This window comes from Cervus elaphus, chromosome 22 (assembly GCF_910594005.1).
Source record: "Cervus elaphus chromosome 22, mCerEla1.1, whole genome shotgun sequence".
NCBI classification, from domain to species: Eukaryota; Metazoa; Chordata; class Mammalia; order Artiodactyla; family Cervidae; genus Cervus; species Cervus elaphus.
This window is the reverse complement of record NC_057836.1, coordinates 18,735,367-18,867,173: the sequence shown is the minus strand read 5'-3', so window position 1 is coordinate 18,867,173 and position 131,807 is coordinate 18,735,367. Positions and strand designations below refer to the sequence as shown.

General features: G+C 40.9%; 3 protein-coding genes and 1 long non-coding RNA gene across 11 annotated transcripts in view; 2 read left to right on the top strand and 2 right to left on the bottom strand.

Moving 5' to 3' along the window:
* Window positions 1–22,552: 22,552 nt before the first annotated feature.
* Window positions 22,553–27,128, bottom strand: LOC122680199. Its single transcript, XR_006336654.1, has 2 exons — window positions 24,767–27,128; window positions 22,553–22,710 (listed from the first exon to the last, which is right to left on the bottom strand). It is a non-coding gene; the product is annotated as an uncharacterized LOC122680199 (long non-coding RNA).
* Window positions 27,129–28,310: 1,182 nt separating this feature from the next.
* On the bottom strand, window positions 28,311–67,753 carry RIMKLB (ribosomal modification protein rimK like family member B). Of its 7 annotated transcripts, none has more exons than XM_043881312.1 (7): window positions 67,630–67,664; window positions 66,866–66,948; window positions 51,979–52,209; window positions 39,361–39,591; window positions 36,884–36,970; window positions 35,647–35,850; window positions 28,311–32,245 (listed from the first exon to the last, which is right to left on the bottom strand). In XM_043881312.1, the coding sequence occupies exons 3-7, from the start codon at window positions 52,151–52,153 to the stop codon at window positions 31,782–31,784; spliced, it is 1,161 nt and encodes a 386-aa protein (XP_043737247.1). In that variant the 5' UTR covers window positions 52,154–52,209; window positions 66,866–66,948; window positions 67,630–67,664; the 3' UTR covers window positions 28,311–31,781. The 7 variants fall into 7 exon arrangements, with proteins under 7 accessions (XP_043737247.1, XP_043737246.1, XP_043737250.1 ...); XM_043881311.1 differs by lacking the exon at window positions 67,630–67,664 and adding an exon at window positions 67,168–67,526; XM_043881315.1 differs by lacking the exon at window positions 66,866–66,948 and having other exon boundaries at window positions 67,630–67,753.
* A 28,042-nt stretch (window positions 67,754–95,795) lies between these two features.
* On the top strand, window positions 95,796–107,656 carry MFAP5 (microfibril associated protein 5). 2 transcript variants are annotated; one of them, XM_043881320.1, is made up of 10 exons: window positions 95,796–95,939; window positions 96,430–96,489; window positions 98,005–98,040; window positions 100,969–101,013; window positions 101,495–101,527; window positions 101,903–101,938; window positions 103,498–103,527; window positions 104,447–104,534; window positions 105,443–105,516; window positions 107,220–107,656. In XM_043881320.1, exons 2-10 carry the CDS (start codon window positions 96,432–96,434, stop codon window positions 107,330–107,332), a joined length of 513 nt encoding a protein of 170 aa, XP_043737255.1. In that variant the 5' UTR covers window positions 95,796–95,939; window positions 96,430–96,431; the 3' UTR covers window positions 107,333–107,656. The 2 variants fall into 2 exon arrangements, with proteins under 2 accessions (XP_043737255.1, XP_043737254.1); XM_043881319.1 differs by lacking the exon at window positions 103,498–103,527 and having other exon boundaries at window positions 95,809–95,939.
* Window positions 107,657–127,430: 19,774 nt separating this feature from the next.
* AICDA (activation induced cytidine deaminase) overlaps window positions 127,431–131,807 on the top strand; it is a 12,105-nt gene continuing 7,728 nt past the window's right edge. The window contains exon 1 of the mRNA XM_043881732.1: window positions 127,431–127,565. Within this exon, the coding sequence (XP_043737667.1) occupies window positions 127,558–127,565 (8 nt within the window). The 5' untranslated portion in view covers window positions 127,431–127,557. The remainder of the gene's footprint in view (window positions 127,566–131,807) is intronic.

The window sequence follows — 131,807 nt, the reverse complement described above, 5'->3', positions numbered from 1 at the left end:
GTGCCTGGCTTCGCATTGCTTTGGCCTCCCTTGCTGTAGAGCATGGGCTCCAGGATGTGAGGGCTTCAGTAGATGGGGCACCCAGACTTAGTAGATCTGCAGCATGTGGAATCTTCCTGGACCAGAAACTGGACCCATGTCCCCTGCACTGGCAGCCAGATTCTGGACCAGCTGAAGTTTTATAATGAACTATCCCTGGTAGCTCAGTTAGTAAAGAATCCTCCTGCAATTCAGGAGACCCCAGTTCGATTACTAGGTTGGGAAGATCTGCTGGAGAAGGGATAGGCTACCCACTCCAGTATTCTTGGGCTTCCCTTGTGGCTCAGCTGGTAAAGAATCCGTGTACAATGTGGGACACCTGGGTTCAATCCCTGGGTTGGGATGATCCCCTGGAGAAGGAAAAGGCTACCCACTCCAGTATTCTGGCCTGGAGAATTCCATGGATTGTATAGTCCATGGGGTCACAGAGAGTCGGACACAACAGAGTGACTTTTTACTCACTGACTCACATTAACTACTAAAGGCCTATGTGGGCTTGAGTGCCATCTCCCTGATCACAGAACATGGCAAGAGTGAACATTGACATTTTAGGAATCAGCAAACTGAAATAGACTGGAATGGGTGAATTTAACTCAGATGACCATTATATCTACTACTGTGGGCAAGAATCCCTTAGAAGAAATGGAGTAGCCATCATAGTCAATAAAAGAGTCTGAAACTCAGTACTTGGATGCAATCTCAAAAATGACAGAATGATCTCTGTTTGTTTCCAAGGCAAACCATTCAATATCACGGTAATCCAAGGCTATGCCCCAACCAGTAATGCTAAAGAAGCTGAAGTTGAACAGTTCTATGAAGACCTACAAGACCTTTTAGAACCAAAAAAAGATGTCTTTTTCATTATAGGGAACTAGAATGGAAAAATAGGAAGTCAAGAAACACCTGGAGTAACAGGCAAATTCGGCCTTGGAGTACAGAATGAAGCAGGGCAAAAGCTAATAGAGTTTTAGCAAGAGAACTTACTGGTCATAACAAACACCCTCTTCCAACAATGCAAGAGAAGACTCCACACATGGACATCACCAGATGGTCAAAACTGAAATCAGATTGATTATATTCTTTGCAGCCAAAGATGGAGAAGCTCTATACAATCAGCAAAAACAAGACTGGGAGCTGACTGTGGCTCAATTCATGAACTCCTTATTGCCAAAATCAGACTTAAATTGAAGAAAGTAGGGAAAACCACTAGACTATTCAGATATGACCTAAATCAAATCCCTTTTGATTATACAGTATAAGTGAGGAAAAGACTCAAGGGATTAGATCTGATAGAGTGCCTGAAGAACTATGGACAGAGGTTTGTGACATTGTACAGGAGGCAGGGATCAAGATCACCCCCAAGAAAAAGAAATGCAAAAGGCAAAATGATTGTCTGAGGAGGTCTTACAAATAGCTGTGAAAAGAAGAGAAGCGAAAGGCAAAGCAGACAAGGAAAGATATACCCATTTGAATGCAGAGTTCCAAAGAAAAGCAAGGAAAGATAAGAAAGCTTTCCTCAGTGATCCGTGAAAAGAAATAGAAGAAAACAGTATCGTGGGAAAGACTAGAGATCTCTTCAAGAAAATTAGTGATACCAAGGGAGCATTTCATGCAAAAATGGGCACAATAAAGGACAAAAATTGTATGGACCTAGCAGAAGATGTTAAAAATAGGTGGCAAGAATACATAGATGAAATATACAAAAAAAAAATCTTCATGACCCAGATAACCACGATGGTTTGATCCCTCACCTAGAGCCAGACATCCTGGAATGCGAAGTCAAGTGGGTCTTAGGAAGCATCACTATGAACAAAGCGAGTGGAGGTGATGGAATTCCAGTTGAGTTCTTTCAAATCCTAAAAGATGATGCTGTGAAAGTGCTGCACTCAATATACCAGCAAATTTGGAAAACTCAGCAGTGGCCACAGGACTGGAAAAGGTCAGTTTTCATTTCAATCTCAAAGAATGTTCAAACTACCGCACAATTGCACTCATCCCACACACTAGCAAAGTATTGCTCAAAATTCTCCAAGCCAGGCTTCAACAGTACATGAATCATGAACTTCCAGATGTTCAAGCTGGATTTAGGAAAGGCAGAGGAACCAGAGATCAAATTGCCAACATCCGTTGGATCATTGAAAAAGCAAGAGAGTTCCAGAAAAACATCTATTTCTGCTTTATTGACTATGCCAAAGCCTTTGACTGTGTGGATCACAACAAACTGTGGAAAATTCTCAAAGAGCTGGGAATACCAGACCACCTGACCTGCCTCCTGAGAAATCTGTATGCAGGTCAGGAAGCAACAGTTAGAACTGGACATGGAGCAACAGACTTGTTCCAAATCAGAAATGGAGTACGTCAAGGCTGTATATTGTCACCCTGCTTGTTTAACTTTTATGCAGAGTAAATCATGAGAAACACTGGGCTGGAGGAAGCACAAGCTGGAATCAAGATTGCCGGGAAAGATATCAATAACCTCAGATATGCAGATGACACCACCCTTATGGCAGAAAGCAAAGAAGAACTAAAGAGCCTCTTGATGAAAGTGAAAGAGGAGAGTGAAAAAGTTGGCTTAAAACTCAGCATTCAGAAAACTAAAATCATGGCATCGGGTCCCATCACTTCACGGCAAATAGATGGGGAAGCAATAGAAACAGTGACAGACTTTACTTTGGAGGGCTCCAAAATCACTGCAGCTGGTAACTGCAGCCATGAAGTTAAAAGATGCTTGCTTCTCGGAAGAAAAGCTATAACCAACCTAGAGAGCATATTAAAAAGCAGAGACATTACTTTGCCTACAAAGGTCTGTGCAGTTAAAGCTATGGTTTTTCCAGTAGTCATGTATTGGACTATAAACAAAGCTGAGCGTCAAAGAACTGATGCTTTTGAACTGTGGTGTTGGAGAAGACTCTTGAGAGTCCCTTGGACTACAAGGAGATCCAACAAGTCCATCCTAAAGGAAATCAGTCCTGAATATTCATTGGAAGGACTGATGCTGAAGCTGAAACTCCCATACTTTGGCCACCTGATGCAAAGAACTGACTCATTTGAAAAGACCCTGATGCTGGGAAAGATTGATTCGGGGAGCAGAAGGGGACAAAAGAGGATGGGATGGTTGGATGGCATCTCTGACTCAATGGACATGAGTTTGAATAAACTCTGGGAGTTGGTGATGGACAGGGAAGCCTGGCGTGCTGCAGTCCATGGGTCCCAAAGAGTCAGACACGACTAAGCGACTGAACTGAAATAACCGTGGGCTTGAGTAACTCCCAAGAAAAATCTCTGTGTGCCAAAGAAGCAAGGGAACTTGTATTTACTCACAGATTCTTTCCCGAGACTTTGACCAGGTGCTCGCAAGAAAGACTAAGCAAGGATGACAGAGTAAATTAAGGCTCCCTTAGTAGTATAGGCATAGAGGACAATATTATCTATTCCTGCAAGAAAGGGCATGTTCCCCTTACTCTTCTCTCAGAAGTCCTAAACCTCTGAGGAGGAACAGCAAAAACCCACTGTTGCCAACAGAAGGAATAAGGGGAAAAAAAATATACCCTGGGAGAGGGAAAAGAAACAGCCCTAGCGAAGAGTTCTGTGCCGGTGTTTTTATTCATTATGCATGTATGTATATATGTACGTTATTTATTTTTGGCTGCACTGGGTCTTCATTGCCGCATGCGGGCTTTCTCTAGTTATGACGAGCAAGGGCTGCTCTCTACTTGTGCTCGATCTTCTCATTGTGGTGACTTCTCTTGTTGCAGAGCTCGTGTCCTAGGGCACACGGCTTCAGTAGTTATGGCACACAGGCTCAGTTGCTCTGAGGCACATAGCATGTTAGTTTCCAGATCAGGGTTCGAATGCTGTGTGCCCCTGCATTGGCAGGCAGATTCTTAACCACTGGACCACCAGGGAAGTCCTGCCAGTGCCTTTAAGATCTCCTAAAACCGAAGGAGGGGCAAGAAAATCCTTCCCACACAAGACCTGCCACAGAGAGAAAGCAGAGGGAGGCAGGAAGGCTGAGAAACCTCATTCTCCAGGGCCCAGGTACATAAAAGCTATCTAAGACTGATGACGAAGGGGACCACAGAGAACCACCCTACCCATCACCACTACTCTAGCAAGCACCAAGGAACGAGTAGTAGCATCTGCCACTGGCAGAGGAGCAAGAACAAGGAGAGAATCTACGTCTATATAAGCCTACAAGGTGTATAAAGAACGTTGAGAATTGAGGGTGGAGAACAAACACTGAGAAATCTTTCCATCATTTCAGACTCCACCCTAAGCCTAAGACACCGTAAGAGGAATTTGAAACTTATGGTGCCCTAGAAGTAATCTTGGCAATAGCAAAACCTAATTCCACCTCACCTTTTAACTAGATGGTTCCATCCACCAAGCTAAACTGCCTGGGAAGAGGCACAAATAGTATTTCCCTAAATCTCTCCTATTCTACACAAGATGTCTGGCATTCAATCAAGAGTTATATGATCTGGACTTCCTTGATGGTCCAGGAGTTAATACTCTGTGCTCCTAATGCAGAGGACCTGGGTTCGATCCCTGGTCAGGGAACTAAATTCCACATACCGCAACTAAGACCTGGCCAACTAACACCTGGTCAAACAAATAAATAAAAATAATAAATATTTTTTAAAATTATATGATCTATCAAAAGAAGAAGAACAAAGAAGACAAACCCTTGCCTTCTAAATACAAAACAATTGAGAGAACCAGGTTCAGAGGTGATCTACATGTTAGTAGTATCAAAGAGGGAATTTTAAATGGCTAGGAGAAATTTCATAGATCTAATGATAAGGACTTCCCTGGTGGTCCAGTGGCTAGGGCTCTGAGCTCCCAACACAAGGGAACTGGGTTCGATCACTGGTCAGGGGACTGGATTCCACATGCCGCACTAAGATCTAGTACAGCCAAAAAAATAATTTTTTAAAAGATCTAATGATAAAGGTGGACAGCATCTATGAACAGATAGGGAATTCTAAAGGAAAGACATAAGTGATAAAAGATAAAAATACTGAAAATAAAAACTATGGTATCAGAGATGAGCAACTTCTCTTAAAGGCTCACTAGTAAGCCTGACAGAGCTGAGGAAATAATAAATCAGTTTCTACGCTTGAAAGGAGTCAATAGGAGTTACCCAAACTGAAACATCAAGAGAAAAGAGGACAAATTGAACAGAATATCCAAGAGCTGTGGGGCAATATCAAGTTGCTTAATGTACATGTTATTAGAACCCTAGGGGAAGAGAGAAAAAACAAGCAGAAGAAATATTTGAACAGATAACAGATGAGTTTTCCAAAAATAATGAAAAGCATCAAATACTATATCCAAGAAGCACAGCAGGATAAATGCCAAAATAAAACACACCTAATCCATCATGTTCAAACTTCTCTAAACCAGAGATAAATAGGGAGTCCTGGAGGTGGCCAAAGTGGGGGGGGGGGGGGGGGGGGGGGGGGGAAATATATATATATATATTGCATATTAAAAAAAACAAAGGTCAGAATTACAGGAAACTCTTCTTGAAAAACATAACTATCCAGAAGACAATGGACTGACATCTTTAAAGCATCAAAAGGGGGGCGGGTGGATTCTGTACTCAGCAAATGTATCTTTTAATAAGGAAGGGGGAAAAGAGGTTTTATTCAGACAAACAAAAGCTGAGAAGATGTATTGCCAGAAGATGTATTCTACAAACAACATTAAAGGGAGTTCTTAATTAAGGCAAAAGAAATAAAACAGGGGTTGACAAACTGTCCTGCTGTTCATATCCAGCCTTTCACGGGTTTTGCAAATAAAGTTTTATTGGAACACAGTAATATTCATTTGCTTACATATTATCAGTGGCTATTTTGTGCTGTAGTAGATCTGAAGGATGATTAAGAGACCATGTGGCATGCAAAGCCTGCATTATTTATACCTCATCGTTTACAGAAAAACTGTGCTGACTCCTAGAATAAGACATCATACACAAACTGCACAAATAAATGCAAATCTCTGGATATGGTATCAAAATATAAAAGGCATATAGATCAATTTAAATCACTCTAAAAGACAAATGACTGCCTAAAGCAAAAAATAATTCATTCTGAGCTGTAATGTAGGAGTAAGGTACTTCTTAATATATCAAAACAAAGGGACTGAAAATGAATAAAGAGGACTTCCCTGGTGACACAGTGGATGAGAATCTGCCTGCCAATGCAGGGGACACGGGTTCAGTCCCCTGTCCAGGAAGATCCCACATGCCTCAGAGCAACTAAGCCTGTGTGACAACTACTGAAGCCTGTGTGCCTAAGGCCTGTACCCCTAGAGAAGCCACAATAAGAAACCTTTGCACCACAACAGAGAGGAACCCACCCTCCCCAAACTAGAGAAAGCCCTCGCCCAGCAACAAAGACCCAGTGAAGCCGAAAATGAATAAATAAATAATGAAGAAAGAAACTTTGTAGAATCTGCTTATCATAATCCCTCTGGCATGTATCTCTTCCTTCTTTCCTCCTACTTGGAATTTTCTGATTCTAAATTTTTCTCCTCTTCTTCCCTTTGTAAGATGTCAGAGCCCACCACTATCCACGTCTACTTCTCTCTCCTTTTCAAAAATCCCAGAAATACACCTTCATTCTCTTCAGCCAACGATCTTTTACTCTGGCCCTTTGATTTTAGTAGATAAAAATTCATTAACTGTGGGACCTTGTTGAACATCTTCTAACCCTGTGGATCTAAAAGAAAAATGAAAATGGAGGCGGGTAAGAAATAAGAATGATTTAGCTGCATATCCAGTAAAATATTGGCTGTGCAATGAAAACATAGCAGTGCCTAGGCTAGGGAGGGGTGCTGATCTACACTACAAGTATTTTTTGTTTGCTTGTTTTTGGCCATGCAGCACGTGGCACCTTAGTCCCCCAATCAAGCCTGCAACCCCTACATTGGGAGGCAAAGATTTAACCACTGGACTGCCAGAGAAGTCCCTACATTACATGTATTGAACCTGGATACAGTGACAGATTGCATTTCCTGGGTTCCAAAATCACTGCAGACAGTGACTGTAGCCACGAAATTAAAAGACACTTGCTCCTGGGAAGAAAAGCTATGACAAATCTAGACAGCGTATTCAAAAGCGGAGACATGACTTCGCTGACAAAGGTCTTTATAGTCAAAGCCATGGTTTTTCCAGTAGTCATGTACCGATGTGAGAGGTGGACCATAAAGAAGGCTGATCACTGAAGAATTAATGCTTTAAATTGTGGTGCTGGAGAAGACTCTTGAGAGTCTCTTGGACAGCAAGGAGGTCAAATCAGTCAATCCCAAAGGAAATCAATCCTGAATATTCATTGGAAGGACTGATGCTGAAGCTGACGCTCCAACACTTTGGCCACCAGATGCGAAGAGCCAACTCATTGGAAAAGACCCTGATGCTAGGAGAGATTGAGGGCAGGAAGAGAAGGGGACGACAGAGGATGAATGGTTGGATGGCATTACCGACTCAATGGACATGAGTTTGAGCAAATTCTGGGAGATAGTGAAGGACAGGGAAGCCTGGCAAGCTGAAGTCCATAGGGTCACAAAGAGTTAGACATGACTTTGTGACTAAACGACAAGTACTCAGTACAGCTAAGGAAGAAACTTGTTCTGGTGTGTAGGGATTTTTTTTAATTTATGTTATTCCAACGTTCCCAATCCTTTTCTGTATATTTTATATTTTATCCCACACCCTTCTGCTCCAGAATGTTACTTTCTCATTTTCAGGTTATTTCCACTTTTTCACATATATTCTTTGATCTTCCATCTGCTAACATTTTCTTTGAAAATTTCGTTGTCCAAATGTGACCAGCTTTCTTTGCTTGCTAGTCTCCTAGGATACATGTTGGTACTATGGTATTCTCAGCAAGCTAGGTTTCTGCTCTCCTCATTTGCGAGGAAGAATGAAGAGAAGGGTGTGTTTCTGTCCCACTGTCAGTCTGCTGAGCTGAGATTACCTCTGGAGAGCAGGGACTAACTAAATTAAGTCCTGCTTTTGTGGAAAAAGCAGGGAGGAACCGCCCAGAGCTGGGCCACTCCTTGCTTGCTTCTGTGTCTCCTCCACCCTTCTCGACTAATTATAAGCCCAACTCTTTCCTTTTCCAAATCCATTCTAGCAAAGGATGTAATGTGTCAAAGTTCAGATATGAATGCATCAGGGCAAATGTGGTTCCCACGCAACCCCACCCAAGCTTCGACAGTACCTGAACTAACAGTTAGTTTCCTGAAGTAAGAAATGAAAGAAAACTGAACGTGCCTATTACAAGAGGCAAAGGAGAAACAAAGAGATCACATGCTCAGATTACACACAGGAAAAGGATCTTTTTTTTCCAATAAATATCTATTGATCACTGTTATAGGATGAACTGAGCTCCCTCAAAATTTGTATGCTGAAGCCCTATCCCCACTCAGTACCTCAGAGTGTGACTGTGTTTGGAGATGGGGTCCAGTCTGCCAGCTGAACCTAAAGATTTTGGACATGTCTCCACAACTGTATGAGCCAATTGTAAATCGTGTGTGTGTGTGTGTGTGTGAATTTAATTTATATATAAAAGACATCTTCAGCATGTTAAACCTAATAGGGAAAGTATTCGAAGACCTTTTCTTTGACTTCAAAGAAAATATTTCATAACATAACGTACACATGAAAAGTCTAATAATGAAAAAAAAAATAAAAAAAATAAAAAATAAAAAAATAAAAAGAAAAGTCTAATAATGAATGAGAAAAGTCCTAAAGAAATGCCTTGTGGGGTTTCCCTGGTGGTCCAGTGGTTAAGACTGCGCTTCCACTGCAGGGGGCTCCCTCTCCACCCCTGGAATGATTTAGTATCTAAAGCATGCTATTGATAATACTTGTTTAGAAGACAAATCTGTGGGCTGGGTTAGAGTTGAAAGGAAAAGTTCAAAGGAATACAGCGTGTGACTGAGAAGTTTCAGGGAACCTCTTTCATACAGGTTCTCATTGGACTTTTATGGCCTTTAATTTTTTTATATGTAAATTTTTTAAAATTTATTTTTCGCTCTGCTGGCTCTTCCTTGCTGCTCAGGCTTTTCTCCAGTTGCTTCTCTCTAGTGGGCTTCTCACCGCGGTGGCTGCTCTTGTGTGGAGCATAGGCCTGGATGCTCTGTGTGACGAAGGGTCTTCCAGGATCAGGGAAGACTGGCAGGTGGATTCTTAGCCACTGAGCCACCCGAGAAGCCCTATCACTCTTACTTTTTAACTTTAAATCCTTTACCAAAGCCAAAAAGAAAGAAAATCTTCCATTTTGAAAGACAGGGCCTTCCTCTTCGGTCATAACTGTATTATTTTGTCTATGAGGCACTGATTTATCCATATTAAGCCACTCTTCTTGAATGTGATGGGACTATTTGGGAGAGGGGAAAGGAGAAGAAGGAGGAGTAAAACAGATGTAAGTGCTTCCAGTAAAGCATAACCTTCCTTCTGGAGACGCAGACTGTAAGAGATTGATGTGAGAGTGGAACAAAAGTTTTCCTAGAAAGTCAGCAATGCTGGGCACATAGGAAGCATTCAATATGTTATCGTTGACTGCTGAAGTGAACCAATAGCACCTATACACTTCACAGCAAGATACTGGATACTCTACACCAGCCACCACTATTTTATTACTGCGGTTATATATTAATAATATGTGAGCCCCAGGGAAGAACAGGCTGTAACTTCAGGCCACTTAGAACAGTGTCTGGCTGTGGGAGGCATTTAATAAATATGAAAGAGTGAAAAAAAAAAAAAATGAGAGCAAAAAAAGGCCTAATGAAGGTAATTTCAGCAAAAATCATACAGTAAGACCCTCCAAAAATTTGTCCTTCCATAAAAGCGACCAAAAAGGCCTGGCACAAACGGTAAGAATGTATCCAAGGAACATTTAGTTAAGAAAAAAAGCCAAACCTGGTAACAGCAATGAGACTTGCAGCATTTTATCTTAGTTCAGTTCAGTTCAGTTCAGTCACTCAGTCATGTCTGACTCTTTGTGACCCCATGAATCACAGCACGCCAGGCCTCCCTGTCCATCACCAACTCCCGGAGTTTACTCAAACTCATGTCCATCGAGTCGGTGATGCCATCCAGCCATCTTATCCTCTGTCATCCCCTTCTCCTCCTGTCCCCAATCCCTCCCAGCATCAGGGTCTGTTCCATTAAGTCAACTCTTCGCATGAGGTGGCCAAAGTATTGGAGTTTCAGCTTCAGCATCAGTCCTTCCAATGAACACCCAGAACTGATCTCCTTTAGGATGGACCCCATCCCCAACTCCCCAGTTCTATGGCAGCCTTAAAAATAAAGCCTGCTTTTCTAATACTTGCGTGACTGCGTGCTAAATCGCTTCACTCTTTGCAACCCTATGGACTTTAGCCCGCCAGGCTCATCTGACCGTGGGATTCTCCAGGCAAGAATACTGGAATGGGTTGTCATGCCCTCCTCCAGGGTATCTTCCTGACCCAGGGATGGATCGGCGTCTCTGTTTCCTGCCTTGGCAGGAGGGTTCTTTACCACTAGCGCCACCTAGGGGGCGGGGAGCAGAAAAGATCTTATTCCCAAAGAAATGCCATTATTTGATCTATTTGCTGGGGTTCCCTGGAAGACCACTGGCAAGGCTCTTCATTTAACTGCACACAAACTTGCCCAGAGCTAACCACCTTGGGGACCGAGGGAAGAGCTTTTGCTGAATGTTTTAAAATCGCAGCTGCCTCAGATGTTGCTACACACAATAGACTAACCGCAAAGCTTAAAAAGAAAAGCTGAGGAATGAGGTATGCACAGGGACTTTGAAAAAGCCTGACATTGAAAAATTCCTTGGAATTGTTTTTAAAAACCACAGAACAAATAACAAGTCTAAGAAGCACGAAAATGATAAACCCTGAGGAGGCAGGAGAATCTACTTTGCAGAGCTGCCCCGTATTATTATTTGAGATGTTTAGTTTTCAACACAAAATTTATGAGAAATAAGAAAGTATCACTTATACACAGGGGGAAAAATCAATAGAAATGGTCACTGAGGAAGTCCAGATGTTGTACTTACTAAGTAAAAACTTTGCATTAGTTATTTTGTTTTTAATTGGAGAATAATTGCTTTACAATGCTCTGTTGGTTTCTACCCTACAACAGTGTAGATCGGCTATTAAGTAAGTATACATATGTCCCCTCCCTCTTAAGCCTCCCTCCCACACTCCCAATTATTTTAAATGTGATCAAAGCACATCTAAAGAACTAAAGAAAGTATGGGAATGATGTCTCATCAAATAGAGAATATCTATAAAGAGAAAGTTTGGGGAACTTCTCTGACTGTCCAGTAGTTAAGACTCTGTGGATTCCGATGCAGGGAGCATGGGTTTGATCCCTGGTTGGAGAACTAAGATCCCATATGGTGCAACGTGCAGCCACAAAGAAAAAAAGAGAGAAGAGAGAGAAAGTTTTTAAAGGATCTAAATAGAGATTTTGATGTTGAAAAACATATATTCTGTCCTGGGAAGTGTTTTTATATGGGCTTTTTTTTTTTTTTTTTTGCTAAATTGCTTCAGTAGCGTCCAGGTCTTTGCAATACTATGGACTGTAGCCCTCCAGACTCTTCTGGAGAATCCATGGGATTCTCCAGGCAAGAAAACTAGAGTAGGTTGCCACGCCCTCCTCCAGGGGGTCTTCCTGACCCAGGGATCAAACCTACATCTCTCATGTCTCCTGCATTGGCAGGCGGGTTCTTTACCACTAGTGCAACCTGGGAAGCCCTTATGTGTAGTAGAAAAATGTGTTATGCTACCGTTGGGTGTTGAAGTAGTCCATGTATGTCTGTTAGATGTAAAGTTGGTCAAGTCTATTTCCTTGTTGATTCTCCTTGCACTTGGTCTAACCATTATTGAAAGTGGGGTATTAAATTCTACAGTCATTATTGTTGAATTGTCTATTTCTTCCTGCAATGTTGTCCATTTTTACTTTTCAGACCTGTTTTAGGTGCATATGTTTATAATTGTTACTTCTTTTTCATAGGTTGATCTTTTCTCATTACGTCTTTTTTTGGTCTCTAGAAAGGATTTTTGTCTTCAAGACTGCATTGTCTGATATCAGCATAGTTATTCTAGCTCTCTTTTGGTTACTGTTTCATAGCATAGCCTTTTCTGTTCCTTTACTTCCAATCTACTTGCACCTTTGAATAATGACAATATAATTGGATCACATTTTTCATTTTATACATCCATATGCCAATTTCAGCTTTTTGATAATTTAATCTACTTTCATTGAATGTATTAAAGGATCAGTTAGAATTTATGTCTGCCAGTTTGCCATTTGTTTATTATGTCTTCTTGTTCCTCAGTTCCCTCCATTACTGCATTCTTTTTTGTTATAGCTTTCTAGTGGCCACTTAAATGTCCTTGTTCCTTTACTATGTAATTTTATTTTTTTGGCCACAGGATCTTACTTCCCCAACCAGGGATGGAACCCAGGCCCTTGGCAGTGAAAGCTGAGATTTTTAACTCCTGGACCACCAGGGAATTCTCTACATATTTTTAAATTGTGTGTTTAGTGGTTGCTCTGTGTATAATCATTAACATCTTAATTGGTTGCAATCTGACATGGATTAATACAAATTCCATTTCAATAGTTTATAGAAACTTTACTCTTACGTAGCTCCACTCCCTCCTTTGTCCTGCATATTGCCACCCTGCTTATTTAACTTCTATGCAGGGTACATCATGCGAAATGCCAGGCTGGACAAAGCACAAGCTGGAATCAAGATTGCCGGGAAAGATATCAATAACCTCAGATATGCAGATGACACCACCCTTATGGCAGAAAGGGAAGAAGAACTAAAGAGCCTCTTGATGAAAGTGAAAGAGGAGAGTGAAAAAGTTGGCTTAAAGCTCAGCATTCAGAAAACTAAGATCATGGCATCTGGTCCCATCACTTCATGGCAAATAGATGGGGAAACAGTGGAAACAGTGGCAGACTATTTTTTTGGGCTCCAAAATCACTGCAGATGGTGACTGCAGCCATAAAATTAAAAGACGCTTGCTCCTTGGAAGAAAAGTTATGACCAACCTAGACAGAATATTAAAAAGCAGAGACATTACTTTGCCAACAAAGGTCTGTCTAGTCGAAGCTACAGTTTTTCCAGTAGTCACGTATGGATGTGAGAGTTGGACTATAAAGAAAGCTGAGTGCTGAAGAAATGATGCTTTTGAACTGTGGTGTTGGAGAAGACTCTTGAGAGTCCCTTGGACTGCAAGGAGATCCAACCAGTCTATCCTAAAAGAAATCAGTCCTGAATATTCATTGGAAGGACTGATGCTGAAGCTGAAACTCCAATACCTTGGCCACCTGATAGGAAGAACTGACTCATTTGAAAAGACCCTGATGCTGGGAAAGACTGAAGGCAGGAGAAGGGGACGACGGAGGATGAGATGGTTGGATGGCATCATTGACTCGACGGACATGAGTTTGAGTAAGTTCCAGGAGTTGATGATGGACAGGGAAGCCTGGCGTGCTGCAGTCCATGGAGTCAGAGTCGGACACAACTGAGCAACTGAACTCCTACCTTTATGCTTAAATGACCTGTCCTCGAGTTTGTTGATTCTTATCTCTGCTCAAAGCTCCTTTAGTGCTTGCTTCATTTCAGCTATTATATTTTCCAAGGGCAGAGTTGCCCTTTGGCTCCTTCTATTTTATTTTTTGGCCAGGTCACAGGGTATGCTGGATCCTAATTTCCTGATGAGGATCTAACCTGTGCCCCCTGGAGTGGAAGCTCAGGGTCCCAACCACTGGACCACCAGCGAGGTAACCTGGCTCCTTTTATAATATGTACTTATTTATTAATATTCTCTATTTGATGAGATACTGTTCTCAAACCTTAGTTCCTTAGACAAAGTTTTCATTTAGTTCTTGGAACATATTTCAAAATAGCTAATTTAATGTGTCTTAATATTTTCTTTGAAACTGGAATGTATCAAATATTATAATGTAGCAACTCTGGCAATCAGATTCTCCCCTCTTCCCAGTTCACTGTTGTTGTTGGTTCCCTGACCAGCAGTTGAACCCACGACCACAGCAGTGAAAGTGCCCAGTCCTAACCACAGGACCACCAGGGAAGTCCCTTTTTCTTGTCTTTTTTCCTTCTTCAGGTCTTTCTTGAACACGTGTACAGCCTAACTCATGCATATGGCCTCCTAGATTCCAGGATATATAGAAGCTTTCAAAGCCCCTATGGTTAATTCACTCTTCAGCTTGTCCTTTTAAGCTTTTTGGTTAATCTATTGTTTGCCCCAGCCATGATCAAAGTTTGCTTTTTTAAAAACATTATTTATTTTACATAGCAGCCAGGTCTTAGCTCCAGCATGCTCGGATCCCCTGCATTGGGAGCACAGTGTCTTAGCCACTGGACCACGAGGAAAATACCTGCTTTTTTTCTTTTTTAATATATTTTCATTTCACTGCAGTACAGTTGATTTTCAATGTTGTATTAGTTTCAGGGGTACAGCAAAGTGATTCAGTTATATATATACACACATATTCATGTTTTGAAGAGATTCTTTTCTCATATAGGTTATCACAGAATACTGAGTAGAGTTCCCTGTGCTATACAGTAGGTCCTGTTGGTAAGGCTTATTGGTGAGCTTTGTTAAGTGTGGTCAAATGGCTTTTAAACCATGGCAATTTTTTCCCCACTGCTGAGGCAATACACTTCCGAGTTCCCTACTTTGGGTCCCATGATATATTTGAGTTTTCCATTCTGGTTGGTGGGAATAACAAACTGTTCAAGTCCTTTTGTGATCCTGGGAGACTGTTCCTACTAATAATTTTAGGTGCTTCTTTTGTTGCCCTTGTAGGGACTTCTCTGGCCATCCAGTGGTTAAGACTTAGCATTTCCAGTGCAAGGGGCTGGGTTTGATTCCTGGTCAGGGAACTAAGATCCCACATGCCACATAGCCAAAAAAAAAAAAAAAACCACCTAAAAATATGTTAGATCATATTACTTTTCTGCTCAAAACCGTTCAGTGCTTCTCAGTTTCTCACAACATAAGACAATGTCTCTACCATTTTCTTAAGGCCTGTTAATCTAGCCATTAATTACCTTTTTCCTACCATTTCTCTGTGCTCCGTCCATACTGGCCTCATTGCTGTTCCTCAAACATTCCAGGCACACTTCCAGCTTAATAACATTTACCGTTTACTATCTGTTTCCCCTACTGTAATATAAAGCAAATGAAGATGAGGATTTCTTTCATTTTTTTTGCTGATTTAACCCAAACATCTAAAATAGTGTGTGGCACATAGTAGATCCCATAAATATTTGTGGAATGAGACTCTAAACCTAATCACAGAGCATTCAGGGTATTAGGAAGGTTACAGAACAGACACTCAGCCACAAGAGACAAAACAGAGATCTGGTTATTGAAAATGGAGTACAGTATCTGAGTCTTGCCAGTGTTTGATGCCAAGTGTTATTGTTGGACCAGAGATATTTAATGTGCTTTTACTAGAGATCAGAGTTTAACCTAGAGATTGGGCTAAGTGACGCAAACTGTGGGAAGCAGGATCTGATATTAAGCTCAGCCTAAAATGCCTCAAAAACATGACTTCAAAGTGTAAAAATGTCTAATAGAACGTCAGGAGAAGCTCAGATGTGTACTTGGAAAATATTATTCCTACTAGAAATTTTGAAGACTTGCTATATAATACCATCATGCTCCTTTAAAAACCGAATTCATCAGGATTTTTAATGCCAATGAAGATGTGAAAGGGGGCCTTAGAAACTAACATAGAACTGTAAACTTTTCAATTAAAAAAATGTGCTAAATTACACGAAAGGTAAAATTTACCCTTTTAACCACTTTAAAGTGTCCAGTTCAGTGGCAGTAAGTACATTTACATTGCTATGCAACCATCACCACTATCCATCTCCAGACGGTTTCAATACCACCCTTCTTTTAAAAAAAAAAAAGATCAGTTTTCTCATTTATTTATTGGCCACGCCATTGAGGCATGTGGAATCTTAGTTCCCTGACCAGGGATTCAACCCGTGAACCCTGCAGTGGAAGCTCGGAGTCTTAACCACTGGACCGCCAGGGAAGTCCCAATACCACCATTCTTAAAAGGGAAAAAAAAAAAAGTGCAACAATAAATTTTTTCTAAAAGTATTTAGCTACCTATATAATTGTTGGCTTAAAAAGAAACTTCTTCCTTCAGTATCCTGAAGGTATTAGTTATATAAGTAAAAGCAGGAGAAAGTGTAAATGAAGCCCAGAGGCCCATCTAATTCCATGTGTTCTGTCTTTGAAGTAGAAAAGCTTACAGCTCTGTTTAAGTAGAAAAACGTGTGCTAGACTCAACCTCCTTTCATAACGCCAGATCTAATTTTTCTTTCAACTACACTTTACTAGGAAGGCTGCCTGGCAGGTCCTCCATTCTTTTATGCTGTGATAGCTGCCAATACCAGTTCTCCTGGCCTAGACAAAGGTGGAGCTCTACACGGAGGGCCACCTCGTGTGAAGCCAGCAGCAGTCTGTGTGGGCTGAGGTCTCTGTCTGCAGGAGACAGAGGAGCATGTAGTACCCATAGAAGCGCTAAAACATGATTTCTGCTTTTCAGGGTAGTAATTACCTTGGTGTTCCGATTTAAGCCAGAGTTATAAAAGGCACAAAACATTTACTGCCTGTCATCCTTTGAGTGGACCCAAATTGGCAAGTTCGATTTCTTAAAACACATCCCAGCTGCATGGAGAAGCTCATTTCTCTCTTGATTTCCAGACTTGACCTCTGTAAGTTCTCTCTTTCCCATCTCCCCACCCCCGCATCATCTTGTCCTAATGCCTCAATCTTTCTCATAAATTTGTCTCTACTGCTTCTTTTTTCAGACCTAGTCTTTGTAACACATACAGTAGATTTTATTTTTCCTTTCTGGCCACACCACAAGGCATGCAGAATTTCCCTGTTTAGAAGTCAAACCCATGCCCCCTGCAGTGGAAGTTTGGAGTCTTAACCACTGGACAACCAGGGAAGTCCTTATTAGGTTTCTTCTGCTACATAACTCACTATCACAAGTTTAGGTATTTAAAACAACTCACATTTATCATCTCACAGTTAATGGGTAGGGAGTCTGGGCACAAGTCGGCTCAGGGTGTCAGCAGACTGCCATCTCATCTGAGTCTCAGGCTCCTCTTCCAAGTCCAAGATCTTGGTAGAACTCAGTTCCTTGTGGTTGTAGGCCTGAAGGCGTTGACTCTCAGACACTCCCTGTTCCTCATCCTCTCTTCTGCCCTCCATATGGCAGTTTGTAGCAAGGCCAACAAGAGTGTCTCTGCTCCTTCAAATCCAATTTCTCCTTTCTGTTCTCTAGAGCTTCGTTTAAGCAGCCCACCTGATTAGGCTGAGCCCACCAAGGATCATCTCCCATTTGATTAATTTAAAGCCAACTGATTAGAGTCTTATAGTTACAAAGTCCCCGGACCTTTGTCATACAACATAACCTAATCACACAATGGTATGCCACCATATACACAGGTCCCATTTAAAGAAAGGGAAATACAGACTTCCCGGGTGGCCCAGTGGTTAAGAATCTGCCTACCAATGCAGGGGACATGAGTTTGATCCTGGGTCCAGGAACTAAAATTCCACTTGCCACAGGGCAACTGAGCCCTCACACCACAACTGCTAAGCCTGCACACCACAACTACTAAGCGCGCATGCAACAAAAAGATTCTGCGTGCTGCAACTAAGACTCGACACAGCCAAAAATAAATGAATGAATAAATACATGTTAAGAAAAAAATAGGGACTTCCCTTGTGGTCCAGGGGCTAAGACTCTGTGTTCCCAATGCAGGGGTCTTGGTTTGATCCCTGATCAGGCAATTAGATCCTGCATGCTGCAACTCAAGAGTTCAAATTCCGAAATGAAGACCTGATAACAAAGACTTTAGCCAAATAAATAAAGTTTCTAAAAATGAAAGGGAAATAGAGTTTACTTCCTTCATGGCTCAGACAGTAAAGAAGCTGCCTGCAATGCAGGAGACCCAGGTTTGAGCCCTGGGTTGGGAAGATCCTCTGGAGAAGGGAATGGCAACCCACTCCAGTATTCTTGCCTGGAAAATTCCATGGACGGAGGAGCCTGGTGGGCTATAGTCCATGGCGTCGCAAATAGTCAGACACGACTGAGCGACTAACACACACACATACATATCAGAGGATGGGAATCTTGGGGGCTTAATGGAAGAAATAGCTTTCTTCTCACTTCCTGAGTATCCAGAGCTATTCCAATTCATTTCCATTTTCCAGATCATCATAAAATAAACCAAAACGCTTCAAATTCCCACTATGAGAACAGTCACTAAGAATACTTTTTAAATACTTAGGCTTTGCTACTGTGTGACCATTGGAAGATCACTTAAGTCTTCTAAATCTGTCTTAACCTTTCAAATATTATATTACCAGTAAAACAAGAAAATAATCTCTATATTACTATTCTCCATTGTCATTCCATTCATTGGCTCTTTTTAGAGAAGAAAACCACCCTCTTTCTCTTTTATTCTTGTGGAAAACTCATTTTATTATGTATTGTTGCTGCTGCTGCTGTCGCTTCAGTCATGTCCGACTCTGTGCGACCCCAGAGATGGCAGCCCACCAGGCTCCCCTGTTCCTGGGATTCTCCAGGCAAGAACACTGGAGTGGGTTGCCATTTCCTTCTCCAATGCATGAAAGGGAAAAGTGAAAGTGAAGTTGCTCAGTCGTGTCCGACTCTTAGCAACCCCACGGACTACAGCCCACCAGGCTCCTCTGTTCATGGGATTTTCCAGGCAAGAGTACTGGAGTGGGTTGCCATTGACTTCTCCGCTATTATGTATTAGGAGGGAACCATTGTAATGGATTTGAAGCGCTATCTCATTGCAGTCTTTTTTGCACTTCCCAAATGATTAGTGATGTCGGCATCTTTCCATATGCTTATTGGCCACTTGTCCATGTTCTTTGGAGAAATGTCCATTCAAGTCCTTTGTCCACTTTCTGAATTAGATTTTTGTTGTTGCTGTTGTTTTAGAAACTCTCAATTCTAGATACTAATCCTTTATCAGATATAGGCTTGCAAATATTTTCTCCAATTTCTACTATTGATTCAGTGTCTTTTCTTCTTTCCATCTTCCAGCTGAATTTTGGGATAGTGGAAGACAGAGATTATCACTTATAGTTCAGGGAAAAAGGGAGCAATTCTAACTGAGCCATTTAGTACTAAGTTCCAAATGCTATTAGGTTTACTTTTAAATCTAAGAAAAACCTATCATTGATCATTTTTGCAGATGGAAAAATTGGTGCAAAGATAAATTCTCCACAATAACAGAACTAGCATGTGGCAAAGCTAAATTTTAGACTGTTTTGACTTTGATAGTATTTGTCAAATGATTAGGCTAGGGTTATAGAGACTATTGGACAAATAATAGGCTTGACTGGTCTTACTTCACTTCATTGCAAATTCCTTGAACTTAGATATCTGTATAAATCTACTCTAGGTATAATGTATTTGTGTTATCCAAAGTCAGGACTGGCCCAGTGAAAACCAGCCCCAGTATATTTCAGGCTGTTTGGCAGAGATGACTTACATAAAGTGGTCTGGAATTATGCTAATCCATCTGTTTACACATAAACTGAATTTATAAAAAGCTTATTACTTGTGCTAGCAAATATATATTAATGTTCCTGACTAATGTTGGCATATGTTTTCACTCAAATTGGTTTTCCTGTAGATGGGAGTACATACTTAAAGAGATAATAAAAATTGTTTTGGAAATATTTGACTGGCAACTTTGTTTTTTTTGCTTTTAGTATGATAAAATACCCTAATTATGCCAAATATGGATTTTGAAAATATTCCGCGTGTGTGCTTAAATACTCAAGTTGATTTTATTGAACTGGTACAAATGACTTCACTATCCCTATTGGCATCTTAGTCCCTGGTTATTAACTAGATCTGGCAATTCTTTAATCCTACCACATTCCTGTTATGGGCCAGTGATCCTCCATCAGATCTAGTGTCACTCAGGCAATCCAATAACCTGGCTTGTGGACTTGAGCCATTACTTTTTAAAACTCATGTTTTTCCCCCATCCTTTGATAATCAATTCTCTTTGAACATAACCATGGAAAGCCCCAGCTACAGTTTTCCAGGGTTCAGTTCAGTTGCTCAGTCATGTCCAACACTTTGTGACCCCACAGACTGCAGCATGCCAGGCCTCCCTGTCCATCACCAACTCAAATTCATGTCCATTGAGTTGGTGATGCCATCCAACCATCTCATCCTCTGTCGTCCCCTTCTCCTCCCACCTTCAATCTTTCCCAGCATCAGGGTCTTTTCAAATGAGTCAGTTCTTCCCATCAGGTGGCCAAAGCACTGGAGTATCAACTTCAGCATCAGTCCTTCCAGTGAATATTCAGGACTGATTTCCTTTAGGATGGACTGGTTGGATCTCCTTGCAGTCCAAGGGACTCTCAAGAGTCTTCTCCAACACCACAGTTCAAAAGCATTCTTCGGTGCTCAGCTTTCTTTATAGTCCAGCTCTCACATCCATACATGACTACTGGAAAAACCATAGCCTTGACTAGACAGACTTCTGTTGGCAAAGTAATGTCTCTGCTTTTTAATATGCTGTCTAGGTTGGTTATAGCTTTTCTTCCAAGGAGTAGGTGTTTTTTAATTTCATGGCTGCAGACACCATCTGCAGTGATTTTGGAGCCCCAAAAAATAGTCTGACACTGTTTCCCCATCTATTTGCCATGAAGTGATGGGACCAGATGCCATGATCTTAGTTTTCTGAATGTTGAGTTTTAAGCCAACTTTTTCACTCTCCTCTTTCACTTTCATCAAGAGGCTCTTTAGTTCTTCTTCCCTTTCTGCCATAAGGGTGGTGTCATCTGCATATCTGAGGTTATTGATATCTTTCCCGGCAATCTTGATTCCAGCCTGTGCTTCATTTTTTACCATAAGGACACATATTCCTCCCTGAAAATATTAGCTCTTCTAGCAAGGTTGAATTTGTATTCAAATTCTTTTCAATTGGTTACCCTAAGAAAACTCTATCAAGGTTTTTCTTCCTTCAGTCTCCTTCCCTGTATCATTAGTAGAATTCTTTGGTTGCATGTAATGAAGACAGTAAAAACAAACAAACAAACAAAAAAAACTTGTTTTTGGCTGTGCCAGGTCCCAGCTGCAGCATGTAGGCTTTGTTTTAGTTGGGGCAGGCAGACTCTCACTTGTAGCATGTAGGATCTAGTTCCCTGACCAGGGATGGAACCTAGGCCCTCTGTGTTAGGGTTGCGGCGTCTTAGCCACCGGATGACCAGGCAAATCCAGAGAAAAGAACATTTTTGTTATGAGCTAATGGGGGAAAAAATGAGATAAAAGGGTTTTGTGTCTTAATTTATCTGGGCTGCAATGGGTCTTCATTGTGGTATGCAGGCTCAGTAATTACCCCACGTGGGCCTAGTCTTGGCATGTGGGATCTTAAGTTTCCTGACCAGGGATCAAACCCAGGTCCCCTGCACTGGGAGTCTTATCCATTGGATCACCAGGGAAGTCCCAAGTTTGTTTGTTTTTTTTTAATATGAAATTCTTTAGCCAATGAAATATGGAAATATGGAATAATCCTGTCTGTATTGAGAAATCTCTCTCACACACATATGCGCACAGTGATCCAACCAAAAGGTCACGTGAAAGGAGCTTAAATAATAAAACTGAAAGGAAATCAAGAAAAATTCAGATTCAGCAGGTCTAGAATAAGATTTCAATAACCAAAATTTTACAGAATTCAAGGAAAGTATTTATTAAATACTCAACTATATGCTAAGAATTATACATGTATTATAGTTTAGCTAATACTTAGACATTAATCTAGTAAAGCAGGTACAATTATTTCCATTTTTCCTCTTACAAACACTCCTTTATGGCTTGCAGGTGACTTATCAAAGACCATGTAACAGTAAGTAATGAAATCAGAATTTGTATCAGATACAAAGGCCATTCTTTACTGAAAGTATGACAGCTGCCTCTGTATATATACATATGTTATCAGATCCCCTACAGTTCAAATAAACTACATCAGACATGGTCTCCAGTCACAAGATTAAAACGTAGTAAGCAGGGCTATGACAGGTGTGTGCCAGAGCCTTGTCAGAGTGACAGGGAAAAGGCTGCACTTCTTCAGAGATAAAACATGGCAACAATTATTCAGCATGGACAGATATACTGAGATGAAAGGGGTAGAAGAAATTCCACATAATACATGTTTTAGTGTCTATCCTTGTGCCAAAAGGAATAATCATATCAGAATATATTATACAGAGATCAGTCTGTCAAGAACCAAGGAGTTTCAGCTTGCAAAAAGTGAAGAAAAGAAACAAGGAATGACCCATGTGGAACAAGCCTAGAAATACGGACTCAAGTGAATTCACACAAAATGTAGTGGGCAGGGATAACTGACAGAAGAATGAATCACACCCCATGCTGTTTCATTCCCACTTCTGGTGTTTTTATTTTATAAAGAAAGCACATTGAATTAAACACTGGAGAGCTACGGCTGCCTTGTTTTGTGTTACTTCTATCCTCCATTTGAAAAAGCATTCAGTCAAGATCAATCTTCATCCATTCTGTGAGACCAAAAGAACCTAGAGGGGAAAAACACATACAACTCACTCAAACCACAGATTTAAACAGTGCCTATAAATAGGATGAGAAAAAAGAAAAAGAAGATACGAAAAGTAGCTAATGTAACAATAAAAAATAGTAAATTGTCTAGACTGCTGCCAAAAACCATAACCATATCTTTTTGTAATCACCACACTTTACCTTGGTGATCTCAACTGACAAAAGGTTTAAGGCATATCATCCTTACTTCCCAAATTTACTTGACTCTTCTTTGGGAGAAACTATTAGGAAACTATTATTTCCTGGAATTTTCTCTCTAGAATCAATAGTTCATTTATAGGTCCATTATTTTATCTATTTTTTTCAAGATGTTGCCAACATTGCAGCCAAAATTTTGTTTTTATCCCTGGAGTTTTGTGACTTATTTCAGTTAGACATCAAGTAAGCATATTTTTCTAGTGACTGATTTAAACTGTACTATAGAGATATGGGTTTCCCTGGTGGCTCAGAAGGTAAAGCGTCTGCCTGCAATTCGGGAGAACTCGGTTCAGTCCCTGGGTTGGGAAGATCCCCTGGAGGAGGAAATGGCAACACACTCCAGTACTCTTGCCTGGAAAACTCCATGGACAAATCAGCCTAATAGGCTACAGTCCATGAGATTTTGAAGAGTCGGACGTGACTGAGTGACTTCACTTTATAGAGATATGTGCAATCTTACAAAAATCAACCTAAATTTAGACACTGAATTTTATATTAATTAAAAAATACAGTTATACAAAAAATGTGTCAGTAATATTACTCCCTAACAATCCTATCATATAGACAACAGTGTTTTATTTTAGTCAGCACCAAGGGGAGAAAAAATATCACAGAGTTACTGTAACAAAATGCTTGAACAAACAAAATTAAACTTAAAAGGTTCTTCCTCTAGTGCTCCAGACTGCATTTTCAGTAAGTTATTCAATGAGCATTAAATTTTGGCTCTGATTAAGATCCAAGCTGTTCATTTTCCTTCAGCTCTAAAGCACTGATATCTCCTTATACTAACCAAAATGTGACAGAATTATTTTTAAAAATTTAGAAATTGTAATCTTATTAACTGAAGCCATGTATTCTTATGTTCCATTCTAATATATGTAAAGTTGTGTTTAGCATTAATCAATTTTTAATAGGTGAATTTTTATACCATTTTTTAAAAAAAGAAAATTCACTATGTATTTAAATGATGATATCAGTAATTTTGGCTTCATGTTACTGTAAATCCTTTATTCCAAATATACACAATCAATCTACTTAACGATCTACTTCTCCCATTGCTAGCCTAGAAATCTGTCAGAAAAAGAAATTTAGAATATTTTGTTGCAGATTGTTTTGCTTCCCAGAATAGAAACAAACGTAGGCCAGAGGGGAGATGAAGTAAAATCCACAGGGACTGAGTGAGAAAGAGAAGCACGGAGAGACAGAGGTAAGAGAAATACCAAGGCAGGAAAGTGGAAGCACAACCAGAGAAAGAGAGGGAAGGCAGAGCCAAATAAGCAAGAGAGAAGGCGGATGTGCAGAAGGGACTGATGGGCAGACAGTGATAAGGAAATGGGACTATAAAGGAAAGAGACAGCAAGAAGATCATTTTCGGCCCCAAACTTTGTCAAATTACATACTTACAAATTAGTTATCCCCCTAATGTTCCCCCTAAAAATGGGAGGCTATATTTACTACGATATAGCATAAATTTTTACCATCATTAAAGTCCCCATATGGAATATGTTAGTAACTTGATGGGGGGAAATCTTTTCACAATGAGTATCAAATCACCACGTTGTACACTTTCTTAAGATTTTATCCGTCACTTATACCTCAATAAAGTTGAGATAAAAAAAAATCTACATGTATCAATATACTGGAAATCTCTAATTTTACATATTGCTATTTTTCTCCCCCTAATTTAAAGAATGATAGTACTCTACTTAGGACAAATTCATTCTACATCAAAAATTTATAGCCATTCATGATTACGCACCACAGTAATTTATGGAACACTGGTATCAGACTGAAAACACATTCTTGAAATTAACTTACCATTTTAAAGTCAAGATCAGCAACTGCAGTCCTGTTTCCATTTCTGCCCTGTTGCTGGACATGGTATGTCACGTTCTCTCTCTTCTATGCAGACTGCCAGTAGCCATCAATCTGAAGAATTCTTTCTTCTGCTGCCACCTACCAGTTTATTTCTCTGCTGCAGCAGAAGAGTATATAGAAAAGGTTCTCGCTTACTAGTCACATTAAATAGAAAGCTTCCTTTGTTTAACATTTCATATTTTCACATGTGCATGAAATTCCTGTTTCCCTGAAACCTCCCCACCAAAAGTTAAAACAACAAAAATCCCAATCACAGAAAATCAAAACAGGTATGATCAATGTTCATGCTAAGCTGGGGGAGGGGGAGGGGGAGAGATTCAGACACTCAGCAGTTGCCATCTCAAGGAGCCATTTCTTGTCTGTTAACACTTTTCTTCTTCACCTGTCCCTACAAATAATAAATGCATAACTTAACAATTTAACTAGGTAGTCTACAACTCCTACAAAGTTTAAGTTCAGAGACTACCAAAAGACTCGTGGAAGATGCAGCAATAAAGGAGTTTTTAAAAGTAATTCTAGAAACTAAGGGTGTTAGGTGCTTTACCTGCTTGAGTTTTCAATGTTCTGGACTGCTTATTGCCCAATGGCTCTGAATACATTAAAACACGAACACATACGCCACCTACATTTAAAATAGGGTAGCATTTGTATGCCCATATAAGCAATGGGTGTATTTTTTTTTTTTTGCAAAAGAGTAGTAATTTCATTAGGTCCTTTTAAAAGGACTGACCACAAAAAAAAAAAAAGAAAAAAGGAACATTTTCTCATACTGTAAACATACATAGAAGAATTAGGGCAAAAAAAGGGAGACAAGAGTGACAAATATAATAACTGTTGTAGAACTGGAAATTAATACCACAAAAATGCTTTTTCTCTTTTTTAGTATCCTGAGATTCACTTGTATTAACATTCTCCTTATTAATGAGGTCTAGGTTTCACTTATTCTTTATTAGCTACTAAAGAACAATATGCAAGAATGAGCTAGTGATGATAATGAACTAGTAAAAATGGCATGTTTTTGTTCCACCCTCCCACTACCTTTACTCCCAAAGTAAAATCTTTTTTGGTCAACTTAAAAAAAATAAAGCAAACACTGACATAAGCACTAGAGAAAGGCTGGTCAACAGTGGCACTGCAGTGACATTGTTTCTGCTTTTTCATTCCTTCCCCCATCTCAAGCCCCACCCTTTGACCTCTGTATATGGGATGAGCCTGAGCAGGAGAGTTGCTGATGTCAGGACTGCGCCGTTCCCACGGATGCTCCTAGAGGCCTGCTGTGCTTCTGGGAACTGGGGCACAGGGATGGCTGTCTGACTGAAACCTAAAACAACAACAATTCACCCCACCCCTCATGTTCCCGAACCCCACAACAGCAGCCAGGATATATACGCTATGTAAGGACCATCTAATATAGTTTGAATATGGTGAAATCTGAAAGTAATTATTCTTAACATGTAAGTGATCTTCAGGGAGGGGGAAGTGGGGAAGGCAGCGGAATGGAGGTTCACAAATCCTCCACGTTCCAAGTAATCACATAGTGAATACACCCTAATGCTGGCTATTTTTATCAGCAACAGAACAAGATCCTTCCATTCAAGCCTATTTAGTATACATCATAAATTACTACAGGAGTGCAGTGGGATTCCTTGGTTAGTAAATTTCAGTTCAAGAGATAAAATATTTTAAATCTTAAGATACTACAGGAATGACTATCCCTACCTCACAGGAGTGAACTGAAGCACAAAACAAGTTAGTAACTTATTATATGCCTTTAGCAGTAGAAACCATATTACAAGCCAGGATTTCCTATTCACTAACCTAGAGGGTTATCAGACTTACAGCCTGCTTGGATAGGACATCCAAAGAGAAGTTTTGAAAAGTCCTGACTTCTGCCACTAAAATCCTACCTATCAGAAAGAGGAGTATCTCCCAAAACTCATATTAGAGCTAAAACTTTAGGAAGGACAGGAAAAAGAAGGAAAAGGGCAGGTGGACTGGGATAGACACAGGAGGGGATAGTATATTTACTAACAGGAAGGCTGTTAAAATGGCTAAGTTATATTCCTATTTCTGCCACTAACTTTTGCTTCATGGAATTAATAAATTACTTCAAGATCTTGTGCTTCAAAGTGCCCTCCAAATCTATTCAATCTATACCTTTTTGAATGTTTAAACTATTATTTTATTATGTCTGCTGACATCCACCTCTTTCTGAGAACTTGTGTTTCAGAAACACTAAAATCATTTCTTCTGAAATCATGCTGCTCCTGAATTAAATACTCTGTTATCTTGGTCTCATTACCTTTCACTTTTTTTTTTTTTTTTTTTTACCTTTCACTTTTATAATGAAGTCAGAGAAAGAGAAGCACTACTAAGGTCAACTGAAGGCTATGGTGAGTTTTTACCATATATATAACCTAGAACCTAATTTTACCTTTTCAAAACTCTAGTTTTCCATACCTGTCAACTCCTAATTGATGTCTTTATACTGTGAGCTCACTGTGTATTCGGAACACCAACCTCTGAAAAAGCTTAAGCCAGAGTAGCACAATGGAAGAAACATACAAACCCAAAACAAAAACAAAGCCAAAAAAGTCACACTCTGAAATAATCATAGACATATATGCAAGAAACGGAAAGATCTAAATGGCTAAAGCAAATCCCCCAAGAAAGTTCTGAGTTCATCCCAACTACTTCAAACTTCACCCCCAAAGGTTTTTTCTATAACCAAATTATTTGCTAGACGAATTTACACATTGTTTTTTGAAATGAAAGTAATTACAAACCCATGGGTGCCTTCAAAGTACATAAAGAAAGGAACTTTTAAAAAGAAAGTAAGGTTAGCCTTGTGATGGAAAAAAAAAAAAGGAGAATCAAATTACCTGCCAGCAGGCTGGGGTTGTGCCTGAATCCAAACCGCTGCATTTACCATTCACTCTACAGCTGCATTATTGGGGGAAGGGGAGTTTAGAAGGGCACTGACCCCGAAAGTTCTCAATACTTCTCACTCATCATCAGGAAGGGGGAAGAAGGAAAGTTTTTTCTCTGGGTATTTTTTTGTTTGTTTGTTTTTGTTTTTTTGGCTCCTGAAAAGGCTGGCAAAGAACAGTAATAGTGCAAGCAGTTAGAATATTTCTTTAAAAACAATTTTAAAAATGCAAAACATTATGGAATTCAAAACACCACATTTTCGTTAATGTAGAAAGAATTGTCACTAGAGTTAGGCAGCCACCCCAAAACAGCATGGCAAAAGGGCAACTGGTATAAAAGAAATAAAATACCACACAAAAATCCAAAACAAAACTAAAAACATTTCAAATTAAACCTGGAAGACTAGGAGATTCCAACAGCAGATTTCTGTCCACTACTGAAACAGTCCAAAATCCAAGCTTCAAAGGCGCCTAAATGTATCTTAAATGAAATTTTGTTTTGTTTTGTTTTTTAAGGAAAAAAAAAAAGAAAGAAAGAAAGAAAGCAGTACCTGGTTATAAATCCTGCAATATATTACATTAAAAAATATCCTAGTACAACAAAAACAAACTTTAAAAGAAATTAAACAAACAAACAAACAAATAAAAACAGTAGCAGCAGAGGTTACCTGTCTGAGCACCTACATTTTCTTAGGAGGGGATCGTGTCTCACCAGCCATATAGCCCATAAACCTTCTCAAAAAGAGTGAGTGAGCCAGGAGAAAAATGTAACACAAGATTGGATTTCACAACGTCTCTAAGCGCCCCAGACCCCAAACTGGGGATTCATTTGAAGGAGGAGAATTTCTTTTTCCTTGTTTTCTTCTCGTGAAAAAGAAGAGATGATCATGAAAGTCAATGACTTCTTTCAATGTCTTCAATACCTTCTCAAAAGTCTGATAAAGTGCTCGATGAAAACAAGTCTCTCAACGGATTTTTTTCCTAAATATTCCAGGATGTTTCCTTATTTGATAGCATATACAGAAATATTTCAAAGTTCAGTGGAGTTAAAGCCAGCAGAAATGACCAATCAAAAGAAAATAACTATTAAAACTTTTAAATGGAATAGTTCAAATCTGTATGTTTGTGTATATATATATAGTCCGCTTTTCATCATGGGTGACATAAAAGCAATATCAGAAAGAATTATGTTTAAATACAATTCAGAATTACAATTTTAACAATATATAATAGTTTTACAATAATTCAGATTTGCGCATGATAACAACTATACATATTTGGTTAATACACATTTTTAACTTTCATAATAGCAATAAAGATTTTAAGAAATTTACTAAACCATATGAAAATATATTTAACTTTCACTTAAATATCTGGGCTGGTTTATTTGGGTTCTTCCAGTATGGTTTGTTCATAGTCTTTACTTTTTTGAGAGAATTCAAGAGGACATTTGTGTTCTTTAACTCTAAGATGACCATCCTTGCCCTTCTCATTCTAACATATGAGCGTATGATCCAGAAGTAGGTTGGTAAGGCTATGTCTTAATAGAGTGTGAATGCACAAAAGATAGATAGTGAGCAAAAGTAACAGTGAAATAATCTCAGGTATTTTTTCTAATGTATTTGGTCAATTTGTAATTTTTTACAAGGCTACACCTACATCTTTCCTGGTGCCTTATGCCATCCAACAGAAACCTTGAGTTTTTCATCAAATAGAGAGGGTGTTCTATCTGTGTTTTAAAATTCACTGACCTATATACATGTGATACATAACTATTCAAAGTGTATGTATGTGTCATAATCTATGTGGCAACCAGATGGTCTCTATACACATATGAATGATGATTTAATTAAATGTTCTCCCTTTTCAGTTCTCTATCCCAAACAGTGTGCATCTTCCAAAGTACGGTCATTCAGTAACAGAAGTACCAAGTGAGCCAGCGGTACTTATATATGCCACAATATGTCCCATGATAACCTTGTACAAGTCAAATTCTTTTAGATGAGATTAGGATATCCTCAAGTAAACCAGAAACTCCTCTTTATACATCTTTTTCTAAGGTGAAATGAGACACTGCACAGATTAGAGGTACTATTCTATTTGTCAACAATCAACCTTTCACTCCATTTTAATATTATTTAATTCTATGGAAAAGAAAACAAATTTTATTACATTCCTTTTTTTTTAAAATGGGGGAAAAACTGTACAAGTAAGCATGATCAAACCTCCATTAGAGCTGGTTAATACTGATCTTATTGCCTTGAAGTCTCTCTAGTAAGTGTCCAAGAAATTATGTTTAAGGTCCATCTGAAGGAAAAAAAGCACTGGAGAGGCAAGAAAGGACTTGGGTAAAAAGCTTCAGAGGATTGTAGGGAGATGGAACTTGCTGCTTAAAAAAATTACGTTGAGCTCTGGAGCATCTCTACTTCTTAACACACCTTCCAAACCATTCGTTGGAATAGTTTCCCATGTTTAAAGGCTCATATTATATGCAGTTTGGGGGCTTTTATGAATTCAGAAATAAAGAAATATAAAGAGAATATTGAAGGCTTCAGAGTAGGGCTATAAGAGACTTCTAAGTCCCCAAACAAAAAATGTTCAGTCTACCCCACCCCAAAATCTATGTGTAATAGGAAAAAATGCACAGCAAGAAGCAGAGGGAAAGCATGTAGCCTTGAATAAATCATACACTGGACAGTCTAGAATCAAAGAAAAAAAGCAAACACACATATACACAAAAGCCTAAAAAGCATCTATTCTCCTCATATCTTCAGGTGAGTACCTCTACCCAGCAGAGTACAGTTATGAAAACAACTCGACTGTTTTTTTTTTTAAAGTAAAGAACTGTGTTTCCTATCATGCTCCATTTTCTAGTATCTATCCTTTTTGATTGGTTGGTGTAAACAAAAAGCAAACACATAAACATGCATGCGTGTGTAAGCACATGCACACACACACACACACATACACACAACTCCCTCTTAAAATGTGAAAAATGCAAATAAATAATGATGGAATCACTTCCATTTTATACTCAGGAACTTATAGGCCCTTGATTTGCCCCCCAAAATATTTTTCCTTGTCCTTATTCTTTAAATGCCCAACCACCAAAAGAAAAAAGGAAAAAATAAAAGGCTTAAATGCACATGTTTCAAGTCAGTGTCTTGTTAACAAAAAAGGTAGCATTTTCTTCACTTTGGCCATTGTTAAAGATGCAGGCATAGATCAGGGAATGTTAAGACTAGCATGTATTAAAAAAAAATGCAACATTAACAGAGCATATGTCTTTCAAAAAAGGCTAAAACACTAACAAATACAAGTCAATGCACATATTTTTAACTAGTGCAATTTTATCTACAATGGAGTAAATGTTATTTTGTGTGCCAGACATTGCAATACTGTTCATTTCCCTTTTATCATGCAAACATGCCAATTTTGTCATTAAAGGAAATTTTTATTGGGTCACACTCACGTTGCCCTCCCACCCATTTCAGGGTTGAAAAAAGTCGCTAAGAGAGTCCCTTAGGATTTCGTAAATATGAAGATAAAGCTACTAGTTAATAGTGTATAGGCTGAATTTTCAGATTTTTAAAAAATGAAAAATTATAATTTAGGTGAATGTTTACCTCATCCATTAAAACACAATATGAAATTACACTCCTGTGAAATTTGTACCAACTGTACAAAAACAAAAGGGACCATGAGAAAAATTATGATCTTCATGGCCTGAGAGCCTAAACATTGCTGAGTAACTTAAAAGAGTCTGACATTTTTCTCTCTCACCTCTTCTGCCTCTCTATCTGTAGCATTTGTAAATAAAAGTAACATCTTAATAGCAGAGATCATGTCTATCTCCCATTTCTTCCCTCCTAACTACTCCTACTCAATTTTCTCATCTTCCTGAGCATTTTTCATGAACAGCATTGCAAGTTGGTTTAAAAAAGAAAGAAAAAAGAAAGAAAAAAAGGAAAGAAGAAAAAGAAAGTTTTACAAGGGTTTTGTTGGTTAATTATTTACCGGTGGAATCACTCCACCAGGAGTTTGATTTCATTGGCTAGCAGTTGGTTCATGTTGAATAGGCCCCCTGGGAGCTTGGTGAGCAGCTCTCGCTCGGTGGTTTCAGGGTCGCTGTCAACAGAGCTGGAACTTGCGCTCATGTTGTCGACAGCAGTGTTGGCTGGGGGACCCAGCTCCGGCTCACTAGTCTCACTGGCCGTGGACACCACGGAGAGCAGGGACATACGCCGGGTGAGCCGGCCAGAGGGCAGAAGGGAGGCGGCATAGTCCGCAATGATACCAGCTACATCTAGATTACAAGCCTTATCAAAGGCGATGAAACCTACATTTGCATTGGCCTCGCAGACACAGAAGGAGCCGTCATCTTTCATCAACAGGTCAATGCCGCACACATCCATTCCTAGGATATTAGACACCTGGATAGCTAGCTGCTTCCCTTGTTCACTCAATGAGCACATCATTCCAACACCACCTGGCAAAAGAGAAAAAAAGTTACCAAATGATAAATTTTTGTAGTAAAACTAAAGCAGACCTTAAAAGTAAGCCCACTAAGGTTAACCATCTCTTCAAAATCTTCTAAATCAATAGCAAAAACATAAGTGCTATGCTAATGTAAAATTGGGACTCTGAAGTCTAAGACTCCTTCATTAGGGAATCCCCTTCCAAGCCAGTCTCAACAAATTGATGACTGAGTACTTTTTCAATATGTTATGTTTTCTGAAGACAATGAACTTTGACTAAAGCCTATCTTACTTGCAATAACATGGAACTTTTGCAAAAATACAGTTAAACTATTTAATATTGTTGCCGGTTTCTATCAGTTCCAAATTTTGATTTGTAAAAATAATAGAGATGTGTAACAGAGACAGAGAATAGAATCTAGAAACATGGTTCTCTTGCTCGACAGCCCCTATCCTATGTGTCATCCCTAAGCTGAAAGGATCCTGGGGCTTAAGGCAGTTGGCTGAGTGTAGGGGAAGTCTTTGCTGGTACCTGAGAAAAAAGAATTAGAACTAGATTTTCTAATGTGGTGACCAGCTTCAGGAAGCTTTAGATAAGGACCAGAAAGCAAAAGAACTCTGACAAAACTTTGGCTTTAAGAGCTCAACAGAAGGAAAGTTGACCTAACGACTTTGTGAGTATTGCCTAACCCCGAAAAGACCAAAAGGTAAATGTACACATGAGTAGGATTCAGGTACCCCTCCCCACCTGCCCACAACTACCACCACCACCACTACCACCAGCGAGGCTGGAAGAGTAAGGGAGAGAAGCCCAGGAAATAGGAGGGCTTCGTGTAACTCAGTAAGGGAATGACACACTAGCCAACGAATTAAAGACTGCTTCTCGGCATCCACAGTACTGATGGATCTTTAATGCTCTGAAACCATTTGCAATGCTCCAAATAACCAGAGCAGAGCTCTGATGTGACGGGATAGTAACAAGAACAAAAACAAGCCATCTACAACTGGATGAAAGAAAGAAAAGCATTAAGTTCAAGTTTAGCACAAAAAAACTCTCTGAACTAAAACAAAAATGACTACCCAACTTAAAAACTTTCGTAGCAGAAATGAAGGAGAGTTGCTTTTGTGAGTATAACTTATAACTTGGAAAATCTAGCTTAAGAAATATTTTGAAGCACATACAAAAACACTGAGGTGAAGCCACAAACATAAAAAATTTGGTAACTGAATTAGAAAAACTCCTCCACAAGAAGGAAAGAAGACTTTTCCTGAGGCTTAAAAAAAAGTAGGTCTGATAAAAACAGCTTACTAAAATCCAGGTTGGACGGACTGAGAAGACACACACATCTAAAAATATCCTGACAAAATTATTGAGCTTTTCAAGTAAAACCACCAAAAATAAGAGAACAAAACAAAATAAACAAACTTATATATATTACCTACCCCCCACTTCACCCCCGCTGCCCAATCAGAGTAGATTTGGACATTCAATTGCAAAAGTGTAAACTATAAAGTGGGCTTTCCCAAGTGGCGCTAGTGGTAAAGAATCCACCTGCTAATGCAGGAGACACGAGAGACTCAGGTTTGATCCCTTGGTCGGGAAGATCACCCACAGTAGGAAATGGTACCCTACTCCAGTATTCTCTGGAAAATTCCATGAACAGAGAAGTCTGGCAAGCTACAGTCCATGGGTCCATGAACAGTCGGACATGATTGAGTATGCACACACAAACTACAAACCAGTAGAACTGAAGCAAGATTTTTGCAATTTCAGAATCCTATATATCATTATATATCATATATCATTCTCTCTTTAAAAAAAAAAGCAGGCTCTGAGGTATCTATCACTCACATACATCATCCAGGGAAAATAATCTAGAAAAGATATTAACAGCAGATGACTAAGACTAGAAAACTCAAGATATGGGAAGGAGCAGCTGGGGAATAAACAGTGACGAGTGACAATTCTTGCAACACGGGGATGTGTGTGTGCGTGCCCAGTTGCTTCAGTCATGTCCAACTCTTTGGGACCCCATGGACTGTAGCCCACCAGGCTCCTCCATTCACGGGATTCTCCAGGCAAGAAACACTGGAGTAGGTTGCCATGCCCTCTGCCAGGTGATCTTCCCGACCCAGGGATCGAACCTGTGTCTTCTACATCTCCTGCAGTGCAAGTGGATTCTTTATTACAGAGCCACTGGGGAAGCCCCAATATGGGTATAATTAACTGTAAATAGATAAAGACAGCCTGGGAATGGATAAAGTAAGCACTATATAAAGATTCTTGAAACAGAAGAGATACTCTAAAAGAAATTCTAATTCATACCTGAACTAAAACTATTTAATGGTTTCACCAGAACAATGAAATATTAAGCCCAGGAAAGCAGAAATTTTTGTCTGTTTTGTACAATGTTATATACAAAATACTGTTAAAACAGTACTTGATGCTCAAAAATATTTGTTCAGTGAATAAATGAATCAAGAGGAGGGGAGCAGGAAGGAAAGTAAGACTGTTCTAATCCTCTCACTGGGGGACAGAGGGAATAAGAGGTGGTGCCACTTTCAGAGTAGAGATTTTAAGGAGTCTGGATATGAAGTCTTACACTAGTGAAGGGATCAAGGACGACTCCAAGGATTTAGTCTAAACTAGAAAGATACAGCTGCCAATAAACAATAAGGAGAAAACAGTGTGTGGGACATACTGGAAGTAGTTAGATAGGGAGTTCAGTTTTGGACAGGTTGAGACTAAAATCTTAACAGTTATCTATATGGTGCTATTGACAAGCAGTGACATATGTGTGCCCAAGTTCAAGAAGAATGCCTAAACTGGAGAGAGCAATTTGAAAAAAAATTGAAAACAGTAACATATAAATGGCATTTAAAGCCACAAGCTAGGTAAGATTACTAGGTAAGAAAGTAAAATAAACAGAGAAGAGGAAAACACCCAGACTATGCACTGAGGCACTTCAACATAAAAGATCTCAGAAAATATACATTTAAACAAATGAAAATCAGCAATATTATCTGGACCAACAAGTTAAATAGGTTAGGTCACAGCTTAAATGAACCTCAATTATACAGAAAATAATACCGGGCTGGCTAAAAAGTTCGTTTGGGTTTTTCTGTAAGACCAACCCAAATGAACTTTTTGGCCAATTCAATATAAAACCAAAGAGGAAATCTGGTAGACTTTTCATACATTCGTGAATTGGGTTACAAATTGAGCCTGGGTGAAAGCAAATTTATACATACATAAATTATGTTTGTGGTAAGTCTATAAATCATATTTACATGTGAAAGATACATTTTTCAACTTATTAAGTAAAAAGATCTGAGTTATATACAAATACTCTTTGAATAAGCTTACATAACACTCCTTTATATCCTAGAAAACCTCCTGCATTGCTTTTACCTAGTGAGCAGTTGCTCTGCATCCTCCCATCTGTAGAACAGCGTAACATGGTGCCAACCACACGGCCTCCCACAACAATGACACGTACATCCCTTCCGTGAGACTCTTTAACATACTTCTGGAACAGGTATGGAGCTTCATGGCGAATAAGATGACTTAGATCAGCCAAATGGTGCTTATCTCGAGCCAAGAAAACCGCTTTGCCTGTGACCAAAAAAAGAGTAAGAAATGAGTATGTCATCAGACTATGAGCAGTTGATATCTGCTACCTATACCTTCTTGTGTCCCAATCTACTTTCTCAGAATCAGTTGCCTATGGTCACTCTCTCATTCCCCAATCTCTTAACAGAATTTATTCTGGTATATATGGTGAGGCTGGGTTCTTATGAATTGTATTCCTTCAGGTTAGCCAATAATACTAGCCTCACTTATCAGTAAAACATTTTTCTGAGTTAAAACATATTTTTTTAAAACATGTTTTATATATTATGCAATATTAAGATACTATATTTGCATTTAGTAAGATAGCAGTAATTACTACTTTTGTGCCAATAGAAGTGTCTGTTTTTAAAATACAGTTATAAATACTCTGACAGTCTTCTCATTAAGAGGAAGGGGAATCTATGTCCCATTGCTTGAATCTAGGAGGGGATGTAACTGCTTCAACCAACAGAATACAGAATAAGGAGTTCTATCTGACTTCTGAGGCTAGGTTGTAAAAGGTCACACAGATTCTTTGTTCACTGGAGCAGTCACTGTAGGAGCCCCGAGACTTCTTAGCTGACTGGAGAAATCAGGTAGAAATAGTGCATTGAAGCCCCAGCTGAACCCTCATCCAGTTATCTGTCAAGGCACTATAGCTTGGAAGTAAGTACTTGGATTTATGAATCATTTTACGCCTTAAAAAAATCATTACTTAATCCAGAGTTAAGATATTTTATATACTGTTTTCAAACAACATAAATTGGGATGGGGATGATGGTGTTAGTGATCTAGAATCCTTGAACTAAAAGGAAGATAGATCATTAATTTGAGACTCAGTCTAAATTAAGTATGCATCTTAAAATGTCCAAGATAACCACTTAATGAACAGAAATAGCTTCCAGCAGAACTCAATAACTCACAAAAGCCTTCCACAAGTCTGAGGTACCATGCACCTAGCAATTTCCCTACAATTCTTTAGAAGTTCTGAAGAATAGTTTCAATATTATGTATAATACGAACAACTCATACACACCTCTATGACCCCGTGTATTCTTCACTACCATTGGGAACTCCAGTACTTCTGCTTCATCAATCATTTTAGCAAAATTTTCATGACCACCTGGTTTGAGCAAAAAATAAAATTTAAGAATAGCAGCAGAGGTGTTTTATGATAAATTTTATCTAAAGTCAGCAAGACAAGGAAGGTAGAAGGTAAGAACTTATGGCTCAATTTTGTCTTCAGTTAACTATCAGTTTAAAACAACTACTCCTTTTTAAATGGATAAAAACTATTGAACTATAAATATTCTAATATCCAAATCAAAGAACTTAAAACAAAGTTTCCTAGTTCCATTAACATTTTTCATTTTTTATAATTTATTTATTTATTTTTAGTTGCACTCCATTTTCATTGCTGTGTGTGGGCTTTCTCTAGTTGTAGCAAACGAGGGGGCACTCTTCATTGTAGGACTTCTCATTGTTGTAGGTTCTCTTGTTGCAGAGCACAGGCTCTAGGCACATAGGCTTCAGCAGCTGTCACACAGGCTTAGTTACTCTGCAGCATGTGGAATCTTCCCAGACCAAGAGCTGAACCTGTCCCCTGCACTGGCAGGCAGATTCTCATCCACTGTATCACCAGGGAAGTTCTATTTTTCATATCTTCATCCTTTATTCTTCCACCACACAAGTAATAGAAGCCCTAAGATCAACTTGAAAAAATGCTAACACGCATGCGTGTGTGTGCTCTCGCTCTTATCAAATACACAAATTAATTTTTCTTTTCTCTATAATAAAGCAGAGTTCACTGTATCATGAGCTATTCAGTACCCACAGGTTATGTTTTGTTCTTTCTATTTATACTGCCTAGAAATAAATGATGAAGAGCAAAAATGGATTGTAGTTGCAAAAAATCAGCATGGATGACAGAATAATCAGACTAGGAAAAAGTTCATTAAACAACTGCAATATCATAAATTTGTAGCTTAAGAGAAATTATGATTAGCCACTCTCCACATTTTAAGCTGGATTTGGTTAATATACTTTGCTCCTTTCCATTCTCTTAAAATCAGTATGGTAGACTGATGAGGTAAGCCATAACATTTCAAAACCGTTAGGAAGAAAGAACTATTCATATTGTCTTTTCTTGTGCAATTGCTAAAAAGAGCAATGGTATCCACATTTGCCATACAAACTGGCGGAATTCCCTTCTTTAAAATATTAAAATAACAAGAGGACAGTAATTTCTTTTTAAAGCCTCTCCAACTTTCCAAGCATTCGGCTGGACATTTTAATGAAAAACTACAGTGATTTATAGTAAGCCTGATTCTTTAAAGCTAGAAGAACTAGAAAGTCAGGAATATATTAACACAACAATGTTTTAACAGTGCTACTTCAAGTGTGGTCCAGAACCCCTGCCTCTGTGACTTCTTTGCTATTGATATGTGTTCAGAAAAATATGAGTAAACACAAGAAAATAATTTGGCATTGTTCTGATATTTTTACTGTACTTTATGCATACTGTAAATTGGCTTAGAGCACTATAGTATTGAAAGCCACAGTAAATTCTTTTTGTAAAAAATAAAAAAACGGTCCTCTCCCACAGATGACTTCAGAAGCAATGGTTTAAAGCATATCTAGTGTCATTTTCTTTAAAAAATATGAAAATATTTATGAAGCATTAACATGAAAATGGTAATGAAGAGAATCAGAAACTATAGTGATTATCAGATTCTTTTACCTCAGGGGTTGTCAAATTAAACACAGATTTGGCTCATAGCCTTTTTGTAATAAAGTTTTACTACAAAACAGCCACATTTACTATTTAAGCTTCGTCTACTGCAGCTTTCAGGCTTCCCTGATGGCTCAGTCATAAAAGAACCCGCCTGCCAATGTAAGAGATACGGGTTCGATCCCTGGGTCAAAAGATCCCCTGGAGAAGGAAATGGCAACCCACTCCAGTATTCTTGCCTGGGAAATCCCATGGACAGGAGGGGCCTAGCAGGCTACAGTCCATGGGGGTCACAAAAAAGTCAGACACGACTTAGCAACCGAACATAAAACAGCAGCAGCAGCTTTCACAATACAATAGCTTTACTGAGGGTCACAAAAGAGAACATATGGCCTGGAAAGCCAAAAATATTTAGTATTTGACCCTTTACAGAAAGAGTTTGATAAGTCCATTCTATCTATACCAAAGAAGTGAAGTGAAGTGAAGTCACTCACTCAGTCATGTCCGACTTTGCGACCCCACAGACTGTAGCCTACCGGGCCTCTCCATCCACGGAATTTTCCAGGCAAGAGTACTGGAGTGGGTTGCCATTTCCTTCTCCATACCAAAGATAAGTCTCATAATTCTCCTGCCTAGTTTGTTAAAACTTAAAGTCACTTCTATAAGTAGTTCTTTCACATTCACAAATTTCCTTGTATCACATAACCCTATCAGTTTAGCAGGGCTTTCGATACTATCAGTGCTCTAAAACTGAGGCTATAAAGTCTTATGAGTAAACTCACCATAAGAAAAAGTATCTGGCAGAGGAACACCATGACCTGCCAACTCTTGAAACGTCCAGAACTTATTAACACAGTTCAGGATGGCTTGAGGTCGGTTCATCAGCCTGCATCCCATCTTCTCCAGGTGGCGCAGAACAGTGATGTCACTGTCACTCTGCACCCAAGGGGTTGGTACTCTCACTACCACCACCTGCGGGTAGGCAGTGATTAGTTCTCCATTGATACGCAGACCTGAAATACACAGGAATGAAACCAAAACCATCAAAGGAGAACATACAATGAAACAGAGAAATAGATACATACCAAAGCTCAGGTCTCAAAATGAAATGTACTATTCTGCTAACATTTTTACTGAGACAGAGCCACATTCCTCCCTCAATGATTTTCTTTTGTAAGAAAAAAAATTTAACGAGAAGAATTTATGTACTGGGTAAATAAATTCTGGTACATGCCAATACAATGAAATATTATGTATTCATTAAAAAGACTGTCATAAATCTCTATGTTTGAAGACAGAAACATGTCTAGATTTGCTTTCAAAAAGCAAATAACTTTGTGTTTACATATGCTTTTAGTACAAAAAAAGAATTTTTAAAAGAGCGGTTTCTTCAGTTTTATCCAATGCCATTCTGTTTTTAAAAAGGTCCCAAATAAAGGAACAAGGTACTCGAGTTGCTTCTTAAAACGTATATCCATTAAAATATATATACTTATTAAAACATTCAAATATAAAAATATAACACATTTATCCCATCCAAAATCCCAGGTTATTATTAGTATTTCCCCTAATGTTAACTAAGTAAAGAAAAATATGTAGGTAATTTTGTTTGGATCGTTTTGTGGCACTTTCTTTCATCATGTAAAATTATAACAGACATCTAAGCCAATGTAAGCATAGCTTTACTGGGCTCAATGGAATTATACTTGAGGAGACACCATATGATCAACCCCTTATTCATGGATATCCATTCAATAAATATTAATTACTATGTGTCAGGTTCTTTTCTAAAAGTTGGGAAGATTGGTAAATAAGGTATATAAGCTTCCTGTCTAATCACCATGCTACACATTACATACCCAAGACTTTTATAGAGAGCGTGTGTGTGTGTACACCATATTTTCTTTATACACTCATCTGATTTGTCAATGGACATTAAGTTTGTTTCCGTGTCTAACTATTACAAATAATGATGCTATGAGCATGGGGGTAACATACAAATCTTCAAGATAGTGATTTTGTTTAAGTAATATTCAGAAGTGAAACTGTTGGATCCACAATTCTGAGTCAAAGAGACTATAAGTGTTCTGATTAAGGGAACTGAGCTTGATATTGCCTGTTGATACATCCCTATCTTTTAATCCTTTCCTGTATGGCAAGGGCTAGACGCACTTCCCAGACCACCTTATCAGCAGGATTCCAATTTGGAGAATTCACCAGTGAAAGATAATTACACACAATTTTAGAGGTCAAAGTAAAAAAAAAAAATGTCAAAGTAGAAGTCATTATTCTCTGGGGGCAGCTATGGGTAGCGCTGTGGTCATCAGCAGATGTGAGGTTTTTGGCCAATGGCTCCAGGCGTTCTCCTCACAATCATGCTCAGAGATCAGTAGCAACAGATTTCTGCAATCCTGCATTTTCTCATTTCTTTGGCTTTTGTGCTGACTTGCTTCAACAGGCAAGATCTAAACAGCATTTTCCTTGAAATCAGAGAAAAGCCTAGTGACCAAATGAATGGAAAAAAGGTGAAAAGGGAATTCGGTTTAGGGCAGAAGATGCTGACTCTGGATCATAGATGATCTTGGTGATAACATAAGGACATCAAAGTAGAACTATTCTGTAATAGTCGAAGTATGGATAGGAATTACACACATATGTATACAGAATTCATTTCTGGTAGTGTGGGGTGTGAGTGTGCACGTATAGGAATCTTAATACTTCAGAAATGGGGACATATAGGCTGAAAAACGAAAAAGAAAAAATGGAAATTCCTCGGACCAAGACCTGATGAATCTCAGATAAGGGTCACAAGAAGGAAGCAAAAACTTGAAGAAAAATCAGTCAAAAAACTCAGAAAATCTAGTTTTAAGTATTATTATGAAAAATAAGAAAAGTCGGTGCTACCAGAAGAAAATAATCAAATTTGTTACATGAAAGGTAAAAAGAAGAGTGAGCAGAAAAAAAAGATACTTTAATTGTCAAGAGAAAATTCATCTGTTATGACATAATCTTCTCATTTCCCTAAACTGTAGTTTTTGCTACTTTAAAGAAAGGGGATTAAAGAAGGTAATGGAAGTATTTCACTCTAAGTCTCCTGCCAAAAAGAAACTGGGAATACGGGAGTACTTTACCCAAAGCACAGTCAGATATGCATAGTACACTATGATGGGTATTACTGAGGATGAAAAGAAATTCAATGCCTCCTGTGACAAAAACAGACACTTTATTACTCCAGGCAAGCAGAAGGTGATCTGAGGCTACCCAGAAAAACAGAGGCAGGTACAGATGAATGTGAACCCCCCAAAAAGGCAAAGTACTACTGATCTCTTGGGTACTTTTAGTAAATACAACTTATCTTTGATGTAGAGCTTACGAAACTGAAATACGGGGCAAATGACTCTTTTCCTTAGATCTGTTATTTATGATACACAGGCACAATTGCACTCTACTTATTGTGGCCACAGCTATTCATTCCAAATGAATGTTCCACTAGTCAGTTCTGCTTTCAATTCCGCTTCTTTTCTGCTTATCATTTTAAATGGTAACTTACGAAGCTATTCATCTAACTTTGCTTTGTACTGGAATAGAGATTTCAATATAAATATTTTAGATGTAAGTTTTGAATTAAGTGTATGATTAAACATCAAAAGTCAGTAAGGAGTTGACCTTAGAATAGCATTGGGGCTGGGAAAAATTTGTGTTCCTGTATTTTTTTGTATAAAGTGTACTATGTGTTAAAAGGCTGCTGTTTTGTCAAGGCAAAGTGAGAAGGTGCTAAGGGCTGACTATTCTCCTAGTGGAAAGATTCCTTTGGGATATTAATAATCTCCTTGCCAGTAATTAAGTGGGAAATCTCACTATACCCCTGCTTTTTGAGTCTAGTTTGGCTACATGATTAAGTACTAGGTGTTTTTATCCTCAGGGAATAAGAAACAGACAACTGATAGGCTCCCTGCTGACTGGCATTTCTTTTCCTTCCATCCATCCTTTAGAGTTCAAGAGCATTCATCAGGATTTCAGGAATCTTTTAAAGCTGACATAACTTTAAGTATTTTAACTGGAAATAAAGGTACTATTTGTACATGATTTAAAAGTCACATAATCTCTATGCCAAAAATCAAGGAAGCACTCAAAGACAGATGAATTATGACGATACTAGACAGACTGAAAGGGCTTCCATGAATGGAAGGGGTACTCGAAAACAAATTTTGGACCAGAAATTTAACATATCCTTTCTCAGGCTGTGAGCTCTACCTGGAAAAAGCAAGTAGGCAGGATAACAGAGTCATAACTTCTGAGCACTCCCTGCCGCTGCTGCTGCTGCTAAGTCGCTTCAGTCGTGTCCAACTCTGTGTAACCCCATAGACAGCAGCCCACTAGGCTCCCCCGTCTCTGGGATTCTCCAGGCAAGAGTACTGGAGTGGGGTGCCATTTCCTTTCTCCAATGCATGAAAGTGAAAAGTGAAAGTGAAGTTGCTCAGTTGTGTCCGACTCTTAGCGACCCCATGGACTGCAGCCTACCAGGCTCCTTCATCCATGGGATTTTCCAGGCAAGAGTACTGGAGTGGGGTGCCATTGCCTTCTCCTTGAGCATTCCCTACACCCTGCTAAATTCACATTCAGTTGTTTAGGTCAGTAACCCAGAATATTAATCCATTACTTAACTGACAAAGCTATTAAATTCACCACATGTAAAATCTTTAAAAAAAAAAAAAAAAAGACCACATAATTCTGAACACTTTAAAATACTCAACTCATTGTAAATCTACTTTTCAATATTTTAAATAAGACATTAAAAAAAAAGACTGCAGCAAGAGGGCTTTGGTCACATTGGACTGCTGCCCACCATAAATGCAGGTCTGTCTTCACATCAGAAAGGTCTCCTTAAACTTAAGGGAAAAAAAAAAAAAAATCACTGGCTTATTTGCCCCACAGGTCCCAAAAATGTAGGAGGAAAGTAACTGCCCAAATTTTGAGGAGAATAGGGCAATTAGTAATGGAAATTTGTAGTGCCAAGAGTCAAACAATTCTCAAGAGTTAAACAAAATACTTTAAAGTCTTTATTAAGGCTGGGTTAGAACTCACACATCTAGAAAGTATCAAGTATCAAAAAACCAGGCATAATGTAAGAATCCATTCTTTTGAGAATATATATATTGCCTTTCCTATCTGCTCACCTGCTTCCCATCAAAATAAATTTTATGTTTCCTATCAAGCCACCCCTCTTTGATATCCTCAGCAATCCTTTTCCCCCTCAAATTTGTTTCTAAGACTTATCTCACTATTAATCCCAGATAGCAAAAACAAATGTTCTTCAAAGATGTCCTCTTTGGGGAATGACTAGGAATCAATAACACTTCTTTCCCAGGTCCCTCATCAGTGGTCCAGAAAGAAACTACTTTAACACTGTGCCACATTATCACTGAGCACTGCTGTGCAGCAGCTGACAGTCATGTGTCTGAAAACAAGGGAGAGGGAGAGAGAGAAAAGGAGAAAGAGATGAGGAAAGTAGAAAGCAAACAAACAAGCATTCAGATTATGACTGTCTATTTTAAAGACATCTTTTATTGAAGGTAGTGACTGGCTAGTTTCTGCTCAAAGTGCCTTTAAAAACTATAGAATCTGGAGTGAAAATAACCAACTCTATCCCCAAAAGGAGGTAAGATGTAACAAATATAGAAAAATGTAATGCTGCTAAATAATTCTAATTAAACTCCTTAAATTTTATAAATGCTGGTATTTGAGCTCAGCATGTTACAGTACATTCTCTTTACCTTTTCTATAGCTTACACTGGTAGAATGAGGTAGGCTGATAGCACATGTGTTAACTGTTATTAGTAATATATCTTAGGAACTTGATTTTTTATCCCCTTTTGTATTCAGCTCCCAGGCAAACATGGTTTACTTAATACTTGATGCATAAGGTCTCAGTATTAGAAGCAAAAAGATATATTTTTCTCATTTAGCATGAAAAGTTTTATGAAGTTTTTTCCCTTACTGTTATCCAAGTATGAAATACTATCTCTAATTATACATTTTCTTCCCCCATAAGATAGTAATCTATTCTGAAATAGTTAAAAATATATACAGAGAGAAAAGAAAAGTGGGGAAGTATATCATTTTAGTCACTATTAATGAAGCCAGTCAAAAATTTACTGCAGTTTTCCAGCAACAGACTAGTGTAGACAAGGGGAGAGGGGAAGCAAAGTATCTTTGTGGTGTCCTTTAAATGTCAAGTCTCACTTTCCACTTTGAAAAACAGTAAACTTTTTTAACAACTCCAGGTTAAAGACAAATACATAAGTCTGTTCCAACGTACTTTGGCAAAGTAGAGCAGGTGACATAACTACATTATATCTAGAACTTTTTGATGTAAAATTCAAAATATAAATATGTATTTATATAACTGTAAATAAAATTTAAAACTATAGAATAATAAATAACAAAGAAGGAAACAGTATTAAACTCACCAAATACAGAAAACTCTGAAGAAACCAACAGGGGAAGTAAATTAAGGTTCTTCTCTCATTATCAAAGGTAGATAATGAAAGGATAGCAAAGGCAAACACAGAAAGTGAACAGATCTACTGCAACAACGACCCCATATCTGATTCAAATCCAAGCTCTACTGTTTCTCCACTGTGTAACCCCAGGCTGGTTACTGAACTTCTCTGTGTTGCAGGTTCTTTAAAATAAGAATAGTTAACTAATTCCTTTATAAAGTTGTGATGAGAATTAACTTTGTTAACATTAGTTCGCAAGTGCCTGGCATATAATAAGCACTTAATAATTTTTAATCACCTCTGCCATCCATCTTCCTCTTTTGCACAAGGGAGACTGAGAGTCAGAATAACCAGAAATTTCCATTAGAGTAGGAAATACTACCTTGTTCAAAGCTATATCCCCAGCACTATCTGGAATATAGTAGATACTCAATTATTATTATATTGAAATTTGAACTTGTCTCACCACAGGAGTGGGACACACAACTTGGCATGTGGAATCTTAGTTCTCCAAACAGGGATCAAACTTTTGCCCCATGCATTGGAGTTTTAACCAATGAACCACCAGGGAATTTCCTCTCACCATTTTTTAAGAAACAGAGCATGTGTTTTACGTAATGTCTGAAGACATACCGCCTAAAACAAGATGTAAATAACTCAAACACCAAAGGTAAATCAAATCATATTAACACCTAAGAAAAAGGAAGAGCAGAAATTAATGAACTAAAAGCAAACTCCCTGGTCGGGAAGCTAAGGTCCCGCATGTGGTGATGTTCAGCCAAGTAACTGTGCTTCCATAATGCAGTGGTTATCACATTCTCCTCACACTGGAAACGTCCTCAATTTGAAGCCAGGCAGAAACAGGCTTTCTTTTGGGGCTTCCCTGGTGGCTCAGACAGTAAAGAATCTGCCTGCAATGCAGGAGTCCTGGGTTTGATCCCTGGGGTTGGGAAGATCCCAGAAAGGGAATGGCTACCAACTTCAACTCCTGCCTGGAGAATTCAAGGGACGGAGGAGACTGGTGGGCTACAGTTTATGCAGTTACAAAGAGTCAGACACGACTAAGTAACTAACACTAACTAAAAATCTAAAGAAAAGAACAGCCAAGATAAAAGTTGGTTCCCAGAAAACCAACGTGTTTGTAAAAAGAAATATAATTTTTAAACTGAAATAAAGTTTTCTGCAGCAGTATCTAACAGACTGCAAAGGTTTATCTTCAACAGACATCAGTTCCGTTCAGTCATTCAGTCGTGTCCAACTCTTTGCAACCCCATGACCTGCAGCACACCAGGCTTCCCTGTCCATCATCAACTCCTGGAGTTTACTCCAACTCCTGTCCATTAAGTAGGTGATGCCATCTAACCATCTCATCCTCTGTCGCCCCTTCTCCTCCCGCCTCCAATCTTTCCCAGCATCAGGGTCTTTTCAAATAAGTCAGTTCTTCCCATCACGTATTGGAGTTTCAGCTTCCGCATCAGCCCTTCCAGTGAATATTCAGGACTGATTTCCTTAGGATTGACTGGTTTGTTCTCCTTGCAGTCCAAGGGACTCTCAAGAGTCTTCTCCAATACCACAGTTCAAAGGCACCATTCTTCAATGCTCAGCTTTCTTTATAGTCCAACTCTCACAACCATACATGACTACTGGAAAAACCACAGCTTTAACTAGATGGACCTTTGCTTGCAAAGTAATGTCTCTGCTTTTTAATGTGCTGTCTAGGTTGATTGTAACTTTTCTTCCAAGGAACAAGCGTCTTTTAATTTCATGGCTACAGTCACCATCTGCAGTGATTTTGGAGCCCAAAAAGATAAAGTCTATCACTGATTCCATTGTTTCCCCATCTATTTGCCATGAAGTGACGGGACCAGATACCATGATCTTAGTTTTCTGAATGTTGAATTTTCGGCCAACTTTTTCACTCTCCTCTTTCACTTTCATCAAGAGGCATGGTTCCAAGTGAATAAAAGTAATTACTTAATCTCCAGTTTCACCACTGTGTGCCTTGGATTATTAGAATCCCATTCTGGAAAGGTAGTCTTAATTGATTTCTGCCCTATCTATGCCAAGTAACCAAGTCTCTAAAGGTCTGTTGTTGGCAACATGCTCTCTGGAATTAATTTTCGTATTGGGGAAGCTTATTTTATTTGTAAGCAATTAAAATATCTCTAGTTAACTTGTGCAGGAAAAATAATAATGGATGTATATAGGATTATGCACAGAATTAAAAAAAAAAAAAAAGAATGCTGTAAAAACCAGGGTCAAAAAAACACCAGGGCAATTCTGGGAATCCAGGAAGCAAGAAACAACCTATAAACTCAACAAGGTGCCATACCAAAAATCACTAAATTCCAAAATTTCTCGTCTATCGTTGAGTCAAACAAACTTTCATCAGGTCAAACATTTCAACTTTTTATTGAGGAAAATTCTAAATAGAAAATAAAAATATTATAATAAATCCAAAGTACCTGCTTTCAAAAATTATCAATACATGCCCAAACTTGTCAGAGTAGTCTTGCTCATCCCTGTCCTCTTAATCCTTTTCTTTTCCCTAAAGGTAATCATCGTTGTTCTTGTTGTCTAATCTCTAAGTCACGTACAACTCTTTGTGATTCCATTAACTACAGCCCACCAGACTCCCCTCTCCACAGGATTTTCCAGGCAAGAGTACTGGGGTGGGTTGCCATTTCCTTCTCCAGGGGGTCTTCCCGACCCAGGGATCAAACTCACATATCCTGCACTGGCAGGCGAATTCTTTACCACTGAGCCACCTGGGAAGCCCATACTTAGAAAATTATCGTTTATCCTTTTATTAATTATTTCTTAAACCAGCAAAAGTTAACACTCACATATCCTTAGACAGTGGTACCACACTGTAATGCCCTTTTCTTAACAATAATTTCACCTAATAATGCTGTGTTTCATCAAGTAGATTTTCAGCATGTATTTTAAAATAAAGACTCTTGGGCACACACAATTTTCTTAACTGCAACACGAAAGGCACTAATCAAAAAAGGAAAAATATAAACTGTGCTTAATTCAACACTTACTAACCAGAAGATGTCATTAACAGAGAGAAAAAGGCAAGCCACAGATAAAAGATAATCACGGTACACATAATCCCATAAGAGACTTGTTCCCAAAATGTAAAACAACAAAACAAAAAGATACACCACAATAAAAAATGAGTATAGAGAGGATTCTGGGAAGATGAAGGAGTAGGAAGCATCAGAACTCTGTCTCGCCATCTAGACACCCCCTGGTCAATGTGCTGAAGGACCACAACTTTCAGAAAAAGACTGGGATCATAAATGCAGTTAATTTTGATCAATTTCAGAACAGCAGCAACTACTCATCGCCCACTCTCTAGCCATACTGTGCACTTGGTTCTGGAGCAGCTGACACACCCTGCAGGAGTCAGGGTGGGTGTAACGACCTGCCCTCAAAATACCTGGGATCTCTGCTGTGATGGCTGGATGCAGCTTCTGATCACAGAGGTGCAGACAACGAGGCCATAGTACTTTTTGTTGTACCACTCCCTCCACTGGGCTTCCCAGGTAGTGCCCGTGGTAAAGAACTCAACTGTCAATGCAGGAGACATAAAAGACTTGGGTTTGATCTCTGGGTCTAAAAGATTCCCTAGAGGAGGGCATGGCAACTCACTCTAGTATTCTTGCCTGGAGTTCCATGGACAGAGGAGCCAGGCGGGCTACAGCCCATGGGGTCACAAAGAGTCGGACATGACTGAGTAACTGAGCATGACAATGACATTAAAAGAAACTATGGGGGGTGCGGAGATAAATTGGGAGCAGATAGACTTATATGTAAAATAACTGACTCACTTTGCTGGATACCTGAAACTAACACAACACTGTAAATCAACTATACCTCAATACAAAAAAAATTTTTAAAGGGGGAAAACTACCTTAAAGATACTCAAAGAATGAAAAAAGTCAAGGAAACAATGTGTGAACAAAATGTTAATCTCAGCAGACAGAACACATAAAAGGAAACCAATAAATAATTCTGGAGCTGAAGAGAACAATAATAGAAATGAAAATTCATGTAAAGGAATTAAAAGTGGATTTGAGCAGACAGAACAATCAGTAAACTTATGTATTGTTGGAGTCCCAGGAAGACTTGGGGGAGGATAATATTTGAAGAAGGAGCAGCTGAAACTTCCCAAATTTGATGAAAGATGTGAATATAAACATTCAAGAAGCTCAACAATCTCCACCTTTTGACAGACACATGGCGAGATACACTATAATCAATTTTTCAAAAGACAAAGAGAGACTTTTTAAATGCAAGAGAGAAGCAAATCACCACATTCTATGGATCCTCAATAAAATCACTGGTAGATTTCTCATCAGAAACTTTGGAGGTCAGAAGATAAGAAGTTAATATATTCAAACTGCTAAAAGAAAAAACTGCCAACTAAGACTCCTATATCCAGCAAAACTCTAATTCAAAAAAGAGGCATTCACAGAAAAGCAAATAATGAATGGGATTATGAGCTGCAAGGTGAAAAGACAGGACATTTGTCAGTTAACTCAAAGTAGTATGCAAAAATAAATCTCTCAATAAAGGTATATAAAAAGAAGAGGGATTTTATTATTATTTCTCCACTTAATTCCTCATCTGTTTCCTCATCTATAAAATGATATTACCTTCTTACAAGATGGTAAGAGATTTAAATAATTAAAAAATACACAAAATGTGAAAAAAAACCAACCAGGAATTCCTGGATTCATAAGATGTACATCAATGAAAAGTCTTTAATATAAAATAAGATTCAATGGTACAGGGAAACAAGAGTTTCTCAAGGTTTTATCATGTTAAGATGATAAAGGTAGTATCTGTGAATGAGAGAGGGCTGGAGAGGAAAGACTGTGAAAAAGAGATACAGGGCTGTTGTGTCATGAAAATGTTGGGCCCTAAGACCCTGATCCAGGACAGTGAGAAGTAGAAGTTAGAATAGCTGTGGCTTGGAAGGAAAAAGCAACAATATTGTGTGGTATAAATGGCTCTTAAGAATGGATAAAAAGGCCAAAAGGCAATGTTACAGAGACAGAAAAACTGAAATAAGATTGTTTTAGGGGGAAAACATGGGTTCAGTTTTGACAGACTGACATGGAAACAGTTGAGAACAAAGTAAAAATGTCCATTAGGCACCTAGGAAAAAATCAAAGACAATGGTTTTCAACCTATGAAACTTCTGAAAAATAGCGATTTTCTACCTCCCAAATCTTTCTGTAATGTGCCTATTTGACAGAAGCTAGGTCACATGAGCAACACAGGGGACTCTTGGAAATGCAGCCTTTAGTATTTCAACCTTTAAAACACAGAAACATACACCAGAAGCCTGTGGAAGTTGTGTTTAGTGAGCTAAGATACCACACTGTCCTTGAGATCTCTTCTCATTCAGACTTCAAGAACATGCTTTTAACACAAAGAGTTTTTATTTTCAACAACAGTTGTATGGACCTTATAATTATAAAGTTGTAAAAGCATGGAACAGGTACTAGATAAAAGATTTCAAGGGAAATTTATCTGTTATAGGTATAGGAGGGTGCAGTAACATCCAATTCCTTTCATAATAATTTTACATTTATTTGTGTGATCAACTGATTAATGTTAATGTCTAATTTTACACACCGTACCAATTAACTAGCAAAAAGTGGGTACTCAATTTTAATGAAAGAATGACACACACTCTACCCCAGATTTTTCTGAATCCGTGTAAGGTGTTAGAACTGGGGACATGTATTTAAAAAAAAAAAAAAAACTGGACTGAAAACAACATGGTATGCATCTTTCTTATAAAGGTAGTAACTACTTATTAATTCAAGTGAAGTAATTTAGAAATATTTCTAATGCAGTTATTGGTAAAGAAACAATAACTGCTGAAAGGTAATGAGAATGCAATAAAAAATGTTGAGAGGACTGAAACAAAGAATGATTGTTTGCTACAAGATTCTACTTACTTAAACCCAAGATATCACGGTATAAATCAGGCAAGATTCTGGATCTATTATTAACTAGCTCATGAATGAAGTTAACCTACAATAGCAGACCTGTACTTTGCCTTACTATTGTGCAAGCTCAGTTGCTCAAATCAAGCCCGACTCTTTGTGGCCCTATGGACTGTAACTCGCCAGGCAAGAATACTGGAGTTGGGTGCCATTTCCTCTCTAGAGAATCTTCCCAACCCAGGGATTGAAACCACTTCTCTTGCATCTCCTGGATTGACAAGTAGATTCTTTATCACTAGCACCACCAATAACTACCTCTCCCTAACAGAGGTGACCAATTTAGCTGTAACAAATCCTAACTTTTCCAAAGGAAAGGTGTCCTGAAGGATTCCTGAAAGACAGTCCTAAAGAATTTCTAACACATTTCCAAAATATCTTCCCCTAGTAATCCAAAAACAATATGAACTATTAGAAATATTTTTAAAAAACTCATCAGTTAAGACACTTTTATCCATTAAAAATACTATTAATATTTTACACTATAAAGTATTTGCTAAAGAAAAAAGAAGAATCACACATGAATTTTGATTAATTTACTAGAAGGACCCCTGACTGGAGTATAAATTCCTTTAGAGGCATCTTAAAAACAAGGCTTTTTAAAAACTAGAAGACAATAATAATGGCAAAAAAGTAGTCGGTTATCTTTAACGTCCCTCACAACTATTTAATAAATAATACAGTGAAGGGTTTAATAAATACTGGTGTTTTCCATTTCTTCTGTAAGATATACTAGATTTTTAGACTATATGATACTTAGTAATGACAAAGCCTATTACCTAGATCCTTTGACCTAATTATTCCTAAAACAAAAAGAATCACCAAATTCTAGGTAAAAATCCAAACTGTTACTTAACTATAGACTTACCCAGGCTTCCTTGTTCAACTGTTAGCACCAACTCATCCATCACCACAGCCCTAAAGTCCAGTTCCTCCTCACAACATTTGGCCTTTAACGCTCGTAAGATCTCTTTTTGGGGATAGTCTTCCCTGATTCGACGATCTGTCAAGAACCACAACTTGGCAGCCACAGAACTACACATCTTGATCTGCTGTTCTTCCTTTCCTGGGATTACTTCGTCCTGAATATAGACTCCTCCTAGATGGAAAAGAAAATACACATACAAAGTAAATCAAGAAATCTTATTTGTTTTTGCTTTCACACACACAAATAAACACTACAATTATATACTAACCATAAAAAAAATAGGAAAAACTACATCCCTGTATCTTTTCCATCACTACAAACTGGAACAAATAATGTACATTTGTGCAATTACTGTTCAACTGCTTTCCTTATTCCATACATGTATAATTTGCTAGGCTTCCCAGTAAGTGCCAGTAGCAAAGAACCCGGCTGCCAATGCAGGAGACCTAAGAGACTAGGATTCTATCCCTGGGTTGGGATAGTCCCTCAGAAGAGGAAATGGCAACCCACTCCAGTATTCTTGCCTGGAGAATCCCATGGACAGAGGATCTTGGTGGGCTCCAGTCCCCAGGGTCACAAAGAGCTGGACACAACTAAGCACACACAGCTCATGTATAATTTATTATAAACATCTTTACAGGTATGTTTAAAAATGAGAAGGTAGTACCTATATTAACTAGATGAGCATCACTACTGATGTCAATCACCATTTAATCAAAATAAAAATTTGAAAATGTGGTGGAAAATTTTTAAATAACCAAAATAAATGCCAAAGCTCTTCAGTAAAATTTATTTTTCAGTCAAGAGACAGCATGCTTTTACTCAACGTTTTTATTCTACCTTTAAATAGAATTTTTATTAAACAAGCATAGCTTGTTTACTAGAATGCCTCCAAAAAAGACAGTGCTAATTCTCAAGAGTTTATATCACGAGTAAGAGAACTGTAAATCATTTTCATGAAAAGTAGCAAAAAGTTACAAGTTTTACTAACAAGCATTAATAGGTGATTTTAACAAATAAAAGATTTCTAGTATTACGCCATATGACACGGCAAAACTAATGCAAAAGGAAAGAATAAGGGAAGCAACGGCCCTACAGATGGACTGCTTTATAGCAGCTGGAACTGGTTTCCTGTGCACCACTCGTGTGCTTTTGCACAGTCTAAACCAGAAGGGCCTGCTCCACAGATGCACACAGTAAGAGCAGAATATCATGGGACAGAGGCACTACCACACACATACACACACAAAACACTCACACCACCCACTCTGTCAAGACCTTGACCCGTCCTGCCTACCACACTCACCCACCTGACCCAGGACCCACCGTCTCAAAGGCATCAGCCACTGGATACCAGGAAATAAGCACAGAAAGGGGTTTAGAGCTCAATTTACACAACAGGAATATGGAATGTGGCCTTCCAGACCAGTGGAAAAGGTCTCACTCAGAAGAAAAAGCTCCACAAGTCACACCAGAGAGATGTCCAGTTTCCACTGAGAGAGAAACTATTAATATAAAAATGCCCTCAAAGTGTTTACAATGGGTAGCTTTTGAAACACCCACTCACTGACCTCCAATACTCAATACCTCTGTGCCTCCACTCACGCTGAAGTCTTGACCACTGTCTGTTTTATTACTGATTTCACTGCATGAAACTGCCCTGCATTACTAGTTCAGTTGTGGCCCCAGTAGAAATCAGGATGGGGCTATAGTAGCCACTGGTAAGTGGGAAGCAGTTACGGTAAATCAGCTTTCAGGAAAATACCGAGGCCACAACAGTAATACACATGATGATTCCAATGATTCTATAATCACACAATAAAAGGCATCCCAAGACTGCAGTCTCGCATAGTCTTGCAGACTCCTAAGAGATGATGCTTGTGAGGATACCAATCTTGTCTGGCCTCATGGCCATAGCTCTGATAGCCTCATGTAGTGAAGTTTGGGTGTTTCTATGCTGGTACATGACCAACAACTACGTGCTCAGATTAGGCTCCCTATCTCTTTTCATTTTCTTTTTAATGAAGAGGCTCTAAATCCTCTTGCACCCAGGGTTCTAAGAAAGAAAACGATGTTACCTCTCTGTCTGGGTGAGGTGAAGCAAAGATTGCCACAAATGCACCCCAGCTTTTCAAGGAGGGTTGCCTGAACCCCCTAATGCAGAACTGGAAGAATGCTATTACCCTGCAGAAGAAGGTAGAGACTACGTTGATGATGTCAATGGCTATGGTTCCTCAAAGCCCACCTAAGTGGCAGACAACATGGTGGTTGTCACCCTGTGCTGCACTGACATATCCTCATGTACAACACTTAAAAATCTTCAGAATATTGTTATGCCCTGGTTTTCTTGTAGTTTTGCAGAGGTATGTGGCAACACTGTGTTCCAACTCAGTCTTCCTGTACACCAAGTCAATGGCATCACCAGGTTATAAAAGGCAAAGTGTGTTTAACCATCCACCTTACTGTTCCATTGGTGTTGGTATCTTCAAATGACACCTGTCTAGATTTTTATCTACTACAATCTTACTCATCTCCAGAGACCACTTATTGCCAGAGACTGAAAGGGTACAACGTCTTCTTTGCTCAATGGTCCACTCCAGTTTTCATAGGAGGGTAAGTGGCTTGGTGCTCAGGGATGCTGCTACAGTGGCTGTTTGTCTTTTTCAGGCTGTTCCATTGGGATCCACATCTAACCATGTGACAATGTAACGCAGGAAACAGGCAAGTGAAGACGCCAACCACAAAGGCACAGGCTCTGTGTCCCCAACTGTCCCCATCCATATAGCCCCTCCTGGCCTGAGAGGCCACCAATGCACTCCTATGCGCCACAGACTAATAGATTGGTGTCTCCTCCCCTATTATTTTAAAACATCTACTTTTCTTTTTCCCAACCTCTTAACATGAAGGAAAACGATAAAAAGTCAAAAGCATAACCATAAATCTACACAGCCTAGGAGCCCAAAGTATGCCAATAAAAGGACTACCTTGAAGTTCAAATCATATTCACTATTTTAAAAGACAGGAGGGAATTCCCTGGAGGTCCAGTGGTTAAGACTCTGCTTCCACTGCAGGGGGCACAAGGTGAATCCCTTGTTGGGTAACTAAGAACTTGCAAGCTGTGCCACACAGCAATCAATCAATCAATGACAAGAAAGGGTCCCTTGTAAAATAAAATGGTTTCCCCCTTTTCCCCTGACATTTAACTGAGTAAGTCTGGCTACCCAATAATATATCTGTATGAGAAGAATTTATTCTCCAAGAGTGTAAGATAAATACAGCATTTGCAAATGTCCACATAGGAGCTTATTTTTCTTCTTGGAATGTAAAATCAGATCTACTAACTATCATCCTCTTCATCTAAAAGTACCAAGGAAAATGATATATAAATATCAGATACTAAGTGAATGCTAAAATAGCATTTTTGAAATAGAGGAAATTTATAAAATTTAATTTTATATTAGAGATAGTTTTTCTGTGAAAATTATGGATAAGCACACCAATTTATCTTTATCTGTTATCTTCCAATAATCCAGGCAAGGCTAATTAAATGAGAATCCTAAGATGCTTCTTCATTTATTTTTCTTGAGAGGCCTCTTCCCAATGGTAATTATTCTGCTAAGGAAAAAGCAAAATCACAGTCCAGCATCTGATAATATTAAGGACATCTCTTACTACTAGAAAAAATCTTTATTCCAGATAAGATACATCAAATGAACTCAGAATAAGAAGACAGAAAAGGAAAAAATGTTGGGAAAAATATATATACACTTACATCAAAACTAGGATTTACTCCATTTGGCAATTACTACAGATATGCTTTCAATGACATCATTCTGTCCTGGATGTGAAATACAGGAGCTGGATCCGGTTTATACAGACAAATAACAAATGTGTGAACAGTCAGTCTTTGCCTATTATCTTCTCTAACTCTTTTCTCCTGACAGCCCTCCTCCTGTACATAATCCCCAGGGCTTCATTCTGAAATCTTTCTTTCCATTCTCTAGAAAACTCATTCTTAGCCCAGCTTCAACTACTACCACTGACCTACTAAATATATTTTTCCAACCAGGAGTTCAACTGAATTTCAGATCCTGTTTTAATGTGCCTAATGGGCATCCCTAACTCAGTGCCTCCCACTACTGCCTCAGTTAAGCAAGCAAAGAACTATAATACATATTTATTGAATATGGATTGAATTTCAATAAAATTCCAATTTTACTGAATTGGATTTGCACAGTTCAAGCCACGCTGTTCAAGAATCAACTCTGTGTGTGTGTGTGTGTGTGTGAGAGACATGATATATATTATAAACAGATGATCTAATAGAATCACAATGTTTAAAGATGTTAATGACATGCCTTATCAAACTCCAAACTGAATAATGAATTATTTAAAAACTGAAAGTTAAATGAACATTACTTCAAATTAAACCTTGGATATTACTAGTCAAAGTACCATATTACTATGGTTTTCCCAGTAGTCATGTATGGATGTGAGAGTTGGACTATAAAGAAAGCTGAGCACTGAAGAATTGATGCTTTTGAACTGTGGTGTTGGAGAAGATCCTTGAGAGTCCCTTGGACTGCAAGGAGATCCAACCAGTCCATCCTAAAGGAAATCAGCCCTGAATATTCATTGGAAGGACTGATCCTGAAGCCGAAATTCCAATACTTGGGACACCTGATGGGAAGAACTGACTCATTTCAAAAGACCCTGACGCTGGGAAAGATTGAAGGCAGGGGCGTGGGGCGGGGGGGGGGGAGACGACAGAGGATGAAATGGTTGGATGACATCACTGATTCGATGGACATGAGTTTGAGCAAGCTCCAAAGTTGGTGATGGACATGGAAGCCTGGAGTGCTACAGTCCATGGGGTCGCAAAGAGTCAGACACAACTGAGCAATTAAACTGAACTGATTACAGTAACCATTTACAGATTAAGAAATGTACGTTAATACAATTAAAAAATGCACCTATTTTTTTTTATTAAGTGATACTAAATAGAATAGCCTGAATTTCCAAAGATGTTCCTTCAGTCCCAACAACGTCCCTCCAAATCATACTACCCACCTATATTGACTTCAATTAAAACTTTTAACACCTACTTTATTATGCTTAAGGTTTTTAACCAAGGATCTGATTATCAATGCTTTTCTCTCAATAAATTCTAATGCTTCCCTCCTCCCCCCCAAACCCAAGAAAACACAATTTGGAATATATATGAAATTTATCCTTTTTCCTTTCCTTGTCTTATCCAAAGGTCTCTATAAGAGGTGGGACTGTATTACTGTTACAAATAAGAGTGGGAATAAGAGGCAGAGGGACAAAAGCATTAAGAAGGATGAGAGAAAGGAAGAAACACTTTAGTATGTATATGTGGTGGTGGAGGGTGCGATTTATTAAAGGTACAGAAAATAAAGAACTAAAGAGCCCCTCGATGACAGTAAATGAGGAGAGTGAAAAAGCTGGCTTAAAACACAACATTCAAAAAACTAAGATCATGGCATCCAGTCCCATAATTTCATGGCAAACAGAAGGGGATAAAATGGAAAAAGTGACAGACTTTCTTTTCCTGTGTTCCAAAATCACTGTGTATATGGTGACTACAGACTTAAATCGAAGAAAGTAGAGAAAACCACTAGACCATTCAGGTATGACCTAAATCAAATCCCGTATGATTATACAGTGGAAATGAGGAATAGACTCAAGGGATTAGATCTGATAGAGTGCCTGAAGAACTAGGGACGGAGGTTTGTGACACTGTACAGGAGGCAGTAATCAAGACCGCCCCCAAGAAAAAGAAATGCAAAAAGGCAATATCGCTGTCTGAGGAGGCCTTACAAATAGCTGTGAAAAGAAGAGAAGCAAAAGAGCAAAGGAGAAAAGGAAAGCTATACCCATGTGAATGCAGAGTTCCAAAGAATAGCAAGGACAGATAAGAAAGCCTTCCCCAATGATCAGTGCAAAGAACAGAGGAAAACAATAGAATAGAAAAGACTAGAGATCTCTTCAAGAAAATTAGACAAGGAAACATTTCATGGATAGATGGGCACAATAAAGGACAGAAATGGTATGGGCCTAACAGAAGCAGAAGATATTAAGAAGAGGTGAATACACAGAAGAACTATACAAAAAAGATCTTCATGATGCAGATAATCACAATGGTATGATCATTCACCTAGAGCCAGACATCCTGGAATGTGAAGTCAAGTGGGCCTTAGGAAGCATCACTACAAACAAAGCTAGTGGAGGTGATGGAATTCCAGTTGAGCTATTTCAAATCCTAAAAGATGATGCTGTGAAAGTGCCCACTGAAATGTTGTGAAGTAATTAGCCTCCAACTAATAAATAAAAAATAAATAAATAAAATTAAAAAAAAAAAAAAAAAAGAAAGTGCTGCACCCAATATGCCAGCAAATTTGGAAAACTCAGCAGTGGCCACAGGACTGGAAAAGGTCAGTTTTCATTCCAATCCCAAAGAAAGGCAACGCCAAAGAATGTTCAAACTACCACACAATTGCACTCATCTCACACGCTAGCAAAGTACTGCTCAAAATTCTCCAAGCCAGGCTTCAACAATACGTGATCTTCCAGATGTTCAAGCTGGACTTAGAAAAGGCAGAGGAACCAGAGATCAAATTGCCAACATCCACTGGATCATTAAAAAAGCAAGAGAGTTCCAGAAAAACATCTATTTCTGCTTTATTGACTATGCCAAAGCCTTTGACTGTGTGGATCACAACAAACTGTGGAAAATTCTCAAAGAGCTGGGAATACCAGACCACCTGACCTGCCTCTTGAGAAATCTGCATGCAGGTCAGGAAGCAACAGTTATAACTGGACATGGAACAACAGACTGGTTCCAAATAGGAAAAGGAATACGTCAAGGCTATATACTGTCACCCTGCTTATTTAACTTATATGCAGAGTACATCATGAGAAACGCTGGGCTGGAGGAAGCACAAGCTGGAATCAAGACTGCCGGGAGAAATATCAATAACCTCAGATATGCAGATGACACCACCCTTATGGCAGAATGTGAAGAACTAAAGAGCCTCTTGATGAAAGTGAAAGAGGAGAGTGAAAAAGGTGGCTGAAAATTCAACATGCAGAAAACCAAGATCATGGCATCTGGTCCCATCACTTCATGGCAAATAGATGGGGAAACAGTGGAAACAGTGACAGACTTTATTTTGGGGGGCTCCAAAATCACTGCAGATGGTGACTGCAGCCATGAAATTAAAAGACGCTTGGTCCTTGGAAGAAAAGTTATGGCCAACCTAGAGAGCATATTAAAAAGCAGAGACATTACTTTGCCAACAAAGGTCTGTCTAGTCAAAGCTATGGTTTTTCCAATAGTCATGTATAGATGTGAGACTTGGACTATAAAGAAAGCTGAGCACTGAAGAATTGATGCTTTTGAACTGTGGTGTCGGAGAAGACTCTCGAGAGAGTCCCTTGGACTTCAAGGAGATCTAACCAGTCCATCCTAAAGGAAATGAGTCCTGAATATTCATTGGAAGGACTGATGCTGAAGCTGAAACTCCAATATTTTATTATCCTGATGCATAGAGCCAACTCATTGGAAAAGACCCTGATGATGGGAAGGCTTGAAGGCAAAAGGAGAAGAGGGAGATTGAGGATGAGATGGTCAGATAGCATCACCAACTCAACGTACGTGAATTTCAGCAAACTCTGCAGTCTATGGGGTCTGAAAGAGTCGGACATGACTCAAGAAACTGAACAACCACCACAAAAGAAAATGAATGATAAAATGAAAACCTCAGAAGAGTCTCAATCAATCAATTAGTAGTGTTAGACCTGGGGGCTTCCCTCGTGGTCCAATGGCTAAGACTCTGTGCTCCTCATGCAGGGGGCGCAGATTCAACCCCTGGTCAAGGAACTAAATCCCAAATGCCATAATTAAAGATGCCATCTTTCACAACTAAGACCCAGGGCAGCCAAACCAATGAATAAATACAGTTTTCTGAAGTGTTATACACCTGTTATCCCATTACCCACTAAACGACTGTCCCTTTGAAACTTGCAGAGGTACTTCCTCTAAAATCTCATCCTTTAGCTAAGATGCCACTTTAACAATAATATCACTGTTTGGACACCATTTTCATCAGCACATTAACTTGATGGTAGACTGAAATGCTTTGAAAGTAGGAGCAGGAGGTTAGGTATTAATCAAAGATTACAGTGATAGAAAAGAAATGTATGACAGTCCCCTCATTATTCTTGAAAGACTATACCTCAAAAAACAGCAAATAGCTAATTTTCCAAATTTTATATGACACATTCATTCACGCTCTCCATATGACACCCTTTTTTAAAAAACGTGTACACATGATTTGGGGGGTGAAAAAATGAGAGGATAGCCATTTTTCTGTACAGACTCAATAGGGACCCTCCATCAAAAGACATAAGAAAAACAGTAAAACACTGAGTGTCTACACAGAAACAGAAAACAATGAAGGTAAAGAAAGGCAACACTTTGGAACATATAAACAAGCACCTATAAATTCCCCCTTTTATACAAAGAAACATAAGCAAAGACAAAAAGCAAAACAATGCATACAAGTGGGTTTAAAAACATTCTCCATTTATAGTTCACAAAACATTCCCCCCACCTTTTTATTAAGATTGTTGTTGTGGAATATTTTTATTGAAAATTTGAAAATTTGCTACAATATTGGACTTTATTTGAAAATTTGCTACAATATTGCTTCTGTTTTATGTTTCAGTCTTTTGGTGGAGAGATATGTGGTAGCTTAGCTTCTCCACCAGGGATGGAACATACACCCCCTACACTGGAAGGGGAAGTCTTAACCACTGGACTGCCAGGGAAGTCCCTATATTTTGTTATTTAATCTGCACACAACTATGTGAATGTCATTTGGTCCACATATAATTATGTGAGAAACACAGGCATAACATATCCCATCTTAAAGGGATGACCTGCCCAAGATATCACAATAGTAGATCCAAGACTGGGATTCAGGTTTTTCAATTTCTCTGAACTACTTTGATACTTAAAGATACTGAAGGGAATTTAAATAAAGAAAATAAATTCACTTTTGAGTGCTTACATGTACCAAATACGATGTTAGACAGTTTATTTGTATCTTCTCATTTAATCCTCACAATCTTCCCCATGACACATTATTATCATCATTTGGCAGGTGAAGCTAAACTAGCAGAGAGGTCACTTGTCTAAATTAGAAAGAGGAAGAGCCCAGAGTCACTTCAAATTCCACATACTGGATAGCAGAGACTGCCACTTGCTTCCCAATATCCACTATCTTCTTACCCCTCAGCAATAATGTATCTGATATCTAGCTGAGCAAAGTGTCATAGGACTAAGAACCTTTATTTGTATTCCCTAGGTTTTCTCGCAACTAAATGTGATCAAAGAGCACTGAGTCAAAGTACTGCACTCCAACTTTCAGGAAGCATACTCAAAGGATGTACTCTTCCTTGGTCCTTGCTCCAGTTGTTATGTATCTCTAACATCCATTTGGAGTAAGTCAATTCTAAGAAAAGCACAGCTACATGTTAGAAGAACTTGACTGCACAGTGCCATAGCCTTAAACTGTTTACTATCTCTTTTTCATGAGGAAGAAATAAATTTAACTTATGTCAATGATATCTGGGGATTCATTTATAGTCAAAAAAGATAAACTACTAAATATACAAAACAGTCAATTGCATAATACATTTAATTAATGAGTATCTACTATGCACTTTATCTGAAGACACTGAAAATCATGGTAAGAAATGAAGTCTCAGCCATCAGAGAACTAAAAATGACCTGATGTTAAAATGTCATGAACAAGAAAGTGTTCAGTATGACTAAGCACTAGGAAAATGCAAACAAAAACATGAAACTACCCCACACACAGGATGATTACTATCAAAAAGAAAAAAAGAACAATAACAACAGAAAATAACAAGTGTTGGGGAGGATGTGGAGAAACTGGAAGCCTTGCAAACTGTTGGTGGGAATGTTAAATAGTGCAGCTGCTATGGAAAACAGTATGGCAGTTCCTCAAAAAATTAAAAATAGAATCAACATACAATCCAGGAATTCCACTTTTAGGTATATACCCAGAAGAACTGAAAGCTGAGTCTTAAAGAGGTATTTGTACACACATGCAGCATTATCACAAGAGCTCAAGGGCAGATGCAAGCCACCTTTATGCCAGATGAATAAATAAAAATGCACTATACATACAATGTCTTTGAAAGACATCAGATTCTGTTACATGCTTAATATGAATGAATCTTATGCTCCAGTACTAGAGTACTCAAACTCACAGAGACAGAAAGCATAATGATGGCTGTTAATGGCTGGGGCCCTGAGACTGGGGAGTTAAATGTTTATGGGTACAGGTTGTCGACAATGCAGGACAAAGAAAAGAGTTCTGGAGATGGCTATGGTGGTGGCTGCACAATATATGTGTACTTAATACCACTAAACTCTTAAGATGGCAAAATTTAGGTGTATACTATACCGTAAAAAGAAAACAGGAAAAAGGAAGAAAAAATTGTCAGGAACAAATTAACATGCAAATGTTCACACATTCCCAACTAAAGGGCCTGAAATGCTACCTTTAAATAATCTGTAGGTTAGTTACTAAAATCCTTAAAATGCTTTGTGGTATAAAGAAAACCTATGTTTTCTCTGGAATCCAAATAACATTTCTAATGATTTCACTTAACAGAGAAATGTTACATCAGAGTATCTCTGGAACGTGGCACAAAATTTCAAAAATGTTCCTGAGATGCAATGCACAGTACAGCTCAAAGTTCATCACATTTAACATGTTAAATGTTGGGGCTTCTTTCCAAATTTTCTTTCTCGACACTATGCTGAAAAAAACAATTGGGAAGCTGTTAATATATTCAATAAGGCTTTACGGATACAGTTAATTACATCACATGTCAAAGGAATAAGCTAACAACTGAGAACTCCAAAACATCAGGGAAGAATTCCAATGCTGCTATAATTGGGCAAATGCATATGTATTTTCAAGATGCAGTTTTCTGATAAAGTATCAAAAGACTGAAATGATGCCAAATACAGAAGAGCAGAGCAGTAAGAACAGGTCTGATCTTATATAGCCAATCCATGCTCTATCTTTTTATTTCTAATAACATGAAGGTAAGAGCTAGTATTATAAGTGGTTAAGAAAGACAAGAGAGAAAGGAGGACTGTTAAGCTGAACAGAACAAAAACATTTAAGGGGCAGTTTTTGTTTGTTTTTACCACATTTTGTGGTGTGCTGTCACTTTTGAAAGAAAGGTAGTAAAAAAAAATTGGCATAACAATATTCACACAAATTTGTTCTGCTAACTCATCAATTCACAGATAGAGTAGACTCCTCAAGACACTGAAGAGAGAAGTCACTGACAGGGCAAAGAACAGAGAACAATGAAGTTAAACCATACACTTTATGAGGACAGAATCCCCATCTATTTTATTCTCTACTAATATCCCCAATGGGAAGCACAGAACCTCAGAAAGGACAGGGTTAAGAGTTAGGGAGTTACTTTAAAGGAATTTGTTATACTGAAGTATAACTGGAGATTAAAAAAACATAGCTATTTTCAATATTAAACACCAACACCAAGCAAACTGCCACATAATATCTCAATGTAACTGTTAGAAATTTAAGTTTTAGTTTCTCATAAAAAACAAACAACCCAAACCTACTGCTACTTCCCATCCTTGTTATACAACTGATATTGAAATAATTACTTTTGTTAACAATTAAGTAGGGGCTAGGGTTAGGGTCAGTAAGGAGAGGAAAAAAGATATAAGCAGATGGGTTCCATGCACACCAGACTCTAAGGGAGTAGAGCTGGCTAGCTCTGTGGCTTTTGTCCTCCAAGCCAATTTTGAAAGGGAAAAAACACTGGAAAAGAAAACACTGAAAACAACACCATGGCATCAGTTACCACGAAGCCAGAAAATCAGTCCTTTTCTGCAAGCTGAACACTTACACAGATATGTACGGCACATAAATCTAAAGTATATAATAAACATATTTTTGAAGGTATTATTTCTTAATGACCCTAAAAATATGACAAGCAGGAAAATTCCCAAGCACTGAAAGACAATTTACCCAACCTCTGCACCTAATCTCCCCTATTCAACCTCTCTTGAAACAACTGCACATGCCAGTACAGCTAACATTGAATACTACTACTTTTTTCATTGTCCTTATCATAATCTACTCCCTCAATTAAATAACACTTCTAAAGGTTCTTTTCTCAAATGCTTATGACAATACACTTGCAGAGAGCACTCTTCAAAAACTAACCAGCCATAAAGTCTCTACAAATCTACATCACTTAAGTACTCCCCCACCAAGAAAACAGCTATCAGCAAACAACATACAATAAAACTCAATTTTCTCTCTCTTCATGGGTTGTTCACAGGTACAGATGTTCTTTCTCCACCCATTTTCTGTATTTAGCTTTCTATCTGCTCCCCAGAGGAAAATGTTATGTCCCAAAGTGTGGAACAATTCATTCTGCTCTGTCCCATTCCCCTGATCTGGCCCAGTGTTCAGTCCTTCAGATCAGAGGGAGAAGAGACAACTTGAGATCAGTCTAGTGACTTATCCAGTAGCAAATTCCAGGTGACTACAAATAGGGGAAAGTAAAAATTGGGAGATAATTTGAAAGATATGTTTCATCTTGTGTCCCAACAAAGTAATGCACTAAGCTTGGTTGGTGTTCAGAGGAAAAAACGAACCTTCACTTTAGAACTTTCTTTACAATATGGCTAGGAAGTGTTAGAATATTTATAAAATACTGCTGGTAATTTCCCTCTGGTGAGCAAAAGAGGACAAAATGAGAAGGGAAAGGGGGGGGATAATTTCTTGTTGTTACTCTCTCCTCCATCCCTAGGTGTCATATTCAAGATGAAACAGGAGAAATGATTAACTTATCCAACCAGGAACTGGGCTTCCCAGGTTAGATCCCTGGGTCAGAAAGATCCCATGGAGTGGGAATACTCCAGTATTCTTGACCGAAGAATCCCATGGACAGAGGGCTGCAGCCCATGAGGTCGCAGCAAGGAGCTGAACACAGCTGAGCACGCATGGATATCATAACCAGAAACTAAGATCAGTGGAATTTTAGCTGGTAGCCACAAGTCTTGAAGTTTGATATTTAACAGCTCCTTACCCCCTGCAGGGAGAAAGGCAGGATGAGAAAACTGGCTCTTGACTAAGTAGAGGACTCTCAATGTGATTGAACATAAGACAGAATTTGCTGTTCCCCTTCTTGGCTCTCAGAAGCAGAGACTGCCCACCTTCCCCAACAAGCAGACTCCAGCACCTGGGGGCAAGGATAAGAGAAGATAAGAGAAAACAAGGGAAACAGAGCCAGAAAAACATCAGCCATGTTGCCAAACTAACAACTAAATCTATGACAGGTGAAGAAGGAAACTAATAGCTAACCAAGACAGAATAGAAAAAACAAAAGATCACGTCAAAACAGAATAGGCCCCCTCCCCTTTGACACACCAACCAAATAATATCCAGTAACCAATATAAAAGAAATTTTAACTGTCACTACCTTACAACTATATGAGAGCCTTTCATTCTGAAAGTTAGAAAATAAATGGTGACTCTCCATGACTGAAATTTCAGAGGCTGTTTTTAATCCAAATGAATATTGAAAAGTGTTTGGACAATCAACTGTTTTTTTCAACGACCTTGAAACTATCCGATGTTATCAAAGTGAGGTTTAAAATAAACACTATTTACATTTTAATGGTTAGTTAAAACTTAAGTCTGTTCATAAACAGCCCATAATCAATCTATCAAGCCCACAAAAAGAAAATCCTCCATATTACGCTGCCCAGTTTCCATACAGATTTCAAATCTAACCCAACTCCACAAAGATGTGGGAACAAGTCTGGTAATTAATGGGAAAACAGCACAATGAAAGAATTTACAAGGAGGTTACATGGAGCACGGTTAGTATAAAAATCCCACTCCCAGAAGAGAATTAACGCCCCATCTATATTCACACACATACGGGGGATAAAACAAATCTGCTACCAGAGATGAGGACAAATTAGTAAGGCAAATCTGAAGTTATTAGCGTCTTAACTATTTTGTATTTGGGGGGGGGGGGTGGTTAAAAGATTTGCATTATGGTCAAATGCCTTAAAACAAATCATGGCAAGGAATTATTAAATGTCACCCGATTCTTATCCAGAGGACTGTCAAAAGGAAAACGAGGAATGGCTGTCACTTTCTAAAACGTAAGGAGGAAACCGTGAAATCAGAACAGAATTAACTGCAGGACCATCACCACCCCCGCCTCGGTCTCACACCACAGGAATCCGTCTGATGGCACCAGGGGCGGCAGCGATTACCGAACTCCCGGGAACAGGTTAGCGCCACGCGTGTGCGGCTCGGCCGCGCCTTCCCGGGTCACCACACCCCCTCGCCGAGGGGGGACCGCACTGCTCCGCGTCCGAAGCCGCCGCCACCTCCCTCCCTCCAGCTTCCCGCACCGGCATCCTCAACCCCTCTCGGCGCGCACGCCCCGCCCGGGGTCCGCCTCGCGCCCGCCGCCGCCGGCTCTGAGGCGACCACCGGCTTCCACAAAGCCCGGCCTCCGGCGGCTCCCCGGCCCGGGCCGGCTCCTCCGGAGCACGTTCGGCCCCAACTCGGCCGCGGTGGGCGGGGAGCGGGGGGGGGGAGGTGAGGCGGAGGGCGGGGGGGTGAGGCGGAGGGCGGGAGCGCCTCCACCTCTCGCCACGACCCCCGGGGAAGGACGCGAGGGTCCAGCTCACCTGGCTCGGACGGCTCCTCCCTCGCTCTTGGCCGGCGGCGCCGGGCTGGGGGCCTCTGAGGGCAGCGCGGGCGGCCAGGCGGGCTGGAAGTCCGAGAAGGGGAGGAGGGGGAGGGGGAGGGGGTCGGGATGCCGGGAGCCGCCTCCTTTCTCCGCTGCCGCCGCCGCCGCGACTCCAGCAGCCAGGCCCGGCGCCCTCGCCCACTCACCCCCCGCCCCCTTGCTCACAGCCGCGCGGTTGGTGTGGCTCTCCCTCACCCACACCCCGGCACACACTCAACCCCCCCCCCCACACACACTCACCCCCGGCCGCTCCTTACTCCCTCACACTCTCTTCACACTCCCTCACTCGCCTGGCGTGCGCGCGCGCGCGCGCGACCCCGCTCTCACACAGCGCGCGCGACGCCGGCGGGGGCCGCCCCGCGCTCCCTGAGACCGAAGCGCCGCGCACCGCCCGCCCGCGTGCCGAGGACCCGCGCGCAACACCCGGCCCCGCCCTCCAGGCGCTGCTGCGGCGCGGCCGCGGGCCGGGGGGGCGGCGGCCGGCGAGCGAGGGGCTGAGCCAGCTAGCCAGCCTGTCGAACCCGGCCGAGGGGATCTGACACCTGCGTCGGGACCCGCCCCTCAGGCGCCCTGTCCCCATTCGCAGCCCTTGCGGCCTCTGGGGTCGAGGCGAGGCGGTGGGCGCGCGCACCCGGAGGGCTATGGGAGCGCGAGGGCGCTTCGAGGACGCGCCTTCCCCACCCGCCCCCAAACCGTCCTCACTGAGAAAGGGAAACCGGTGGAGGGGCGAGGTCTGTTCCCAACTCGAAACCGCGTGGTGAATCCCTTCCGTTGTACACACCCTCCCCGCCCTCACAACCCCTCCTCGGGGTCCACTTAGTCCACCCCTGACGCGAGCCCCCTGAGTCCCCGGACGCGGTGGGCGGTGTCCGTGTCCGCCCCTCGGCGCCTCCCGCCCGGCCCCGCCCACCGCCCGCGCTCCCCTGCGGACCCCGGTCCCCGCGAGTCCTTTCAAACGGTGGTCTTCCCTCCGGAGGCAGGAGGGAAAGATCTGGGGACAAAGATCGTAAATACCTCTGAGGTCCTTCTCCGTGATCAGAGTAAGGACAATGTATAGTGTGAGGCCAATTTTTAACGACATCGTATGTTCTCAGGGCTTTTGGCAGGTTTTAAGATGCAGGCGGGACCGCGTGGCACAGCCAGCTTTACCACTTAGAAACCAGTGTAAACCTTGGGCAAATGAAGTTATCTAACTTTCTCTGAGCCTTTGTTCTGAACAGCGTATGTTCCAAGGTTGCTGTGAGAATGAAATGTGATAATACACTTGCATTTTGTAAATACTCAAGCTCTGCGTAAAAAGGAACGTTCACTTCAGTATGTTTCTTCACAATATGGCTGAGAAGGAACAGATTTTTAAAAAGATGATGCTGATATTTTCACGCTGGTGAGGAACGTCCAAAAACGCCTCTGCAAAGGAGCGTAAGAATATGAATCTGTCGAAAACAGCCCAAATGTAGACTGAAAGGTAAATGGGGAAGGAAGATGTGTATAGGTAGGAAGGAATACTATTCAGCCATTAAAAAGAATGGAATAGTGCGGTTTGTAGAAAGGTGGATGACCCTAGAAAGTATCCATACTGAATGAAGTTAAACCAGACAAAGACCAATACCATATGATATCACTTATATGTGGAATCTAAAATATGACACAAATGAAGTAACTTATATACAAAAGAGAAACACAGCCTGAGAACAGTCTTCAGAGAGTGGAATTGGGGGAGAGATGGCTTGGAAGTTTGGGATTAGCAGTTAACAAACTCTGTTATGGTGAATGGATACACAAGGTCCTACCATATAGCACAAGGAACTATATTCAATATCTTGTGATAAATCATACTTTATTTGGAAGATGGTCATTCCAAATAACCTTACTTATTTCTTACCCCCAGATATCCCCAGCTGTGCTACAGTTGTGTCCTAACAAATCAGCCTTCTTGCAGATCACAATAGCTTCTCAGTCCCCTCAGCCAAGAAATTCTTTTCAGCATTCCTTTCCCAATCTTTACAGTCTGCTTTTTTATTTATTTACCACAGTGTCCCCTGACTGAGAAATGTAGCATGATTTAGGGTGTTCTGCTGTGGTTACTACATGTTACGACACTGAGAGTAACCTAGGATAGTGAACAATTTTCATCAAAGATACACATAGAGGGGCAAAAGTGCTTTAAGACCTGTTGCTTTCTAGCCGCTAAGTTGTATGATACTCTTTTGCAACCCCATGGACTGTAGCCCACCAGTCTTCTCTGTCCATGGGCTTTCGCAGGCAGAAATACTGGAGTGGGTTGCCATTTCCTTCTCCAGGGTATCTTCCTGACTCAGGGATCGAACCTGCATCTCCTGCATTAGCAGGTGGATTCTTTACCACTGAGCCAACAGGGAAGTACTTGTGATCTACTACCTTCAAGAGAAAGGAGGGAAAGGTCTACAGAACTAAAATGTTACTATATAGTCCACTCTGATACTATCTCCTGGAACATAAAGTACTTCTCTTCAATCTGAAGAGGAAAAGAGAATTATTTTGCAATCAAAGCTTGATCACAGAGATATGACCACAGTGAGTCCAAGATACATAGGGAAACTGGCACAGAGAAAAGGTTGCAGACATGCCCAGCAGAGGATCCCAATTCACAGTGCCATGAACATTCAGGAAAACCAGGTTGTATAGGTGAAAGTCTGGATACGGAGTATTACACTAGTAACTAGCTGCTTATCTTTTAAAAAAAAATGCTATCAATCATTCAATACACTATCATCATGTGCCAGACACATCCTAGGAAATTCAGAAAACACAGCAACTTTGTTTTCACTTAACTTAGTCAGGGAAACAAAAAAACAAACCCGGGAGTATGTTTTTAAAAAACAAAACCAGTGAGAGATTTCCCTGGTGGTCCAGTGGCTAAGACTCTGCCTTCCAATGCAGGGGGCCCAGGTTCCTTCCCTGGTCGGGGGAACTAGATCCCACATGCCTAAGACCTGGTGCAGCCAAATTAAATACATAACTTAAAAAAAAGAAAACACAAAGCTAGTGGCATGTCACTGTATTTTTAGCATTTCCATAGTGGGAAAGTAAGGTTCAGTTTCTTAGGTTCAATCATAGGTTCGCAGTAGTTATAGGTTTCATAGGTTGATGGTAGTTATGTCTGGACAGGTAAGGACTCACATCTCTTTTCGGGAACAATGTAGTTTATCTTGATTTAATCATGCACCATTCATTTTTAACCCATAAATTAATATTCTTCAGAAGAGGGTCAGTTGAATCCTTTGAGAAGACATATTATTAGTAACCTCACGTCTCTGGAGTCAGATAAATCTGATTTATCTGATTTGAAATCCTAGCTTTATTTACTGGTGTCATGGGATTGTCACCTCAGTTTTCTCATCAACAAAATGAAGATTATTTCATTGAACTTTAAGGACTCATGAAAGTGAAAGTGGCTCAGTCATGTCCAATTCTTTGCAACCCCATAGACTGTATGGAATTCTCCAGGCCAGAATACTGGAGTGGGTAGCTATTCCCTTCTCCAGGGGATCTTCCCAATTCAGAGACTGAACCCAGGTCTCCTGCGTTGCAGGCGGATTCTTTACCAGTTGAGCCACCAGGGAAACTCAAGGATTCATGAGGTAACATAAATATAATGCACTATATAGTAACTGCACATTAGCTATTTTTATACATGGTTGATACCAAAATAGTCAAATACCAAAGAGAAGTTATACAATGTTCAGACATGTGGTGATAGTACAAATATACATATTTACTGATGTCCCTTTGATTGTGAGACCAACTTTACCCTGAATAATACGTGAGACAAAGTTAAAGTACATCCTTTGCATAAAGCAAAACATTTCCAGATTTTTGTTCCTAGACATAATAGAACCACTGGGGAGCTTACATCAGAATATCTGGGGTTGGAATCCAGATACCAATATTTGCTAACACTCTTCTGGGAATTCTAATGTGCACCCAAGCTAAAGACCAAGGTTTAGACAACAGAGATGCTGGAATTATCTGTATGACTTTATTAAAATGCTCTTGGTGGACAATGGGAAAACAGTACTGGGGGAGGCACATAAAACAGAAGATTTGATGAAACAAAATCTCTCAACAAAGTTGCCCAGGTTCTCTCTGATTCCACTCCAGTTGCATTGCTATATAGTTACATCAGTCAGAAAAGCATAACTCATCTACCACGGAGATTGCAGGTCAAGCAAAAATCTTTAAGTACCACCCCATAGCTACCATCTGGTGCAAATCTTTTCCTCCTGGGGTTAAAGACAAAGAAACCAGCTGGGATTTGATCAATACGAAAGGCTGAAAGTAGTAAAGAGAAAAACTATAAACAGGAAGGAATCCAGGATTGCTGTCAGTACCTAAAATAGTGTCTAATGTGATTTTTGTGGGTGGAGAAAAGGTAGTGAGTCTTCTATCAGAATGTACACAAACAAATAAGGAACAGCAGCAGCAGCTGCCGTCAGTCTAGCTCTCCCCAGGCTTCCTCTCCCAGAGTCAGCCGGCTAGAACCAGCCTGGCAACAACAGTCTTCACAGTTAGAAATCACTAAACCCTGATCTAGCCTTTCTCCACCCACGTCCCTCCTCCTTTCCCTCCACTCCATTTCTGCACAGTAAGCTGAGCGCCTCTAACTATGCTAAGAAAATACCAATGCCAACACAAAGGAGGATGGGGTGGGAAGAGGCAGGAAAGACGGTACATTGGCTGAATCACAGAAGGAAAAAGTGTAAAAGGAAAAAGACTTAGAAAGAGCACGATGTAGATTTTTTTTTTTGTCTCCTTCCTTTAGTTGTATCTGCCCACTATCTCTTTTACTATACTACACAAGAGTACTCCAGAATGTTTAATGCAGATTCCTTAGCCTTCACCTTTGACTTTCTGAATTTGCCAGAATATCTGCATTTTTTTTTGAGCCAAACACAAAGCTTATAGAATCAGCCAATAGCCTGCAAGCTTAACCATGTAATTCTTAGACACATCAAAGTTTGAGAATAGTGTCTTAAAGAAACAAGCCATCTGTAAAATATTCTTAATTTAAAGCACTCAGCATTTATAAACTCAATGGAAGCCTCAAGCAACCTTGTAATCTTGAGTAAATATTGTTAGTCTCTTCTAACAGAAAAGAAAATGGCAACCTTGTAATGTTAGTGAATATTGTAGTCTCTTCTAACAGAAGAGAAAATGGTGGCAATTTCCCAGTCTCCGGATTCTCTGTCCACTGGAGTTTATTAAAAGTATCTCAATCTAGGCTTCCCTGGTGGCTCAGTGTGTAAAGAGTCTGGCTGCCAATGCAAGAGACATGGGTTCAGTTTCTGAGCGGAGAAGATCCCACATGCCACAGAGCAACTAAGCCCACGAGCCACAACTATTGAGCCTGTGCTTTAGAGCCCGGGAACCAGAACCTCTGAAGCCTGTGAACCTTAAGAGCCTGTGCTCCACAACAAGAGAAGCCACCGCAATGAGAAGCCTGCATACTGCAACTGGAGAGTAGTCCCCGCTCTGCAACTAGAGAAAAGCCCAAACAGCAATAAAGACCCAGTACAGCCAAAAATAAAGGATAAAAATAAAATTGTATTAGTAGTATCTCAATCTAGGAAGAATGGAAGAAGAGAGAATGGACTAAGCAAATGTGGAAAGATAACAGCATGTTCTCTTTAAAGAAATAATACGGGGGGGGGGGGGGAGAAATAATAGGGGGAAAAAGAAATAGGGGAGAACCCTCCACTTAGCTCAGAGAGTCACCTGATTGAATTTGTTGACATTTCAACCATAGAAATGATATCAAACCGCACATCAGCTGTTGGATCTGCCATGAATGTCACCAGTAGCACCTTGAATGATGACCAAATATTTACAGATTGAATGGATAAAAGAATGAATGAGTTCTGGGATCATCCTAATGACCTGGCACCACCTTGATTGCCCTGGTCCTGTTGCTGTATTTTTCACATTTAAAAAGTTAGACTAGGGCTTCCCTGGTGGCTCAGTGGTAAAGAATCTCCCTGCCAATGCAGGAGAAGTGGGTTTGATCCCTATCTCAGAAGATCCCACGGAGCATGGGGCAACTAAGCCTGTGTTCTAGAGCCTGGGAGTCACAGCTGCTGAAGCCCTAGAGCACTCAGAAACAAAAGAAGCCACCAAATGAGAAGCCCACGCACTGCAACTAGAGAGCAGCACCCACTCTCTGCAATTAGAGAAAAGCCTGAACAGCAACCAAGACCTGGTACACCCAATAAGTAAATAAATAAAATTATAAAAAGTTAGACTGGGGAGCTCCATTCATTAGTCTGAGTTCATGTAATTATCTTCGATCCAAAGAAACAGAACAATATCTATTTCTTCATTTTGTTTTTAAATCATTCCTGCTCTCTTGGATTTCAAACCCGTAGTGATCATTAAGCTAGATTTGTTTAATCTTCCTTACTTTTCTCTTAGGTTAAATAGAAAATTCCACCTGACTCCCCCAAACTGTTTCCTTGATTTTTCATCTCAGTGTCTCTCAATTTGAGATTCACCCTGGCAGCATGAGGAAACACTGAAAAGAAAGAAAGAAAAAAGGAAAAAGAAATTTTATGTTGAGTGACACAGTGAAATTACTAAGCAAATCTCTAATATGAAAGTTCCAAACTTTTCTGATAGTTTTCCAAAAGTTTTCTGGACAATTAGGACAGACAAGCTAGGCCAAGATTGTTGTTCCTTAATTGGTCAGTCATGTCCAACTCTTTACGACCCCATGGACTGTAGCCCTCCAGGCTCCTCTGTCCGTGGGGTTTCCTAGACAAGAATACTGGAGTGGGTTGCCATTTCCTTCTCCAGATCCGGTTGCCTCATAATAAACCTATTATGTCTTAGAACATGTTAACTCTGCTAATAACCCTACTGGTTCTGAGTATCTTCTGTTTTTCTTGTCTGTTCAGTCACTAAGTCACGTCTGACTCTTTTGTAACCCCATGGACTATGGTCTGCCAGGTTCCTCTGTCCATGGGATTCTCCAGGTAAGAATACTGGAGTGGGTTGCCATTTCCTTCTCTAGGGAATCTTCCTGACCGAGGGATCAAACCTGTGTCTCTTGCATTGGTGGTGGATTCTTTACCACTGAACCATCTGAGGAACAGAGAGGTTGAATAACTTGTTCAAACTCACACAGCTATTACTAGCTAGCAAGTGGCAAAGCCATGATTTGAATTCAAGCATCGAAGTACATACTCTGAACCAACTTCTTATACACCCTCAATCACTGCACGCTTGATTTTGTCAGCAGTTTCCTCCTACTGCTTAGTATGTAAAGTAGTATTAGGATAGCAATGCCTGATATTTTGACTTATGTCTCTAACATAACATACAATTGATAAATAACGGTGTGTGGGGGTATTAGAATTTGTCACAAAGGTTCTACGAATCCATCAATCAAACATGAATCAAAAGATTCAACCAAAAAACTATTACTGTTACTCTCTGAATATGTATAGATTTTACTGTGATCAACAAAGTACCAATTCATTTGTCATAGATGGATTTGCTAAAGTCACAGAAGCTTTTTTATCATTAAGCTTCTTCTCAAACTTCAGTTGCTAAACATAAAACTGTTTTGTGGGAAACTGTGAAATGCTTTCAGGTTCAAAAGGGACCCATTAATAGGTTGGGGCAAAAAAGGATTTAGCAAAAACTCAGGGTTTACTAGACAAACCAGGGTTCATGCCTGACAGAGAGGGCAGAAAGTAGGTCAGTGTCCCTGGCAGTCAGAGCTGGTAGAGAGTAATGTCACCCGAGCAATGGGGTGGGGAGGTGGGGAGGAGTAGGGGAAATGGAATTTAAGGTGGAGAAGTGGAGAGACCCTTTGAGGTGGGGAACTGTGGGGGCGGGAGGGGAGGAATTTACAGAGGCGGGCTTAAGCCTGCCTTTCACTGGCTAATGGCAGAAACAGCTGAATCTCTGCTTTCTCCTCCTTTTTCCCGGGGCTGCTTTCTCCCAGGCCTTATTTCTTACCTCAGATCAACATCAGACCCCCTCTGCTGGAGACAAAGACACCAGAGAAGGGAATGAGGAAAAAGACAAGCCTGAAAAGGAATAATTTCCATAAAGGAGAGAGTGGTGAGGAGAGAAGTGAAGTGAATTTTAATCAAATCCAGGGAAACATGATGAGAAAGAAGGAGGAGCAAGGCGGATGAAAAGGGAGAAGATGGCTGAGTAAAATAAAAGACATATTAATGAATGGAGGACAAGTAGTACCGGAAATACAGTTATAATAATCTCTAATGTTTTAAAAATGAAGCAAGCAAAGAGGTGACAAAAACATCGTAATGACTGCAGTTTGAAACCATCCAAAATGTGTAGTGGTTTTGCAACAAAGCAAAACTGATAGGGTCCCAATTAAGACTTCCCTCCCCAACCCACCTCCAAGTTCAAAGTTATGCTATTTATCCATGGAGATCTAGTTCTCATGACTAAGCTGAATACCTCACTCCAGGTGTAGGTAGTCCCTGTCAAATTGTTAATAATCACAGTAATAACAATAACTACTTCTGCTGGAATGTAGAGACTGTATTTCAACACCCCTGTTTTTGAAATATCATGGACTTCATGAACTATTTCAATCACTAAACAATTTTAAAGAATTAAAATGCAACAAATTGCTGCTCAAAACTTAATGTCCTTGGTTTGAGCCTATTCAGGGATCCCCCGCCCCCAGAAAAACCCCAAAACTGGACATCTTTGCATTACAGCCAATAGCTCTCTGGTCTAATAACAGCACCAAAAAAAAAAAAAAAAAAACCCCTATCTCTCATTTAAGAACTGGTAACGTTCCTTTCTGGATAACTGTTAAGTTTTAAACTATCCCCTGGTGTAACCAAAATATATGTGTAATGTATCTGCCAAGATGAATTGTGTCTAGAAAGAAATAAGGGAGAAAAACCAGGAAATAATCTCATCAAGGTACCAGAGGAACTAAGGATATATATAGTGTATATATATACTATATACTGACTATATATATGTGTGTATATTATATATATATATAGTGCCTACATCTGGAAAAATGTTGCTTTTCTTTCTCTCTTCTTTACAAATTTCTTCCAAGTAAGAAATTTTTCGTGTTTATATTCTGTTTTTCATTTTCCTTTCTCCAATTTCTTTTTTCTTTCTCTTGTTGCAACAGCTTCCCTATTTCCACCTCAGGTTGCCCCCATATTTCCTTCTGACTTTGTTGCATCTTGGCTTAATCAGCCAGACTTCCACTCCACTCTGAGAGCTGGAATTTGAAACAGCGCATTTGGCAAAAAGTCAGTCACACATACCACACAACCACAAACAAGCACTCTGACTGCAAAATCCTTTCAACGGTACATTCCTGTTTCTTGCAGTCAGCAGTTCACATAGACCCGCGATCTGAAATAAGCAACGCATACATTCACATGCATTCTGCATGCACATGGCCTCCGCAGTCAGCTCACAAAGACACAGTATCCGCAGAAAGGTCTTGCAGGCAGCATACACAGGCAGCGCATTCCCCGCCCCCTTTCATGGCTCTTCCTGACTGGCTCTTTCTCCCAGCCACCTCCGCCCCTCCCGCTGCCTGGCAATGACTCCCCTCCTTTTCCGGCAGTTAAGTAACTGCGGTACCATCCATCACTCCCCCAACAGATCCTCGGGCGAAGCGATTGTTTCTTGCAGCTCTCTTTTCCCCAGACTGGGAACTTGCTCTTGCAAAAGGACTGTCAGGACAGAACCTTCTGGAACACAATACTGTGGCCTGGTCCCTAGTGTCCTAACTTGTTTGCAGAGATTTTAATTTTTCCGAGGGAGGCTTGGGGAGAAGGAGAAAGGAAACAGACGGGAAGGAAGGAGAGAAAGCCGCGGGAGACATTTCCATGAAGACAACTTGAACAAAAGCAGAGAAACAGAGTTAGGCGGGGACAGCAGAGGAGAGACAAAACGGAAGTGTGAAAATAAACTGAGAGACTAAGAAAAAAGAAGTATAAAGGTTTATTGAGATTTTTGTTACCCACTAAGTAACTGAGGTGATTCTAGAAGTAGGTCAGAAGATACAGTAGGTGAATCAGAGATAAAACAATCTCCTGATGAGATTGTATCATTTGAAATTTCGGAAAAAGACAAAACAGACAACAGTCACCAATATCTGCCTCAAGGAACACAAACTACTCATTTGAAAGATGCTTGGAAAGAAAGTACATTTGAATTTCAGTTAAACTAACAGATGACCTATCCCAAATAGTGCAATTTTTGAGATATACTAAAATTGTTAATGCAGGTCAAATTTATTTAACCATCCTGCATTTCTTCTGGCAGTCACATCCCCAGAGGATTCTGACTCAGGCTCTCAAGTTTGAGAAATACTGGTATGAAGTCTGAAGTCCTCGCTTTTAGTGAGAACACCTGGAGGTGTTCTTATCTCCATTTGCAGTTTCTAATCCCCACACCAGTCACACCGAACTGAAAGAAGAAGCTCCAGAGTTTTCATTGTGGTGTACATTGGATTATTTTGATGCGCTAAGCCTCGATAACCACTCTTCCTCACAGTTCTTTCATGGAGCCCTCCCTAAATCTGCATGTGTTAATTAAATTAGGAAGCCATTAGAATGAATGGCCACCAAGTAGAATATAAGTAAGGTCTTACGGAAAAACCCCGAACATTTTGACCAACATATTACATCCCACCAATAATCTTCTTGCTTCTCCCTTTTCCCTATAAAAATCTCCCCAACTCCCATTGAAGCTGCTCAATTAGAATTGATTTTTGTTCATGTATACTTGTAAAATACTCAGATTTTAAAAATCTGAGTCATGGCACATGACTGTAGCTTGCGTTGGTGTCTTTGTTTTTGGGCTTCCCTGGTGGCTCAGACTGTAAAGACTCCACTTATAATGCAGGAGACAGAGGTCTGATCTTTGGGTTGGGAAGATCCCCTGGAGAAGGGAATGACGACCCACTCCATTACTGTTGCCTGGAGAATTCCATGGACAGAGGAGCCTGGAGGGCTACAATCCATGGGGTCCCAAAAAGTTGGACACAACTGAGCAACTAACATTTTCACATACTCTTAATATGCCTCAGTTGGTTTTTCAGCTTTCTGTTGTCACCAGAGGGTACAGAAGGAGCTCCTGAGTGGCCTCCTAGAGAAATGAGGAACCATGTAGACGTACCCACTTAGCCCAGGCTTCTCTGGAGGACGTGACTGAAACCCTCTTGGATCCTTGGGTTATGAGCTGTCAGACTTTACCTGAGCATTTCATCTTTCCAGATTGGGTCCAGAAACCAGCCAAACCAGCCAAACCAGCCAAAGTCAAACTAGGTACAACTCAAAACCACACTGGATTGGGGATGGGATTGGATCTGACCTAAACGGAAATGGGTCCAGTGTGAGCCTGCAGGTGAATAAATTTTAAGACTGAACAAGTATATTAATCTCACCAAAGATAATCTTGAATTGCAGTGGCCAGAGTGGGGGAACTTTTAACTTAGATCCAGTCAAGAGATGTCCTAGACAACAAGGATTCCCAGCCTCTCTCAAGAGTAGAAGGAAAATTATTTATCCTCCTCTACAGTTTCTCTGCTTCCCAGGTGGCTCAGTGGTAAAGAGTTCACCTGCCAATGCAGGAAATGCGGGAGATGCAGGATCAATCTCTGGGTAGGGAAGATTCCCCTGGAGGAGGAAATGGCAACCCAATCCAGTATTCTTGCCTGAATAATCCCATGGACAGAAGAGCCTGGTGGGCTACAGTCCTTGGTGTCGCAAAAGAATCAGACACGACTTAGCAACTAAACAAGTTTCTCTGCCTGCCTGGGGCACTCAGCTTTTCGGTTCTTAGGGACATATGCAGGCAGCTCAGCCCCAAAATATAGCTGGACAGAAATGTGGGCTATTTGTGGCTAGGGTCCTACTGAGTGTTCCTGGCTTTCTTTGGGTTATTTTTGGAAGTGGCTCCAGATCTAGGAAGGTATTATCTTTTGCATCCTCTTTGGAGACACCTCTGGGATCCCTGGGATTGTTCCAAACCACCAGGAAAGTTTACTGTTTGTCCCAGCTGAAACCTGACAAAATATTTGAGGGAGGGGAGGAGGCCTGTGGTCAAAAGTTGGCCTAATTGGAAGTAGATATTAAAAGTCTTTTTTTTTTTAAGGCATTTTCTCCTAAGCTAAAATGAAACTATGTACCCAAAGGGAAAGAAAAACATGCTGAGGTCATTGTGGAAGCATTTACGAAAACATTCCAGAGACCCACAGCTCTAAATCTAGAACACAGGAATCTAGATTTCCATCTTAATTCATGTATTTGGGTGGGTGGATCAGCCTCTTGATTTCATTCAGCCTTATTCTTTGAGGATTAAAAACAACCATACTTGCCCTTCTAAGTGAAGCCCTTATAAGAACAGAAATTCGGCTCTGGAAGGAATTCAAAGCCCAGAGTAAACTCAGGTCAACTGTGGAGTCAGTCAAACCCCTTGGGAAAAACAGGCCTGCTAACCTGTTTACAGGATTCTTGGCAGCCTTTCCAGGTAAAGAAGGAAGGTCACTTCCTGCCAGGCCCTTAAATCTGGCAATTATCCCTAAATCTATAACTCAGCTCATAGTTGCACAACAAAAGTCCTGACGCTTTCTTGCTAGGATGGTCTTGGAAAATAGAATTGCTTGATGTTACTTATCAGCTTAACAAAGAGGAAACTGTGCCATGGCAGAATGCCTCCTGTCACACCTGGATCAACACCACTACACACTGGTATTGTGCTAAATACAGGAGATTAATAAATAAGCCACTTGCCTTTGGTGGGTTGATGACCCTTCAGGTACATTCCCTGATTTATTTGATAACAACTGGTTTGGTTCATATGATTAAGGAATATACCTCTCGCTCTTGGTATTATTCTCCTTAGAGTCTGTGAAAACTGACTCATTTGAAAAGACTCTGATCCTGGGAAAGATTGAAGGTGGGAGGAGAAGGGGATGACAAAGCATGAGATGGTTGGATGGCATCACCGACTCAATGGACATGAGTTTGAGCAAACTCCGGGAGATGGTGAAGGACAGGGAAGCCTGGCGTGCTGCAGTCAGTGGGGTTGGGTCAGAAAGAGTCGGACACGACTGAGCGACTGAACTGAACTGAGTAATAACCATGGTTGGTTTCTTGGTGCACTGTGTTCTCCCACAAGTCTTAAATGCACATTCATAGCCATTAGCTGCGTGTCAAATGGTCGCACTGCGCTTGCAAAACAGAAACAAGATGAATAACCAAAAAAAAATTTTTTTTTTCCTTTTTGGCCGCGCCATGCAGCTAGTGGGATCTTAGTTCCCCCAACCAGGGATTGAACCCCAGTCCTTGGCAGTGAGAGCACAGAGTCCTAACCACTGGACTGCCAGGGAACTCCCCCAAAACAAATTCTTCTGTGAACCTGCCATCGTAATCAGTATCACAATGAGACAAAAGCAACTTAATTCTGATGGTGACTGAGGAGTTCTGCTAATACCAAATTTTTGGTGAATCTCCCATGTACAAAAGGATGGTCAGAAGAGAGAAATCATTAAGTTAATTAAGCAGGGAGCCATTAGACTGTGGAGGCTCTAATTCCAAGGTGGCTATATATAAGCAAACCAAAATCTAAGCCTGTAAATGCCTCAAGGTTACAAAATTGAAACCTAAGGGTTGTTGCTGTTCAATGGCTAAGTAGTGTCAGACTCTTTGCAACCCCATGGACTGCTGCAGCACACCAGACTTCCCTGTCCTTCACCTTCTCCCGGAATTTGTTCAGGCTTACGTCTATTGAGTCACTAATGCCATCCAACCATCTTATCCTCCTCTATTGCCCCTTCTCCTCCTGCCCTCAATCTCTCCCAGCATCAAGGTCTGTTCCAATGAGTCAGCTCTTCCCATCAGGTGGCCAAAGTTTTGGAACTTCAGCTTCAGCATCAGTCCTTCCAATCAATATTCAAGGTTGATTTTCTTTAGGATTGACTGGTCTGATCTCCTTGCTGTCCAAGGGCATCAGTTCTTCAGCACTCAGCCTTCTTTATGGTCCAACTCTCACATCTGTACAGGACTACTGGAAAGACCATAGCTTTGACTCTACAGACCTTTGTTGGCAAAGTGACGTCTCTGCTTTTTAATACACTGTCTAGGTTTGTCATAGCTTTTCTTCCAAGGAGTAAGCCAACCACAAACAGCCATATAGGCCTTAAGTTATAGCCAAGCAATAATTCTCTTGCTTTGCTTCTGCCTTTTTTCTACAAAAGTCTCAATCCAAGACACTAGTTTTTCCTACATACCCAATGTGTGGGTCTGGCTCTCTGACACTTCCCAATTTCCAAACACTAGCTGAGTATCCTACAATTCAGTTAGATTGTAAAATTACGTAACCGAAGTTACTGCTGGATCGCTCAAGTTCAGGGCTTGGCGCCACAAGACTGCTTCCACTTCTGCTGCCAGTTACAAGTCCTGCCTCCTGTACTTCTGAACACCTAGCTGTAAATCAGTGTTCTCATAATCTTTTCCTCAAGTTCAATAATTTTGTTAAATGACTCACTGAAGAAAGTACATTACTTATTCAGTATTACCCATTCATTGTAAAGGCTAGAAACAGGAGCAGCCAAAGGGACGGGGCGTTTTGGGCAAGGTATGAGGAATACGCAGAGTTCCTGTGCCATCCTTGGGGACTGTACCCTGTCGGCACTGGGATGTATTCCCCACACGATGCACTCTCCAAACCCCCTCCATCAGGTAATTTTTATGGAGCTCCCTTACATGGGGGAGGATTAAATCATAGTCCGTCAACAATAATTCACGCCTCCTTGGAGATGGGGAGATGGCTGAAAATTCCAACCTTCTAATCACATGGGTAATTACCCCAGCAATGAACATTCATCCCATGATGATCCTAGAGTCCCCAACACCAGTCATCTCATTAGCTTAGAAAAGACAAGTAACTTCTGATATTCGCAAGGTTTTATGTGCTGTGTACTAGGAGGGAGGGAGATGGGGGCAGCAGAGACCCAAGAAAATGAACTACTTAGGAGATCCAAGAGAAGAGGGTTCCATCCTTGGTGGGGAGGATCCCCCAGAGGAAGAAGTGGCAACCTCTTCAGTATTCTTGCCTGGAAAATTCCCATGGACAGAGGAGCCTGGTGGGCTACAGTCCGTGGGGTCACAAAGAGTCGGACATGACTGAGTGATGGAACACACAGGTATAAACCTAACAGAATATACACAAAAATGATCAAAGGAAACCATAAAACTCTGAAAAAAGATCAAAGAAAAACCAAATGAGTCGCTGTCTCATGTTCATAGATAGGAAGACTTCAATATTGTCAGGGTGTTAGTTCTTTCCAGTTGAACTACAGACTCAATATGATCCCAATCAAAATTCCAGCAAGTTATTTTCTGAATGTCCACAGACTGACCCAGACCAAGAACAGACAACAAAATGAAGGACTGAGACTAACTGACCTCAAGACTTACTGTTGAGATCCTTTGAGCTATAACTTGCTTAATAAATGACAACCCGTAACCTGCCTTCATTGACCAAGCTTGCTTTAATTGTTCTTGCAGATTACATACGCTCAAAACCTCATGTAACTTACATGAAACATCATAAGACTTCTTTAACAGCCCTTATAAATAACATCTCTGATGTATGATCTCTGCAAGGAGATCCAACCAGTCCATCCTAAAGGAGATCAGTCCTGGGTATTCATTGAAAAGACTGATGTTGAAGCTGAAACTCCAATACTTGATGTGAAGAGCTGACTCATTTGAAAAGACCCTGATGCTGGGAAAGATTGAGGGCAGGAGGAGAAGGGGACGACAGAGGATAAGATGGCTGGATGGCATCACCGACTCAATGGACATGGGTTTGGGTGGACTCCGGGAGTTGGTGATGGACAGGGAGGCCTGGCCTGCTGCGGTTTATGGGGTCGCAAAGAGTCGGACACAACTGAACGACTGAACTGAACTGAACTGAACTGATATATGTATGCTACACTACAATTGCTTAAATTGTTTTTCAGGAACTGGGAGTTAGTCTTGTCCAGGTCAAACCAACCACTGGGCCTGATAACCTTTGACATCAGGGGGTCTAAACCTCCGCCCTGGGATCATGCTGATGCTGAACAAGCATCCAGTGAGAAGCAAGAAAATCAGATACACCTGCACAGAACACTGATTACTTCACCTTTACCTTGCCTCCCATCTCTTTCCCCGTAGGAAACCCCACTTCAGGCCACCCTGCTTCTTTGTCTCATAAACATCCCAAGCTCGTCACCTTTGGGGAGGTGAATTTGAGGCTTGGCTGCCTCATGAATATACCCTTTCTCTGCTGCACACCTCTGTGTCTCAGCATTAGGCTTTCTGTGCCTCAAACAGTATAAAGCTACAGTAATTAAGGCAGTGTGGTATTGGCAACAAAAGATCAAAGATACATCATAGAGTCCAGAAATAGGCCTACATAAATAACAATCAGGTGATCTAGAACAAAGGATAAAAGGCAGTACAATGGAGTCATTTTAAGAAATGGTCCTGTGACTTGTCTGGTGGTCAGTGGTTAAGAATCTGTCTGCCAATGCAGGGAATACGGGTTCAGTCCCTGGTCTGGGAAGAGTCCACATGCTGCGGGGCAGCTAAGCCCGTGTACCACAACTGCTGAAGCCTGCAAGCTCAAAAGCCCATGCTCTGCAACAAGAGAGGCCCCCACGATGAGAAGCCCTTGCATCACAACTAGACAGAAGCCCCCACTTGCCACAACTGGAGGAAAAGCCCTCATAACGCAAAGACCCAGCACAACCAACAGTAAATAAATGAATAAACTTTTTAAAAAAATGGTACTGGAACAACTGGACATCCACATGCCCTCCCCTCACCCCACAAAAAGAATCTAGACACAGACCTTATGATCTTCTCTAAAAAATTTAGCTCAAAATGTGTCATAGACCTAATATAAAATGAAAAGCTATAAAATTTCTGGAAGATACCACAGATATATGACCTTGGGTATGGTGGTGACTTTTTTAGATACAAAGTCATTGTCATTAATAAGCTGAAACTTCATTAAAATTCCAAATTTCTGCTCAGCAAAACATGGTCTCAAGAGTATGAGAAGACAAGCCACAGACTGGCAGAAAATATATGCAAAATACATATCTGATAAAGAATAGTTATCCAAAATATACAAATAACTCTTAAAAATCAACAATAAGAAAAATAAACAGGGACTTCTCTAGTGGTCCAGTGGTTAAGAATCCACGTTCCAACACAGGGATTTGGGTTCAGTCCAGGGAACTCAGATTCGGTCCCTGGTTGGGGAACTAAGATCCCACCTGCCACGGAGCAATTCAGCCCAAGGGGTCCAACTACTGAGCCAAAGTCCTCAAGAGCCCACCTGCCACAACTAAGACCCGATGCAGCCAAATAAATACGTAAATATTAAAAGAAACCAACTGATTTTATGGGCAAAAGACCTGAAACATGCACCTCACCAATAAAAATATAAGATGCCAAATAAGCAAATGAAAAAACGCTCCATGTCCTATGTCTTTAGAGAAATGAGAATTAAAAAACAATCAGACATCACTACATGCCTATTAGAATGGCTGAATCCAAAACACTGATAACATGAAACAAGGGCAAGGATGTTGAGCAACAGGAACTCCCATTCACAGCTGAGAATCCAAAATGGTACCACTAACTTGGAAGACAGATTAGTTTCTTATAAAACTAAACATACAAAAAAATAATAATAATAAAACTAAACATACCCTTACCATATGATCTAGTCTCCTGCTCCTTGGTATTTATCCAAAGGAAAAACTTATGGAAAAAATTGCACATGTATGCTTATTGCAGCTTCATAATTGCCCAGAGACAATCAAGTAGGTGAATGCACAGTTTAACTGTTATTCAACACTAAAAAGAAACAAATTACCAAGCATGAAAAGGCATGGACTGAACTTAAATGCATTATGATCAAGTAAGAGAGACAATCTGAAAAAAACCACATACCGTATGATTCCAACTGTATGTATTCTGGAAAAAAAAAACAACAACTAAGAGGCAGCAAAAAGATCAGTTGTCGGGGCTTAGAGAAGGGTCATGAAAAGGCAGAGCACGGAGTACTCTGAAGGAGTAAAACTACTCTGTACGATACTATGATGCTGGATGCATATCAGTACACATTTGTCAAAACCCACAGAATGGACAACATTCTAAATTAGAGAGAACCCTAATTTACTGTTAACAGTGGACTTCCCTGGTATGATAGTGGGGAAGGATATGAGTATGTAGGGGAGGGAGTATATGGAAATTCTCTGTACTTTCCATTCAGTTTTGCTCTGAACATAAAAACTGCTCTGGACAAAAAAAAAAAAAGTCTATTCAAAATGGGGAGGGCGAATAATGGGCTTAGGATGAGGCATAATTCTCCAACTATCCTAGAAATACCTGGGGTAGAATTAGCTGGATTGGTGGTGATTATGCTTTTCAAACATGTCACTTAGGAAAGTCTAAGTTTCTGTCTTTAAATAATTTTATTTTGGTTATTTTTGTTTTTTATTTTTTACCGCGCTGCATCTTCGTTGCTGCACGCAGGCTTTCTCTAGTTGCGGTGTCTGGACTTCTTATTGCAGTGGCTTTTCTTATAGTGCACAGGCTCAGTAGTTGTGATGCAAGGACTTGGTGACTTTGTGGCAGGTGGGATCTTCCCGAATCAGGAATCGAACTTGTGTCTCCTGCGTTGGCAGGCAGATTCTTGACCACTGAAGCCACTAGGGAAGCCCCTAAGTTTCAGTCTTATTATTTACACCCAATAGTTAACCTTTCTGCCATTTTAAGAAGCCAGTGAAAAAAAAAAAAAGAAGCCAGTGATACTGAAAAAAGAAAAAATGAGTTGTGTCTTCCTATGTCTGGGAATAAAGAAAGTTAAGTTCGCTTCTCTTTCCCACTAGATTCTTTGAATGGAGGACTTGGGACTGATTCATCTTTAACTACCAGTAGGTAGTGAAGTGCCTGGCACTGAGAAGGCAGCCAGAATATAAATGAAGTACAGTTCTGAGTCATTAGGAATCTTTCATCCTGTCGGGCACAGCTCAAGAGTTGTGCTACATGAACTATATCAACAGTCAGTTGGAATAGTAAATGAGGGGTAGGAAAATTCGGCCAAACGTCAGAGCAGGTCCGGAGAAGTGATTTGTCGCCCTCTTGTGTTCTGTCTTAGGAAATACAGTTTCTCCCCCCTACACTTGGCATCCGTATTCTGAGGCTCAAATAGGAGTCCCTGGCTTGGCTTTGGGCATGCAACAGTGAGCAAAGCATCTGCCCACAATAAGCCCACATTGTGGTGCAGACACTCAGGAAAACAATCCAAAGCTGAGCTGAAAAGGACGAGTAGAAATTAGCCAGATGAACATAAGGGTTGTTATGTTAAATTGGTACATTAAGGATTTTGGTGGAGGTGGTACAAATGGAACAGAATATGTACAGCGGCTTAGAAGCAACAAGAGAGCCTGGAGCTTTTGCAGAACCGTCAGTCAGGCAGTGTGGTCCGAAAGCAATATGCAAAAATATGCAAAATGGGTCGGGGTGGGTGGGTTGGAGCCCTGGTGATGAGAGATGGAACTCAGAGCTTCTATCCGTGTCCTAAGGCTAATGAGATGCCTCTGAGGTTTTTAAGTCAGGATGACCTAAGTTGAGTAATGCTAGAAAAATTACTCATAGTGCTCTGTATTACCAATTAAGGTGAAGAAACTGGGAGATGAGCTGAGACTGTTAGAGTAATGACTGGACTGAACTGGGGTGGTGATGGAAATAAGAGAGAAAATGGATGTATGTGTATGTGTGTGAGTGTGTGTGTGTGTGTGTGTGTGTGTGTGTGTGTGTGTGTTGGGATTCAGGGTGAGGGAGAAATTCAGGGATGACTCACATGCTTCATCTGGGTGATGGTGGCAGAGTTCTAGAATGAGAGGGGCACCAATGCAGAGAATGACTCAATTTTCCATATGCAAAGATAAGGCAATTTACTTTACATTTGTTCACATGTCTTTCTTGGGCACCTTTCTGTATTACAGAGGGTGGAAAACTAAAAACTACATACTCTAGACCCTCTTAGAGCTAGAGTTTAAATGTGGTTTATGTTCCAGCAACCAAGAAGACTTGAATTGAAAGCCACATAAGTGAAGAGAGAGGCAGGGAGGGAAGATGCATTTTGCTAGCGTGGATTCTAGCAGAGCCTGTGTGCTCCTGTGGACTGCATGGTGACATCTCAGCATGCGAGGTGGCCTCCAGAAGATAGGTACTGGTCTCTTGGAGGTTACTGCTAGGAGTCTGTTCTTTAGCTTCCCCACCTCTGCCGCCCCCACCTGCCCCTTTCTGCCTAAATGATCCTGCTTTCTCTAAGACAAAGCCTGACGGACTCAAGGTGCCAATGAAACATGCAACTAGAGATGCATATTTTACTTTCAGGTGTAGAAGAGACTGAGGTATAGATCCGGAAGCAGAAGCAAAAGATGTAAATAGAGACACAGGAGTGGGGTAGTCAAGAGACAAGTGTCTGGGGAAGAAACTTGAACACTTCCAGCAATGAAGGGTAAGCAGAACAGTGTCAGATACCGCAGAAACCAAAGACTGAACTTTTTCTATCTTATTGAGCATACAGGAGGTCCTTAGAATTGTGATGAGAGGTAATTGGGCTTTAGGGAAAGGGCAAAACACAAATGTTCTTTGGCTCTTAGCTAATCTGTTAAAGATTCCATTTATCCTTGTGACACATGTGTGCTCTGCTGTGCTTAGACCCTGTTTTGTCCAACTCTTTGCAACCCCGTGGACTGCAGCTTGCCAGGCTCCTCTGTCCATGAGGATTCAACAGGCAAGAATGCTGGAGTGGGTTGCCATGTCCTCCTCCAGGGGACTTTCCGTACCCAGGTATCGAACCCAGGTCTCTCGCATTGCAGATGGATTCTTTACCGTCTGAGCCACCAAGGAAGCCCTGTAACACATTTTTTTTTTTTTTTTTGCCACTCTTCTCATCAAGGAGTGAAGTCTGTTTCTCCTTCCCTTAATTTGGAATTGAGACCCTGCAGACTTCTTTTACCTGACAGAATATAGTGGGAGTGATGCTGGGGAACTTGTGAGGCTGAGACCTGGAATTCCCCTGGTGGCCCAGTGGTTAAGAATCCATGCTTCTGTTGCAGGGGACATGGGTTTGACTCCTCATCAGGAAACTAAGATCCCTCATGCCCAGGTGGTGGTTTAGTCCCTAAGTAGTGTCCGACTCCTGCGACCCCACGGACTGTAGCCCACCAGGCTCCTCTGTCCATGGGATTCTCCAGGCAAGAATACTGGAGTGGGTTGCTATTTCCTTCTCCAGGGGATCTTCCCAACCCAGGAATTATACCTGGGTCTCCTTCTTTGCGGACTTCCCTGGTGGCTCAGATGGTAAAGCATCTGCCTACAAGGCGGGAGACCCAGGTTCGATCCCTGAGTAAGGAAGATCCCCTGGAGAAGGAAATGGCAACCTAATCCAGTATTCTGGAGAATCCCATGGATGGAGGAGTCTGGTGGGCTACAGTCCATGTGATTGCAAAACGTTGGACACGACTGAGTGACTTCACTTCACTCCTGCACTGCAGGCAGATTCTTTACCAACTGAGCTACGAGGGAAGCCCTCTCATGCCCAGCAGCATAGCCAAAAAATAAAAAAACTGAAAACAAAGTGAGGGAGATCCTAAGAGATCTGCACCTTCTTCCTTTGCCTCTTGGGATGTTTCTTCTCTCCACCAAGACCATGCTGTTGGAAGCCCAAGTGAGTCAGCTGTAGATACGACACAGATGAGAACTGAGGCTTTTGCCAGCAGCCCCATCAGAGGCTCGTTTCCATGGGCAGCCAGCACCAGAGAGCCATGAGTGAGACCATTTGGGATTTTTCAGTCAACACCATGTCAAGCAGACTTACTGCCTGATCAACGTACAAAATCATGGAAAATAATAAACTGTTTTTTCTTTCAAAACCTTAAGTTTTGGTGTGGTTTGTTAAAGATCACTCTTATGGGAACTAGGGAGAAAGATCTTCAAATGGAAAGATTATCAAGGTTCAAGATAAGAAAGATAGCCTTGTACCTCTGCCCAACCCAGAAGTCCATCTCAGGACAGCTCTGATGGCCCCCTTCACTTATACCAGAAAATGCAAGGGGTGCGGGTGAACCCAGCGACAAGCAAATTCCAGGACTTCCCTGATGGCTCAGTGGTAAAGAATCCGCCTACCAATGCAGGAGATGTGGGTTTGACCCCTGAACTGGGAGGATCCCATATGCCTCTAAGCCTGTGCGCCACAACTATTGAGCCTGTGCTCTAAGAGCACCGGAGATGCAACTGTTGAAGTCCGCATGCCTAGAGCCTGCTCCGCAACAAGAGAAGCCACAGCAACGACAAACCTGCAGACTGCAACTAGAGAGGAGCCTTCCCTCACCAGAACTAAAGAAAGCCCGCCCAGCAAAGAAGACTCAGCACAGCCATGAATAAATAATTTATTTTTTTATATTAATTTAAAAAAACCCCAAAACAAGCAAATTCCAATTTTCCTGTCATGAGATTCAGGTCTAACTTTTACTAATCATTCAATCCATTTTTCTATTTCTAGAAATACCTCAACATCAAGTCACTCCACTATCCCCAAAGAATTTCTAGAACTTTCCTTAGAAAATGTTGTGAGCAATATAAAAGCAAAACAATGTCTGTTTTATTTCTGTTCTACTCCAACTGCATATTAACAGAATGGCTGGAGTATAGAAAGTATTCAGGAAATCTCTCCAAGATATCATTTAAACTAACCTCCAAAAGAAGTTCATTTTTATTCTGTCCTAATTTTTGTGGGAAGTGATAAATATGAAGCTACCAAAATCTTCAAAATAGTATACATTAAAAAATTATTAAGTTCCTCTCTCAGGCTTTCTGCTCCAGGCAAAGTAACAAATTCCTTTGGTTCTTTACTACAAACTAGATGTTTCAGTTGTTTAATTCTTTTCTATGGAAGCTCGTAAGATTTTCTACATTTCAAGTAAATTGTAGTACTAAATTATAGAAAGTCTTCTTTGATTTTTTTAGTTTTAATTTTATTTTATTGGCCACAAGGATTGTGGGATCTTAGTTCCCTGACCAGGAGCAAACCTGCATCCTCTGCTTTGGAAGCAGAGTCTTAACCCCTGGACCACCAGGGAAGTCCCTAGTAAATCTTGATACAAAGTGAATATTAAAGGTGATTCTATGGTTTCTGTGTGATTTCTTTCTTTCTCCCACCCTCTTTTTTCTGTTCTCCCTTATCTCTTCTTCCTTTTCTTCTCTCTCCTTCCTTTTCTCTACGCTTTCCTATGAATGTACTAATTTCAAAAGGATGTATTTAATTTATGTAGCCCAATCACACTTTTTAACACAGTGCCTAGCATATGGTAAGTGCTCCATGAACATTAGTGTATATTAACACTAGTATATTAAAACTAGTGTTTTAAACAAGTATATATTAATAGCCAACATATTATACTAGCTAGGGCTTCCCAGGTGGCGCAGTGGTAAAGAATCTGCCTGCCTATACAGGAGATGCAGGTTCAATCCCTGGGTCGGGAAGATCCACTGGAGAGGGACATGGCAACTCACTCTGGTATTCCTGTCTGGAAAATTCCATAGACAGAGGAGCCTGGTGGGCTACAGTCCAGAAGGTCGCAAGGAGTCAGACTCAACTGAGCAACTGAACATACGTGTTATACTAGCTGATTTAGTATTTCATAATAGGATAATTGTATTAATGTGATTATATACTATTTAGTTGGCGATACAATAGTTACATGACACATTCTTATCTACTTAGCAGTTAAAACATTTATTTCCCCAAAGTTTCTGTTGGTTAAGAAGCCAAGCACAGCCTTTATTGCGTACCTCTGGCTGAGGGCAGCTCACTAGGCTATAGTCAAGGTGTTGGCTGGGGCCGCAGTCTTCCAGGCCAACTGAGAGAAAATCCACTTCCAAGTTCATTCACACAACTGTTGGCCATGAGCTTCTGTATAGAGTGACTCACAGCGGCAGCCGGCTTTGCTCAGGGAAAACAAGCAAGAGATGGAGAGAGCACCAGCCCTAGAAGCTGGAGTCTCTTTGTAACCTCTTCTGGGAGGATATAGCCCACTGCCTCTGCTGTTATCTTATTTGCTAGTAGTATACGTAGGGTGAGGAATAGAACGTGGGGATCACCAAGGACCATCCTGTAGGTGTCCTGGCTCATACTGTCTATTAAAATGCAAACGTATCAGTCATATAAATGTGCCACGTCCACTGATTTTACTAGCTGTTGCTATTTGAGAGTAATTATATACATGAGAGTTCCCAGTGGTCCCGTGGGTAAGAATCCGCCTGCCATATTGTAAACCAGTTAGCCTCCAATAAAAAAAAGAATCCGCCTGCCAATGCAGGGCACACAGGTTTGATCCCTGCTCCAGGAAGACTCCACAGTGCCACAGGACAACTAGGCGTCTGCTCCACAAGTACCGAGCCCTGGCCTAGAGCCCATGCTCTGCAACAAAAGAAGCCGCCGAAGTGAGAAGCCCACACATCACTAGAGAGTAGCCCAGCTGGCTGTAACTAGAAAAAGCTTGTGTACAGCAACAAAGACCAAAAAATAAAATAAGAACACTGCGTTAAAAAAAATTATACATTTAACTTTCCTGGATGTCTTTCATGTTTTTGAATTTCAGACTTTGTTTTCATTTCTTTCCTGATGAGTAGAATGAGAAGATAGAGATTTCCTATCAGTGAACAAGGTATTTGTCCTGTTTTGTGTGTCTACAGCCAATTTTATCAGTTATTCAAATTTATCTGTTGTGGGTTCCATTTCAGGAAACCTAACAGTTCTCAACCTGGGTCAAATATTTTATGTTTGTATGATCGGTCGAGAGGTGCAAGGCCACCACACCATCTGAAAATGATGAGACAGAAGCACTCGTCATTGTTGATAAAAGTTACATATGTTTCACATGCACTGATTTTACAGCCCTTCTGCCAAAATTCCTGTATTTCTGGAATAACCGTTGCCTGATTTCTGTACCTGTTTCCTCTAACTCTATTCCCCTCCCTTTGGATCAAAACATTGGTTTGTTATTTTAATGGCTGAATTCCTGTATCCTCTCAAACTACTTTCTTCTCTAGAACTTTCCCCTCAACTTTTTTTTTTTTTGCATTTAATTCAGTTTTTGAATGTTTGTATCTCAAAATATTTCCAAGTCTTCATCTCAACTCAAATGAACAAATTTTGAGTTGCTCTGTGTTAATCATTATGTCAGCCAGAGCGGAGTAAGGACCACTCAAGTGTTATCAAGAAGACAGACAGGCAAAAGAATATAATAAACCTGATGCCTCAATGATAAAAATAAAATGGAGAGGTAGCTCAGTAGAGGGAATAATTGACCTTTTTTTTTTTTTTACAATTTTCTTTTATGTGCACCATTTTTAAAAGTCTTTATTGAATTTAGTACAATATTGCTTCTGGTTTATGTTTTGGTTTTTTGGCCTCGAGACATGTGGGATCTTAGCTCCCAGACCAGGGATTGAACCCGCAGCCCTTGCATTGGAAGGTAAAGTCTTAACCACTGGACTGCCAGGGAAGTCCCTGATTAACTCTTCAGAAACAAAGGGGACCAGGGAAAGATTTCCGGGAAAAGCAGCCTTGGGGCTGGGTTTTGATGTGCGTATAGGCATTTATTTTTGTGTTTCCCTGGTGGCTCAGATGGTAAAGAATCTGCCTGCAATGCAGGAGACACAGGGTTGATCCCTAGGTCGGGAAGGTCCCCTGGAAAAGGAAATGGCAACCCACTCCAGTATTCTTGTCTGGAGAATTCCATGGACAGAGGTGCCTGGCAGGCTACAGTCCATGGGGTTGCAAAGAGTAGGACACAGCTGAGTGACTAACACTAACACTTTTGCAGGCATTTACTGGAGTTGGGAGAAAGTGCAAGGCATGGAGGTGTAAAGAGCAGAGTATTAGAGAGGTGCATGGTTACTAAGAGGAGGGAGGCTCTCCCTAGCTCAAGGTCTCAGAGGACATACGTTTGTTGGCTCTGAAGGCCTTCGCTGAGGCCATCTCTTAGGTTTGGCCGTTACCGCTTTATTGCTTCATTCTGCTACACGCAGCACTCCCCCACCCCCCATCCCCACCTCATATAACCCTCCTCCTTTCCTCTCCTCCCTTTTATGGGATCTGTGTGTGTGTTTAGGCCCTGGATTTAATTTAGTTGGATCATACCGCAGTAATAACGTTTCTGTACATTTGCCCAGAGGCCTTCAGCTAATGGGTGTATTCTTCATAGGCCAGTAAACAGATGAATAAACCAGCACACTGTCTTGCATCTCCTCCTCCCTTCTCTGTCTTTGCATTTTACCCATTGTCCACCGATTGGAGACCTCTTTTGAAAACCAGTATTTTCCTGGCTCTCTTAAACATGAGAATGCCTGTCTTAAGTCACTTCTGCACCTGCAAGTCAGTTCCTCAGAGGCTTTTCCTGTGTCTGGACCTGCAGCAGCTCCAGCCTGTGTTGGATGAATATAAGGACTGCAACCCAGGGTGGTCTTCCCTAGGGAGAGTCTCAGCTCATGTCTCTGGATGGCAGTTGCTCATTCCTGGGCCATGGGTGCTGACTTTGACTTGATGTAATTATGATGATAACCACCAGAGAAAAGTAAATCTGAAGCTCTCTAAGGTCCAAGTGGAGACTCTGAAAACAGATAGGGACCTGTGCTTGAAGGGGCCACCAGGGCTGCCATGAATAAGAAATCAACCCAAGTACTTGCAAATAAACGACATCCTTGCAGGACTGGCAAGAATACAGGGTGGTTTCTGCTTTCACTAGTTCCCGCCTTCTTTCCAGCTTCCCCCCTCCCTTCCTTCTGAGGTCCCACTCACTGCCTGCCTTCTCCCTCTGCTTGCTCTGAACATTCTGTCCCTGTTTTCTCTGCTCTAACTTCAGACTCCCCGCCCCCTGGGACCCCAGGAGAGCACCCCCTCCTAATGCCTGGGGAGGCTTTCCGGAGATGCAGTCTTACAGTCTCTGGCTGGGCCAGCAAGTTGAGGTCATTGCCGGCCCTGCCAAATGACTGGCCCGAGTTCAGTTCCTCCATCTGTCTGTGCTTCACGGAAAACATGAGTGTGGCGCTAGGCCCTCTATTGTGTGTCCTGCCCGAGTTTTGCTCTGCGTCTGCTGTCGTTCCTTCTGTTCTGCGTTTGCTTTCGTTCCTTCCCCACACCCACCACCCTGCCTTTCTTTGCTCTGCCTCTCCCCAGACATCTGTTTTGCAGCCTCTGCACTCTCATTATGGAGCAGATGGAAAAAGATCAAGTTTTGGACCAGGCTGGTGAGGAAGACTTGGGTTTGGTCCACGGATTTGTTCTGGGAACTGACCAGAACCCGCATAGTTCAGAGATGGAGCAGGTATAGCTCCCAAAGAGAAACCAGAGGTGCTATTTGCTTATTTCTATATCCATAGCTCTTCCTTCCTCATGACCGCTTCCTTCCTTCCTCCCTTCTTCCCTTACATCATTAATTCTCTTCTTTCTTCTGGTCTGTAATCCATTAACGTTACCTGCTCCGTCTACCTATGCTGGTGCAGTTGCTCAGTTGTGTCCAACTCTTCGTGACCCCGTGGAACTGATGCCCACCAGGATCTTATGTCCATGGGATTCTCCAGGCAAGAATACTGGAGTGGGTTGTCATTTCCTTCTCCAGGGGATCTTTCCAACCCAGGGATCAAACCTGAGTCTCTTGCATTGGCAGGCAGATTCTTTACCACTGAGCCACCGGGGTCTACCTGTATGCCTCTCTAATGTAGCTGTCCAGGGAGCGGAATATAGACTAAGGAAGCTAACAGATAAATTGAATTTGACACCCTGCTAGTGCACCTAAAGTTAACCATTTTTCAGATTTGCATTTCTGTCATTCAAGTTTATTCTTGCTGAAGTGGAGATGTTGTAATGGTCTAAGCACGAGAGTTTCTAGGAATAAGAGCAAAGACAAAGTTTTTATAGCTCCTGGATCAGAGAAAGTGTTATATACATATTACGTGATATGATAGGAAATAAAGCAAGCAGAATGAACTTGGCTCCCAATTTTTGTTGGCCTTCTGATGGCATTTTTGTCCTCAAGAGTCCAGAAACCAAGATTCTTAACATAAGTTTAAACAAAACCAAAAGACAGCCTAAGGCTGGCGTCTTCTCTCATGGAGCTCCTCCACATTACAAAAGGATGAGGGTCCTATATTTCTTAACTTTCTCCAACCCTAAGACAGTCAGCCCTTCTGGACAAAACTCATATGGTGTCTGTGTTTGCTTGGATGTGGCAATAAATGAGATTATGGGGGTGGGCGGGGGGAGGCTAAATGTGCAGGTCAAGAAAAGAGGAAAAGAAAAGAGAGAGACACAAAGAAACAAAGAAATTTGAGGGAGTAGAATTCTAAAAAGACAAAAGTGAGAAAGGGGATTGGAAGAATGATTCAAATATGGAAGACAGCCAGAGACACAGAAACGGATTCCGCGGGTTTGTTTTTTTTCTCCTCTCTTTAGGTAAAAAGTAACCCAAGGACAAAGTGAGACTGGGGCCAGATGGTGGTTCATGGAAGAAAGGCATATATGAGCTTGAGCCAACCCGTCAAGGGAGCAGCACCATCTCTCAGCAGTGTGATCATAACATTTGGAACGAGGGTGTGAGTGACTGCAAAGCCCCATCGCCCTTCTCCTCCCAGCATCATAGTAGCACTGAATCAGACTCCTCTAGCCTGGCTTTCTCCCTCCCGCCCTCCCTCCCTCCCTCTCTCTCTCTCTTACTCGCTCTCCCTCATCTCATTGTTTCAGAGTAGGCCAAATTCGAAGTCCTTTCCAGGGAGTGGCCCTGTTCATCTTACTCCCCAGCCAAAGTGGAACAGAGGAGAGAGACACATTCAACAACCCAAGGACTCGGTGGAAAGAGCAGAGAACCATCAACAGTGAGTGGCTTGGATTGTCTAAAACCCTAAATAGACAGAGGGAGGGTGTGTGTGTGTATGTGTGTGTGAAAGGGCTGGAAGCAGGCAATGGAGAATGTCACTGATTTAGAATTGAACAGACATCCCAATTATCCATGGAATTCAAATGAGGAGACACTAAGATGAGCAGATATTATTTAAAAAAAAAAAAAAGCTACAAATATCAAAACAAAAGTTTAGATACTAGGGTTTAAAGAGGCCATGGGGTGGATGGGGGGCCCATCATGAACCATGTAGAGTATAAAGTTTCCTGACTTGCTGGGAAAGAAGGGGTGAGAATGATGGCAAATGATCACAGAAGAGAGTTTGAAGAAGTGTTGGAAGAAAAGAGAGGAAGGGTCTGAGACTTATGGGGGAGCGGGAAAGACCTGGGGAAGCAAGACATCCTACAGATATGCTTGCCTGGAACGGAAGTGCTGATCAGTCTCCACTCTCCCCACTCACCTGTCAGACATGGTGTTCTTCGGACCCAAAGTGCTCCTGCTTCTCACCGCCCTCATCATGTCCTCTGGTGAGTCCCTACCTTTTTTCCTTTTCTCCCTAAAATGTCAGCTCCTCAGAGGTGGGTGGAGGTGTATGTTAGAGGGAGGATGGAAGGAGGCTGAAGGGGAATGGGAGGAGAGATGCTTGCTACTTAGTTCTAGAATTGCCCATTAAAGAGAAATAAAAGGACATGGGGAGCTCCTTGGCAGTCCCCTGGTTAGGACTCTGTGCTCTCACTGCCAAGGGCCTAAGTTCAATTCCTGCCTGGGGAGCTAAGGTCTTGTAAGTCTTGCAACATGACCAAAAAATGAGAGAGAGAGAGAAGAGAAGAACAGACTTTGCGGTTAGAGGGGTGTGATTAGAAATGACCTCAGATCTGGAGGAAGGCAGCCTGAGAGTTATGAATTAAAGCAAAACTAAGATACACACAAATGCATATTAACCAAGAGGGTCACTATCATAAATATACAAACAGGGAAACAAGTACCAAAGGAGGAAATTCCCTGGTGGCCCAGTGGCTAGGACACAGTGCTTTCACTGCCATGGCCCAGGTTCAATCCCTGGTCAGGGAACTAAGATCCCAGTACCGCCCCCCTCCCCCCCAAAAAAGAAACAAAAGGAGAAGCTGATGTATACAATTGTGTACACAGACATAAGGACCACCTCACAAGAAACTCAAGTTTAAACCATGAAGAAGGGGTTTCCCTGGTGGCTCAGCGGTAAAGAATCTTCCTGCCCTGAAATGCAGGAGCCATAGGAGATGAAGATTCAATCCCTGGGTTGGGAAGATCCCCTGGAGGAGGGCATGGCAACCCACTCCAGTATTCTTGCCTGGAGAATCCCATGGACAGAGGAGCATGATGGGCTACAGTCCATGGAGTCGCAGAGTTAGACTGAGTGACTGAGCACACACCACGTCTTAAACTGCAAAGGCAAACAGTGGGGATATATTAACCTAACAAACACAAGCACCAGGCTCACACAAACAGATTCACACGCACACAGAAGATGTTGCCATCTCTATAGACAAAAGGAAAATGACCTTCATAGATTGCACAGAACTGAACTAGACGACTGGCCACAGAAAGTGAACCTTGGACTTTAAAAAAAAAAAAAAAATCCTACTTTTTTTTTTCTTTCTTATTCTGCCAAACACAGACTGTGCGATAATCATTTTGGGCCTTTTACAGTAGTGTAGCTGGAAGGGCTGGCTGTGGGGACGGAAGGACAGGCCATCAGGAAGGGCTGCTGCCTTGTGGGTGGGCCAGGACCCCACCCCTTCTGGATGGACTGAGAGCAAGAGGCGTCCTGAGTCGGGGCCCAGCGGAGCTCCCCTTTGTGCTCAGCAGTCTCCTGCCTTTGAGTGTTTCCATGTCGGTGTGTAGCACTAACAGTCTGCCTATTTCTGTATGGAGCTGTAAGAGAAATAAAACATGGCAAGATAAAGTACAGCAATGTTCCCATCATTTTCTGGTTCATCTCAGAAAAGCTTTATGTGGCATAGAGCTGGACGCATTCACATACTTCTCCTTCCTTTGTGCAGGCCGGACACCCCTAGGGGTCAGCGGACAGCGAGGAGGTAGGTGATCACACGGATCTAGGCTCTGTTGGGGTTCTTATCAGGACAATGTAGCCAAATGATCAGAGTTCCAAGAATTTGTCATACCATACAGAGTGGCACTGCCAAGGTGTGTGAAATAATAGAATTGAAGTCAATAATCCTGTCATCCCATTCATAAAACTTGCTCATTCACTACTGAAATAACTTCACTCAAATCTCCTCTATGTCCATCTCATTTCCACACCCTCGGATAACGCCCACTACTCCTAACAGAATTTTCCTATCTATGTAAGAGTGGAGAAACTAAAATGCAGACAGAAAAAGAAATCTTCCCAGTCCTATAGAGAAATCGTGGCTCAATGAGACAGAATCCATTAAGTTTTGGCTTCCAAAGATCCACTTCCTTCAGCTCGATTCAACATCTGCAGTTGCCTTTAGGCACCAACATAATTATAATTTCTCTTGCTTTTCCCAACCCTTGAGGGCACTACAGTATATAACCCTTTAATGAGTCAAAAGATAATGAGTAGGTCACAACTGGTGCTTTTAACGAGTTAAGATAGACTAAAATAAAAAGAGTACGCTGGGGACTCCCCTGGTGGTCCAGTGGCTAAGACTCCATGGTTCCAGTGCAGGGGGGCCCAGGTTTGATCCCTGGTCAGGGAACCAAAACCCCCATGCCACAACTAAAGATCCTAAGAGCCGCAACTAAGATCTTGCCCAGCCAAAATAAATATTTCTTAGAAGATAAATAAAAATAGAGTACCCTGCAAGTAGACTACAGAAGTAAAGTATTATCTCTACTCTTGTTTCAGTTTTATATGTGTATACTGGCTCACAATATAATTTCTTACTGTGCATCTTGGTAGAAGAAATGAAAATACAGAAAAACATTTTCTCTGTTCTGGTCTGAATCCTTACGTTTTTGAACCCAGATTTTATTTCAACCCTGTGCTGTGCTGCGCTCAGATGCTCAGTTGTGTCTGACTCTGTGTGACCCCATGGACTGTAGCCCGCCAGGCTCCTCTGTCCATTGGATTTCCCAGGCAAGAATACTGGAGTGGGCATCCGTTCCCTCTTCCAAGGGATCTTCCCAACCCAGGGATCGAACCCATGTTGCCTGCATTTCAGGCAGATTCTTTGTCACGAGAGCCACCTGGGAAATCCCAGCACTAGCACAACTAAAAATCCAAATTCCTTTCTTTGGGCTGGTTAAGGTCCAGTCCTGTTTTATGACGTTGTGATGCTTTTTGAGCAGAAATGTTTTAAGAGCTGATGAAAATCTCTCCATAAGATTCCTTCTCAGAAAACATTCCTAAGTCCTTAATAAAGCTTTTATGGAGGTAGCTCATGGAAAAGATGGGTAAACTGAGGGATATACAGAAAAGTAGTACTCCGCCTGAAATTCTAAGAACACAGCTAGGATATTCTCAAACCCTTCGTTCATCCACTGCTTCCTCTATTTCCGTGAGTGGTTGGACTGGAATGTAGCTGGAGAGAAATGGAAACAGGACAGGAATTGGCTACACCCCGGAGAAAATCCACTCCCTTCTTACAGCCTCTGGAATGAATCGGGTCAGTGATTTTTCATTTATCCTGTGGGATTGGAGTAAACTTGAATTCCTTTTATCAAAATCTGCTCTGAAAGAAGAAAGCTTATATTAAAAAGTGTTAAAACAATGCAAAAGTTTCCTGTCCCATCTGATGCCTCTCTATCTGGAATTTTTTTCTAAAAGATGAAGTGAGGAATAAACAGGGGAAATTCCTTTAAAATGTTTTGTGTTTTGCTTCTAGTACAAGGATCAGTAACTCTGATATGCTTTATAAAAATGCTATTCTTACCAGTTTGTAAATCTGACACTTGTATGCAGACCTCAAGGCAAAGTATTATGTGGATTTGCTGACCTCTAGTGGATAAAACCAATAATGACTATAAGCCTTTTACAGTGAAGGTTCATTACAGATGGGATGTTTGTTAAATGTCTAGTTCTTCACACTGCTTTTTTATGTTGCTTGTTAAAGCAGAGACTCTTTGTTTCAGGAGTTGCTGTTATGTACAGTTTCAGATGAAGTTTTCTTAGTTTATCCAAATAGCTTCCATCTTAAGAGCTGGACCATTTTTTACTTCTCCTTTTGTCTTTACTTTCCAAGGATCAATAGCAAAGCATCTCCTGTCCTCTCTTTCTACCTCACTTATCACTGTGAGCATCAGAAAACGACCAATGTAACCTCTTGTGAGTACTGTGTAGAGAGTATCATCAGACGGATATCCAAAAATATTAAAATCATGCATGTCAAAAATCACAGTCTGGGGACTTCCCTGGTGATTCAGTGGTTAAGATCCTGCACTTCCATTTCAGGGGGTGCCAGTTCAATCTCTAGTCGGGGAACTAAGATCCCACATGCCCATTAGCACAGTCAAAGGATTAAAAAAAAATCAGTCTTTTTGAGAAAGACAATTTTCATTTAAATAAGTATCACAAAGAGGTCATCAACCCATAATAACTATCAACAAGTTCTATGACCTTGGATGAGTTATTTATTCTGCTGATGCTCAGTTTTACCATCTGTAAAGCAAGCTCATAGTAATCCCTAACTAGCTGTATTGGTTATTATCTGTTAGGATGAAGTCATTCTTGCAGTCCAATGCTGAACCAAAGTTCAATCTGATGGCCATGTAGTTCATTCATTCCTCTAAATAAGAACAATGGGAAAGGGACAGTCTAGGGTTAGGATTGTTTGAGTATATTCATGGGAGTAGGAAAAGTGTGACATTTGTTTGGGTTACAGGGGAAAGGACTTTGGTTGGGAAACAAAGAAAAATCCTTTTAGGATCTTACTACATGATGGTTTCTGTGCTTGACAATTTCACTTCCTGGGAGTGCAGGGGTGGGGGATGAGGGGCAGAGAATGCTCAGAAAGTGTTTTCTGATTGTTTTTATGCAGATGATGTGACCACAGTGACTTCAGAAACATTCACAGAAGATCCTAGTAAGATATTCTTTTATTTCCTTGCTGTCACACTGTGGATAGAAGGATTCAGGATGATGTCTGTATAAAGTAAAGAGGAAGACTAGAAAAGAGTTTCAGGGGTGTCCCTAGTGGTCCAGTGGCTAAGACTCCATGCTCCCAATACAGGGTGCCCAAGTTCTGTCCCTGCTCAGAGAACTAGACCCCTCATGCTGCAACTAAGACCTGGCACAGCCAAATAAATAAATATTATTTAAAAAGAGAGAGAGATGGATTCAGAGCCCTGTTGTCTATCTTAGATGCCACCAAGGCTATAAACATGCCCGCTTTTTTTGCCGCTTCCTTTTCTTTCTGTGATAGTCCCTTATATTTCCCCCCAAGAGTCTGCATTCTTTCACTTCAATCTTGCCTCCTTTTGAGTCATCATGCCTCACCCTGCTTTTTCCTTTGCTGTTTTTCCTGCTTGCATTTTTCATTCCCTGCATCCGTTGTATCTTTGCAGATCTGGTGAATGATCCCGCTACAGATGAAACAGGTAGGTTTCACCCCAGCTCTTAAAAATGGCACGTTTCATGTTAATAGTCACAGTATTTATTCTAGCTCTTGAATTAATCTCATAATTTTTATCACTGGGAAGGGGATGAAAGAAAAGTTGCTTCCTGGCACTCTAAACAAGAGGAAGCAAAGTGGATTCACAGCTTTAAAAAACATACATAAAGACTTCCAATGTCAACAGGCCAAATAATACTCAAAAAAAATTATCTTCAATGAACTCTCTTCCCTGAACACACTATAGAAACCCAGCCATTGCCTCAGCTTTTTCCTGTTACCCACATTCTCCCTCCTGCACTCTGCCTTCCCCTTTGTCAACCCGGAACCCTTCTCACATCACTGTTTTGTGCCTTTTCAGTTCTGGCTGATATCAAGCCTTCCACCGATGACCTGGGTGAGTGCAGATCTGGGACCTCAGGGCCACAGGGGCTGTTCTGGGCTTCCCGCAACACCCATGATGGAAGACAGTACAGCTGGTTAAGAACCCTAATTAGGACCACATGTTATGCAGCACTTTCGTCCAACAGTTTAATGTAAATTAATGACCTGTAACAGTTTGATTTAAATTAATGACATGTTTGATCCCCTAACAAGCAAGAACTGTGGTTTGATACACAAACTGCCAAGGTTTGATTTTTTTCTCCAAGTTTCCAAGATCAAATGGGTAAAGGTAAAGGTGAACAAAACTGATTTTCTTCTAAGCATCTTTTGTCTAATAGACGAGATAGACAAAAGAATGGACAATTTTATTCAATTTCACCAAAAATATATAATCAAGCAAAAGAACCTGTGAAATCTCAGAGTCCTTGACTATATTCAGTATTAAGAGTTAGGAAAGGCTTTTCTGAAGGGCACATTGACTAGGTTGACTCCTGGAAGACAAATAGAAGTGAATCAAATGAATGGAAAGGTGAAGAGCTTTCAGGTAAAGAAAACAATATGGGCAAAGGCTTAGGATGGAAATGAAAATCAGCCAGAGAACAGTTCATGCAAAGGAAAGTTCTAAGCAGATTATTGAATTGGAAAGCCAGCAAGAACGCTGTTGCCTAGGCCCAATAAAATATGATGTCCTGAATTATCTTGTTAGAGGTATGAGAGAGAAATGAGCTATCTGGGAGCGGAGACTGTTGAGAGAAGTCCAGTTTTTTATTAGATAGATGGTAGCTATTGGGTGGATGGTAGCACCATTCACTGAACATTTTGAATTGGTGAAGGGAAAGAAGGCAGTTTGAGACATGAAATGATCTTAAAAAAAAAAAAAAATCCATGAGCTCTTCCACAAAATGGCAGTTGAATTTGTAGACCTGGAGCTTATTAGAACAAAGTTCTGAGCTAGACATAGAAGTTTGAGAATTCTCAGCATATAAACCTGCGATTGAAAACATGAGAGCCTGGGTTCGATCCCTAGTAGGGGAAGCAGATCCCATATGCCACAGCTAAGAGGCCACATGCCCCAGCGAAGGTCCTGCATGCTGCACCTAAAACCCAGTGGAGCAGAAAAAAAGAAATTGGAGATAGATGAGATCACCTGGCTAGCATTCTTCCTATAGTATCCTATTAGCAACCCTTCCGATAACATTTTACAGGTAACTCCCTGACTTACTCCTTGACTTACTCTCCATTCTACAAATTCAGCCAGTATTTAACTTGCCCCTAGGTTAGGACTGGAGCTTCCCTGGTGACTCAGTGGTAAAGAAACCACCTTCAATGCAGGAAATGCAGGTTCGATCCCTGGGTCGGGAAGATCCGCTGGAGAAGGAAATGGCAACCCACTCCAGTATTCTTTCCTGGAAAATCCCATGGACAGAGGAGCCTGGTGGGCTAAAGTCCACAGGGTTACAAAGAGTTGGACATGATTGAGCACACATGTGGGTCTCAAGTAAGGCAACATGACAGTTACAGGGCAGTGACTTCTAGAACCAGTAATAACTGAATAAAATTTCCACCTTTCAGCCTCACTCAACGACAAAAATACCACCACAGGTATGATTATCTTTTGCCTGTCTTTTTCTTAAGCTTTTTTTTTTTTCTTCCTGGAGATTCCTAATCTCTTTGTTCTTATGAGAATACTTGGTACATCTTCTAGTTTTATTTCTAATTCTTTCTCAAAGAATATTTGTAGTTTTCTTCATATCCCTCCCACCCTACCTCACTGTCTATGAGTTCCTGTTCTAAAGGTCATGGGGAAAAGATGGGACCACTATTGCATGGTCCCAGAACAGTTCTCTCCATAAACTAACTTTGAACATAATCTGTTTGTTAGTGGGTCGGGAAGTGACCAAGGACTCAACATTACTGTAGACGTCATGCTTTCTCTAACATACTGATAATTCTGTTGTGCAGCTAGGGTTAAAAACCACCAGAACAGAGAAATAGTGACCCACTTTAGAATTCAAATTCTTCAGAATATGACTGTTAGCATTTCATCTTTCATGTTGCCACCTGTCTAACCCTAGAAGGACTTTTTCCTAGAAGAACCCACAGGGACTATTTTATTCTCTTTCCTTTCAGGTAGGGAAGCACCTAAATTTCATTGTTTAGCCAACATCTATTATTGCTTTGTGGGCTTCCCTGGTGTCTCAGCTGGCCAAGAACCTGCCTGCAATGTGGAAGACCTGGGTTTGACGTCGTGAAGATCCCCTGGAGGAGGGCATGGCAACCCACTCCAGTATTCTTGCCTGGAGAATCCCCATGGACAGAGGAGCCTAGCAGGCTACAGTCCACTGGGTCGCAAAGAGATGGACATAACTAAACAGCAGCATTATTGCTTTGTATTGGTTACAGGAAGAACATACCCCAGCTTACAGTGATCCTCTGTAGAGACTACTCTGTAGGTCTTCCCAGCTCTCTCTCCCCTCCTCCATTCCTCTAACCATGTGTTTTTTACGGTGGGTATCTTCAGAGTGCCGGGATGAGAAATTCGCCTGCACAAGACTCTACTCCGTGCATCGGCCAATCAAGCAATGCCTCCATCAGATATGCTTCACCAGGTAAAGGGTCCCATATCACCCAGAGAGCCACCCATGATAGCGCTTTCATGCCAGTAACTATTTAATGAGCACCCACTCTGGAATTTCAGTCTGTAGCAGGGCAGAAGTTTTAAGCATCACCCTTTTAGCTATTCTGAAGGTGCCAATTAGAACCTAGAGTCGGCACAGACTTAAAGAATGAACTTACAGTTGCTGAGGAAGAATACAGGTGAGGAATGGACATGCACACACTGCTGTATTTAAAATGGAGAACCAACAAGGACCTAGGGTATAGCACAAGGAACTCTGCTCAATGTCATGGGGGAGAATGGATACGTGTATATTATGGCTGAGTCTTCTTGCTGTTCACTTGAAACTATCACAACATTATTGATGAGCTCTACCCAAGACAAAATAAAAAACTTTAAAAAAAAATAAAAATACTTAAAAAAAAAAGCAAATAGACTTAAGACCTGAGAAATAAGTAATGGGAAGTGTATTATGATAGAAGAAAAAAAGAACCTTGAGTCTGGATTGAGGCACACGGAACAGTTTAACTAACAAATGTAGATGCTGAAGGCAAAGATGGTGAGTACTGGAGGAAGGATGGTCATGAGGGAAACACTGGTTTATCAAATTTATCACATCCGAGAAATAGGCTGGAGCTGAAGATGCAAGTGTGAAGGTAGAAAATAGTAGGGAGTAGTGTGGGAAGGTGGAATGTGCAAAGTTGTAACTAACAAAAGTGATCGATAGCATTCTATCTTCTACACTACTTGGGTGGGGGTGGGAGTGAGAAGTCTGAGATACTTAAGGAAGAAATCCAGGTATTTCCAGGAGTTGAAAGAGGCATCTCAGGCCGAGGCTAGTTCTCCCTCTCAATGCTTTTTCCATCTCCTTCTTGCACCATGACATTGGATCTATGGCAGTTCACGGCGTATGTATGTCATCAACAATGAGATCTGCTCCCGTCTTGTCTGTAAAGAACACGAAGCTATGAAAGGTAAGACCGGCTTTGATGGGAAGGAACAATAATGAGAGCAACTGATAACTGGGGCAAGGTGCTAACAGATCCAAGATTTGGCTTTGAAGGAGGGCTTTAGGCTGTTCTCTTTAGACTTCCATCAGCTCCTGCTCCACCTAGTTACCGCAATAAACAATATAAAGCAAGCACCATGTTTGGTATATTCATCACCCTCAAAGCGGCTATGCAGCACAGGAAGCTCAGCTGTGTTCTGTAATGACCTAGAGGGGTGGAATGAGACGAGGGAGGGAGGCTGCAGAGGGAGGGGACATATGAATGCGTATTGGGCTTCCCTGGTGGCTCAGCCATAAAGAACCCACCTGCCAATGCAGAGGATTTGGGTTTGATCCCTAGGTTGTGAAGATCCCCTGGAGAAGGAAATGGCAACCCACTCCAGTATTCTCGCCTGGGAAATCCCACGGACAGAGTAGCCTGGCAGGCTACAGTCCATGGGGTCACAAAGCGTTAGACACGACTGAGTGACTAAACAATAAATACCTAGCTGATTCACTTTGTTGTATAGCAGAAACACAGCATCATAAAGTAATTATCTTCCATTATTAACACTAAAAAATTGATAACCCTTAAGAAAGCACCACTAAATCTCTTTCCAACTAGACAGAAACCCCTAACTTCTCTTATATACATAGTGCTTTCAGATGCTCTGCTACTTTGAAGATCATTCATCAGACATGAAAGGCCAAGTCAACTATTACAAATAACAGTCTCTACTAGTCCTGCAGCCATGTTCATAACTCCAGGAGGGGAAAAGCCACTAACTTAGAAAAAGCCACTAATAACATTTGGATACATAAAAAAATCACTTGGACATTGGCTGAACACTGGCTACCTTTTCAATAGTCCACCAATTCCAAGAACCATTCCCCTTGCTTATTGTGTTATTTCAGAAGTAGAGCAAGGTAGAAAGATTTTATTTAAAAAAAAAAAAAAAACAATTACAAGAGTCCAAATGTGTGGTTAGACACTATGCATGGTGTGAAAACACTATTTCTCACCTTCCCCTGGCCCAACCCCAGATGATGGCTACCGTCGTCAAAGTCACCACATGCAAAAGCCACTCTGACTCAGCTGCCGGCCTTGCACCAACCCCCTCTGAGTAAGAGCTGTACTTAACTTCGCAGAAGGAAACTTGCCCCTTGCCTTCATTGGCTCTGCAAGCCACCTGCAAGGGAAGCACCTTGACACTGAGGATGAGTATCTGGGACTCGAGGCACTTTCAAGTGTCTCGGGGGACTTGCTAAAGTTAGCCATTTGCACACAGTAAACACTTTTGAATGACTGGACCTCATTTTTTTCCCCTGCTGTTTAATAAGTCCACAATTAGAAGAATTGGGAGCAAGGTGTGAAAAGGAAATTAAAATTTACTGACCACCTGTGCTCAGTTCTTTTGCATCCATTCTTTCATTTTCAACTACATTTTTGAAGCAGGTATTTCAATGCTTGTTTTGCAGAAAAGGATGGTGAGGTTCAGAAAAGTCAAGAATCTTTCTGGTAGGGAGTAAATAACTAGTAAGTGACAGATCCCAGGTTCTAATCCTGTTCTATTTCTCTTCAACCCTTTCACTGCACCACCCTGCAGTCTCCTCTTTCTTCTTCTCTTCTCTTGGAGCCCTGGCCACCTTCCTACATTCTCATCTCAGCATGCTCTGCTTCTCTTCTAGATGAACTCTGCCGTCAGAAGGCTGGTCTGCCCCCAAGGCGACTCCGACGCTCCAACTACTTCCGCCTTCCTCCCTGTGACAATGTGAATTTGCAGGGACCCAGTGGTCTGTGATCAACAAGGAAGAGGAAGGAAAGAATGTGTGGGTGGGAGGGAACTCCTTGTCCAACCATTGTCAGCCAACCCATAGACATAAGTAGTTCTTAAACCAATCCCTTTGCAATGTCTAGCTTTTGCCCCTACTTCTTCATTTTTTTTTTAACCCGCTTCTGTCATTTTTCAGTACGTAACATATAGTTTTTGTAGTATTGCATAGTTTTGCTGCTTCTCCGTATCATAGACCTGGTAGATAAATGATTAATGTGTCACTTAGATAGAAACATTCTATGTACAATGTCAAGAGAAAATAAACTTGAATAAAATTATTAAAAATATTAACTACTGAATCTGTTTGAGATAGATCTTAGGGGGGAAGATGTTATCACTGTCAATCTCAACTAACCATAGACCGTCAATATTTTACATTCAAGCATTTCCTAGATTAACTCTCCATTCACTTACATGGTCCTCTTTACTCCTACTATTTTGCTGGATTGTCCTAACTTTTGCCTGGTATGTCCTCTTTCTGTTGTTCAGTCACTCAGTTACATCCATGGACTGCAGCACATCATGCTTCCCTGTCCTTCACTATCTCCTAGAGTTTGCTCAAACTCATCCATCAAGTCAGTAATGCCATCCAACCATCTCATCCTGTTGTCCCCTTCTCCTCCTGCCTTCAATCTTTCCCAGCAACAGGGTTTTTTTCCAATGAGTCGGCTCTTTGCATCAGGTGGCCAAAGTGTTGGAGCTTCAGCTTCAGCTTCAGCATCGGTCCTTCCAATGAATATTCAGGGTTGATTTCCTTTAGGATTGACTGGTTTGATTTCCTTGCAGTCCAGGGGACTCTCAAGAGTCTTCTCCAGCACCACAGAAAGTATCGATTCTTCGGGGCTCAGCTTCTTTATATGCTCTCTTTATGAGAAGGATTATGGTAAATTTATAGTTCTAGAAAGTACTCCAGAGACAAGAGTTATTCAGTTCTATTATAAAGACCCAAAATGTTGTCTTCTGCTAAGCTCAGAAGCTGAGGCTAGAGAGAGGAATACACCAGGTATAAAGGTATTCAGTTTTGCATGCCCTTAGTTATTCAATCAACAAGCAGAGCTAGAAAGTCTTACATAGTTACTCTTTGTGGTAGTAATGGGGTTAGCCCACCTCTACCTCCACAAGTTAATTAGCTTAACGTGAAACCGGATAATTGCTCTGAAGTTCCTGGAGCTGTTGCTACTTCTTTCATCCTCATCACTATAATCTAGAGATTATCGTGCAGATGGATTCTGGAATAGTCTGATTGGGGGCTGAAGAAGGGAATTTGGACCTGAAATTTAATAGGCAAGTATAAAGTATACTTGATGGTTTACAGAAAAGAGTAAAAGAAACATAATATTCAGACAACCTGCATTCTTATCCTGGTTCTGGCATGAACTAGGTAAACTCAGATCAGTCAGTTTCCATCATTATTAAGCCCTGGTTTAATTTCCCCATCTTTAATATGAAAGAAATTTATGTTCATTCAAAGGTTTCTTTTCATTCAATGATGAGATTTAAATGCATTATTCATATTTCTCGAAGCCTAGATGCAGTCTAATTCTATTGCGTCTGCTTTACAAGAAGAGAAATACTCTATATTAGGACAACAGTCCACAATGTCATAGAACAAAACCATATTATGAGTGACAAATTAAATATCATGGATGCTTTCATCTAAATAACACAGTACCTTTCCCCAAAAGCCAGTGGAATTCAGATAGAAACTAAGGGACTTTGAGACAGTTCTATGTGGCAGAAGTCCACTCAGTAAGGGTTGGATTCCTTCCACTTTGCAGAAGAACTACAATGAGGAAATGAGGACTAGAGTCTTGCTGTAAGAAGCAGCTTAGTTTAATAGGATTTGCACAACTGATTAAAGAGAAATACTAGGAGAAAACCCTTGAAGCACAGAATCCTTCCCCAGTCTCTCAAAGCAGATGCACTTGTATACAGACCGACAGAGTCCATGGATATGGAGAGAGGTTTCAGAAGGCACCGTGTTTCTGAGAACCACTAAAGAATCTCTTCATGAACTTGACCCTTATTGCACATTGACTGAGAGGTGGCATTCCCACCGGAAAGCACCCCAATCCCAGTATTGTATATATTGCAAATTAAACATTTAAAATAAAAAATTTTCCAACTTCCTTCTCAGAGGAAAGTGGTCTCCTCTATTTCCCTTTTCTATGTTTAGAAAGAAGACCTGAACTTGGGCTTTTATCTCCCTTTGAAAGCTGAGTAGCAGCATCGCTCACATATCTCTGTTCTGCTCTTCTCCATCTTCTCCTCCTTCCTTGACCACTGGTTCTCCAACATTACAAACTTGTTTACTCTCCCCCAGATGTGGCCCACTCCTCCGTTCTCCAGAAAGTTCTTTCTTTTCTGTCCCCTTAGGTCTCACTGGATGCAGTTTCATGTTTTACCCTTTCTTTTGCGTCAAATTCCTGTACTTTGCTATTTCTCACTATTCCGATGTCCTCTGCTTTTTGTCTTCTTCTCCACGTGGAAAGCAACACTTCTAACTCACTTTCCATCCTTGCTTTCCTCCCCATTACAAAGGCTTGTTTTCTCTCATAACTTTGCTCTAAGAACAGTCCCAGGGCAGTTTCGGGAGGTTAGTTTTGGTTCCAGTTTTCTTTCCTCTCTTCCCCATTTACAAAATTCCATTCACCTTTTTGGTACAGCCAGGACAGTGTGGAGGTTCCTTAAAAAACTAAAAATAGAACTACCATATGATCCAGCAATCGTACTACTGGGCATAATCTGGAGAAAACCTTGATTCAAAAAGATAAGTGCATCCTAATGTTCATTTTAGCACTATTTAAATAAGCAGGATATGGAAGGACCTAAATGCCCATCCAACAGAGGAATGGATAAAGATGTGGTAAATATATACAATGGAATATTACTCAGCCATTAAAAAGGATGGTGCCATTTGCAGCAATATGGATGGACCTAGAGATTGCCATGCTAAGTGAAGTAAGTCAGAGAGAGGAGAAATATGGTATGACATCCCTTATATGTGGAATCTAAAATGAAATGGTACAAATGAACTTACAAAATGGAAACGGACTCAGTCTTAGAGAAGAAACCTATGCTTGCCAGGGGCAAGGATTGGAGAAAGAAATAGTTAGGGAGTTTGGGATGGACATGTACACACTGCTATATTTAAAATGGATAACCAACAAGGACCCACTGTATAGCACAGGGAACTCTGCTCAAAGTTATTTGGCCGCCTGGATGGGAGAGGAGTTTAGGGGAGAATGTATATGTGTGGTTGAGTCCTTTTGCTGAACACCTAAAACTATCACAACATTGTTAATCAGCTATACTCCAAAACTAAATAAAAAGTTAAAAATTTCATTCACTTCCTTTTTGTTGCTGTTTACTCTCAGCCCATTTCAGGTCCCTGGTGTTCTAGTTTTCCTTCCTTGGTCCACTCCAGAAAAAGATTTGAAAACATCTTACTCTTTATGGTATTAATATTATTCTTTTCCTGGTGAACACAAATGACAACCTTCTTAAGCAAGGAACTTCTATTCTGATGAAAGAGTTATTTGAGGGAATGCATGGGAGTCCAAGTCCACTGCCAAGGCCTGGGGTTCAATCCTGGGTGGGCAACGAAGATCCTGCAAGCCTTGCTGCTTGGCCAAAAAAAAAAAAAAATTTATTTGAACTGAAACAGTGGATATTTAATGTTGGAAATAAAAGATTTGGTAAAAGTATCATTGGGCTTCCCAGGTAGTTCAGTGGCAAAAAATCTGCCTGCCAATGCAGGAGACATGGGTTCTATTCCTGGGTGGGAAAGATCCCCTGGAGAAGGAAATGGCAACCCACTTCAATATTCTTGTCTGAAAAATTCCATGGATGAGAGGAGTATGGCAGGTTATAGTCCATGGTGTTGCAAAGAGTCGGAAATGACTGAGCATGCCTGCAAAAGTATCATTAGGCAGTGATGATTATCTCTTCCTGGCACCTTGAAGAGACAGACTCAGCTGCCTGTACACCTCATCTAAAAAAAAAATGTTTTCTTCTTGTCTTCTCTCCCAAAATTGCTCTGAACCTAACTTTCCCCCATCATATCATGCATGTGACTAAAGTAAATTCTCCTTCTTCTTTGAATGAAGAAGTTCTGGAGATTCAAATGTGCACCCTACTCTCTAAAAAGAGCTCCTTGCACACTTTCTCTAAGTACTCATTTGACTCATGGTGTAAAAAAGCTGTCTCCCCACTTCTGGACCTTTCTTTTGATGTCCCCGAGCAGTATGTGTTACCAGCCACAAACTCCTCCCCCTCCACGATGCCTGGCGCTCGTGGCGAAAGTTGATGTTTACACCTGATCAGAAGGTGCAAGCAACTTTGCTTCCTTCTGTACAGAAGCAGCTGGAACATACTGAAAAGACACAGCTGAATAGAAAGAGAAGTTGGAAGGGTACCAGAGAAGGGGGAGAAGGGGATGGCAGAGTGCCAAGAGATTGACATCAGAGAAGAGGAACCCAGAGGCTAGAAGGTGGAAATTCACAAATCTGTCTGGGAGAAGTGTGGTGGAGGGTCTGAGTTCCATACCAACCCATCTGGAACCTGACAGGGTAGAGTGAACATTGGCGAGGCGAACTCTGGGAGACAAAGATTTGGTTAAAAATACAACACTCCAGGTTTTCCCTAGTGGCTCAGTGTAAAGAATCCACCTGCCAGTGTAGGAGATAGGAGTTCAATCCCTGATCTGGGAAGATCCCACATGCCACGAGGTCGCTAAGCCTGTGCACCACAGCTACTCAGACTGTACTCAAGACTGTACTCTGAAAGAAGAGAAGCCACCGAAATGAGAAGCCCATGCTCTGCAACCAGAGGGTAGCCTCCATTCACTGCAACCAGAGAAAAGCCCGAGCGGCAGCAAAGACCCAGAAGAGCCAAAAATAAATAAATTAATTAAAAAAATACAACATTCTAATAAAAATTGAAATCCTTGTGTGTCTTAGCACTTTTCACTAACCAAACACTAGCGAAAGTGACTTGACTTTCTCTGTGGTAGAGAGAGAAACAGGTGGTCACAGTTTGTTTTTTTTTCTAAAAACCAGTCAACCGAAGCCAGAAGTGGCGGTCAGACGATAACTTCTGGGCAGAACCTAAGATGGAAAAGCAAATGTTGTTTATATAAATAGAAATGTAGAGCGTGTACCATAGCTTCCTGTTGACAAAATCAGCTTCGCTTCACCTCAAACCTTCAATGGTTTTAAAAATAACTGATAACTGGGTTTTTTTTTTTTCTTTCAATTCGTCCAATCACTTTCAGTAAGATTCTAGCTTTTTCTTAACCCACAGGTTCTAAGTTCATTTCTCTGTCTCAGGTTTTCTTCTCTTTCATTCTCTTTTCCTTTCTGCTGTGTGTTTACCCAGCCATGTATCTATACTGTGGAGCTTTTGGAAGTACATTACCATAGTTCTGTACCCATCCGTAAGGACTGAACTCGGGATGATCTCATATATGTGTGTGAGATTCACCTCCTCCCCTAACCGTTATAAAAAGTAATAGAGGACTTCCCTGGTGACCGAGTGGCTGGGAATCCGCCTGCCAATGTAGAGGACACAGGTTTGATCCCTGATGGGGGAAAATCCCCATGCCAGCGGAGCATCTAAGCCGTGCGCTGCTTCCACTGAGTCCGTGCGCCTAAAACTCACGCTCTTCAACAAGAGCTGCTGCTGCTAAGTCACTTCAGTCGTGTCCGACTCTGTGCGACCCCATAGACGGCAGCCCACCAGGCTCCCCCGTCCCTGGGATTCTCCAGACAAGAACACTGGAGTGGGTTGCCATTTCCTTTCTCCAATGCATGAAAGTGAAAAGTGAAAGGGAAGTCGCTCAGTCGTGTCCGACTCTTACTTAGCGATCCCATGGACTGCAGCCTACCAGGCTCCTCCGTCCATGGGATTTTCCAGGCAAGAGGACTGGAGTCGGGTGCCATTGCCTTCTCCGTTCAACAAGAAAAGCCACCGCAATGAGAAGCCTGAGCACGACTACAGAGTAGACCCCACTCGTGGCAATGAGGGCAAGCCCATGCACAGCAACGAAGACCCAGTCCAGCCAAAAAGAAATTCTCTTTAATTAAAGAAAATAGTGATTTTGAGCAGGTACAGGTAAATATTTTAAAGGAAAATGGGATTGGGGGGCATTGAGGTATCAATCATGTCATTGCATGTTTTCCTAATATTTCGGCCTTTCCCAAAAGGTCAAACACAAAGAGCTACAATGAAGGGTAATGAGAACTGTACAGAAATGCCATTCTTGAAAATGAGTGAAATTCAGAGGGGGAAAGGAAAATAATATAAATACAAATAAGCGTATGAAAATGTGTAATATGACATTAAAACCAAAGTGCTAAAGACAAAAATTACTTCAAAAATGCTCATATTAAATATGTATGACAGCTCCTTAATTGGCTATTGAGAGAAACTTATTGTTTGTTGGAAGGGGAGCTAAAATCTGAGAGTTAAACAACTGTGCTCTTTTCTGTGCCATTAGCTACCTGGGATCAAATGACCAGCCTTTGTGCAATCAATCAATTAATTATAAGTACAGTAATTCATAATTAAATCACATACTGCCATTCCTATAGAACTACAGTTCTATAGGAATCGCCCTATGTTCTAATGACAAGACAAGAATAATTTCTGTTCTTCCCTTGTGGCTCGGTGGTAACGAATTCACCTGCCAATGTAGGAGACGTGGGTTCCCTGGTTCAGGAAGATCCTACATGCCTCAGAGGAACTAAGCGGTGCCCGACAACTGCTGGGCCTGTGCTCCAGAACCACTCAGCCCACGTGCTGTATTGTAACTACTGAAGCCCGCACATCCTAGAGCCTGCAAATTGCAACTGGAGAGTAGACCCTACTGGCCTCACTAGAGAAAAGCCCAAGCAGTAACGAAGACCCAGCAGAGCCAAAAAATAAGCAAATAAATAAATTTTTTTTAAAAATTATAATTTTTCTCTTGCCATGTAACAAACTAAAAAGATACACCATCCAAACACAGAGCATCTAAAATCTAAATCAGTGTGGTTCTAGGCATAATAAAATGTGTATTTGTATCATCCTATCTGTTTAAATGGCATAGAAGAATTGATACCGGTTTCTGGGCAAGTCTTGATATCACACTCACCTTGTGTGATCCTAAGGTAATCACCTGTTATAACTGTAAATTGGTCACAATACATCTGCCTTAGGAGTGGTTCTGAGGATTAATAAGGTCATGTATTCAAAGGTTTTTCACCTGTAAGACTACGGTGTATTTAATAAAACTAAGGGACTTTTTTCCTAGTTAAGCCGTTTGATTTCTCCCTAACTGTCCTTGAGTAGGTTGACTTTCTTCTTTCCCTCGTGACAAAGTGAGATGTGTGTGTGTATACATGTGCGTTAGTACCTCAGTTGTGTTTGACTCTGTGACGCCATGGACTGTAGCTCACCAGGCCCCTCTGTCCATGGGATTCTCCAGGCAAGAATACTGCAGTGAGTTGCCATGCCCTCCTCTAAGGGATCTTCCTGACCCAATGACTGAACCCAGATCTCCTGCATGGCAGGTGGATTCTTTACTATCTCAACCACCAGGGAAGGCCAAAGTGAAATGACCCTCATGAAGTAGCCTTTGCCTGGAGAGGTATGGAAACCTGCTAAGGGTATACAATGCCACCAATGCTACTTTCTCTACAGTTTGACCTTCCTAACTTAAATTTGATTTTTTCAGCATCTAAAATCTTCTTTTGGGCAGAGCAGGGTCTTTTTTGCAGTAGCAGCTGGTGGGTCAGCCTCTGATGCTCAAACTTTCAGGATTGGAGTTCAAGTAGGATGGGCGGGGCTGTGTGGCATTCCCAAGCACTGAACAACCAGACACCTTGCAACCTTTGCAAGCACCAGAGGGCAGGACAGGGCCACAGCCCATGAGGGAGTCCAGAGCCAAATAGGCAAAACTAATGATCTCACCTCTGGCCTTGGGAATGCAGCCCTTGCTGTGTTTGTGCCCATGCAGTGCACACCTGCAGTGTGGGCAGGTGTACACCATCAGTTTGGGGGTTATTCCTGGACACATGCATCATGCAGTGTAACACCCATAACCACAGCTGTCTTGTCTTCTCAGCCAGGAAGCTTTATCTTCCCGACCATCCACGAAAGAAAGGGAAAGCTTCGGCTGGTTGGGGCAAGTCATGAACAGCCTCTTCAGCACAACTTGGCTGAAGATGGAGTAGGTTCTCTGGCCGAAAATCTGTACAGCTTGACCAACACCCTTGAGAGATGTCCTGGCCCTGGGCTCCCTATGCTGAACTTTTGGAAAGAAGTCCACTTATTAATGGAGCCTACTGCTTGGCTAGGGGTGTGTGTGTTTGTCTGAACAAACACTGTTTCATTTGTCCACCCTTTGAGGTGGACAGCAGAGGGATCAGTATTCCTGTTTTTCAGATAGGGAACAAAGTTTAGAAAAGTGAAGGGACCCATCTACTTACTGGATAAAGTGTGGCAGAACTCTGCCTGAACTAAGTTCTAAACCTTAAGTTAATAATGTTCACTCAGTTGCAAAAGGAAAACTCAGAAACGTCTTGTTTAGAAATCACAAGTAATTTCCTTGGTTGCTGAAGAAGGTTTGTGAGTGAATCTAGACAACCTTTGCTGTCACACACCACATACACTACCCAGGATCTGTGCCACACTGGAATTCTGTGGGGACAGCCAGGGATTGTGAACCATGAACCTGGTTAGAAGAAAGAACGTGAGAAAAGCCCAAGATGGCCATACTTTCCCTCTTATCAGAAGGACGGAGCACCAGTTTGTTGGCTGAGTGGTCAATAGTTTTAGTCATGGTTTCTTTGGGCAATAGAGAAAGTGATTCTGAGCACAAACTCTGCAGCTCAACCTCATGGCTGCTAATCCTGACCCTACCAAGTAGATGAGTCATGTCGGTTACTCAACTTGTTTCTACTTTCCCCTCCTGCCATGGCACCAGTTTTCTGGTTTTCTTTCCAGGTTTGATTTTTGATCAAAGATAAAGCAGAGCTTCCATTTATACCACAGACTGTTTTCCCTTGTTCAGGGGCAGAGAGATGCCTTAGCTTTGTACAGCCTGGCCCAGAGCCTTCAATTCCCTGTAAGCACCTATTCTGTGCACCTGAATTCCTCACTCCTGTTCTTCGCTCTCCTCTGTTCCGGGGAATGTATCCCCTTTGCCTCTGTTAGTTATGGGCTTTCTCCTCTGTTTACACATACTGACAGCTGAGAGGATACCCATCACTGTCATGCTTTTTCCAGCTCTTCAGATCCTTAAGGTTTCTCCAAATTAATCAGTATTTTTAAATTTGTTATTTAGGTGAAATCCACATAAATAAAAATAAAGTATACCATTCAGACTTCCCTGGTGGTCCAGTGGATAAGAATCTGCCTGCCAATGCAGGCGACACGAGTTCGATCCCTGGTCTGGGAAGATTCCACACGCCACTGAGCCCTTCCCTACAACTACTCTAGAGCCTGTGCTCCGCAACAAGAAACGCCACTCCAGTGAAAAGCCCATACATCACAGAGAGTAGTATCCTGTTCTCCCCAGTTAGAGAAAGCCCAAGAGCAGCAGCAAAGACCCAGCACAGCCATAACTTAATTAATTTAAAAATATACAATTCAGTGACATTTAGTGCATATACTGTTGTTCAACTACCACCTCTATCTACTTCCAAAAAGTTTTTATCACCCCAAAAAGAAAATCCTAAACCATTAAGCATTCATGACTATTCCCCGCTCCCTCAAGCACCTGAGTAACCACCAATCTGTCTACTGCCTCTCTGGATTTATCTATTCTGGATATTTCATATAAATGGAATCATACACTATGTGGTCTTTTGTGTCTGCCATAATCAGGTTTTAAGGTGATCGTATGGGACATAAATGACTAATAACGAGCAACTTCTACTTCTTTTTATGCTGTAGCAGTACCTCCTGTAAGGAACCTGTGGATGGAGGTCTAAAGTAACCAGGACAGGGACTTCCCTGGTGGTCCAGTGGTTAAGAATCCACTTGGCAATGCAGGGGACGTGGGTTCAATCCCTGGTCTGGGAACTAAGATCCCACATGCCATTCGGCACAACCAAAAAATAAAAATTAAAAATAATGAAATAAAGCAATCAGTAACCAGGACATTGGGTAGCAGAATCATGCTCAATAATGTCAGCAAAGTGCTGAGTGCCCTGAATGACTTTCTAACTATGCCAAGGAAGTTGACGATTCCTGCCTTCTTGTGACAAAGTGAAGACCTCTTGATGGTATAATTAGTCTACGTGAGGATGGGTTGAGGGAGAGGAAAAACAAGGAGGTCTTGGAGGAGGAGGAAACCCAGTTCACACACTCACTAAGGCATCTGGGGCTGTTGATGTCAAATAAATGTTTCTCAGCTCTCTAAGATCCTGAAATTAGTTAAATCAAGAAGCAGTGTGACCTAATGAATAGTGGTGGAATTACTAATGTAAGGCATTGATCACTACAGACCCTCAAAAAAGGTGAGAACTGAGGAGGAAGAATGTGCCAATATGATGCCAGGACTTCCTAAAGAGAGGATGATCTGATACCAACGACTACTCACAACGGTTGGTGAGTAGTCAAAGAATAGAGAATAGCAATTCTACAAGTAACATTTAATCTACTGTCCTTGCTTCAGGACTTATCCCTTATTCATTTTAGAGCTAATTTTAATCAAAATTATCTCTACCAGTCAATGAAATCACATCATTCTTTATACTGCATCACTGAGCATACAAATAATATGGAATTTGGTTTTCCGAATGACCACAAAGAGAAAGATGTTATTTGAAGCACTTCTCATTTTCCCTGGCATTTCAATTGTTTATTAAGCAAGCAAGCAAACACACACACACACACAGATACACACAAAATTTTCAGAAGTACATAAAGTCACACAATCACAGAATTTTAGAGCTGGGGAAGACCTTGAAGGTCTTCTAGGCCAATGAAAACTAACCACCTGCTTGGAATTAATGGGTGTTTGTCAAAAAGGCAGAGTACTGGGCTGTACTCCAGAATGACTCCAAAATCTGTAGGGATTAAACACTGGAATATGCAATTTTATACACTTACTCAAACCTCAGAGTATGAGAACCTCAAAATTACTCACATTTTATTACTATCAGAAACTTTGAACCATGGGAGCAGATTACTTTGATGATCATAATTTATGTTTTTAAGGTATCTGATCTTCTTAATACTTTCAGCTGCTGTAAGATACTATTTTATCAAAACAGTTGTTTATCGAATACCTTCCATGCACTAGACCACATGCAGAACCACTTATTTAAATTACTTTTAACAAGGGCTTTCCTGGTGGCTCAGTGGTAAAGAATCCACCTGCCAGTGTAGGAGACACGGGTTTGATCCCTGGTCTGGGAAGATCCCGCATGTGGCAAAGTAACTCAGCCCATGGGCCACAATTATTGAGCCTGTGCTCTAGAGTCCGGGAGCCACAACTACTGAGCCCACACATCTAGAGCTGGTGCTCCGAGCTCCACAACAAGAGAAGCCACTGCAACAAGAAGCCCTCTCACCGCAACTAGAGAGCAGCCCCTGCTTGCCACAACTAGCGAAAGACTGCAGCAACAGTCAAAGACCCAGTACAGTCAACAATAAATAAATTATTCTTAGAAATTACTTTTAACAGTCTTAAGATAAGCATTCCAACTCTTTGGCCTTTAACATTCACATCTGAAAATTGGGATAAAATTTTTTCCTCTTAGACTTACATGAGATAATACGTGCAACTTGCTTACACAGAGCCTATCATAAAGAGCACAAAAAAGGTTAGCTATTATTACTATTATTTATTCACATTTTATACATGGAGAAACTATAACATATGGCAGCAGGCAACCCACAAAGACAGTTCACTATGAAATGGTGGAGATAGAACCCAAGTCTTCCTGTCTTTGATTACAAAAACCTAACTTTTTTCACTCTTTCTTGTATATGCGTGGTCAATGAAGCTTTGGTTAATGTTCCTATCAAAAATAACTCTTTTTTTAGACCTTTGGCCAGCCCCAGGCTTTTGATGAATGCTTCTGTGTTCTTTCAACCTCAGTAAGTTCTGGGCAGCTGCACAGCAGAGGCTGAGTAATTCCTGTATATGTCCCTCAACTTTTTCATACCCCAGAGAAATTCAGTAATATGGCTGGCAGTAAAGTGAGAAAAACAAAAATTGGGAAATGCAGAAGTTGAAGCACTCCAAGACCACACTTTAACCCACGCGGAAACCTTTTTGGGCTCTTTTCAAAAACAACAAAGTATCATATTGAACAATCTACCTGGGGTCCAAAAATAGTGGTCTAGGGAGTCATTGTCTGAGCATCTCATCTCTCAGACACAGGAATGTGTACCCTGGAGAATTCCCAGGGGGACTTCTGGCCATAACGAAACCCCACCTTGTGTTTCTCATGAAAGTCCAGTTGATGGTGAAAGTCCAGATGTCCAAGACAACTCAGCCGCCAGAGGCACAATTTCCAGGTCATGTTGTTTCCGTTAAAAATAACCTAACCAGGTAGTCCTGTGGTTTCTGACTTTTCAAGAGAAGTTAGTGAGGGAAGAGGGTAGTTAGTAAGGAAAATAACTTTTAAAAATACCTGAAGGAAACCCCATTTTTTTTTATCTCACTAACTCCAAATCTCCAAGAATGAAAAATGCTACTGTCATGATAAGAGATGTAATTTTTTTTCTCCTTTAACAGAAGAAAGGTGAGCAGGTACTATAACTTTCTGAGAAATAGAGTTATTTTCTAATGCTGGATGAGTCATGCTTCTTAAATAATTTTTACAGCCATTATGCAAGCTATTTAACTCTCCATTTTGTTAGAAAACTTTTCCTCAGAAGCTTATATGAATATGAATGACATCTCATTTTTTTGAAAGAGAAAAATTGAACTTGTTTTTTAAAAAGCACAAAAACCCTCCATACCAAAATTGCACACATCAAGTATTGGCCCAATCTTGTATCAATCTATTTATAATTAAACAGCACCATGGTTTTCTCAACTAGCTTAGTCAAACATGCCCAGAAAACTGTTATTCAAAGTATATGTTCCATTAAAATAAAATAAACTCTTAACTGAGCTCAAATCCTCAATAAACAAAAAACCTTTTACCAACCATAGATAATTATATCACCGAATTTACTTAAGAAAAATAGATTTGAACAATTTTTTTCCTCTAGTTGACATACTGGAGATGCTACTGAGTAATGTGGCACAGAAGAAACATTTGATAACAGGGGCATTATACTGAAATACCCTCACACACCTCCACCTCCACATATAAAAATATTCCTTTGGAGTCAATACTGCTGTCTCCTCTTGAATTTGACATCCCATTTTTATCTGTCATCATTGTTTTCTTATAAGCCATCACTCATACCAGAATAAGCTATCACTGTGGCTAAAACATATGAAGCACATGTTGAAGCTCTGTGTTTGCTCATGTTGTTTCTGCCAACTTGGAGAGAGGATGAGAAATTTTATCAAACATATTCATCTATTCCAGATACTGAGCTTTCACACTCACGCAGTAAAGCTAAGCAGATCCTTGGAATGACTTTGTGAAGAATTCTTTCCCAATGTTATGTGCTTCATAAGTGAAAGGTATAGACCCAGTACCCACGATTTCAAACTATCCTCCAGAAATTCTCTGCTCTGCACATTTTTCCCCCCTTTTTTTGGCCACAAGGCATGTGAGATCCTAGTTCCCCAACCAGGGATTGAGCCCATGCTCTCTGCATTAAAGGGTGGAACCACTGGGCCACCAGTGAAGTCCATCTGCTCTGTACTCTATTAAAATTCTATCCATTCATCAGAATCTTGATTGAGAGCTCAATCTAGGGAATTCCCTGGCAGTCCAATGGTTAGGACCTGGCACTTTCACTGCCAGTGTCCCAGGTTCAATCCCTGGTCAAGGAACTAAGATCCCACAAGCCAAATCACTTGGCAAAAAAAAAAAAAAGGGAAATCAGTCTATTGTGAAGCAATAAATTATGAATTCTTTTCTTCCTCTGACTTCATCGTACTAAGTGGGCAATGGTATCCTGTTACTAGGATTAAATAAGAGGTGAAAAGACCACTGTGTGGGACGCTTTACCAAGAATTCTCTACAGAGAATAATGGAATCATTGTTCCTCAATTTGTTTTTCCCATTAAACTTTCCTATAAAAGAGAAGTAAAATAAGGAATGCTGAGCATCTTAAACCAGCCACATGTTGGGCTGAAATGTCTTTGGAATCTATGTTTTTTCTCTAATGTTAACATGATGCTCTATTTACTTGTGGGCCTGCCAGATGTTGACTTACCCTCCATGCGTGCATGATAAGTTGATTCAGTCATTTCTGACTCTTTGCAATCCCATGGACTGTAGCCCGCCAGGCTCCTCTGTCCATGAGGATTCTCCAGGCAAGTATCCTGGAGTGGGTTGCCATGACCTCCTCCAGGGGATCTTTCTGACCCAGGGATCGAATCTGCGTCTCCTGCATTGGTGGGTAAATTCTTTACCACTGAGTCACCAGGGGAGCTTTATATTGCCATGTACTCATATTTAGGCGTGAAGATATGCGTATCCAATGGATATGCGTGTCCAGTTTTGAGAAGCACAAGGCAGTCGTCCAAACAACTTTGAGATGCAATGATTCTCTCATTTTTATTTCAAGTCTTTTGACATTTAATTCTTTTATATTGTCATTTAAGATCACCTATTTTAAAGCTTGAAAGATAAGTTTCTTGAACTATAATATGCATCATTGTTCCCCTTCAAAGCTCAGTCTTATGCTTCCTCATAATAAGCCTTCAATAAGTATTAAATGAATGAATTTCAGTTTTCAAAGATGCTGTTTATAAATTACTTATAAAAGCACTTTTTGAATTATCTCCAAAGGAGTAAAACATTAAAACAAACACAATAGATTTTTTTGCTTCCCCCACAACCTTCATTTTCTAGTACTGAATATCTAAACCATTTGTGTATATTGGAAAGAATCTTCCTTATGCAATCTCTACACTGAAAAGTAAGATTTTCAAAACAAGAGACAGTATATAAGAACATACATTGAATTGTACATTATTAGATTCTACCAATGCTTTGATGTTTTTGCTGTTCAGTTGCTCAGTCATCAACCCTATCAAATTTATGAAATAGAATTAAATAAATATCCACAGATAATTCTAGTGGAGGTGATGGAATTCTAGTTGCACTATTTCAAATCCTAAAAGATGATGCTGTGAAAGTGCTGCTCTCCATATGCCAGCAAATTTGGAAAACTCAGCAGTGGCCATGGGACTGGAAAAGGTCAGTTTTCATTCCAATCCGAAAGAAACACAATGCCAAAGAATGCTCAAACTACTGCACAATTGCACTCATCTCACACGCTAGTAAAGTAATGCTCAAAATTCTCCAAGCCAGGCTTCAACAGTACGTTAACCATGAACTTCCAGATGTTCAAGCTGGTTTTAGAAAAGGCAGAGGAACCGACTGATGTTGAAGCTGAAACGCCAATACTTTGGCCAGTTGATGGGAAGAACTGACTCACTGGAAAAGACCCTGATGCTGGGAATGATTGAAGGTGGGAGGAGAAAAGGAAGACAGAGGATGAGATGCTTGGATGGCATCACAGACTCAATGGACATGAGTTTGAGTAAACTCCGGAAGTTGGTAATGGACAGGGAGGTCTTGCCAGCTGCAGTTCATGGGGTTGCAAAGAGTCGGACATGACTGAGCAACTGAACTGAACTGAATGGATAATTCTGCTTCTGGAGGAATGGACTTGACTGCCACCTTTTTTCTATTTTTTTTTTTTAATTTTTTATTTTTTTTTAAATTATTTATTTATTTATTTATTAGTTGGAGGTACCTTTTTTTCCTTTCTTATTTTGGCCAAGCTGTGAGGCATGCCTAGTTCCGGGACCAGGGATCGAACCTATGCCCCCTGAATTGGGAGTATGGAGTCTGAAGCACAGAACCACCAGGGAATTTCCCAATTTTTAAAATTTTTTATTTATTTTTTTGCCACAAGTGATGGCTTGTGGGATCTTAGTTCCCTGACCAGGGGTGGAACTCTGGTCCATGGCAGTGAAAAGCCATGTCATAATCAGGGACCACCATGATTGCCATCTTTCTCTGTTCTTTCCCATGATGCCTGGTCTTGTATGCTTCAAAAACACAGTGTTTTATTTCTCTTTGCTGCTTGGCTGAGACTCATGTCCCATTATCGAACTGAGAGGTGGGGAAACATTCTGGCGAAAAATGGCCACCAGAGACTCTTTCAATAAAACAAAGAGCTCCAAAATCCATGCTTCAGTTAGATTTAGATTTAATTACTTACTAGACCAACTGTCTACATTTTTATGTGGAAGAGAAATCGTATCTTGCGCAAGCAATTTATTGAGTCTGTCTGACATACACAGCCAAACCCAATTCTAATGACACAGTCAATATGGGGGGGACGACTCTTCTCTGCAGCTCTGATGAAGATTTCTAAACTGATATGGTCAATCTGACTAAGATCTGCAAGGTTGATTTTACCAGCACGATAGCATTGCCTGAGCTTTGAAGTAAGGCAGATCATAAAAAGGAATGAAATTCTGACACAGGCTCTAACATGGATCAATCTTGAAAACATTATGAAAAGTGAAGTAAGGCAGACACAAAAGGACAAAGATTGTATGTTTCCACTTAAGAATGTCTACAATAGTCATATCCATATAAGATTACCAGAGATGGCCAGGGGGAATGGTGAATTATTATTTAATGATTATGGGTTTTTAGGGGGGTCATGGAAAAGGTTTTTTGATGGCTGCACATTGTGAATGCAGTTAATACCACTGAATTGTGCTTTTTAAAATAGTTAGAAGGACTTCCCTGGGGTCCAGTGATTAAGACTCCATGCTTCCACTGCAGAAGGTACAGGTTCGATCCCTGGTCAGGGAACTAAGATCCCACATGATCTGCAGTGCAGCCAAAGGGGGAAAAAAAGTTAGAATCCCAGAAATCAAACCAAAACTAAACAAAAACAAAGCAGGTGCACCAGCAGCCAGTCTGTTTGCCTATTTCTGGCTGGAACAAAAGGGCATAATTTGAAGAGAGAGAATATACAAAAGGAGCCCATACAGTATTGCCAGATCATGTCACGTTCCCACCATCGGTGTCAGGAATTGAGCTTCCCACCCGGGTAAGTTGGGAAATGTTTTTCTAATTTTCAGATTTTGTGATGTTACCATCTCTGAGAATTAATATTTAAACTTCCTTTGGAAGGATGTGTGTGCATGTCACTCTGTAGACAATCGGTTGATAATACAGTAAAGATGCCACTCATATCTGAGGAAACAAGAGGATCAGATTTTACATGCCCTTGGATGATCCCACCTTGGCCTCTGCAGGGGAAATTTTTTTTTTCTATTTTGGGGGTCGTGCCACATTGCCTGTGGGATCTTAATTTGCTCAACTAGAGGAGACTAAACCAAATTGAATTGGTGAGCTTGGCAGTGGAAGCATGGAGTGCCAATCACTGCTGTGCATGCGTGGTTAAGTCTCTCAGTCGTGTCCAACTCTTTGCGACCCCATGGACTGCAGCCCGCCAGGCACCTCTGTCCATGGGATTCTCCAGACAAGTATACTGGAGTGGGTTGCCATGCCCTTCTCCAGGGGATCTTCCCCACCCAGGGACTGAACCCACATCTCTTATATCTCCAGCATGAACAGGAGGGTTTGGCTCAGACAGTAAAGCATCTGTCTGCAATGCAGGAGACCTGGGTTCAATCCCTGGGTTGGGAAGATCCCCTGGAGAAGGGAATGGCAGCCCACTCCAGTATTCTTGCTTGGAAAATCCCATGAACCGCGGAGCCTGGTAGGCTACCGTACATGGGGTCGCAAAGTCAGACACGACTGAGCGACTTCACTTTCCCTTTCCCTTTCTTTATCACTAGTACCACCTGGGAAGCCCGCTAACCATTGGACCACCAGGGGAATCCCTGCAGAGGACCCAACCTCTCATGGGCCTAAGATTCAGTGAACAAGGATATTTTCATATTTGAAGTTATAAGCGCTAAAGAAAAACATATGTTAAGGAAGGGGAAAGAGAAAGGTCAGGGTGATGGGATAGAGTGGAAATTTTAGATATGAGACAAGAAAAAGTCTCAACTCGATACAAGGAGTATCTGAGTAAAGACAAAGGATCAAGCAGTAATAATAGTGTAGGGGAAGTGCATTCCAGGCAGAGGCGCAAGCAAGCCGGGGGCCGAGGCCTGTGTGTTCCGTGTGCAGAGCAAGGAGAGCCTAAGGCGGGGGCAGAGGGCCGGGCAGAGGGTCTGGGGAGCCATCTGTAAAGATGTTGACTTCTTACTGAGAAAAGGAGGGGTCAGGCAGAGTCGACAGCAGAGTGACATGATCTAAAATATTTCAAAAACGAGCAGCCCAGTGGTGAAGACTCCATGCTTTCAATGCAGGGGGCATGGGTTCAGTTCTTGGTAAGGGGTTAAGATCCTGCGTGCCATGCAGCCAAAAAGGAAAATAAGTCTTAATGTATATGTGTATATATATATATATATATATATATATATATATATATATATTTCAAAAGAATTACTCTGATTGCTGTGAGAATAGACTATAATTGAAGAAAGGTGTGGCAGGAAGGCCAGTTGAGCAGCTGAATGTAATTTTTCAGGATGCTTAGACCTGGAGGTGGTGACAAGTGGTCAGGGTCTGGATTTATTCTGAAAGGAGAGTTAGCAGGATTTGGGCATGAGATTTAAAAGGAAGAGAGCAATCAAGAAGATGGCCGGGATGGCTCTGAGTGCCGCTGAGACAAAGAAGAGGACCGGATCACACGTGGGGAGAGAGAACAGGTGCTCTGTTTTAGCCATGTTTGAAATGCCCAGACATCCAGAGGGAGATGGTGAGGTGGAAGATGGACATACTTGCCATGAGTTCAAGGGAGAGTTCCAGGCTCGAACTACAGACTGAGGCAGGGGGAGGATCGTTAATATACAGATGATTTTTTAAAGCCTTGAAGCAGAAAGAGAGCAAGAACCCTGGCCGCTTGGCTCACTATCGTAATGCCAGCACCTGGCACAGTTTCTATCACCTAGAGGGTACTGAATGTCTATTGAATGAGTAGATAGAATGCATATGAACGCAGGAGGGAGAAGTGAAAATCTTTATTAGACCAGCTTGTATGAGGGAGGGAACTTAAAGCCTCTTATTTGAAAAGCCCAGCCTGTTTTCCAGGTTCAGTGCAGTCACTTAGAGGCTGATTCTGTGTGATGAAATAAATCTTTTGTTGCTTGAGACGCTGCTGCTTCTGACTTCAAATTAATATATGGCTTCTGTGGAAAGGATGAGCTTATGCAAAAATTATCCTTTGGTGTAATCATCTAGTCTTCTAGCAATTCTTGTAAAGCAATCAAAGAAAAAAAAAAAAAATCAGTGGTTTGGGAGGCAAAAACCTCTGTCCTAAGTCCTGAGTGTACTTGACCAGCAACCAAGCAGGAACAGTTAGCGTCAGTCTTTACTGAGACTCAGAGCTATTATGTAATTAAATGAGGAATAGATGTTTTTGGCTGATCGAACACAAGATAGTTTTAAATTTATTGTTATTATTATGTTTTAAAAATGAAAGATACCGTTTTGAGGAGTTTCCTGGCAATCCAGTGGTTAGGATTTGGTGCTTTCACTGCTATGGCCCCGATTCAATCCCTGGTCAGAAAACTAATATTCCCACAAGCCTTGAGGCACAGCCAAGAAATAAATGACTAAAGATATCATTTTTTTTTAACCAGGATTACAATATACTAACTGTCTACTCCTCCTGTCTCCTGATCTTTACTACCTGTGGAGGGTGGATTGCAGTTTTCAAGAAGCAGAACTAAAGGAACCTATACATTAGGCAGAGTGGCCCTCAGTCATTTTCTCTCTGTGATTTTTGCCTATGAAAACCCCACCCATCTCCAGTGGACCCAAACAGGAGGAAGGCTGCTAGGGTATGGGGTACCTGTTGGTGGTGATGCTATTGGGGGGAGGAGCCTAAAGGGCTGAGTTCAAATTTGAATGTGTGAGACCGGTGCATTGGCAGCCAGTGCAGCAGAAGTGCTGGAGGCAAGCTTTTCTTCCTAAGATCTTCAGGGAGCCAAGAGAGACAAACTGGATTCCACCATGGACAGGTAAAACAGTCTGCTTGTGGGTGGTTGCTCTGGCCTTCCTCTCAGAGCAAATCTGAGTAATATGATGTGTAAACTTTCCATTTCTCCCCTAACACTGACTCACAGGATCTGCCTGGTCAAGATGCAGATTTATTTTTCTGGATCTGTCTCATCTTCTGTTCAGATCTTACATGCTTTCCGCCCAATTATCTTTCTCTTTTTTTCTTTCCATACTCGAAAGAACTTTTATGCACCATGCAATGACTCGTCCTTGCAGTTAGGATAGTTTATGGTAGTAATATTAATCAAGCAAATGTTAACAGACTCAAATCATGAAAAGGTCATGGCAATACTGTACTAAAAACAGTAGTGGTAATGGTAATAATTCTGCAAACATTCAGCTCTAGAACCCCTTGAAGAATAACTTGACTACAGAGAATTTACTGAATAATTACGTAGTCAAGAAATTATTTTCTAAATGCCAATATTCAAAAGTATTTGCTTGAAGGTCAGTCACTATGACTATGTCTGTGACAAGATAAATTCAATCGAAAAAACATCTTTAATATTATAGGCCAAAGAGGCAGTTAATGGCATTTTTACTCTTTACCTAGTCTTTCCATTTCTTCAAACATGACTTAACTTACTTCTTTAATGCATATTCTGTAAAATTTTCATGATGTTTTCACATGAAGTTTATGACAATTATGTTATTATCATAGAACTTAATCTATTTCTATTGCAAATGTATGCAAATTTACACCTAATCCATATACTTCAGTCTCAGTGTAGAATCTTAATGGTGGATTAAATGTCCTTCAGAAACCTGAGGGCAAAATGTCACATGTCAGCTCGGTTTACAGTGAGATTTTGAAAACTAATCTGTGGTATGAGAGGGAAAAGGCTCAATGGAGATACTTGTAAATAATGAAATGCAAAGCAACAGTAAAATCAGAGCTGAAATTCAGAGAAAGTCAAAGAAGGAGAGAGGATGAAATTCAACAGGAGAAAAAGGGAAATACGTGATTTTCATTAAGGAAAATACTATTTGCAGAGCACAGCGCTGATGGCACACGGCAGGAGAGGATGACTCGGTCGCGATTATTTTTAACCTTCTGTCTCTGGTTTGCATTGCTGGGGATGCAGCCAGGGTTCCGCCTCAGGGCACACAGCTGTCTGGCACAGCTGTCGACCTGTGGGCCTTACAGACGGTCTCTACCGAGTCCTCTGCATTCTTAAGAGAAACAGAAGAAGACTTCCCTGGTGTGCCAGTGGCTAAGATGCCACACTCCCAATGCAGGGGGCCTGGGTTCGATCCCTGGTGGGGGAACTAGATCCCACATGCCACAACTAAGACCAGTTTCAGCCAAATAAATAAATATTTCTTAAAAAAGAGAGAGAGAGAAACCAGAGCATAGGGTGCTGGAACTAGGCTCCCAGCTATAATGAAAGATACTTAACAAGGTCACAGGCATGCAATTCAATTCACTGTGACTGGTAACTTCTGATGGAAATTGTATTTTCATGTGGGGGTAGAAGGCCATTTGAATGCCTTAATCTGTGTCTTATCCTTCCTTATACCCCCAGGACACTTTTTCCTCCTACGGGAACCGCCCCCACCCTCAATACTACCTGCAATGCATGATATTGTATCCCCTCCCCCACTTCTCATCCACACAGCCCAGGAGGACAGGTTAAATGCAAAAGGAATTTATTGGTAAGAGATGATGCTTAATCTATTTAAAACTGGGCCCAAAGGAGAGAATTTTTTTTTCTTCCTCTCCAGTATTTATTATGCATTTATTATGTATTCAGTTTATGTAATATGCTGAGGGTGGTTATATTAATTAATTAACAGTAGGAGTAGTAGTAGTGCTGTGGTTTTACCATAGTAAATTATTACCACTTTAGAATAAAGCCAGTGATTATTAGATCTTTGTTAACATTCATTTTGGATTCCTGTCAATGTGAATTTTTAATTATAATTTTTAATTATTTAATTATTATTTATTTTTTAATTATAATTATATATATATAGATTGACTAATTTGTATATGGTTTCATATATGTACTGTATACACTGGTGATACATCTAATTCTCTGCCTCAGGATTTAAAGTGGATTCCAGGGACTTCCCTGGCAATCCAGTGGTTAAGACAGCATGCTTCCATTGTAGGAGGCATGGGTTTGATCCCTGGTTGGGGAACTAAGATCTCACATGTCATGTGGCACAGCGCCCCACCCCCCACACCGCCCCCCAAAAAAGATTTCCAATAAGCTTCATGTGTGTGAGAAAAACATTCGACTTACAACACCTTTAAAAATCTTTGGCCCTTGCTTACCGATTTACTAAGGGTGACACTTAGGAAGTTGACTTCTGGGTCTATCTTATGTATTTCACTATCAAAGTATCAATAACCAACATGTCCATACAAAGATGGGTGTAGCTTTATTCACAATAACCCTCAAATGGAAACAATCCAAATGTCCATCAACAGGTGAGTGAATATATGAAATATGCTGTATTGAAACAATGGAATATTGCTTTGCAGGACAAAAGAACAAACTCTATTGGTACATGTAACACCATGGGTGAATGTCAAAGTCATAATATACTTAGTGAAAGAAGTCAGACACAAGTGAGGTGATAATGTATACTTAAAATAAAATTCTAGAAAATAAACCATAATTCATAGTTACAGATTAGTTAGTGGTTGCCTGGGAGGGGGAGAAAGGGCTGAAGAGATGGATGAGAAAACTTGGGGAGAGGGGTAGCCTCAAAATGTTCAGTACCCTGATAGTTGTAGCAGTTTTAGGTGTTTACATCTGCCAATGTTCATAGAATTGTGAATTTTAAATGGGTGAAGTATGTAAATTATGTGTGTGTGTGCTCAGTCGCTCAGTCATGCCTGACTCTTTGCAATGCTATGGACAGTAGCCCATCAGGCTCCTTTGTCCATGGGATTTCCCAGGCAAGAATACTGGAGTGGGTTGCCATTTCCTTCTCCAGGGGATCTTCCCAACCCAGGGATCAAACCCGATCCTCCTGCATCGGCAGGGAGATTCTATACGGTACCATCTGGAAACCTCAATGTAAAAAAAAAAAAAATTGAAATAAGTTTCAATTCTCTTGCCAGCAAACCGTATTCAAATTACTGCCTAGATCATCGCTTTGACAAGTTGTCTGCACCTCTGCTCAACGCCACTAGGTGGCAGCATTATCTCCACAGGTAGATATTTTTGCTGACAAAGAGCAAGGACAAAAACCAGGGACACTACTGATGCTTTGGTTATCAACCACATTGGGCTACAGTTCATGGGGTCACATGAATGAAGTGTCGGACACAGCTAAGTGGCTAACACACACACACACACACACAAACACACACACACACTGTATAGCTTGTGCTGTGTTCACAACCACAAAGGAACTTATGTTAGCAGAGAGTTATTTCTACAAATTCAACTCAATTTAATGCTTGTAACATGCAAGACACTATGCCAGGAAACAAAAAGCAATCTGTCCCTGACCCCCATCCCCGGTGTGTGAAGACCATGGCAAAATATTTAGATTATATTGTGAATTTATACATGCTGCTGCTGCTGCTAAGTTGCTTCAGTCGTGTCCGACTCTGTGTGACCCCAGAGACGGCAGACCACCAGGCTCCGCCATCCCTGGGAACACTGGAGTGGGTTGCCATTTCCTTCTCCAATGCATGAAAGTGAAAAGTGAAAGTGAAGTTGCTCAGTCGTGTCTGACTCTTCGAGACCCTATGGAATTGAGCCTACCACGCTCCTCGGTCCATGGGATTTTCCAGGCAAGAGTACTGGAGTGGGTTGCCATTGCCTTCTCCGAATTTATACATGAGATCAGCCTAACTCAAATCTTGTAAATATATACCCATAAAAAGACTAGAAGGAAAAACATAAGTATATTAACAGTAATTATCATTAGATAGTATGTCTAATTGGTAAGAAGTAGTATTAGTCACTCAGTTGTGTGACCAGCTCTTTGTGACCCTATGGACTGTAGCCCACCAGGCTCCTCTGTCCATGGGATTTTCCAGGCAAGAATACTGGAGGGGGTTGCCATTCCCTTCTCCAGGGGATCTTCCCAGCCCAGGGATCAAACCAGAGTGTCCCACGGTGCAGGCAGGTTCTTTATCATCTGAGCCACCAGGGAAGCCCCATGTCTAATTATCACTAGATATATTGGTATTTTAAACTTTAACTCTTTAACATTTAAATTTTTTTTTTCACTTT

Excerpts from the sequence above, each read along its gene's own strand:
- RIMKLB (XM_043881315.1), bottom strand. The coding sequence starts at position 52,153 with ATGTGTAGTTCTGTGGCTGCCAAGTTGTGGTTCTTGACAGATCGTCGA. Across the intron at positions 39,592-51,978 it reads AGTTGAACAAGGAAGCCTGG|GTCTGCGTATCAATGGAGAA; the intron begins GTAAGTCTATAG and ends TGTGTATTTCAG. Across the intron at positions 32,246-35,646 it reads GCAGAGCAACTGCTCACTAG|GTGGTGTTGGAATGATGTGC; the intron begins GTAAAAGCAATG and ends CTCTTTTGCCAG.
- MFAP5 (XM_043881320.1), top strand. The coding sequence starts at position 96,432 with ATGGTGTTCTTCGGACCCAAAGTGCTCCTGCTTCTCACCGCCCTCATC. Across the intron at positions 98,041-100,968 it reads GGTCAGCGGACAGCGAGGAG|ATGATGTGACCACAGTGACT; the intron begins GTAGGTGATCAC and ends GTTTTTATGCAG. Across the intron at positions 101,528-101,902 it reads TCCCGCTACAGATGAAACAG|TTCTGGCTGATATCAAGCCT; the intron begins GTAGGTTTCACC and ends GTGCCTTTTCAG.